At 36.2% G+C, this 144,179-nt stretch overlaps 1 protein-coding gene across 2 annotated transcripts; it reads left to right on the forward strand.

Moving 5' to 3' along the window:
• Positions 1 to 3,828: 3,828 nt before the first annotated feature.
• Positions 3,829 to 82,867, forward strand: CDH7 (cadherin 7). Of its 2 annotated transcripts, XM_054191173.1 has the most exons (12): positions 3,829 to 4,037; positions 12,858 to 13,265; positions 42,858 to 43,152; positions 50,418 to 50,537; positions 52,826 to 52,993; positions 54,315 to 54,502; positions 63,773 to 64,026; positions 68,112 to 68,248; positions 70,220 to 70,341; positions 71,809 to 71,926; positions 73,938 to 74,189; positions 82,084 to 82,867. In XM_054191173.1, the coding sequence occupies exons 2-12, from the start codon at positions 13,056 to 13,058 to the stop codon at positions 82,575 to 82,577; spliced, it is 2,358 nt and encodes a 785-aa protein (XP_054047148.1). In that variant the 5' UTR covers positions 3,829 to 4,037; positions 12,858 to 13,055; the 3' UTR covers positions 82,578 to 82,867. The 2 variants fall into 2 exon arrangements, with proteins under 2 accessions (XP_054047148.1, XP_054047149.1); XM_054191174.1 differs by lacking the exons at positions 3,829 to 4,037; positions 42,858 to 43,152 and having other exon boundaries at positions 13,169 to 13,265.
• Positions 82,868 to 144,179: the final 61,312 nt, after the last annotated feature.

Below are 144,179 nucleotides of genomic sequence, written 5' to 3' on the forward strand. Positions count from 1 at the left end.
CATTTACAGAGGCTTTAGTACTTTTACAGGGCAATCATGTGCTCATGGTGGTAAGAGGTGCTTTCCTTTAAAAAAAGCTCCCCTACTTGCCTCATGAAAGCCTGATATCCATATAAATTTTCCAGAAAAGTAAGGAAAAGTTAGCATTTTTCCTCTGAGCGTAATACATTCTCATATCGAAGGAACACTGCAAGCTGTTGCTGAGTGCATAATGGAAGTTATTTCTGCCCACGCAGTCAATGACTTACCAGCATCCAGGTAGCAGTTGCGAGACATTGCTTTTTTTCAGGATATACGCTTTGAGTGCACAGGTAGAAACATTAATGTTAAGAAACTGTCAGTGCCTTAGGGAATTGAGGACATCAACTTTTCCACTTTCTGCCTAATGTCACAATCCTCCCTAAACAGTAGCCAGCAAAGCTCTAATTGTCTGAGAAGTGTTTGAGAGCACATTTCAGAGCAGGTTTCGTGGTCCTAAACCTAGGACCATAGGGTGGCCTATGGACCCGCCATACAGAACAGCATCACGACTTGTACTGTGAAGAAGTCAAAAGATGGGAAAGGTGCCAGTACCAGTGCACCCTTTGATGCCAGCAGTCAGTCTTTGCAGGGCCTACCTAAGAGTCAGTCTAGCATGGTCCAATGTTTGCTTTTACAAACCGTAGACTTTCCTCCGGAAACAGTACACCCGTACCTCTCAAGATGACTAAATGCACTACAAAACATATATTAGGAGGAAATACAGCAGCACTGTAAGTATGGATTACAGCCAAAATGATCCAGTCAGTGTATTGGAATGGACTGACTCATTGGCAAAAACCCACCACCAAGATAGTCAGGAACAAATTGTATTAAAAAAATATACATTTGCTTATGTTACTAAAAACGATAGATTGCCAAAAGTGACTAAGAATAATTGCTTCTTTATATTTTATTCTGCCTGTGCAATGAAATTAAATTGGTCTGCTTAGTCACACTTTTTGCTTGGAGTCACTGGGCTGTTTTGCTCCCTTGAAAGTCAAAGGGTTTAATACATTTTATTTTGATATGACAGCATAAGCATTTAGAAAAATAATCAGACAAAAATATCTATCCTATTTTCAACACAGTAAAAATAAGTTCAAATATTTTCACAGACATACAGTTTAATGAAAGTTTTTGCTTGAGAGAATATAGATTTTTGGAACATAAAGCACATCCTTAAGAGTGGTCTGTTAAGTTAGCAAGAACATCATGAAATACTCTGTGAAGGTCTACACATGAAAGCTTTTTAATTGGGTGATAATTGGCTATTCCAATTCTCCATTAGTAATATCTGGATCAGAATCAAAATTAATGAGAAAGAATCCTTCCTTTATAGAGATTTTAAGTGATTACAAAACTATTTAGTCCCTATTTTGAACGTGAAGAGCAAAGAGTGGGTTTGAAGATGTTAGGTAAAGTTTATGAAGCTTGTCAACTCTTGTAGATTCTTTTTGTGCATTATCCCATTCCCAAACAGTGGTGGTGGTGTTTTTTTTTTTTTCTTTCCCCTTTTTAAACTGTTCTATTTTCACCACTGAAGTCATAGATACTGAATTAAGTAGGAAAAGATAAGGTTTCCAAGTACTGGTTACATCTCAGAATGAATTTGAAAGAAGATAAAGCAGAGGTGTTTGTGATATTTAGTGATGAAAAAAAGATAATCTGTCCTTGAACCTTGTCCTCTAAGGATCAGTGCAAAGAGTCTTATTTTGATTAACTTGTGAAAGATGAATTAGGGATTGGGTGAAGGAGGACAAAGAAAAGAAGAATCCTTAATTACAATCTTAAGCAACTGTGTGCAATCATGTTTCAGGATTTTCTTGCCTCAATACATCTTATTACATTGTAACCATGCACTCAGATGCTCTGTAACTTGGAGAATGAAGATTGCTTCTAGTTGCCCTCTTTAAACGACTTCTTCAGTTCACAAATGCCATAATGCTGAATTGCCACTCTCTGATTAGAAGGGTGACATTGGAAATCACATGTCTGAAAATAAAGCTAAAAGACGAGGAACGCATAGCAGTCACATATTGCATTTATTAAAATACTCATGCATGTTTGCACTTGTGTATTCAAAGGCTACAAACAAGCCCAGAAATTAAAATGATTTTTAAAAAAAAGTCCTTTGTGATCTAAACCAATTATTTTGTTGTTGGTTTTTTGTTTGGTTGTTTGCTTGGGATTTTTTTTTTTTAAGACGTGACTTTATCCTCACTTTATTATTGTTGGTGTCACACTTCATAGTATAATGTATAATAGGAATGAAAATTAATTAAATGAAAATTAATTATAAATGCACATTATTAGTTTGTTCATACTATGTTGAGAATGCTTTTGTGGTAAATCTATAAATCAAAAGACATCGGCCAAGGCTCATTTCTTACAGTTGCCCTTGGTACAATCCATTGTTCTAAAAACAGTAGGTGTTAAAAATATTTTTATCCGCCAAAAATGTCAGTTCAGCAGCTCCGCCAACACTTGGAACCTCTGCTTTTTTTTTTTTTTTTTTTTCAGGAGGCGTCCTGACTCCTGTGTGATCACGTTTCTGTAGTAGACCTATTCCATTCTGCAGACCCAAAAAGGCTTCAGCAGTGCTGAAATGAGGCGGAAAGTTTGCGCTTTCCCAGCCGGGCCAAGTCCAAAGAAAGCAGGTATTCATTTCCCAGAGCGGCTTCCCCCGGCAGATCTGGGCTTGCGGGGGTTGTGCCTGGATGCTGCCAGGCACCAGCCCCAGCGTGACACTGCGCCTTCTCCTCCTACCGCTGCGCAGAGCTCCAGCACGGGCGCAGTCGCCTCTCTCCGCTCTTCATTCTATGAAAGCACCTGGTTTATTTATTCCACGTAATTTTTTTTTATTTTTTTTATCCTCTCCTCCCTCCTCACCCCCCCTCCCTGTTTAAACAGAAGCCGGGTAGGAGGGACAGCAGCACTGGGGAGGCAGAGGGCAGCAGGTCCCTTGAGCGGGTCGGTGGCAGGTCCCTGCCTTGCCCCGGGAGAGTCGCGCCGCCCCGCGGCCCCGGGAACCGGAGAGGGGACCCCGGCCCGGCCTGGCCCGCTCGCAGCCCCACGGCCTCCAGCATTCCCACCGCAGGCCGGGCCAGCGAGGGCCGGGGGAAGAAGGTGTGGATTTTGCAAGTGCAAACAGGGCAGGCTGGGGAGACTGAAACGGCAGAACTGTAAAGCAGGGACCCCGCAAGTTCGGATTAGTTTTGGGACTTTGCCTTCACGCCTCGGGAGCTCAATTGATCGCGGCTTCTAGGACAAGTTGGGGTGGAAGGGGGGGGGGGCGGGGGGATAAAAAAAAAATATTCTTAAACTCTCTCCTTCAGCTCCACGTTTCAAATGCAAATAGGGAGATAGATTGGCTCCCGCCCCACCCCCTAGCCCGGCTCCTGATTTTTATCCAAAGGACTCCATCTGTATATCCTGTCAAGGAGGAGGAGGAGGAGAGGCGGGGGGGGGGGAGTGGGGCCGGGCAGGCTGCTTGCTCCCTGGATCCCTTTTCAATAGCCACCGCTGGGTCTTCGGAAGGTACAAAGAGTCCTGGTGCCTCCTCCGCGCGCCCTCGGACGGAGCTGGCATCCGGCTCCGGCCGCCGAGCGGTGATATCCCCTGCCCAGAGCAGCATCCCCACCTCCTCTGCCTTCTTCCCTCCCTCCCTCCTTCCCTCCCTCCTCTTCTTCTTCCTCCTCCTCCCGCAGACACGATCCGCACCCAGTCAGAGCTGGGCTTGGCACCGGCACCCACTTCTCCCTCCGTGTGCCCAGCGACTGGTCGTGCCGTGCCGCGCCGCGCCGCGGAGAAGGAGGAGGAGCGGAGCGGCGGCGCTCCTACCTCCGCGGGTGCGGGCGAGTGCGCGGGCGGGCGCGCAGCCCCCATGCCAGGCGGGCGCCCCGCCGCCCGCAGTCCCCGCCTGGGAGCATCCCGCCAGCACTTCGCCGCGGAGGCACCGCCGGCCCTTGGGATTAAAATACTCACTGCGCTGGGCAGCCGAAGGAGAGGGGGAGCAGGTAAGTGCCGGCTGCACCTGAGCCTTGCCTTGCTTTCCTCTCCCCCTTCCCCTCCCATGTAGGTAGAGGGAGATCGGAGTAGTTGCGGGGAAGGGTTGTGTGCGGTTCTTCTTGCCCCTGAACTGCTCCTGTTCGGCAGCGGGGCCGCGGCTCTGCGGAGTCAGCAGGGCGGCGCGGTAAGTTTCGTTTTCCCCGTGTTCGGGGGGCGGCGGGGAAGGGGCCGGCGGGGCGGCCCGGGCGGCGCGGCTGGGAACGGCCGCGGGGGCACCGGCACCAGGTGTGGCAGGGAAAACGTGGGAAGTAAAGGCACTGAAGCTGTAGGGGTGCGCGCACCTTCTGAAAAATAAGAGAACAATAGCATCTCTCTCACTCTTTGGAGAAGTCTGGCAGACAAGCGGGGAGGTGGGGTGGGGGAAGGGAGGACCAGAGACTTCTGCAAAATACAGGCAGCACTAAGTCCTGACTAGCTCGGTCCTTTCTGCCAAACCAAAGCGCCTGTCTTGTTTGATCTCAGAGCCCGGCACTGATGCTACAGAGCAAAAGATTACTGAGGCCAGGAAATTTCCTGAGTTATTTCCCAGAGCTTTCCTCCTTTTTATGTCAAGGATGTCCTAGAGTTTGCAAATGTTGAAATGATGGGAGCTTATTTCTTTGATTAGTATTCAGCTGGTAAGGCTAGCTCTGCAGTGCTTGGTTGTTTGATACTGACCCTTCCCCCTCCGCCCTGGCCCCCCACCTATCCACATATCCACGCACAGGCACATCCCGCTTTCCTATAATAGGTTGTGTGCACCAGTAGCAAGTGGCTTGTGATCTGAATCCTCAGACTTCTAGTTGCTAAATGGAGGGAAAAATATCCCTTTTTGAGATAAGATTTAGCCTTTATACTCATGCTTTTGAAAGGTGAGGTAGTTCAGGTGAGCCAGGATTCCGCAAACGCTGTCTTCCCTGGCAAATCGAGGGATTTAGGGAGGGATGGGAGACGGAGACTAGTGAGGACTCTGATTCTGGGAACTGAAATGTTGATACTTTAATCTTTTCCCATTGCAAGGATAAAATCTTGTGTTCTGATAGATAACTTCTCAAGTCAAATCAGAGACTTGAAAGGGCAGCATATACTTTATAGTCTCTCTAACAAGACATACTGCCTTGCCATTTTTCAGCTAAGGCATAGGTGATTGTACAGCTTTGCAGAAAATAAATTGCTTTTCCAGGACAAACAAGTAAATAAATAAAGGAGCCAAACTCTTTAAGAATGGCAGTTTCTGAAACAGTCTTTCCTTGGCAGTGATGTGTGACTTTACTTTTCTACCCTTATTATGCTTACTAATTGTTCCTCTGTTACATTATTTGAAGTTTGCAGGAAATTGTTACCGGTGAAATCTAGATACTTATTTTGTTTCTGAAAAAGATTGGTTTGCATAATTTCACGCAAAGAGCTATTCAGATGGGCAAGTTAGATTAATAGCATGAAAGTTGCATAAGTAAATTAAGTTTGCTTAGAATATAAGGTACAACAGGTCAACAGATAAAGATCAGTTGGGAAATTATGTTGGTTTGCTCTTAGCAATATCATAACAGTTTTAAAGACGCAAAAGTGAAGTGAGGATGTTTAGAAATAATATGACTGTGCCTCATTAGAGCTAGTTCAGTGCAACAAGCGTATTATCATCTTCAGGGGAAAAAAGAACAAAAAACCCACTAAACAAATCCAAAAGAACTATCTAGAGACCAAATGTGACATCCTGTTTAAAGTCCTTGTACACACTTTTCTTGCTCTGCAGCCTGCAACTACCAGGGGAACTAATCTAGACGCACTTCTTTTTTAGGGTTATGAAGAAAGGCTAAGTAAGATTTAAAAAACAATTGCAATAAAATCCACAGCAAGGGGAGAAGAGCAAAGGACTTAAAAGCTGACTCTGATAACTTTTAATGTCAAGTATGTGAAATATCTTGGGTTTGATTACTTAATATAGATTAAAAGCTACCTGGAATATTAGGGAAACATCAAAGGTAATAATTTGAGCTACCACTGCATGATAGAAGTCCCTGTCAGTTAACGTAACTAAAAACCCAAACATCAGTAACATAGACTATTTTCTTGCAAAAAGCCATTAAAGATTGCAGTTTTAATCAGAGGGCATTTCATCCTTATAATGGGAGACTTTACTGTAATTAAAGGCTGATGTAGGTCATTAGAATTGTGTTAAGAGTCAGATGACAGCCTCACAACTCTCTTAAATCTACTTTTATTAATACCAAAGCACTCTTGATTATTTGCTATTGATTTAATAGCAAAGCATTCTTATCTTTCCATATAAAAGGGTAATTGTAGCCCATTTGTATAACTGCAGATTATCCACAAATTATCTGATGAGCAGAATGGGTGTAGCATCCATGTAGACTTTTGCCTGTCCTTTTCATGTATAACAGCGTGTCCGTATTTTTCTATGCTTCTTCAGCAGAGACTTGACTGAAGAACATCATTATTAATGCAGAACCTTAGATTGTTCTACTCCAAGTTAAAGTCCTACTTTGCTATAAACCTGGCTAAGCCTTTTCTCAAAGGTATTCAACTCACAAATTGACCCCAATGTCCAATGAAAATAGAAAATATTTTCAACTTCAAATGGTTTGTAGAGGAATATACTACTTGGGGGTCAGTTTTAGTGACAAGTTGGCTAGTGAGTTTCTGTGTATGATTTGGCTATTGGTTTCAAGATCTGATCTGCTCAGCGATTCTTCAGTGAAGGCCTTTCCTGAGACATCCAGTTTCCTTTAGCTTGTCATGCACAATTGTTTTTGTTTTTTTTTTTCCCATGTATGCTTTCATGCTACTACTAGGTATTGTTTTCTCGTGGCAATAAAAACCATTAAATTCTAGCTGAGGAAGAGTGCATAAAATAGATGATGGTTCGTTCCTTCGTTGTTCTTGTCAAACCAGGCTTAACTCTAAGCAGTAATGCAGGAGTGCCTCCTCTGGGGATTCAGCAGTTCTGCAAGGAAGTTAGAGCCAGGTATTATGTGAAGTTCCTCAGTTTAAATGAGGCTGCAGAAATTGAGCTTGCGGAAATTTGAATATTTGACTTGATTGGTCACAGATATACAAAAACTGCTGGCGTTTCTTTTCAATAACTGATCAAATTAGCATAATCCTTTCCAGCAATTTAGATCTATAAAATGTACCATAGCAAGGTGAAAAACCAACAAAACACTTTCACATGGAGGAAATAATATTAAAAAAATATAATCTTTCTTTTGTTAAATTTTCTTGGGGGGCGTGTGGGGCGGAAGAAACCTACCAACAACACAAACAACTTAACACTCTAGCCACATACAATCTCACGATCAACTGCAGAGCACTGTGAAAGACCAAAGGCTGTTGCCTGGTTTTCTATACGCATTTTCTGAAGCCATATAATTTATTGAAGTGTGCCTAGTGTTTTTCTGTTGTCTCATCAAGTCCTTTCACCTGAGTCAGAGGGTATTGGAGCCAGTTTAGTGTAACAGTGCCATATGTTTGGAGCAGCGATAGTTTCTTCCTTGACAACCAGATGCAGACTGCAGGATGTGCACTGCATTTACAGATCTCCCATGTGAATATTTAGGCCAGTTAGCGGCAGGAGTTTGTGGTCTGTAGTTGTAATGTCATCTGGCACAAGGATTTTTAATAGGTTTCGTTGTATTGGCTTGACTTGCAGAGCTTCATTTCATAGAAGAGTCCCCACCTCACTTGCTCCAAGGAGCCCTCCTCCTCTCTTTCTTTTTTTTTTTTCTTTCCCTGAAAAAAAATTGATAACCAGACATTGCAATCTGCAACATAATTAGAGAATGTTATCTTCTCTAAACCCTTTGTCTCAAGGATCACAGAGTTCCTGTGCCTGAAAGAGTCTCCTGTGATATTTAGGGTGTCTGACACTGAGAAGCTGCAAGTTCATAACAAAGGGGAATTTTCTCTGCCGCGGAAAGTGACACCCTTTCCAATGGGCACTGTAAAATTGAATGTCAAAACATAAATATTTCAGTGGGGGTAGTTCAGCTGCCAGGGGGCTCACCTGCTGATTCCTTTATGTTTAAGGGATCATGGTTCAAAATCCAGTGGCAACGGTCACCCTCACAATTATCTCAACACTCAGGGTCTTATTTTATTGAATCAATAAAGTAGAGGAAAAAAAATACCAAACATGGGATAACTGTGCACTATTGACCATGCTAAAGCAAAGTTTACTAGCAGGTGTTGTCTGGGCTGCACTTTCTGAGACAGTGAGGTCCAGGTTTTATGCAGTAAATTTTGCAATGGTATCAAAAATTGAAGCTGACGGTGAGATTTCGAAATAGAGAAATGTAATCCAGGCTGGTGGAGTTTAGTAATGGAAAAGGTTTTGGGTTTTCACCTCTTCCTGAAGCATTTTGCGCATTGGAAAGACTTTAGGACAATATACAGTGTAGGACAAAATTCCCTCTTGGGTTGAAATGGTTGATAGGGAAATGATGTAGTTCATAGATTAGGCTGTCACTATGACACTAGTAGCAACGTGTGAGTGGAAGTATGTAGGAATTTGCACTTTGGCTGCAAAGGTTAATGGTAGGAAGACAATCTCAAAAGCCCTCAGCGAACGGTTCTACAAGGCTAGGGAAATCTCAAGGGTAGAGCTTCCAGGAGGATATCTAGCAGACTGAAGATATGTTCTGTCCATACCTACTGCTGCTCGCTGCTACACACAAACTGCGAGGACTAGTCTTGATGAGTTGTTTTTAGAAATTATGGAGTGAAGCAAAATATTCAGAGAGATTTTCAGTGGGTGTAAATTACCCTTAATTGCTTGCAGTGAAGGGAGCTATTCCTTAAAGCTGAGGATCTTATTCATGATCTGAATGTTTTCAACAAATCAAGATTGCCCCTTGGAGACAGTGCATAATAGTGTCTTTTTGACACTAGCAGATTGTTTTGGCAAAGTAGAGTAGCAACATTTTTCAGATTAGCAATGTTCACGAGAACTCTTCTGCTACTTGACTGCGGCTTAAATATAGTTTAATTTCTATACAGCAGATGGGAGAAAATGTTAAGTTTTATGGTATATATTGAATAAGGAGGCTATTATTTTTTCAGATGTATATTCTTCAGTCTGGTATCAACCAGCTATTTAAGAACACAAACATGAGAGAGTAGATATTTAGTGGATATTTTTTATGTTGTTTTGTTGGCATTTTTTTTTGGTGTTTGCAGTTGATTCTTATAGCTGTTCACACAGACAGCATGTTACTGTGTTTCTGCTCTGGTAAGACATATTACATGCACAGTCCAGAACACTTAACCTGGTCTTGGAATTACACACCAGTTATTATACTTTATATTTTTCATATTTGTGATTGTCAGGTCTATATGCAAAGTAAATAGGGAGTACAAGCTTAGATGTGAAAGGTAGAGCCTAGTGCTTTAAATATACCAGCAGACAAATTAATTTTATTTTTTTAAAGCCTAAATTAGTTTTTACGTAGGCAAAGTGTGAGTGGGGAGACAGAATTGCGTTTGCCCCTATTAGGGGAGGGGACTAGTATTTTGGAGATCCAGAAACAAGATGTAAAGGTGCACTTATGTCCTAAGATAATTAATGACATCAATTACAAGTGCAAATATTTCTCAATTCTGTGTATTCTGAGTCCTGTTGGTGCAGAAAGTGATATTATTTTATAAAAGAGCATCTTTAAACAAAAAATACAAAACGGTTGCAGGTCAGATTTACCTTCACTTCACACTTGAGCCTGTAAACGTAGATGACAGAGAAGACACTGGAATCAGCACTGCATTCCCTCTATTGCTGTCTGTGTTAGTCATATGCATTGCTGCAAGTGCAACTCTGAACACTGAAGTTATGCCTTGATGAGGAAAAAAACCCCACAGCAGCACCTTTTAGTTTACAGTTTTATGAATGCTGTGATGTTGCTTCTGCGGACTTGTGGACTTCATACTTCTGGACTTCACAGAACAGGTGATATTAAAGTGCTAGTTGTGCTTGGATGGAAATATAATATCTTTTTTTTTGTTGTTTTTAACACATAACCATAAAAAAATCCATATAAATATGTGTATTTATATCAGTAAGAAAGGTAGTGAAATGCAATTTAATAAATAGTTATACCTAAAACAGAAAAGATTTTTAAATACCAGACACTTTCACTTCTGCTTTGGGAAGTATCACACTCAAAAGGCAATGTGCTGAAAGAACTATAAATAAAAACCTAAAAAAAAGGGCTCTAAGAGGAATAGGAAGACTTATCCCGAAGAAGGGGAGGAAGGGAGGGAAGAGCGTTTCAGAGCAGAAAGTGCTGCCACACAGCTGAATAAAAATAATTGGAATTCTGGAGACTGTGGTGAAAGCATTTGAGAATGAGTAAATGACAACAATTTTTTTCCAAGGGGTGTGAGTATTCTGCTTTTCATCAGATTGTGCTGTCTAGCATATGGGCTGTTTTTCAGTTGGTATTTCGGGTGCGTTTTTCAGTTCTGTGCTGTGGTGTGTGGCTGGGGACCATGGCACTCCATATGGTGGCTTTCATACTTTTCCTGCAGGTGTAAAAGAAAGGATATAAGAGAACACTGTTTGAGATAAAGGTTAGAGCAATTCTAGGTTTGAAATGTCTGTTCAGAGCAAGAGCAAGACATTTCAAACTGCTTAGTGGAAAGACTCTAACATATTGTAAATGTTTTACTGACATTTCTTAAGAAAATCCATTTCATATTTTTATCTCTGTTAAATAAGAATCTGTTGCCTCTTTGAAATAAACTGACAGTTTATCAATATCAGATGTCTTTAACCTGAGGTAACTTAGCCACAGAGAGGGAAAGTAAAGGGTGCATAAACAGCCTCTACTACAAACAACGTTTATCTTATTTGAACTGAGCGGTAGGAAGTGAACATATCACCGAGGAAGCACAGCTGCTCTCCTTGACACTCATGGCAGCCCTCTCAGTAATTATTATGTCATGCGGTCACGATTTACCCAAAGGGCCAGATCAAAACTGAGCTATGACTAGTTGGGATTAACAATTTTAAACTATGCTCTGCTAGCGAGGATGACACCTGCGTGCTACTCCCAACGTGAAAAGAATCTTGGTCCATGTTGGAGAGATGTCTTTTATAGCTGTAACATCACATTTTGGAAATTAGGGTCTTTAGGTAAGACATTGCCTATTCTCTTTGTTTTGCCTGTAGGGAGACACTGGATTTTCACTTATGGAAGCTTTCAAATTGCTGCTGCTTAGCAAACACGCTCAGTGGGTTTGTGGTTTATCCCACCAGTCTCTAAGCAAAGCCTTTCTGGTGCAGGGCAGTACCACAGAAGGGATTACTATAAAAAGGCTTTAAGTACACTCTGTAATCAGAAGAGCTTTTTATTTGTTTCATGTTTCTGCCCTCTAGGTACCTTTGGCAGCACGATGCATAGGCGTTCTTCATCTGAAAGAGCCTGACATACTGAAAACAGATATGAGAGATCGCATTTCACTCAGTTTTAATAATAGTGGGTAGGGAGACAGTGATAATCTATCTAGAGCATTTAATGTGTATGCAATTTAATGTCTAGCCTTTTTAGATTAATTAAACGTAGAAAGGATGAAATCTTCTTTCTTCCATAGCTTCCATGGCAGTGGTTCACTTTAAATAAATGCCTTGTTATCTGTTTTAATTTCATCCTCATTTTCACCTTGTGTTTGGCACTTCTTAAATACTTCTTATCTGCCTCATTGCTCAACCAGACAAGGAGGATGCCCATTTTAGAGAGAGCATTGCTTACCTGGGGTTAATGCAGGTGATTCTCCTGCAAGGCAAAGCTATGTTTGGTTCTGACTGACAGAACGTATACTTTTAAAAACATTATACTAAATGTGCATTTTTACTTGTCTGGAGAAGGCTCACAATTGTAAAAGGCATAAAAAAAGACTTGTTTATGTATTGAAGGATGTTTGGGGTTTTTTTTGTAAATATTTATTTTTTTTTAGTGAGCTCAGCCAGTTATTGAACCATCGAGATTTTGAAATAAAAACGGACAAGATGCACAAAAAGATAAAAATTGTATGTGTTAGTGTTGAAAATTCATTTGTCATTACATCAAGGTTTCATTGAAAACACAAAATCAAACTATCCTCTGATCTTTAGGAAAATATTTGTGCATAAGTATATAAACTAGTCTAACATACTTTTTACTGTGCGTGACATTTGCTTTAGGAATGTAATAAAAATGAGTGAGGAGAATCTGAAGGCTTTTTAGCGGGTCAGATTCAGATCAGAACAAATCATAACATCTGGTATACTGTGACTAAGAATCAATCAAATTGTTCCAATTGATCTTATACTCCTTTACGTTACTTTTCAGTTATATGGAAGAGAGTTAAGCTAGCATATGTCCTTGCCATTAATATCGCTTCCTGCCTGTAGCTGGTTTGTAGTTATATCACAGTAATGGCAGGCACAGGCAGACTGTAGCAGGCAGAGGAGGAAAAATTGAACCAAATAACTGTAAATAACTACATGTGCTTTGATTATTTTAAAGAGAAAATTTGTGATGGGGAAACCGGTGTATTAAGAGAACAGTCATGAGAAAAATGTACAGCTATAAATACAGATGTATCATCAGCAGTAAACCCATCCAAGGAATGTGCTCTAAACTCTCAGAGACTTATTATGTAAACTCAACTGTGTTGATGACGAGAAAAATCATAAATAAACATATCTGACGCATTATGTGAAAGCTGCAAATAATTTGCATTCTTTAAAAAATAAAAAAAAAAAGTTCTGACAACAGTTCTTGTCTTTTTCCCAGATAGGTACCTATTACGCCATTACTTTGGTGAAGGCTATTCAACACTGATGACTTCTTCCAATTGACTACTCCACAAATTATTATCTCTGGACTCCCAGCTGACACCTTGCCGGAGGCTAGAGCTACTGAGACAACTGGAATTGTGCCCGCTATCGTCAAGGTTTTTTCTTTCACGGAAAAAAAAAAAAAAGAAAAAAGATGAAGTTGGGCAAAGTGGAGTTCTGCCATTTTCTGCAGATACTAGCTCTTTTCCTGTGTCTTTCTGGGATGAATCAAGCAGAACTCTCGAGGTCCAGGTCAAAGCCCTACTTTCAATCAGGGAAGACGAGAACAAAACGCAGCTGGGTGTGGAATCAATTCTTTGTGCTGGAAGAATACATGGGTACAGACCCACTCTATGTAGGAAAGGTAGGGGATTTAAACAAACTTTGGAGGGTGCAGATGTTTGCTTTTTGACATATTTATATCATGCAACCTGAAAACTGTAATTCTGTCAGCATGGTTGGCTTAAGCCAGGATGGGACAAAATTTCGTAGTTTGAAAAAGAAAAAAGGTTTAACATTTCAAAACGGCAACACATTACATTCCTGGTTCTTGTAATTTTCATTAAGACAGCTACATATTAGCTATGCTTCTTTAAAGGAATACAACAATGAAAGTGTTTTACCACCATTGACACAAAGAAAATAGTTTTTTACTAATATTAGATGTATTTTCTTTACATAGGAATTGTGAAACATAATGATGAATATTCTTTTATAAGAGCTAACAGGTCTTATAAAACCCCCAACACGGAGGTTCTGTGTCACGTTATTTGCTCCCTAAAGATCAGCACTAGAGAAGGCAAGTGAGAAAGAATCAGGCATTTGGGGGTGTGACAAGTAAAAAGGAGGGCATGTCTGCATTACTGCTCTGCTTTGACGTTGCCTGGCTGGCAGATTGGCACCTTGGGGGCCTCGCTGCCCTCCGCGCATAGCACAGCCCCGTGGCTTTACCTTCCTTCTGGTGGGCGCCAGGCCAGCGCAGAGCAAGCCCTTACATGAGGGCATCCCAAACGGCTTGTTTCCCGCGCCCATCGCTGCACGTGGAGCACACTGAGCACAGCTGTGAATCCAGGCCTTAGCTCATTCACTGCCTTGTGCTGGTGGGTAATGTGCTTCCTTCAGCAATTATGAAGGAAAAAAAAACACAACACCAAACCCCGAACAAAAAAACGTCTCGTGTTTCTACGTAATATTTATGTATAGTCATCTTATTGAAAGAAAAACCCATTTTTCTATGTAATGTCAGAATCAATAAATAGTGTTTCTCATTAAAATATAGCAAATATGTAGAATACAAGGGAGTGACAGCTTTTAGCAAAATGGCATGCTTACAGAAAAGGAGATGAAGTAATCTGAAATCCACCGCTTCAAATATACAAGAGCAATGAATTTCAGCTTACTTAATTCTTCCTACTGAGACAAAAACCTTGATGTTTGTGCTAACACAGTTAAGCACTTAGAATTTAATCATGCCAACTGAATAATCAAGTTAAATAGGGAACTGCTCTCATGATTACAGCTATGGTTTTGTTTAGGTGCTTTTCTGAACTGAGGTTGGTTCTTTGCACAATTGAACCCTTAAGAAAGATGTGCTAGCATCAGAAATATCATCATCTGTTATTAAAATGGTCCTGAAGGTTTTTGATAAGTTTCCTTTCTGATGCCATGCAGCTGCTGCTTGGCTTTTTAAGTTTTGTCTTTTAGGCAAATTTGTTCTCAGGTTGGAGCTTCTCTTGTGCCTCTGGAAAATGGCGTATTTGGCATTCTTGCCCAGCGATAAAGAGGGAAGTGTGGCTTACAAATTAGAATTACTCTCCTGGAAAAGAAGTGTCTTTAAATTCTTGACTAAAGACTGCTTTTGATCTATAGCAATTCTCATATTCATTCAATTGCTATATTATGGCCAAAGATGCTGTGGTAGCACTACAGTACATGATATTTACATGTATGTGGTTATTTTTAGCTTCACAGTCTGCTCTTCCCTGTCCTTTACAGGACTCCTAGTATTCATAAACAGATATCTTCTGAAAAGCAAACCTTTTTCCCTGAAACAGTCTGTGCCCAGCCTGCTTTTGCATCAGCAGCAGTATGAATTGTTGGCTCAAGAACTCACATTTGCACCAGGAATTCATTTTGTAGGAAAAGCAGATAAAAATTTGCACTTGCAAAAGGAAGCCCATCTTCCTGGAAACTGAGCCCTTGCTGAGCATCTTATAAGATAAGACATGCCCAGTTCCTAACCTTCTCACTAGAGAGGCTTTTTACTGTGTGGTTCCTGAGGTGCAATCATGACCGAAGCTGCATTCCCACGCAGGGGAGCAAAGAGGTGAAGAAGTGATTTTTCTTTCTGTATGTTAACATATTATGTGTAGCACCACTCTGAAGTGAGCAGCAGTCATCTTCCTCCCCCTCTTCTCTTGAAAATGTTGCTGTTCTTTTTTCAAATCCTTTGCAGGTAGGTAGAAACTGGGAAGACTGAGATTTGGATAGGAAGGTTGGGTTTTTTTTTCCTCTTTCCTCACCTTTTTTTTTTTTTTTTTCTTCCCTTTCTCTTTGGTGAGGAAGCTACAGCAAGCAAAGAGCTGGCATAACTCACTTCTCTCATCAAGTGAAGTGGAAGCAACAACCAGACTCTGCCTCATGTTCTGCAGAGTGCACTGCTCCTGGGGAGGTCAGTCCAGCACTGCCTTACGTTCAGGATGCTTTGCAGGGTGCCAATATAACTGCACATCCAGGAATGAGGAACCTTCCTCTAGATTTTAAGGGCTGTGAGATACAAATGCTTCAGAAACACTCAGACAAATGGAGATGCAATAGGGAATATTTTCTCCCCAGCAGCATTCAGTTCTACAAAGCCCAATGTAATTCTGTTTAGAAGGCAGCATTCAGAGAATGTTAGGGTTACACCACAAATCATTCAATAGTCACAAAATACCAATGTTAATTCCATGTTCAGCATTAACTCTGTCCTCCTGGATGTGTGTGCATGCTGACACTTTAATTACATGATTGTGCAGGGTAAAATCCTATTTCTTTTAAATAATGCAACAGAATTCCTATTCACATCAGTAAGATGAGTCTTGCAGTTAAAGTAATTTTTCAGTGTTTTCATGTTTGTTTAACAAGACTTCAGATCCATACCTGAGGTATATTGCAGCCTTCCTTCTTGCATCCTTGACATCTAATTATTGGCAGAATGTTTTTTGTTTGTTTGTTGTTTGGGTTTTTTTTTTTTTTTAAATGCGTTTATTTTCTTAAGGCAGTAGGGCCCTATTTCTTGCATCATTCCGGAGAAACCTCTGGAGGAGTTCCATTAGTTTTACACTAATAGGAGTCAGAGGTGACTGAGGGTTTTTTCTTTTTCTTTCTTTCTTTTTTTTTTTTTTTTTGTAATGTAGGTCTTTCCTCTCTGTCATATGAATTTTAATCATCTTGGATTCAATCCTGAGTAATTTTGAGTGCCTCTTGGGAAGTGCTTAACATGTAATCAGATTGTGGACTGAACCATATACAATTTCTTTCTGTCTGTCAGCACAGCATATGTTATGTTCACTTAAAGGGCTGAAGCATTTAACTATTTTGCCCATTTACCTGTTCGGAAAAGGTACTGTTATCTTCCAGAAGTGCCATGTAGGAGACGAGGCAGTTAAGTGTGATGCTAATTTAGCTAGAAGCATAGGTGGCTTCTGTTTTCTGGAAAATGTTTATTATTGCTTGGTAACATGTTTTGTGAAATGCCTTGCTCTGTATTTTCCATATAAGTGACTTTAACGGAATCTATTTGGGCATAAAAATAATAGTACAGAGCAGTTTTGAATGATTAAATGCATAAACACCTAAAATTAGGAAAAAGTGTCTGCTATTGTATTGAATATTTGAAAAGCTGTATATAATCTTGCAATTAAAGTCTATGCATTGGCAAAAAGGGGTGCAGTTAAAGTAGAACTTTAAAATTTTGTTGATATCTTTTTTGGGTTTGTTACATAACTATCCGACATCCAGGGTTTGGTTTTGGTTATGGTGGTTTGTTGGGTTTTTTTTGGTTGCTGTTGGTTGGCTTTTTTTTGTTTGTTTGTTTGTTTTTAATTTCATGTTATGTGCTCTGCTGCAGTCTCCTCAAAAGCACGATAATGACACAAAATCTCAGCCAGTAATCCTTTAATTTTTCTTATTAAAAAAACCCAACCAAACAAAAAAAACAAACGTCAAAAGAAGCCACAAATAAACCTGAAGAAGTGAAACAAGTCTGTGATCCAAACCAGAGCTCCTTTTCCAATGTTTTTAAATTTATGTATAGTTGAAGACAGGGACAGTTGGAAGGTCTTTGTGAGTTCAATTCTTTTTTTTTTTTTTTCTTTTTTCCCTGAAACCACACTAAGATATGAAAGACTGAAAATAAAAGAGAAAAAGACGTAGGATTTATTGAGCACAAACCCAAGAAACTGATATTTAACTTTGAGAGGCTCACTGGTACTTCTCAAAAGTAACACTTGGAACTCATAAGGCGCCCTGCGTGTAGCTGTTGTTTATAGAGTATGGGGAAGGAAAGCATAAATCTAACCTGCATATTTTAGATCGTAAAATCAAGAAAAAAAGGTTAAATGAGTGGACTAAGAGCATGTAGTTTATTCGCTTACGGTCACTGTCTTCTAATTCCATTTTACCTGTCTCTTTATTTTTCTTCTAACTATTTTAAGATAAAAAGGCTTGTTGGATTCAATTCTCAAACATGGACCAAAGTGCATAGAGACTAATATTTGCCTTATTATTTTCTGGAGTAATACACAATGAGTGAAGCACCACAAAAATGCAGTGAACTTAAACATTTTCTAGAAAATTGGTGAATTTAAGAGGATTTACAGTTTTGTGCCAAGGCGGGATGGGAAAAGGGCTTTTCAAGCAGCAAAAGTGTGTGTTATTGTCGGCATAGTGTGTATTGTTTCTTCCAGCCTCATCATTTTGGAGGGGAGGAGGCCGGACAGGGAAGGATACTGTTCTTTTTTGTTTGTTTTTTGTTTTTTTCAAAGGTGTTGGTGAATGTGTCAATAGGGTGACAGAATTATTTACATATGATGCTTATCTGTGTTGTGACCTGATATCAAGCCATACAGACGCAGTCAGAAGTAGGGATCTTTTTCTAGATCATTGCCTCACACTTCCAGATGCGTCTGATGACCTTTTGACTGACTTGGATAATAAGTGTCTTTGCTAAAATACTTTAAGGTGGTAAATCCTGTGGAAGCACTGGCCAGTCAGTCAAACTCAGACTGATATGTGGGAATATCAGTTGCTGAGAAACTGAGGGAACTTCATCTGTGATGAAAGAGCTGAGAATATCTGAATAGAAATTAGCCCGAATAGCTTTTCATATCTCTCAAAACTGCACTACAGCAGTTGTAGTGAAACTCTAGGAAATTGAGAGGAGATGAGGTGAAATTATGAAGCTAAATCTAGGTAAAAGAGATTAGGCTGCCTCACTTGCAGATAATGGAGCAGGACGTGGGTTGGGTGTGATTCCCTGGAGGGCTCTGTCCCTCCCGCTGCCAAGGGAGGTGGCTTACTGGGACCTGTTCTCTCTGCACAGCCGCAGCCTGGGCCCTTGCCCATCCAGGCATCCTGCACAAGATAAATGTTCATGTCTGCTCTGCAAGTAAGCTCCCTGCTGAAAGTAGTTAACAGCTCTGCACAGATTTTTTTTTTTCCCCCCCTTCCCCCCCCCCCCCCCCCCCCCAAGTTCTTTTGGGGCAAAAAAATCCAAAACCAAATCCAAGCCAAACCAGCTATTCCTTACCTGTCTTTGTGGACACTGTGGAAAACAAAGTTGGCATAACAACTCAGAGAGAAACTTCCCCTTTGTTATATTTTTTTGCTCCTTTTCTATTTATGTTTTTACTTTTAGCATGATCTTTGAAGCACTGTTGTTTTATATACTCCCAAAAGGCCATTTATGAAAGTGAAAAAGCAAATCTGCTATATTTCTGTAATTTATCCATCTCAGGAACTCTTTGTTGTTCTGTGCTTTGAGAATTGATAACAGTTGACCTTTTAAGTAGAATGGGACATGCCATTCCTGTCAATGTTTTTCTACCACAAGTGCTACAAATGAACAGACAAAATAGTCAAGTCCTGCATACCTGCTTTGTGGACTGAATAGTCTTGGTGAAGGGATGCTTTGACTGTACAACAGTGGTATGAATTTACCATCTCAGCTAGTACTATGCAGTCACTAGTAGCACACACTTTTCTGCACTGGGTAGTCACTGTGGGCTTTGCATTATTCCATGCTTTACTTTATTTGGATTACCCTGAATAATTGAGAGCTGACTGACAATCTGAATGTTTCCTACTTAGCATGCAGGGCTAAAGTGTCTCTGGGGAGAATGGTGAGATTAAGGCACACAGGAAGAATTATCCAAAGGGATAACCTAAAATCTACTGCTTTTTCCTGGTTGATTTCATTAGCCTGCACAGCTATAGTGTAATTTCGTCTTTCCCTCTTTATAGGAAGTCGTCTTCTCACATAGCTGAATGGATACAGAAATGAGTTTTATGCTGGGGATTTAAAGTGATGACAATTTCACATGCTCAAGCACTAAAAGACAATTTGTATGTAATTTCATTATTAGAAGTGATAATGGAGTTGAGAGACTTATGGTTGGATACTGAACCAGAACATGCAGCTTTTTGATCTTTTAGTGTAATATAGAACACTGATCCTTAACATGTGGCATTACAGAAGAGGAAGGTTAGTGAAGGTGATGACAACATCCATAAATTAAGTAGCCCTCATCGCAGCTTTTCATTCAATGGCACAGCTATGCTATTTATATAATCCTCTAATACCAGTTCTGTATTTCAGTGGACTAATAGCGTCTACCTGCACTGCTCTGCTCTGCTCTGAATTTCTTTTGGGCGTTATTTAAAACTGTATTTTATGGGTCTCTGTCAAAAGAGAAAAGCAAGAGTAAAAGTTAATTTTGCAACGATATCTAGATGCAAGTCTTCTGTATGCTTGGGTGGTTATCAGAAAATGCCTTCTTTTTATGAGAGCATGAGATTTACAGTTTTGATGACAATTAAGTTCATGCTGCTTCAGCTGACTTTTTTTAGCCATATTCTGACATTTCTTCTCCTTTTCATCTGCTGAGCTTGTTGTTAGTCCTCTAGTTCAAGCTATTGTCTGTCACTCAATATCCAGTTTTAGCTCCATCCTCTAGTCTCACAGTTGTGTATTAATGACATTGGAAATCCAGTGTTATAAAACTAGGGCTACCAAGAACAGTATTTACATTATTCTAGGGCTAAGGAAGTCCAATCATGTACCAAATTCCCACTGTGCTAGGTACAGTGCAAGCAAATGCAACCCCTGCCCTGTGGCAGTGGTTTTGTAAGACAAGAGGCAATAGTGGGTTAAAAAGCAACAATAGAATCCAGAGAAATATGAAGACTTTAGTCAACATCCCAAAAATATGTTGAGAACAATAGCTCAGAATTGTTCTTTGCTATGAAGGTAGAATATTATTTGTTCTAACGATGGGAATCATGCAACAAATTAAAACATTATGAACAGATAACGGGGAGTTCTTTCCTGCCTTTATTTTCCATCCTTTATGGATGACAAGTTATTTGAAATTCATAAGTGCAGAACTATTTGATATCTATGTTAGTACAAGGCTACTTCTTCTTTCAGACCAGTGAAGATAAAGGATATTTTTCAATTGCTTTTAAAAGATCAAACTGCATATGCTTTCAAGTTTTACATCTTGCAGCCTGCTATCACACTACCTTTTCCATGTTGCCTTTTTTCTTATACCTGTACTGTTAGACATAAGTGTCTGTCTATAGCCCTATTGGGCATTCATTCCATGTATTTAGTATTTTCCATGTGTCACAGTCTAAAAGTGCTGCCAGGACTGTTGCTGCCTTGTTACAGTTCTGCTGAATTTCTTCTTTGCACTATGCTGTTGTTGTGTTGGGGTTTTTTTGGTGTTGGTTGGTTTGTTTGTTCGTTTTTGTTTTGATTTGTGGTTTTCTTTTTTTTAAATATTGCACTGCACTTCCCAAGTTCTTTGTGTTTTTTTTTTTCAGTTGGTTGGTTTTGGGTGGGGGTTTTTTGTTTGTTTGTGGTTTTTTGGTGGTTTTTTTTGAGTAATCACTTGATAAGATAGTACCGTATACACATGTCAGGTTTTTGGTGCTCCTCCAGCTAACGGGAGTACCCGGGACAACATACTTAGAGATCCTGAAAAAATCAAGGAATGGTTCCTTCACGTCCAATAACTTGGCTTTTCCATAAATATACTGGTGATAAGTGCTGTAAAAATCTCTGCAGTATAACTCTTTTCTCTTAGCATTATGCTTTTCCACCATTAGATAAGTGCTAATGGTGGAAGTGCTAAGAGAAGAAAGAAGCTAATACACTAGGTTGCTCACTTCCTTCAGAATAACTGTTATCTACCTTATGCTACCAGCATCTTCTCTGTCACTTTTGCACTGGAAGAGACCCTTACTGTCACCTAAATTAGAGACAAGTAGCTCTTAAAAAAAACAGTGGAGTTTGTGCTCTTAGGAGAACCCTAATTCTGTTCCAACTGTCCATGGTATGAATACCAGCCTACACCGCAACCATAAGTTTGAGAAAGTCATAATGCTTTATCTCTCATAGCTTCAAGGCTGTAAGAAGGAGGATCAGCCAGTTAAAAATAGAGAATTTTTTGTTTACATGTTATTAAAAATATGTTGTCGATACCTGGCTATAAGTCACTTGACCCCAATCTATAAACAGGAACCACCTTAACCTTCCCAGACTAAGTGTAAATTTAGCCAATGAAGAAGCTCTATTGACAACAGAGGAACACATCATGAAAAGGTGCTGGTCACCAAAATCAATAAATATGCTCACTTAAATTATACAATATATTTAGGATGAGTTCTTGCAGACGTTTTTGACTTAGCTAAAAGATTACTGCCATTAACAGTTCCTTCCATATTCAAGCATTTGCTAGTGCTACAGTCCTGTTCTATTGCAAAAGGAATATTGTTATTTATGTGGGTGTAAAAGTACAGTAGTGGTACTCTATAAACCATAAACAATATAGCGAAGAATAAACATTATTTTATCTTTCAGATAAATAGGAATACCAAGACAAATATAGCTCTTTTGCATATAGTAGTTCAGGCGAAAGTATTCATGTACCAGAAAATGCAAAATATGCCTTACTGGCTCAGTCTTAGGCTCTCTTTTTCAGAATGCTCCACTGGGAGAAGGTAGTTCTAAACATTTGAGAAGGCAAAAGTTTTTTAATATGTGTTGTTTATTATGTTATGCTGTTCGTAGAGTAACTGAAGATTTAATCCAGAATCTTGTGATCAGTCTTAACAACTCTGTAGACGATTTGAGAATATTAATTTCAGAATACAACTACTTGGTTGTTTTAAAATTGGATTTTTAACTGATATTTTATTCTGTAGGTTAGTAAAAGAGGAGTACTGAGGACTGATTGGCAACAGAAAGCAACATATTCGGCAGTTAAAAATGTTGCCTTCCTTTCAAATAGTCACATAACACTCTTAGAGCACTGAAGGCCTGCTTTATGGGGTTTCATATCGGTGAACAGGGTATATGTTAAGAACAGCTAAGGGAGGTCTGACGTAACGTTCTACCTATACCACAGTAGATTCTTTGGCCCTCTCTGAGTAGCAAGAAATACATTTAATGTCATTTTTCAGGTAATATAAGGAGATTTTGCCTCATGAATTCCACAAAATGCTACCATAGTCATACCGTCCTGTTTAGTTTTCTTGTTTCTGTAAATCATGAGAAATTACCTTGGGGACTATAGAGACATGCAATTTTGTTGCTGTGTAGTGCCTGTGAGAAGAATTGAGCCCACAAAGTTATTTTCCATTTGAAATGCTTCCAAAAATATGGAAAATCTGGTACTTAGATACATGTGTAAGGAAGATAAGCTGCTTAAACATTTCATACTGAGGTACCAAATTGTAACCCTGCTGACTAGGCAATCAAGCAATTCATTTTCCTTACAAGGCAGGCAGGTGCAGTATTAGGCAAAGTTTAGCTTGTTATTCTGTAACAATGAAAAGTTTTCAGACACAGTTGGGAAAAGCAGATGGTCATTTCTTAAGTTTCCATAATCATGGTATAAATGCAATGCCATAAATTAGCAAAATATTTAACTTGTCTTTCTTAGACAATTTACACACATTATACGGGCAGAGTTGGCATTTGGGAAAGTACTTGGCATATTTTTATGTTTTGGTTTGGTTTGGTTTTTTTTTTACCTTGCAGGACTATAATGCTACACAGTGTTTATATTAAAAGCTGGTAAATAATTCCACTTGCTCCTGGATATTCATAATCTTCATGCATATGTAGACTGTTGTCCTCACCCATCTTTTACCCTTTACCACTTAACTGTTGCTTAGCTAAGCAATACATATTTCACAGTTTTAAAAAGTTTTCCACATTAGTCAGCACTGCAGTCCTATATTCATCTTTACTGCTCTTTTATTCATTCCCTCTATTTTTTCAATTTTTTCCTGACAATAAACAGCCATCAACAAAAGCGCTCTATTATACCTTCCACTAAACAGGAAATAAGCCAAGTGAAACTGTTATTTCCTGTCTCATTGTATGATTCAAATTGCACAATTCATGTTTGTTTCTTTCTTTGCAAGCTCGTCTACTACTATTCTGAGGATCTTAAAACCTTATTGCTTTTCTGTTTTATTCTTTCTGCTGAATCAAGTGAACTCCTAAGTGTGTATCAATCCATCTTGAAAAAATTGGAGAGCAAAGGAAATAACAGTTGTTTAAAAAGCTGTTTCAATTTATTTCATTTCACTGATAAACTGAATGAAGCCATGTCAAAGGACATCTTATGGAGGACACCAGCAGGAATTGGAGTGATAGCAGTGATGGAATGCATGCATAAATGTGTGCATACATGTACAGGAAATAATGGAGGTACCTTACGCTGAGGAGTAATTCCCACTTGTACTGACATATTTATTCAATTCAGATTTATCTTAATACTGACAGAAAATGTAAACATTCTAGTCTTAATGATTGTAGTACAGGAAAAAAGAGATTGAAAAAGTTTAAGAGAAGAAAAAGCGTCCCGGAGACCATGAGAACACAATGAAGCAATATGCTGTTTTTCTCACTCCAGAGCCTGATGTAAAGCTGAAAAGAACATACCAAAGCAATCAATGAAAAGATTAGTTTAGATTAAGGTATAACAATCATATGTGTAGGTCTTGATTCCCTTTGCTCTTTGCTAAGGATGCTATATGCGTGTATACGGGGCATACATTGGTTTAAGTCACATCAATGCACCACATGGGTTCTAGAAAGAAGGCCTTGTAGGTACCAATGTTAGCTGACTTAGTTATGTTAGACAGAGATCCAGTAACCCCCAGGTCTGAGAAATGTGCAGGAGACTAGGTCTGCTAACTAGTAGATGCAGCTGAAAGGGACAAAACGGTAAGTAAAACTTATTTGTAATTGACAGAGGAGGATGACATGTACAACAAGGTAGTCTGTGATACAAGACAGCAGCAAAACCAAATATAATCAAGACAAAAACTAGTAGAAAAGTGATTTTATGTTTCTTTTCTGGGAACAGGGAAGAAAAGGATAGAAAAGGAAAGATGCAAATATTTCTAATAAAACACTCCTGGAGAGAGCTAGAGAATTCAGAATTTGACCCAAAAAGCCTAAAATTTGACCACTGTGATACCAAACAATAAAGGACAAGAAAAGCATTCCATCCATAGAGATTCCAAGAACTACTGGGTCAAGCTAGAGTGTGGATAAACAAAAAAACAACATACAGATCTGGAGAAGTCCAAGCAAGTCTGAGCTCTCAGCAGATGGACAGAAGGATGCAAATATGTGCAGCTATTAGGGCATCAGCTGGACTATGTCCAGACTGTTTCCAAAATAAGAGCTGAAAATCAAAAGGATTAATGCTCTGTTCTACCACTAAGGAAAGCAGCCTGAGTCTCAAGAAGTAAATTTGTGTTTGGAGTTAAGGGGATGAAATAATGACACTTGTGAGTTTTCTAGGTCTTTCAGAAACTCAGTAGACATCTTTCCTTCTAGACTGGTATTTTGACTTTCATCATTTCATGTTTTTGTGTTTCCTTCAATCTATTTGCAGGCTAGATGAGAATTTTTTTTTTCCTGCAGACTAATTTCAATGTCCTGTCAAGATTAGATGTTGTTGCATACTATGTAAGTCACAGTATCACATTCAACAATTTCCCTTCATGTATTATTTTAGTAAGTAGGGCTGGGTAGATGATGGTGGTCCATTCTGCTAGTCTGATGGCAAAATCACCTTTCCAGAATGTTTTTTTCCCCAGTTTTACCTCTAGAAGAACAAAACTATATCAATGACTGGTTTTTCACATGAGATCATGCAGACTGAGGGTCCAGGTGCTTTGCTTTGCTTCCAAAATATCCGCCAAGAAGGCAATGAAGCTACAAGGAAGGCAGAAAGATTAAGATGTCCACCTTGATGACAGATCATTCTGATACCTTTAGAGAGTGTAGCAGACTACACTAAAAATACAAGACATTTACCTTTCCTTCTGAAATAATTTAATCTTCTGTGTATTAGATACGGTCACCCACCTTCCAGTTCTGACCATTTTGTACTTGCTTTGTACTGTCTTAAACTGCAAAGACCAATTTGGAACACAGTTTTGGACTGTAGTAGGATGATCTAACAGGTTGTGGATCAGATTCAATTCTCTGGAAAATTACTTTGTAAGGTAATTAACAAGATACAAGGGAAACATGCTGCAGCTTAACCATCAAGGTCAGAAGATTAAGTTTATGGCAGTGAACAAACTGATCAGCAATATTCCAAGTTTTCCTGGAATCAAACACTTGTGCACCTGTAAATAACATTTACTGACAACAGAACTCTGACAGAACTGGTACAAGTGCCATTGTAGAGAATAATGAGGTGAAACCAGATCTTTCTTTCCCATAATTACTTGGATCTGTTGGAAATACAAATACAACTAACGATGAACATTACATTCAATGCTTTCCTAGTGTATTCTCAAAATCAAAGAATGTTTTAGGTTTTGTTGTTGGCAACAGAAGTGATGCAATAAAATAAGAGATTTTCTTAAACTCTAAAACATTAAGATATTATTTAATAATGTTTGGCAGAGGACAACATTATAAGTGGTGTTTTGGAAAAGAAATTAAGAGTTGTTCTGTACTTCATACTCCTGAAGTTGTGTGTCTCATTAATCAATAGGCCTTTCCTGATGATTTGCTGTAAAGTTGGATCACGGAAAACATTCAATACTGTTAATTTTTTTTTACCTCAACTGAAGGTTTAAATGCCTTCAGGGTGGAGTGCGGTACTGTCAGAAGAAGCAACAGGTTGCCATATGGAAAAGGCAGCTCTGAGCCCTGAGTCTTCACGTTGGCTTAGAAACCCTGGGTGTCTTCACTAAGTACAATATGATGGTCTAATATGTGTCTGATTGTTTACAGAGTAGCAGAAAATTTGCTCTTAAAAGTGACTGTATAAAATTATACCTTGTTACTCAATAGATGAATTCTATGTGTGAGTCACACCTGCCTGTTCTGGTGATAATTTTTTTCCTACTTATTATTGCTATTAGTCCTGCTGAGCTAACACAGCTGAGAAACAGCAAACTGCATTCTATTATTTCTTGAGTGTCATCCACAGACGTGTTTGTTATGTTCCACTGACTTACACCTGCACGACACAGTTGTAACCTATGGGACCATACATTTTTACAATGAGAACAGAATCTGAAGATAGCAGGGGTTTTACTTACTTATGTAACCGGAGGCATGATTTGTCTCCTGGAAAGAAAGAGCTTGTCTTTACAAGATTCAGCTAAGGTTGCAATACAAACAGCTTACATATGACTTGTCCACTGAGTCTATTTGACATGCAAGTCACAGAAAGGCATTGCTGGTTTCATACCACCACTTTTCAGCATGCGGCATATTAATAGAAAGCCTGTTTACTGTCTTAATGCCTTTTTTTATGATCCAATTGGTTCAATTGGTTAATTCAGTTTGTTCTTTGCCAGTTAACATTAAATTCACTAGATATGCTATTGAACAAATACTATCCTTCCACTTGTACAGCTACTTTTGTGTATATATGGACGCAGTAACATGGGTCTATTACTGAACTGGCATGCTTTCCCTTTGATAAAAATTGGAGATTTTAACAGCGCAATCTGGTTGCTTTGTTCTCTTATATAGTCATTGGTTTTGCTTTCCAGACTTCCACCTGTTTTAAAAGTAGCTGCAGAGCAGACTGAAGGGTATTCCTTATCTTGTGTTGTCATGAGCACTGACCACCAGTGTTTGATCACTTCTGTGAACAACATGCTTTAGAGTTTCTCATGTATTCTTCACTGAAAACAAATTAAAAAAAACCCCAAACAATGTTTTTGCCATCTCATAAATTTTTTTTATGATATGGCATATCAGATATGAATAGAGATTAATGGAGAAAAAAAAAGAGGAAGAAGCAATAAAAAGGATGCATGTAGGCAAAAATGAGCCAATACTAGCCAACCACAAATTCCCAGAAGAGCAAAAGATCTCTGGACATTAGGAGGACAAAGGATTCACAAGACAGGAATGCGAGGAATAGATTACAGTTGAAGAAACACAATGACCTTTGAAGATATATATAAACTAGAGACAGGTGGGGAATATAAATTCCAGCTGTGAGCTACAAGTGAGAGTATTAAGTAGAATTTTCTGTTCACTTCAGAAAGTTTGATTTTAATGACATTTTAAGTTTATACAGCCTTGATCCTCATTAGTTTGACTGATCTGCTTATGACTTTTCTTTGCAGGAGCTTTTATTTATTTGTGTTATTTTCATAAGATAGATTTCATCTGTTCATAAGTAATATAACTTTTTGCAAAACTCCCATTGTATTTAAATGACAATTTGCACATTTTTAAAGGAACAAGTACAGAAAAATAACAAATAAGAGATTTCTGTTTCATGTACAGAAACAACCACTATATGAAAAATATTTACTGAATTTAAAATAGCATTTTCCTTTTAAAAGATATACAATTTTTAGCAGTATCGAATTAATGTACAAGGCTCAGAACTTTATGAATGGGATTATAATTAATTATTTGTTTTCCCTTAAAAATACAGGAGCAGATCCTCAACGAATGGAAATTGCTCTCTCCTTCCAGTGCACAGAGCTGTGCTGATTTACACCAAGCCATATAGAACTTCCCCAAGGGATATTTAGCATAGTTTGTTAAATTAAGTGATCGTTCTAATGGATCACACAGAAGGTGTGAGACAAAAGTGGAAATGCCTTGAGTATAAAGTTCTGAACATTACAACTGGTGACAGAAGGCCAATCAATGAGACAGTAATCCTATAAAAATACAGAAAGATCAGATTGCTTGTTGAATTAGAATTGTTTTAATATGGATGCATGCAAGGGGATAGCAAAGGAGCTGGAAACTTTCCATCTGCTTTGTATACAAAGTGATTAGATTGTGATCACTTAGTCCAAAAGGATAGAAATGATGCACAGTTCTGCCAGGATGAGACATGCAAATTGGATCAATTAAGCTTTGAGAGTGCTCAGACAATCTGGTAGAGAAGTTTACATGCTGTGTCAAGTGAAACTTAGTAAAGATCAGTCTTGAATGCTGGGGGCAAGTATTATAGTGATTTAAACTCTAATCTCCAAGAGTAATTCATTGTTTTCGGATTCGGTTATAAAACCAATCAAATACTATAAAAAACCAATCATATACTATAACAAAAGAGCCCTTTAGGAAGGTGTTTGATGGTATACACAAGAAGTATGACAGACAAATTAGTAACAGTCATCTGAGTTGAAACATTTGAGGTAGATGAGAGAAAATTCAGATGACTGATCTTGTTTGCAGTTAATGGAATGCACGATACTAATAACTCCTATACCTTCATGTTGACAATGCTTCAGAAGCAGGGAGTGTTCTCACAACGAACTCATTGTGTACTCTACTTTTATTGAACGAGAGCTCACTCAGAAAGGGAACAATGTGAAAATGATCATTAGATAAGACTGCTCTAATTTCATCTGGGACCATCTAAGAATTTGAATTATGTACCCTATGCAACGTCTTTTATAACGGCAAAAGGACACGTTTCAGATAATCAGAGGGGGTTTTATGTAAATCAAAAGTTCTCAATATATGTGAAGTACTAGAACCTTCAGAAATAAGTGTCTGAAAGAAGACTTTGAACATTTTCAATAGAATCCAGATGGCTTTCAGAATTAGAAACAGGTCTGCACAATTTGAATTTTAATGTAGATTCAGCAAGTATATGTGACCAACGTAAAATAACACCTGCCATTTCAGTATTTTCTCATAATTTGTTATCAATGGCACATAAATTGATTGTATTGCCAGCATTTAATGTCAATTAGTAAGAAAAACAGCAAGAGTGTGTTCTGGTGAAAACACGAAGAACAGATGAAAAAATCCCAGGTTGGCATCAGCATTGTACATGGCAAACATCTATGGGTTTTGCTGAAAAACAATGAGTGAATTTCAATTTTAATCCATAAATAACTTCTCTTATCATTTGGAATGTCAAAATATGATTTGAGGAAACAAGGTGTAATGACTGCATAGGAATTTGATGAGATTGTCTTTATTAAACACTCATCATACTCAACAAAATAGAAAAAGGCACCAGGAGAGCGCTGCCCTTTACATACAGCTGTTAAAATCCTTCTAAGCTGGAACGCTTTACAATTAACCTAGTATTGTTCATGTTAAGGCAGTTTGTTATGGTTTTGAAATACTAATGCATTATCCTCCCCCCTAAATGTTTTCTGAAAAACAGCACATTAAAAGCATTTCTTTCCCAGCCTTTAATCCTATGGAGTAAAAATACTTATCAAAATATGATTACTATCTTGAGATCAGTCTGGTTATATCTGAAAGCCCCAGCAGACCTGCAAATTAATGGTTAAAAAAATAAAGTTAAGAAGAAATCAAACCTTTTAAAGTATTTACTCACAAAGGATCACTTTAAATGATCTGAACAGTTTAAGGTAGGCTTTCAAATGTCTGTATTTACTGTGCATACCCTACTTCATCTTGTTCTGAATACTGAACAGCTACAGTGTGAATTTATGTAATGGAATCACTTAAGCTTTCAATTCTGCTTCTTACAATTAGTCTATGTGATGCACATTGCTGTTCATTAAAGCACCCTTCTTTTGCACAGGGATTAAGGCTCTATTTCAGAAAGGCGCTTAGGCATGTGCTTAGTACCAACTTTCATGAATGTTAAGCAAGTCCTGCCATGCTGTAAATGGATAAGGATGATTTCCTAACTTAAAGAATTCTAAAACAGAGATTTAATTTGACGTAGCACAGGGTTAAATTTCCCTGCTCTTTGGAGTAAATTTTGCACAATGGGCTGTTAATTAACTAGCCAGTACATATGGATGGATGGATGGATATGTATTTTAGAAACACTTTTGAGTAAAAATCGATGTGATATACCATCTTCTGTGAAACACATAAGAGCAGGGGAAAAAAGAAAAAAACCATAATTTCCTATAGCCTACTGAAAAAAATAACCATTTATTTGTCATTCAGTGTTTTACTTTTACTGAACTGCAGTGTTAGTAATCGGACATAGCAGTTAACAGAAAACGCTACAGATATGTTAGGGTGTTTAATCAAGCCAGACTGAAAAAGGGATTCTAAATGAAATGTAAACACACTGACAACAGTAACTTGTGTTTTAAGATAATAAGTTAACCAAGGGATTCTTCTGCTCTTTTTAAGTGAACTCATTTTAAAACACAAGTGTCTACAGGAAGATATCTAATACTGCACTTTATTTGGTCATGCATTGGGTTTTCATGTTATATTGTGTTATGTTAGCAATGAAACTGTAATGCTTTGCTATAGATTTTCATTGCTGCCCTTTTCATATGAAATAATTTACTCATATTAAAATGTTATAGTAAAGTTTTACATTCAAAATTCTCTGTTCTTGTTTTATTTCCTTGACCCATTGTCAGCTCTGAGCAGTTATGACTTGCCCAACACACCTTCCCAGGGACTAATTATGTGTGATATAGGCATTGTGTCAAATTCTTAATTTTGCACTTTAAATCTAGGAGTAGTCCCATTGATTTTAGTGGGAATACTTATGGGATTAGATATGTGGAAATGCTTTGAGAAATATCTGTGTGTTGACTACAAAACTTTCAGGGAAGTCAGCACTAAGTATTGCATTTATGCGAACATATAAAACTTTATGAAGAAAGACAATAGGAATTTAATTTTTAAGAAGGAAAACACAATAACGAACACCGATGCCCTGATATGTACATCATCATTTATGTATGTTAAAAATTAAGATGTAGATCCACACATTAATTCTGCTTTTTTTTTAACAGTTTCATACATTTTATTTAACAAGTCCTTAACTGTTTTCAGGGAATTATAGGTTAGTGTGGCTGTGGACCCAGTTAATTACATTTTTTCTGTATTGTAAATCTTTCATCATTAGAATGATCAGATCGTGCTGTCTTCTGTAGTCCAGTACTTTATAATATATATATGTGTTTTTATACAGACACAATTAGTCACAGTAATCAGTTCAATTGCTTTACTGTTACGTATTTTACCTTTGTCTTCCAGTCTTTCAGTGTTTCAGCACTTCTCACTAACATGCAAGGTAAGATTACAAGCAGATTTTTAGTAGCATTGAGCTTTAAAGAGCAAATGAAATTTGAGGAATGGATACAACATAAAACCAAACCAAAAACATCAGAAAAAAGCTCTACACCCCCTGGGTATCTATTCCTTGGTACTAAGGTTCTTTGGAAGCAGGTTCCTATGAGAAAAATCATTATCAACAAAGCAACGCTGCAAGCTATTTTGGATAGTTGAAGCAGAAACAGGATAATCACTCTAAACTATAGATCAGTAGTTTGACAAAGAATAAACAATATGGGAGGTATAATTTCCACTCTAAAATAAAGACATTCAGTATAAGTACATATCTTATCTCAGAAAAGACTTTAATACCAAATGAATTTTTGTTTGTAAATTTGGTATTGTCGATATGGTAGTCAAAGAAGAAATGTGTATGATTATTTTTCCCACTCAGTGCTATTACAGATAATTCTTTAGATTACAGAGTTAGATATGAAAAAATAGATCCTCTAATATGCTCTCATTTTCCATAGTTGAAATCCTAGGCTTGAATTATCACAGCTAAGTAGAAAAAGCAATATGGGAGAAATGACTTTCCAATCAGCATATTTGGATTTCTTTCTTCTTGTTTCTATTTTCAAGAACAGGGACAAAGTAAAAGCATTCATTTTGCATTATTGTAAATATATAAATTCTGCTACTGCCTTTCTTGTTTCATCTCCCCTTATTCTATCTTTCCTGTGCCACAAGGCAAAGTGCATTCATGGATTCTCTGGACACTTTTTTTTAAAAAAAAAAAGGCTTCAAAATCATAAATATTTAATAAAAAAATTAACATGCTTTATAATGTACAGTGGTATAAGAACATAAAATATTAATATCACTAAAAATATATGTATTTATGCATATGTACATCTATGTATTTTGTTCAAGAAAAGTGTATGCTCAAGACACAGTTCTTCACTATATGTGTATTAGTATTATGGAAGCAGACATTGTTTCAAGTGTAGCGGGGAAGTAATTTGAGAAGAAGAACGAGTGAAGTTTCTTGAAGGTTCTGTTGCTGTTAGCTGCTACACGTGCATAAACTTTTCAAACCGATGGACATTCGCTAGCCCAGAGATATTCTATTATGAGGTTTACTAGGGTCTTTGGTATTTAGTTGCCATGTTACATTTTTTTAAGCCTGATCACTTTCATAGAAGCTATGTGTGGGGAATGCAGGGAGAGAGCATCCTCACACAATTTTATTACACTGCTGAAATAGACGGTAGAGACTTTAACAGAATTTTGTCTTACAGCTTCAGTGATTCTTGGCAAGAAAATAAATCAAATCACTGGACCAATAAATATGGTGGTTTAGTATATAACAGCAAGTAGTATGGTGCATTATGAATAGATATGGATCATGTGAAAGTACTATTGGTATGTATGAAAGAGAACCTAGTCCCTTTCCTGGAGAATAAGTAAATGCAGAGACCCAAATACAGCTGATAAGAATAAACATTCAGGAATTCGTAAACAGAATTTCACTTCAGCAGTATTTTCACATTATTTAATTGTTTTAGGCACTTGTATAAATGAGGTTTGAGTCATTGGTTTCTTTAATCAAAAATTAAGTCTATTTGGGTGAGAACAGGAGCAGCTTTTATATGGTAAGTCAGACAGCAAATCCACTACTGTGTGGCTTGGTTTGTCAGTGATGCAGTTTTGTTACTGAAATACTCAGAATGAGTACTCCAAGGAATAAATACTGATGGGCTGAGAGTGGTTTGGGAAAACACAAAACAAAACAAAGCTAGTTACTCAACAGGTCTGTAAGGATTCCAATGTGCATATTGTTTACAAACACTGTGGTCTATTCCCCCAATCTAAATTCTAGTAAGATAATTTCTGGACAGCTTGAAGAGTGTGTGTGAGGGGAACACAAGTCTCTTTTTTTCTACTCCTATTCTGAACGTGTTATGTTGCCTGCAGGCTCTTGGTGGTGCTACAATACAGTATTGCTGTCCCTCCACCCCCCAATAAATATTATGCAATTAGTACGTGATGATGCACAGTATACAGATGGCTTTTACCTCCCAAAGCTGCCAAACTGTCTTTTTAAGAGTGTGAATGACAAATAGTCATTTCGGAGAGTGACATGTTGTGATGATGGCCCATTAAAACTCCTCAAGAATACTCAGCCGGCTACATATGCCCACTCAGCTCCATCTACAGCAGCAGCTGCTTCTGCAGTTCCTCCTGTAGCTGCACTAATCTTAATGGGCTGGCTGCACAATTCCCTGTCGCCACAGGGCATTTCATGTTCTTATTAAAACTGGGGGGGGAGAAGGCACAGATTTGTGAGTACATCATCTGCAGGGATTGGAAAAGAAGAGGACAGAATAAGGAAATATATGTGTCCGCATGCGTGTGCAGATGTATGTATACACACATACACTTGAATGTATGCACACATTGTGTATATATACATATACAATCACCATATCACTGTATATAAAAAGCTAAATTAGATAAGTACACACAGAGAGGCAGAGAACACAATAGACACAACTGAGCATTATTAAGAGGAAAAAAATGTCATAAAAATGTGACATGGTTGCTCTTATCACATCCAGTTTTCAGTATTTCCTATTAATTATTCAGCTCACTAGCCTTTAGATGACAGTATCTCTAATTCCTAGAGGAAACTTTCATCTGAACTTTGTCTTCCATTTAGAAGCCTTGAGGGCTTACTTAGATACTAACTGGAATGTTATGAAGTATAAGTTTTAGAATTTTGGTACTTCTGTTTTGAATTTTGTTTGAACAATAACTGTCAAGGAACTAAAGAAGTTTCACTATTCTCTTTCCCGTTTAACACCCCTTTTTAAAAGGTTGGCAAAATTAAATATTCACTTCACTTCATGTGGCTGAGGTGAGAAGGTTATTATCCTCCTGGAGCACTGATCAGTCACTTCAGAGTATAAGGGCTATATATCTTTTAATAAACTCTTCCACCAACATTTTTGAACCTTTTACTGGGGAAGCAACACTGGGGAAGGAGGAGATAGTAAAGCCTAACTGCTTATTCCAAGTTTGATGATAGGAGAGAATAAATCTGAGCAAATTAATAAAAATTCTTACTATTTTAATTTCTTAGGCACAGAAACATGCATTCTGTAGAAGCAAAAACAAGTTCAGAAACTATATTGATGGTGGAAATGAGGATTTTTTTTAAAAAAGAATGATGCCCGGTTCATTCAGACCAAGCTGATGCTTATGCTACTCTCCCTGCCCATCACTCATGTTTCTTATGCTAGCTCCCCTGGCTCCAGCACTTTGAAGTCAATAACAATTTAAATTGCACCCTCTTTTCCCCCTCCCCCCTTCAGAGTAGGCAGGTTTTTTTGTGAATTTGGAGTAGTAGTAATACATACCCTCAGTAACATGACAGCTGACCAGATTCAGGTTATCAGCCTTTTTAATTCCTGTTGCATTTCACAGAGCAATGCCTGTTAAATTAGAAATTTAAATTTATAAATGGTAAAATTATACAGCTTTACTCTCAAATAGTGTTCTTGCCTAACACTGATCAGTCACTGAAGGTCAGCTCCACTTACTACTTCAACATTTTCTTTCATTTGTACTTTTTACTTTTTCTCTTGCTTTTTCCTTACATTTCAACTTGTCATTCTTCCTGTTGTCTGTCTCCCTTTGTCTTCCTCTTGCCCCATCTCCTTTGCCTCATCACATTCATTTGAGATTTTTCATCAGTCTATTTCCCATTCCAGTACTCTCCTGGTCCTTCATTCAAACTTGTCCATGTTCTCATCTAAATTGTTTTTTCGGTTTGTGGATTTTTTTTATGTTGTGTGGGGTTTTTTTTGTTTTTTTTTTAAACTCAGTTTCCTCTCTTCCCTCTTTATCCATATTTATTTTCTCTCTTATCCTATGCTTTCTTAATCATGCACCTGCTTGAATACTTGGGTGTAGATGGAGCTTTTTTCTCACCAGCTTTATATACACTGCTGAATATGAAGATCTCAGAGGCCAAAATAAACCTCCCTGCAGGAGGGCTATTAAGGACAAGCTGTGGGATGACACCACTGATAATCCCAAAGGGATATGCCCTCATTTTACCTTGAATGTGAAATGTGCTTTTGTGACAGGTAACCTCTCATTATCTCATTGTCTTTGTGGTGATCCTGGGTAGATATATTAGCTTGTGGTCATTCGTAGGACTCTACTATTACCTGTAGCAAGACAAAAAAGGATTTGGAGACAGTCTGACTTCAGTCAGCCTATAGGGACAGTGCTGGATGTGAGGAGATCTCAGGAATGTCTTGGACCTCGGTTGTCTCAGCAGCTCTTACGTCTTTGGTCAACTGAGCGCTCTAGAGACAATTTGGGGCTGTTTAGAACAACACAGAAGAGAAGACTTATCTAGGCTGACTGGGTTTTAAGCAAGCCTGTCACCAGCTTCTTGTGTTAGATAAATATAATGTGGTTGTGCAGTGGTCTACAGCATGGGACCTTTTTGTATTACCACGTGACTATCATTGCACTTGCCTGACAAGGATAAAGTCTCGAGGCAACAAAACAGTGCATGAAATTGCTAGTATGTCAAAGTGGCAAATTGTGCCACTGTGGCACAGTTGTCTATGCTGGTTCCCTACTATACTGACAAGATTGCTGAGACAAGGAAACTCTGGCAGCATTACAAGTGTATTCCTTCTTTTCAGACTCTAATTAAAAATGTTAGGGTTTTGGGTATAGCCGTTTATATTGACTTGATCTCTTGTCTTCAGTATTATCTCTTATGCTGAAAACACAGAACATAGACCAGCATAAGTCTTTTTGACCCCAGGCTTGTACTATAGTTTTACATAAATTAATAAAACCAAAAGAAAACAAAAACCCTTCAGGAGCTCCTTTATCACTTTCTCAATGTTTCTTGGAATAAAAAGACTTTTTTTTTTATAAGAAAATCATTACCTGCTGAATAATACTTTCACTAGTGCCTGGGTGTGAAGTCAATTACATGAATCACAAGACTTTGCTGACATCAATAAAATGTTGGGGAATCTGTTTCTGTCCCATATGAGTTCTGTAATGAGACAGAAAAGGAAATTAAAAAAGATGTCTTAGGCTGTTGATTTTGAAATATGGTTACACTTTACAAGGGTGAGAGTTTCATAGCCCACTCTGAGAAAAACAATTTATTAATAACTAATGTGTTTGTGAGGGCCTTAAACATCGCAGAAATGTGTTATGTGTGCATGCTGTATTTACTTAAATCTTAACTCCATTGTCTGTGCTGAATTTTAAGTATTAGTTATCATTTGCACTGAAATTTTTCCAGATCAGCAACATTGAACCCTTAGTTACCCTGATAGTTAACAAATACAGTGTTATATTTAAAAAAGAAGAGAAAAATAATCTAGTACTTTATGAGTCATCACTATTCGAAACATTTACTGGCAGTGATAACCTGAGGGGAAAAGGGATTTCAAAACCTTCTAGGTGCAACCACAGTAAATACTGAATCCAAGAACGGAAGTTTTAAGAACCTGGCTATTGTGGTGAGCAAGATTTAATAGAAATAGCCAAATTAAGTATTTGTTTCAAATCACCCTCTTTCTTTCATCTTCTGGCAATTACGTATTTAGCCTGTACAGACCCAGCAAGTTCTCTTTTTAAGTCTTCCCAGAAAGCGGGGAAGCGGGCATCTTGTACGTGAAGAGTGTCTTCCGCCTACAATCAATTCTCAGATGTTTTGTGACAGTAAGCTGTGGTTATAAAATGGAGAAGATCAGTCCTGGCTCTGTGTTCTTTCTTCCTTTTGTCTTTTTTTTTCTTCCTAGTCTCTCCTTGCTTTTGGTGAGAAGACAGGAATAAAGCTACAGTTGCATCAGTTCAATATCACAAAGAACTATGGATGCCTGCATAGTCTTGAGGAGACAGTCTTCATTCCTCTCCTCCCTTTCTAGTTACTTTCACAGCAAGAAAGGAAAGGGTGCAGGCAAGGTAACTCCTCCTTGAGAAAACTTTTTTGTTTTCTGCAAATGAGTGCACATTTCTTATGGTTTCAGGGAATTATGGATCTAGGTTGTACTGAGGCATCTCGTGTTTACTCTGTTTGTCTCTTTTTCACCATACCTCTGTGATCCTGCTGGTGCTGAAAACCTGGCAGCTCCTCATGTTCTCCCTGTGCTTTTCTTCTTCACCCAGAACCTGTAAACTCTGCAATGGGAGGAACAAAAGCAAAGATAGATCTCTGTGAAGGAAAAACAGAGAAGAGACGCATATGGACATTGCACCTGCTTTAAGGGAGCCTGAACTGAAAATCGGAGAAATAACAAACCTCTCATTCAGACCTCAAACAGATCAGTGGTGGCCAGATAAATTGCTTTTAATGCAGTGCAGTATCTCTGTTTACTGGAAAAAATAAATTTCCTTCTCTATTGAAAACACTGCAATGGCATACTTCAATGGCAAGTGATGCAAAATGACGTCATCTTTGGTTGTACAGATCTGTATCTAAAAATAGCAAAATCAATCAACTATTGAGTATTAGGGATCTTGAAGGAAATGTATTATTTGGGTTTCCCTAGAATAATTATCATTCTAAGGGTTCACATAAAGATAAATGCATTAGGCAAGACCCTATACTAAGCTATATTGCTGCAAGGCCAAAAAAATGTGAGGACAAAATTGCATTCATTAAGGAATTAGGGCAATAATGCCTTTGCTACTGAGTGAAGCTGACTGTTTCCTTCTCTCACACATATCCAAACAGGCATTTTCTAAAACTGAGAGGAGTTTTAGGAGTGTACCTAATAAGATATGAGTGCCCTCTTTTTGGGTTGAGTTCAGAGGCAGTAGAGGGCACCCAGTAAATTACCTTCCAAAAAAGAGTAAAAAAAAGTATGCTTCTTATACACACTGACCCTCTCTGCTTCCACAAGGCTTGTGTGAATTTTCTTATTAGACTTGTTCACTATCTATCTGCTAACTTTCCTAGAACATTAAAAGTTATCCTCCTTTTAAAAATGTATCGTCTCTCTGCAGAAACTTGCTGCTTCCCTTTACTGTTCTCATGTACTCTTTCTTGTACATGGTGTAATGCAGGGAACACCCAACACCAAAACTCTTAAAATCTTCAGGTTAAATGTGTTTGGAATGTAACAAAGCAGCAATAGGATATCCAGTTATTATATATAACTGGATCATGAATCTTATACTGGGAATAAGGTTACTTGAAAGCCAAGGCAAACTGGAGAGTGACCATCATGGATATTGCTTGGAGGTGGCTATGGATGAAATGAATTGGAAATATGTAACCATCTTTATCTATAGCATTCCTCTTTCATAACACAAAGGGAATATTTATTGCAAAATACTTCTGAAAGAAAATTTGTCCGGGATGTTCCAGAATGGAATCGGGTGAGATTTACTCAGTGAATCCTTGAATCCTCCATGTCTCTTGGAACAAGAGTTTGAAACTGTCTTTGTCTTGATCCTGTCTGCTTCTAAAGTCATAGTCCCCATGTACAGCTACAGACCGAGCTGCCAGTTCTGTCTCCTATGTGAATGTCTCTGTAGAAAGTGGGAGAAGTGACAGACAAGCTAGTAGATGGCATTGCTGTAGATGCTTTCTGGAGCCTTCCTGTAAAGTACGACTGTCCTGAGGACCAATATCCTTCTATATAATTGTTGCCAAATTAATCACAAACACAAATAAAAATCCCAGGTCTCATTCTTAAATGTACTACTTCTCTAAAAAAAAACAGGCAAAAAACCAAACCAAACCAAACTGAACAAAAAATAAAACAAACAAACAAAAAACCCCACAACCACCAAAAAGAACATGCAGTGTTTTCTAAAGTCAACATTATAAGGAAAATACCACTTCTTACTTCCCACAATATTAAACTAAATAGCGGGAGGTGTAGTTAGTTTGAACTCACATTTGGTAGTAGCAAAACTGTAAATATGGTACAGAATGGCTGCATTAAAAATTTTATTTTTAGTTGCAAATCTCTGATGCCTCTACATTAACGACTTTGAAGATCACTGTTGGAAGGATTATTTTGGGTAAAATGGGAATAAAGGTGATCTGAAAACTGCACCAAACATGCATCTCTATCTGTCAGCTGAGATTATTTTTGCATTGTTCTCTTGTATTGTACTTTTAAATTATCTCAGATTGACACTAAAATAAACATAAAAATGTTGAAAAAATCTTTAGAGGGCTTTACACAGAATTGATTGTACTACGGTGCCAAAGATAATCTAAATCTTGAGTTATATCACCTTCCTGGGGTTAAGTAGGTAGAGAATGGTGCTTACTAACTTGAGTATGGGCCAATGTTGTTTTTTAAAGGCTTAGTAGAACACAAATACAAAGAAGTTTGCTCTCCCAGAGCCTCAACCTTGGAGTAACAAAGGTCACTGCTAATCACTTTCCTAATCCGTGTGGTAGCAGTTTTCTACTAAGGCATCGTTCCAAAAAGTGGCTTTTGTTCAGCATTTCACTCCAGGGCACCAGCCACTGTAGTGTAATCCATGAGGAGATTTATGGACCTCAGTGTGGGACTCCTTAAAAAACAACGTGTTAATCAGTGAGCCACTGAGTGAGCAAAAGGGAAATGCTGAAGCTACAGAATTTCTTCTTTCTCTGGGATGTGAAAGCCTTACTCAGTGCATCTTTGAGGATTTACACTTCTGGCCTCTCCCCCGAAGCTCTCTTTTCTTTCAAAACACTGCTACAAAGTTATTCAGGATAGGGTTTGATCTAAATACAAGGTGAAAGGGAGGTTGTACAGCCCTGCAACATGAGACCTAGGTGTGAGTGCTACACTCTGGTGTGCTGATGGGCTTGGCTTCTCCCTCAATGGGAGAATGCTATGTTGCTCTCAGCAAGCTGAGACATGGAATCCCTTCTGTCTGAAGACATCTACTTGCACATCTCTAACCTTCAGAAAACTGCGCTACCTGATAAACTGCTGGGTATGATGGTGTCACCTGCTTTTCTCTCATCCAGCACACCCTTAAGTATGCCACAAAAGGTGGAATAACTTTTACAGGGAGAACAGAAGAGTCTCAGCCACCACAGAAAGACCAGTGCTCTGCTAAAATATGAGATATGGAGAAAACTGAGTCACTTCAAGAAGACAAAGACATTGAATCTTTATACCCCATAACTTCAGTTCTGGGGTAATGTGATGTTCAGCATTTCAGTCTAGACTGTAGTATTCTGGATATGTAGGGGAACTCACACAATGCTTCTGTAGCATGTAGGAGACTTATGCACCCTGAAGTATGTCTTAGAAAAAGAAAAGAGGGGGAAAAAAAGTAAAACAAAATTGAACACAAGCCAGACATGTTCTTACTTGCACAGTCCCACTGCTTATTTGTAGGGAAGATGGGTACTTCTCCAGTCAAGTTTGGAAAAGCAGCAAGAGCCCCAGCTGCCAGATTTATGAGATGAACCGAACTATGGTTTATTGAATAAACACCCATCCATCAGGACCAAGGAATATGCAGTGCTGTGGATCTTGAAAGAGCCTGGACATGAGATATGTTTTACCTTGATCTGCTCACCGTGTCAGCATTTACTATTCCTGAGTGTGCTGAGAAGCAGGACCTTAAGTGTTCGAGGAACTCTAGCAAAGAAATTTCAGGCTTGTTTAGTTATCTCAGGAGTTAGGTAGCAGCAGGATGAGGATAAACCACATTTTGAAATAATGTAACTAATCTGATTTAGACACCCTGGTTTTGTTTTTTGATCCATTCCAAAACTCAGACTCCATTTCTGTCTTAAAAGAGAGTGCACTGTAATTGCATAAGTGTAAGATATCCAGCAAAAGTGAAATAATGTTTAAGAAATAGGCAGCTTTTTATCCAGCTGAAAAATTCAAAACTGATCACGAATACTTCCCTGCTGAAATAGGAAAAGGTTTTGCAGCTGTGCTAAGTTATGCCTGAGATAGCAATTTTCTGCATGTATTCTGGAAGTGATTACTATCTCGGTGATACTCCCAGCTGAGAGAAAAAAAAATTAGTGGAGGAAATTATGATGACGATGACAGTAGAGTTACCTCGAAACTCAACATGACATGGAGTTAGTAAAGGCACAAAGTAGATAAGAGACATAAAGAATTTGAACATCTTTAACATTGTCCTCAGCTATTTATAATAATCCACCTTTTAACAAGCGAGCAAGTACTTTGAATTTTATTGATGTTCTTTTCAGTTGTACCATATTAAATGTATTGTGTGTGTGTTACTTTACTGTGATATCCAGATCAATTATGTTTCTGATATAAGTTTGAAAAGTATTTGAGAATTGTTTGAGTCTGTGTTCTGTAACAGGAAGGTGAGACTCAGTAAACATAAAAGACCTGCAAGACCTGTGGAATCTTGCTCTGTAACTTAAAATAGCTTGCGTGATGAGGAAGAAAGTTTCTGACTGAAAATCTGTCTTCCAATTCGAATGGAAGATACATTTGGACCTACCGGGGTACATTGGTTCTGTGCCTGCTACAAGTAGTCCTAAGGAAGTTGCACCTGACACTTGATACTGTATAGTTCAGGCGGTGCCAGGACACTTCTCAGCCTTTCTTAGGTTCTGCATTTTTCTGAAATTAGATAATGGAAAAGAAGATATGGAAGTGAAGTTACTGGCAATCTATCAACCAGGCCGTATTAATTAATTTGATGTGTTTTACTGCTCTACACAGTAAACAGTATAAAATCAGTATGTTGTTTCCCATATGTGCACTGGAGTAAACACACATGGACATTAAGTTTATCGTGATATTTGTTTGAAGTCTCACCCTTCAGTAGGATAATAAGCTGGAACCAACAATGTAGTTAAATTCAGGTAGGAATAAAATCACGGTTGTAATCATATGTGCACATGTTTGTATGTGTGGCTATACAAAACACTGTTATGAGAAGACCATAAGACAATATCAAATGCATGTGAAAATGAGATTGTTTTCAGGACAGAATGAAATTATCTTGCTCGAAAGAGCAAGCTGAGAGATTCTAATGGTTGTTCACATGCCGCGCACGATAAACATTCAGCTTATCTTTCCAAGTACAATAAAATTTCATGTACTACTGCTCGACATAAGAATTATTTTTACATATCTCCATGCCACTGACTCTCTTGTAAGTTAATCTCATCTCTCATCAATTTTTCACCAGCTTCACTCTGATGTTGATAAAGGAGATGGTTCCATCAAATACATCTTGTCAGGCGAAGGGGCAAGTTCCATTTTCATTATTGATGAGAACACGGGGGATATTCATGCTACAAAGAGGCTGGATCGAGAAGAGCAGGCCTACTACACGCTCCGAGCACAAGCACTAGATAGGCTGACTAATAAACCCGTGGAACCAGAATCTGAGTTCGTCATTAAGATTCAGGACATCAATGACAATGAGCCAAAATTTCTGGATGGTCCTTACACTGCTGGAGTTCCCGAGATGTCTCCTGTGGGTAAGTGCAAAATACACTGTTGGTGTTCTGGGAAATGTGTTCCTATTGCCTTTTTAAAAATTTCATTATTTTTTTACTGTATCGCACTAAGCTACTTAATTATCTATGAGGCACCTGCAACAGTTAGATATTTCAAGACTTAACTGGAAATAACATGCTAGATTAAGTACTTACCCTTTCAAAAATGTTGTGAAACTCAAATAGGTATGTAGGGATTCAGATAAGCATTTTATGGTGTATTTCTCATTCCAGTGCCCAGAGGCTTTGTTTTGTAATTCTCATTAACAATAATAAGTTTCACACCTATGCTATGGTACTCAGAGGTGATAATACATGATTTTGTTCAGACAAAGCCCCTTCTTAAAAAAAAAAAATTAAAATTCCTGCTAGTGCATAGCATAATTTTTTTGTTAAGTGTTGCATATATAAGTAACAGTTTATTGTATATCTTTTCTAATACTGAAATACAGGTCTCTGGAAAATATATGCAAGCAGCAGGGACTGAGGTACAGCTTGAGATAGTTTCAAAATTCCAGTGGCATCAGAGAAAAATGTCTTTTAGAGGCTTCAAACCCTCTGGTGGAAAAGAAGAAATGCTAATTTTTCCTGAGTTTGAATTAGGGAAGAATTTCAACATCAAATCCACTATCTCTTCATTTTAAAGAGACTGAAATCTCATCTGTTGTCAGGTGCCAGTGTTCCTTTGGAAGCTGACTGATTTAGACCAGATAGGAGTTTCGCCTGGAGATATTTTGATAAATTTTCCTTTAATTTGAAATCAGAAATGCAAGCATAAAGCTAAAAAAAACCAGAAGAACTTAATCTACTTCAGTGGAAATATGCGTATGGGAAGTCTCACTTCAGGTTAAGAGAGTGATTGAAGTTAGGATTTTCTTTGCTTGACTGATTTTAAACCATATCAAAATTTGATACTCTTACAGTAAGATCGCCCATATAGAATTTGCTATAGTTTCCTCACTATCACCTCCTGTATTTTTGGACGTCAAATGCCTCTAAATTAGATCTAGAGAGAGAAAAAGAATCTTTCCTGCTTAAGTGCCCTGCAGCGATCGTTAGTCAACATTGCTGTTATATTTGAAACTCAGCTTAAGAGCCAATAAGAGATAAGTAAAACATTGCTAATGAGTTTTGTATTTATTTATTTTACTAAGCAGTAAGCATAGACACTCTTTCTCATTTGATACTTGGCTTTTGTTCATTGTCACTCAAACACTATGTGGATGACTGAAGAGGCAATAGTAGTAGCCTTTTGGGGAGCATCAAGGAGGAGATGAGTCATAATGCATTGCTGAGAACTTTTTACTGCTGTGCTTTGGAAAAACAGAGATAATCTAAGACCATAAAACCTAAATATTCAGCACTTCAAAAATATGTTCTGTAAAAAATATATCCTTATTTTAAATTGGTGTTTTATTTTAGAATTAGGTTATTTAAGTGAGCTGTAGCATACAGCAATGATTAAATTTTTGCACCTTTGTCTTGTGCAATATCTCCACATTTCCCATTTGCATGAGTTACCTCTGTCTTGTCCTGTGCTGGCATATTGACCTATGAACAGCTACTACAGATATATGAGGTTTACTTGCACACACAAACCCTTGCCTCTACCCCTCACCCGTGCTCCATTTGTTCCAAAAATATATTGGGAATCAATCTGTGGGGAGTGCAGAATGTGCAGTGGAAAACATAAGGACTATTTTTAAAAATGAGCTGCTTTCGCATATTTTGCTGAATCTTTACCACATAAACAACTGAAAGAAATGTATGGGAGAGCCCATACAGACTGCAACACCAAATACACAGTTAACTTAGGTGGAATATTGCGCAAAATTATTAACTGAGACTTTTGCACTCTCAGGGATTTGTGTTGACTAAGGGCGGTTTCATTTTCATGAACTTCCTGAAACTGTACATTTTAAATATCTTCATGGTTTGTATCACACAACTATTGAATACTGCATTGTTACTGAATTAAGGATTACTGCGAAATGCCTGTGTGGCACTTGTCTTACATAGTCACATTGATTCATAGTTAATTCGTATAACACAATTTTTAATTAATCACCTAGAGCATTCATGAAATATTAAGAAGAAACAAAGTATCTCTCTCCTATTTTATTTAAAATTATATCCGACAAGGATTTTTAATTGGATATTACACAAAATGAAAGAGATCAGAGGATTATAAACCCAAATTAACTATAAAACTAGGAGAACTATAACCTTTAACCTAAAAGGTGGTTATGCAAGTATAATGATTCTGTATTTTATTTGACAAATATTTTAGGACATTATCTAAGGCTAATTGAAGTCAATCTTTTCTATTATTTGAAATGACTTCGGGTCAGGTTCAAATTATATTTGGGTCAGGCCCAATTATATTGATTATCCTGGATAGGATAAATATCTTGATGGCTTGTAAATCTGTTCATAGCAAAACCCTCAAAGATATAGCTTGTCTTAGAATCATAGGGCTTTTTTTTTTTAAAGTATGTCTCTTACTTAAAAAATCTAGCAGTGTTATATTTCAAACAAAAAGATTGAAAATTATAGTTAAAAGAGTATTAAAAGAGTGTTCCTGTGATGTTGACCAGAAAAATAGCTGATGTTAGATACAGATCTGTTTGGCTTATTGCCAAGGGAACTGAGGATAAAAATTCCAATACCCAACATCGTCTTGGTTTTGTTTAATCTTCTCTACTCTCCAGACATATCAAGAGCTTTGCTTGTTGCCCAGCACAAACATAACTACATTCTTGCCAAACTTATTTCTGATTGAGATGGATGAAATCATTTGATTTCTATACCAAAGGGAAAAAAAGAAAAAAAAAAAAGCTTTATGTCATGCATAAATCCGGTACAAGCGGGTAGTGACCCAAGTGAAGGAAACCTATGGTGGCTGTGGGAGGAGAGGGAGGAGGTGGAGAAGGTAGAATCGCCTCCAGGTGCTGTCTCTCCCCCTTCCCACTCCTGGAGGGGAAAGGCTGTGGAGGCACTGCTGCACCAGCTCTGCATGAGGGCCAGTGGCAGAAGCACAGGAATACCAGAGCAGAACCAGGCCAGGCTGTTGCATGTAAAGATTAAGCAGGTATTATGGATAACTTGATAGTAAAGGTGTTTAGTATTTCTAGTAGCAGTTGATATCATGTAGAAATATGATGCTGTCATGGAATTTTTTTGTGTATTACACATATTCCACATCATTAATTAATATCAGTTAATGCCTTGAATAGCTCACTGCCTTTAAAGGTCTATTTTTAATTTGTTAATGTAGCTACAGTTCAATTGATAAAGGCTTGTGCAGTTCCAAAAACAAGCATTTGTTATGTTCATCTTGTTTTAGAAACCAATTTTCCCTTAAATGATTTCACCAATGTTAAAAACAGAAGTAGCACAAGAATCTCTCATGCAAAGTCCTTTAAAAGCTTTGGTAAAATACTACAGAAGTTGCTAGCAAGCTTTTTAAAAGCTCTGTGCAGAGGTTTCTAAAGCAATAAACTCAGATTTAAAAAGGATCCCTTTGAAGCACCTCCAACTCAAAATAAACTTCAGCAACCAGTTTACCTGTATCTGACTCTATCACAGAAAAGGTTGATCTCTGCAACGTGTTGGAATCATTGCTGAATCTTGGCTTGCATAAATTGAAGTACAAAAAACATTCTAAACTTAAGATCCTCTCTGCAAAAACTCCTCCCTTCCTTTTGCCCTAATATCGGAACTTAAATAGGTCAAGTTCTCAGATTACTGCTTAAAGGTTAGGTTAAGAATGATAGCTTAAACATTTTGAAAAAAAAAAAAACCAGAAATCTGTGCCAGCCACACAAACTTCAGTGTGCTATTAGCTATTATCAGTGAAGAAATATGCGGAATGCCCTTTGATTAGTAGCACAGATTTTCCCTCAGTATTTGCTGTAATTGCTGAGGAAGTTCATGAAGTTGCTACATGTAGAATTCTGTTTAATGGACTGATATTGAAACTTTGCTACAAAGACATAATTATAGAGAAAAATAATTGGAGAGGAATCCATATCTGAGAGTGAAGAACATTTTTTCAGTAAATAACCCTTTTATTTTTTTCAACCCATATCAGATAAACAAACTCTAAGAAATATTTAAAGTTGTAGTTGTGAAGCTACAGGTTATACCAAGTCACTAATGAAAGTTTGAGGTAAAGTTAGTGTCCTGTTTACACCTGCAGCCTAGGGCTCTGAATAGTGCTGCCATAACCAAGATTTATTGGGACACTCATTTTGTTGGATGGAGTGAAGATGTGATGCCGTTTGTTGACTGTCCCATGTTACCTCTAAGTCCTAATTTTGGACCCGTGTATGACAGCTGACCGCCTGTGTTATGAGGTAGGGCAAAGTGTTCCAGAATAAAAGAAAGACTTAATTTCAGTGCAGAAACACAAACTCTCCTTTTGTAAGATGACGTAGTTGGAACTGCGATGCAACTACCCATTTTTCCTCAGCCTATGCGTTTATTGACTACCCATAAGTATTCATAGAGCTTTACTCTACAATTTTTTGAGGAAAATAAGCATATGAACTTGACATCAATCTATTGCAAGAGTAATTAGGACAGCTCTGTGTTGCAGTGATCATCCTCTGAAGGAATTACTATTCTTCAAGAGAAATCTGCTTCCTCTGGAAAAATCTTTGGAAACTTCACATGCTGATCTTTCCATGCATTATGTTTCCTTGGAACTGATTTTTTACATGTAGGGCTTTTCACATAGTTAGCATACCTTATGTTAGCTTGCATATTCTTTTAAAAAGCATATTGTGCAGAAGTGTCCCTCTTGGCATGGGACTGCTGGAAGCTCAAAGTTTTTTGTGTGCAACTAGTAAAGAAATAACGACAACAGCAGTTGTTTTAAAAGATCTTTCCCCCAGCTGAGAGAAGTTGATTAGCACAAGGGGACTAGAAAAGTATCATTGTTTTTTTGGTTGCTAATTGCACTCCAGTGGGACAAGCGCATAAATATTTGGTATTAGATTTTCTACCTAAAATAAATTTTTTCTAAAGGAACTATGTGTTTTAGGAGAGAACCAGTTACATTCAGATAATAACAGTATTCATCTCACACAATGTAGAGGGTTTATTTGCTACATCAATAGATTTTTACAGCAAACAAGTGCCTCTAAGCTTGTAGGATTTCCAAAATGTCTGTGTTGAGGTTACAGAGCCTGTAATTTCTTTGATCTTGTATTGGTTTGGAGTCCTTGAAAGCAACAAGAGGAAGGAGCAAAGACGTAACTGTGTGTGAGGTTTATAAGCACTTTTGCCAATATTTGCAGACATTGTAAGCTTCATTGGCAGGGCTTAGGGACTTTGTAAATGTGGTAAGCCTGACTTTCAGAAAGAACACAGGATGTCAAATAGTCATTATGATACCCTTGTACTCAAAAGCTGGAGAGACTCTGGCAAGTTTAAAATAGGTCCCTGTATGAAATTACATTATAGAGTAATCTGTAAAATCAGTTTGACATACTGAATCAAAGCTCTTAGTTACTGGTGAACAGAAAATTGATGTATTTTAAGTCCCATAACTGATAAATGACTTGATGGATTAACTACCAATTTTCTTTTTAAAATTTCCATCTACTTAATAGTTGCACGTGAAATTTCAGGTTCAGAATAACCTTTTCCCTGTCCAAAAATATTAGACAGTTCACAAGAGAGAAAAATTGCATTTAAAATAGAATTGCAATCATAATACTTTGTCATGGATACTTCAGGAAAAGAGACCAAGAATGTGGGTTAGCTAGGCCATAACTTAAGTGAATAAAGTTGTCTTAAGAACGAACATTTCTGGTCAGAATTCACTCAAACAGGTCCAATCTTTTGCAATCTGTACCATTTTATGGAGGGCTGCACTTAATCCTTTCTCTCTCCAAAACTGCAGCCTTGTCCCAGGACCCATTTTTGATCCATGCCTTAACTGAGAATTAAAAAGCTGAGGAAAATGGATGCGGGATGTACTATTTCAAACAGAACTTTGTTCCACCCACTTCCTGAAAAAATCCAAATAAAACTGACCAGAATACAATTTATATTAAATTCACGCTGGACAGCTGTTACTGCAGTTTGTTCTTAAGGAGTGGTTCCTAGACTTGCTGCTCTCATTTTCGCATGTTAAAAATGTGTTCATTTGGAGAATGAATACTCTCTTTAACAAATGCTTGTGTCTAAATCCAGTTTATGAAGGAATCTGATCCTCCATTGAAGACCTTTACTGGGCTTCTGCCAAATTGCTACAATATTAATTTGCAACATCACCTCCAAATGGGTCCCTGGGCTATTCAATGGAAGGTCTCAATGTTCCAGACAATCTGCTAGTGAGAAAAAAAAAATCCTTTCTGGCTATCAAAGGCTGGTGACCATGGCCAAGGTCCTGGCTCCCAAGTGTTGTTTTATCTTGCTCTCAGCATACATCATGGAAGCTGCTGTACAGAACAAAAACAAATGGGAACTGACATGGAGAACGTAATGAATAGAATGATATCTTTACAAAATATATCTTTCTTTCTAGCCACTTAGACATTTTGCTTTCTTATTCCTGTCAACATAGAGATGTTTCTTGCTGAAGAAATGTTTATGCCACAGATTATTGCCACGACTGATACTAAGGTTTTGCAGATTATTGAAGGAAATGAGTATTTTTAAAAGAAATTTAGAGACAGCTCTCACCATTTTTTTTCTGAGATGAAACAGGAACTCTTCATCCATCTTTTTATAAAAGGGTAAATAATTTTATAGGCTAAAAGTAATGTTATATATATACAATTATCAAAATATATAATGCTTATATGCATGTATATTTAAATCTCCAATTACTCATTACAATTTTAGCATGCAGACTTCTTTTCAAAGGGGAACTATTATAATATTTCTTACTTAAGTGTACTTCAGGCATCACCATCGTTTAGGAAATATTGTTCACATACCTCCACCAACCAAAGGCAGAGGTAGAGATGGCAAGCTACTGAGTGAGATGGTTTTTATTGCTGTGAGTCAAAGGCTGAGACTATTTGGGAAGCTGGAACACAGTAATATCTGATACTACTTACTGGTTCACAAAGAGGACCTTATACTCTAAGCTGGATCAGCATGGAAATGATGAACAGTAGTGAAAAACCCACCTCTCACTGTTACAGATATATATTGGCAAAGCATGTTGTATAAGTGTAGTTCAGATTTTTGGATCTTTTATGTACAACAGTCCATTAAACATTTTGCAGGTACCTCTGTGGTTCAAGTGACAGCCACTGATGCAGATGATCCTACTTACGGCAACAGCGCTCGAGTGGTTTACAGCATATTGCAAGGACAACCTTACTTTTCTGTGGAGCCAAAAACAGGTAACTTTCCATAAACTGTCTGCAGTAATGCTGACAAAAAAGAAAACGTCCATTAAAACTTGCTGGAAATTTATTAATGTGGTCTCTTTGCTAATTGAATACATTTGGATTTTGTTGATCTTTTAATCTCTTATTCTTCAGAATAAATTATGAAAACCGCACACCTGAGCGATGTCACAAGCAGGCATTGCTGGAAAGGGGAATTTTTATTTTCTCAATCTAACAGTTTCCTGGTCTGCTTCCTGGTGCTGTCTTTCTGATCAATGAAAATTTCAAGATGCTGTGACCAAGGCTTTTTTGCCAACATCTTTTTTAGAAATATCTAAATGTCACACAGCCATATTTCCTTAACAATAGATTTATGGCATGATCACAGCTCCATTCTACGTTTTAAACTGAAGTTTTGTTGTGGTAAATATATATTTTCTTTATTTGTTTGAAGAAGAAAGCACTGTGCTTCCTATCCTTATCTGATATAATATTATACTGCCACTTTCAAAACAAATTAATGGTTGAACTTTTTTTTTTACTAATTTGATTACATTTTGTGAATATTTTAAGCCACAACAAGATGGAACCTTTAATCCTCTGTTGGTTTAGTAAACATTACCCTTTCTAGTGTATCATTTCACAAAGCAGGAAAATAAGTTCTCACTCAGCTCAGTTCAGTTCAGTTTGGTGCCTGAGCTTTCACTTACACCAACATGGAGAAGAGTTCAAATATTAATTTCAGAGACAGACTAGTTGAGACAAAAGAGAAACAAACTGTTTACTTTATTTATTGTAAACAATCTGTGATGTGAATCGGACCTGAGTCCTAATGCTATGACCAAAAGGTCACACTATTTAACAACATCTACATTTCTGGAAATAAGTACTATAATTATCTTTGTATTACAAGAGGTCCATCCTCAGCAGAGATAGATAGCACTTTCTTTTTCCCCACGTGTGTGATTTATAGTAGTTTTTCTCTGTCTCTCTCTCTCCATGTATATGTATGTACAGTATATTGTAATAATGACTGCAGACAGCTTTTCAACAATAATATGGTACTTTCTGCTAAATAAAAATTTTTGAAGATTCCGGCTAAAATGTTTGCATAGATTTTCACTTTGATGTGATACTCAAATTTCCTGTGTGCATGACAATTAACTTCCAAATGATTGGTTAACATTGCCAGACAATTTAACTATGACAGAAAAACAAGCAGTCCAGAAAAAGCAATGTAGAAACAATAACATTTTGAAATTGTATGCTAATTTTATTTTAACATGTCTTGTAAAACAAGTGAAATAGTACCAGATAGTCTGTTTATGAAATAAATGTTTCAACCCAGAGATGATTAATGACAAGTCCTGCATTCATAAGGGAAGAAAGAAATAAAACTCTAAACATTCAACAAATTTCAGATGAAGAGATATGTGTCCCAATGTGCCTCTCCTTTATTTAGTTTGTTTATGTTTCCTTTGCTGCTGACACTAAGTGCTGGTGGAGTAAATGGCTGCTTCTCTGGAAATCAGAGTTAGCGGCTGTACTGTATACTGAGCATGAAATATTCATAAAGTCATCACTTTTTAAGGAGACACATTTATTTACTGATCTATATCAACAAAACTGAAAGGATAAAACATGGAGCTTTTAATTTCAAATCAATTACCTACAAATTGCATGCAGATCATCAAATAGATATAACAAAAATTACTTCAGATATTACATTATTTCCATTAATAATAAAAAATCTCTTAATTACACTAACACTTTAGAAGTGGATATTGTTAAAACAAATATATGGTAAAATAAGATAATTTCATATATATGCAGAGTGTGGAATGATATCAATATTAGTAAGAGGTTATGTTGTGAAGGGCTATTCAAAACACCATGAAATGAATCTTGACCTTGGAATCTTAAAAATGAATGTAGAATATTCCGTTCTTCCTAGCTCTAAAAGAGTGGGAAATCAAACACAGAAGATGATATCTTCCAGGGAAGGGAGTGTTCACCAATACCTTATGAATTCTACAGTTCAGGGAGAAAATATTCAGAAAAAACAGTCATAGATGACATTACCCAAAGAATCTAGTACTAAATAAAAATTGGTGGGTTTTGGTGACTACTTAACATAAAGTTCTAGTATGTCAGTTCAGCTCCTAGTCAAAACTGTGATACTAGTCTTTAAATTAATTCTTTCCTCTCGTTGCAATCTGCTGTTCCATTTAAAGGCAAAGTCAGTTTTCACAGTAACGTATTTGCTTGTGCAACCATTGACATATCTTGTTTTGCTGCAGGTGTTATCAAGACTGCCCTTCCAAATATGGATAGAGAAGCCAAGGACCAATACCTACTAGTTATTCAGGCAAAGGACATGGTTGGGCAGAATGGTGGATTATCAGGGACTACATCCGTAACTGTCACCCTGACTGATGTTAATGACAACCCACCCCGCTTTCCACGACGTAAGTCACTTAATAAAAACATGGCTTGTAATATTATTTCTAAACATTACTATTTTCTTTACACATGCTAGTCCTGAAAAAAATGAAAGTGCTCAGCTTCTGTGTTAAGTACTTTAACAATCACTGACAGCAGGGCATATAATAATAATATAATTATATAATACTACTAATAATAATTATTATTTTTACACTGGAAGAATCTTTTATCTTTACCTAATATGTTTCGGGGACATTTAGTAATGTATTTTACTTTCTCTCTATGAATAAAAAGACAAAAAAAGATACACCTTAATAGACATTTGTCTCTTGCCAGTTGACTTGATGATGCGTAGTTCTTTAACTTGACTCAATCCTTCATATTCCTTTGGCATTTTAGCAGAACTCTCTTGTGCATACAGTGTTTCCTGAGGAGTTAATTACGGAAGAGCTGGAAAGTCATCTTACCTTAATTTACTTTCTTTGAATAAGGTGGCTCTCATCCTAACCAAAGAAAGGACTACACAGTTGCACACTCCAACCTGAAGAGCTCAGTTTATTAATAGCATTCTGCCTGGGGTGCTTTTATCTTTAAAAAAAAAGAAAAGTATTGCTAAGTAGAATTAAAATAATGTGAAGAATATATTCACATTCACTACAACCTCACCTCCGATGACTTAAAAAATAGATAATAGATTTCCTGTTATTTCAAGCCACCAACTGCTTGAAATAATAATACAATAACTGAAGTTATTTTTGAAGGTGAGGGTGTTATTGGCTACACACTGCATTCAGATACCCTTTTGACAACATATATATCATTTTCTACTTGAATGAAAAATCTGGAATTTTCAAGAAGCAGATGGTGCACTTACTGTTAAAGAAATTAATATATATATATAAGTTTCTAGTCATTTTCAGATTGCAAACTGACAAATCAAGATACAGAGCTATAAAAGAATAGGAGTTTATATAGATATTATTTGACTTCCTTTTTTTTCCTCTTTGTGGAAAACAAGGTAAAGAAAATCCTGCATTGGAACTCCATAGCAGGAATTCAGCTTATGATTTACACTTAAGCTTTCAATTTTGTTTTTGCGTCTTTGCCTTGTACTTCTCTTGTCATAGGAAGAAATTATACCCATAGTATTTCAAGTAGAGTTCATCATAAGGAAAACCTTGCAAAAAAAGGGCAATTCTATTTTAAACTTGACATATTCTGTTAATCTGAGTAAATATTCAAGTGTGTGATTTAAAGGAAGGTAGAATTTAAGGAGGCTAGATTTTTTTTTTTAGCCTACAGTCCCAGAAGACTCTAAATTCATTAGATTTTTAAATTTCACAGGATCATATCAATATAACGTCCCAGAGTCTTTGCCAGTGGCTTCTGTGGTGGCCAGAATAAAAGCTGCAGATGCAGATGTGGGACCTAATGCTGAAATGGAGTATAAGATTGTGGATGGTGATGGTTTGGGAGTATTCAAAATTTCTGTTGACAAAGACACACAGGAGGGAATCATAACAATTCAGAAGGTAAGACTGATTTTTCTCAATGATTCTGTTTGGTTCTGTGTAAGATGAGGGTAGGCAATGAGAATATGAGCTTCTGTTTCTAAGAGCCTTAACTGCTGTAAAAGTGTCCACTGCCACATTTCATCTTGACGTCAGTGTGTGCGTGCGTGTGTGTGTGATTTTGAGCTTTTTAATGACTTACACTGAAAATTCTTGTGGTTTTTTTTTTTTTTGTCAATAGCTGTATTGTTTCGATGAGTTTTTTTTAAAGATGCTGCACATACAAATTTGGATAAGAATCTAAGCTTTAGTCTTTTTTGTCCTTATATTAAAGAGAAAATGTGAAAATATATCTTACAGTAAAAATGTACACTCCAAATACAAAATGGAATCCAAAAATAATTTAAAAAAAAATATTAAAATCTAGTTGTCTTTGTCTGATGTTGTTTGGTCCAGAAGACACATATTACTAATGTTAAAATGATGTATCAGTAAGAATAGTTGTTTTATAAAATAATATATTACAAAAAATATTATTTAAAACCAGGAAATATTTAAAGAGTTTTTTTCTTCTTAGCTTTCTGTATGTAAAGTTAGAAAATTAATATTTTAAAATTGAAAAATCATGTTTATATAAAATATTTAAACTCAGAATTGTTACCTTGCTACAACACATTTTAAAGAGTAAACATCTACAAAATAAAAGTGTAGTGAAATATTTTTCAAGAAAATTTAAATTTTGAGGAGAACAGGACAAAAGCCCAATACCTAAGATAGAAGAATCTCTTCTCATATAATTTCATGCTCTTATATGTGAATGCTTGACAATGATAATGCTGAATCTATGGCCTTATCTCTGCTAAGCACTTTAATACCCACTAAAATGTGGCCTGATATTTTAAAATATGTGTGAGTAATTTCCTGAACAAGTACTTATATTTGTAGTTAATATGATTCCATAGCAAATTTTCCTCCCTCTATACTCTTTAAACTCTGTAAACTTCACCTAATAGTTGTGAGGGGTTTTTGTGTTTGGTTTTGTTTTGTTTTGTTTTGTTTTTTTCCCTTCCTTTAGCATATAAATTCCTTTCTAAAGCAATATAAAACTTCAGTAACATTTCTCCTTTGAAAAAAGTTAATACTGCATAATGTTGCAAAGCAATGGGCTAATTCTCTAACACCCTGAACACCTACTGAGAGCTGGTAAGCATCCATAGATGTCATAGCAAATGGGGGATGTTTAGCACCCATGAAAGGTCAGGCTCTAATATGTGTAATGTGAATCATCTTTTTTCAAGACAAAATCATCTATCTTAGGCTTCTTGCAAACTGTTCTAATTTCTGCTTAGCACATTTGAAATACAAATGATGAAAACTTCATCGTCTCTTTGTTCAACAGCCAAATTCAATGTGGCTCCTTCAGTTTGCTTGTTTAAGGTTTTTAAGTAAAGATGTGGAAGATATATGCTTATCCTAGAGGGAGAGCATTTATCAGTGCCACAGTGACTAACACTGAATCAGTCGGGGGTTTCAGCAATCTAATTTGACAACTGATGAGTTCATTTTAATTTTTAGTATGCTCTTGTAGTCCTGGTGTTTGTTCCTGGAATATCCTGATTCCAGTGTTGTACAGTGGACCAAATAACTGTCATTTGTTATTTTTATAATCACTTTAGCTAGGGAGCTGAATTGGACTTTTCATTACTGAACATTTATCCTGAGAAGTGCTCCATGAAATAGCTATTGGACTACATTAAAAAGGTTACAAAATTTCAACCTGATGAAATGCTCTAATGTGCTAATCATTTTTAAACCTAGATGCTGCTATATTTTGACACAAGAATTCAGACTTTTTTCTCTGCAGTGTTAGAACTTTTCTCTCGTTTTCCTGTTGTTATCTGGTTAGTTTCCTCTGCCATACCCAAAGGTGAGTATCCATGATGAAGGGCACCTCCCAAACCTCTGGATGCCCTTAGCTCTTCATTTGGACTCCAGGGAACTTGGTGCCTTGCCCAAGGGTGAAAGATCCTCCCTGCCAACCCACCAGAGAACTAGGGTTGGGCTAGGAGGGAAGAAAGTAAGCAAAGAGCTCAAGCACAGTGGCTAACAGGCAACTGCACCTTGTTCTTCTCTGGAGGACATGTACATATAAGGCCATTAATGACAGTGTATGCAGGTTAAAGGGTATTCCACCACTAAACCTTACCTGACAGATCACTATGGATTTGGGCAGAGGTTATGCCTGCATGATAATGCGTGCTTGTTAGTAAGGAATCAGTGGAGAAATTAAGTCTGTGGCCTAGAATCCATCTAAACATTTTACGATCAGGCACATGATGTTCTGTACACCTCTGAGTGCAATTAGCTTGCTCTTTCTCATGCCCCTGAAATTAGCTGAGGCATTGAGAAACAGCTCAGCCTCCAAACACATGCCCATCATTTTAAACTCGTGTGTATTTATATGCTCAGATGACATGTCTGCATACACATCAAGCAGTGAAATGCCAAGGCAAAGACTTCTGAAAAGGCACACTTTGGTTCTAAATGAAAATGCATGCTTTTGCTTTGCATACTTTTGCTGCAATTGTACATACAAATCAGCAGGTCAGGCATGAAAATCACTACCAGTATCTCTGAGCAGCCGAAGGCACAGCTCCATTCATTTTTGTGCTGGGTGTTGTGGAGAAAGTTTGGCACCTGGTTATCGGAGTTCCACACACAAACTGAGGAATTCACATTCCATTTTTAGAAGGATAACCATTTTGACACAATTTGAAAAGTTGATATCTTCACTAAAAACTAAGACTTTTTCAACGCATAAGGAGCATCAAGTATAAAAAAAAAATTGTAAAAAAAATAAAAATTGAGACAAGTGAGATTTAAGAATTCAGTGAGCAAAGCAGGATTTTAGTATCCTCCAAGTGGATTGAATATGAAAGAAAATGTCCAAGAATCAGCAAAAATTGAAAAAAAAATCTATATATAAATTCAGGAAAATAAACTTTTTTGAAACAGAGAGATACCAATAATCGTGGTATTAGAAAAAGAAAAATGTTACATGGCTATGTATTTCCCAAGACTATTTTTCTATAATGGACTTGACTAATACATATATTGACTTGATAGGTGACAAAATTGGTAAATGAGATTTGAGCGTGTTTCATTTTTGATTTGGTTCTGTTTTTTTCCATGCACATTTGAAAACATTTCTTCTCTGCACCCAATGACACAGAGATTTCAAAACATCAAAAGTCAGCAGAAAAAAAATAATAATAATGCTTTTACTCTAACAGTGACATTCATCTAGATATGGAATGTATTCTTCCTTCATTTATACCTCTTCTGCATTGCTAAATCCAGATATCTCTTTGGCTTGCACAGTGTATTCAGGACGGATTTTTCTCTAAACTGTTTGAGAATAGTGCTATTTTTCAAATAGTGGTAGTAGTTCTGCTCATACTTTTTGTAGCCATGGCAGGACTGGGGATTACATGCTGCTGAACATGCTAGCATTGTTGCTGCCTAATGCCCAATGTTAGTATATACTAGCTACTAGACTAAACCTCAGTTCAGGGTAACATTTTGACAATAGACTGGTACTCTCATTTTAACTCCCTTGACCATATGCAATCGGACAAGGGAGGAATACTTTCCCCGTGTTTTCATCCATTTGGTCTTTATCCCTCCAAAGAGTAAAGAGTAGGATTGTACTACCTTATGCAGCACAACTGAGGAGCATGCATACTGTACCACTGTACAATATTTGCAGCTACATGGCTTTTCACACACTTGGGACATCTTATTTTCTTTTGTTCTGGGTAGGATGTCTGAATCAGAATTAAATGAATGAGACATGAATTTCGTGTATTCCAGTAAGTTGCCTAAATTCGTTCTAGACAAAGAAAAAAAAAAAAAAGACTTTTTCAAAATATTATTTGGGACAAGGACTAACTTTCGTTCATGAATTTATGGCTTAAATAATAACAAGAGGTTAAGTCTGGGTAGAATTTATTTTTTGTGAATTCAGCGAAGCTAGAATTTCATCTTATGACAGAAACTAGCAAAGACAGTATTGAACCATTTACTTGGTTGCTGGCACTAAAAAATAAAGTCTACCTTCTTCTGCAATATATTAACTGAATTCATTGACTGAATTCATAAGCAAAACATTTAGCCAGCATGTATCTAGTGCATAAGTTCTTTTTAGGCTGCCATGCTCTGTTTCCAACCTGCAATAGGTTGTGAAAAATGCTAGAAGACAAACTTTATTTTTGCAGAAGCTGTTATAAACAGCAAGTGAATGGGACGCATAAGCAGAGTTCAGAGCAGTATTCTCAGTTTAAAGGAAGGGTGGAAAAGTGGTGGGAAAAATAGGGGGTCTTTTCTTGTAACTAGTTATGTTCATACTATATGTTGCCTAGTACTTTCAAGTCACTGTGGAAATCTTCCCATTTTTTTCTTTTCCCACTTTCTCTTTTATTTAATAATAATAAATAAATGCAAAGTTTTCACTTGTCAAATGAAACAGAATAAAGCTCTTCCTTTATTTTTATCCTGTACAGAACAGTCTAAAGATACCACCTACTCAAACCATGCTAGAGTTCTGATGTTGCAAATAGTAGGAGAGTTTGGCTATTCTCCACCCTGTAGGCACACTCTTTGTAGTGAATTTTTAAGTAAAGCTAAATTAGATGTCTAAGTTACTTTTAAGTGGGATTTAGGAAAACATCCATCTTAGGTGATCTTTTCAGAAATGAAAAATATCTTGTAGAGTTTTTGAAAAGGAATTGGGCATTTATATTTCTTAGAAGTATTCCAAAATTTTATCCTGGTTCACACTGTGATTCAGTTCTCCATCTGTAGAGAAGGATCAGTTCCTTCCTGTGGTTTCATTTGTAATTTACATTCTGCTATGAGCGCTCCTTTAGTAAGAACTCAGATCATTTGCATAGCTACATTTCACAGTGGTGAGGGTGTTTGGAAGAAAAGTGTAATTTTTCTGAATGTACTGGAGTTTTAAAAACGTGTTGGGTTTGTCTCTGCAGTAGCAACCTTAGAACTGAAGAGAAATAAAAAAGGCCTCAAGGTATATATTTTATTATATGTATCATATGTGACTTTTTGGAAGGTTATGAGATCTGATTCAAGCAATTTTGAAGCCTATGGAGAAATTTTAGTGAACTTAAGTGGGGAAAAAAGGCCTGAAGACTCTATAGAGAGTCAGTTGTCATGTCTTACTGTAGCAAGTGACAAGCATTAAGATTTCCTATGGCACAGTTTTTGCCCACTTTGCCTTCATTTGTCCCCCCAATACACAGCCTTACCACCAATATCACCAATCAGTTTGAATGTAAAGAGGAAAAAATGTAAAAATAGTGTTGCAAAGTACTTTCTCATTGAAATTGACTGCTAAAAGATTATTCTAAAACCTGAGTTCATTCTAAGAGTAATACTAGCAATTATAAAAATGGGGGGTTTATGTGTAAGCTTTGGAGTGAAAAGCTATCTTTCTATTACTGTTAACATTTCACTTATTTTTTTATAACTAGAAAATTTTCTTTCAATTCTATATCAGAGTTTACAATGTAAGAACTTGAGGCTTCCATGGTTCCTTTGAGAGATAATGTGCATTTGTTTGATGTACTGCAGTTTTCAATATAAAACCTCAACTGGGCTTAAAAATGGGATTTTCACCTCTGAAAAGTACATTATTACAAGTTGCCATACAATAAAAACTGAACATTACAAAAATGGTCTTCTTGTGAATGATAACTTCATGTCCAGCCTCTCTAATGTAGATGACTTGTTTTGTAGTTTCCTAGACACCTTAAAAGAAAAAAAAAAAAAAAGAAATAGAAAGACCCCACAAACTCCAGATGAGATAAAGATGAATGGATCCTGCACAGGATCTAATCAGATAACACTAATGCACAGATATTAATGAAGCTGTCAAGCTCTATTCACTGTACTGAAGGACTGAGGTATACATTGTGCATTTAACCTTCAACACTGATGTAGTGATTTGTAGTCTGTTGACTTGGTATGTCATTATTGGAATCTTGTGCTTTTGTTAGAGCAGGAAATAATGAAGGCATGATCTGAAGGCAAGTTAAATAACGCTCTCTTTATAACAGACATCAGTGATAATTAGATAAGAAGAAAGAAAAAAAGGAAATCTTTTCAATTCACATTTTCAGTCTTTCATTAGTGTCTGTAGTATGCCATATCTTCATTATATTTTCTACAAATCGTTGAAACATTTCCAGTGGGTCACGAACTCCAGCATACTAATCATATCTTAAAGGTTTTGTTTATTTTCTTGTGTTATATTCTGCCTCAAAAGTTGGTACCTGTGCATTCACCACAGGAACTGAAGACGTGTGTCTTATAGAAACAGACCGAGGATGACTGTAGCTTTTGTCACACCCGTCAGGAGACAGACTCTGCCACAAAGAAATAAAACAAAGCAATATTACTGCCCCTGTATAACACAATAGCATCTGACGTTGTAAAACCCCTTTGCCAATCTATCCTTCCCTCTTGTAAACTCCAATTGTTGCCCACTGTATATGTATATATGTTAGATTTTTTTATTATTATTATTATTTATTTTTCGTTAACAAGGACACTTATAGCTTCTGGAAACTATCAGCAGCATTGGGTGCCAGAAGATATCTGAGGGATCCTAGGGCAGGATTCACGTTGCTGAAAGCAGATGTTTACATCTTCCAGTTATTGAGACACCCTTACTAGTGACTGCTGAAAAACAGGCATTCATAAGTAGACCAACTGATTTCTTCCCTGGAAAAATTTTGCTATACTTACAGGAAGCACCATATGGTGATTTTCTCAGATGTACTTGGCTAAGTTAGAGAAAGTGAAACCTTCATTAGTTTTGCATCCTATTCTGTGAGGAAATACCTTTCTAATGCAAGTGAGTTTTGTGCATTCCCTACTAACCTAACACTCCTGTAATCCAGTCAAATAAAGAATGATCTCTTTCTACATTACAAGAATGAAATACGATTTAAAAGTGCTTGTTGGCCTTTGTGATAAACATTCACATGGAAAACACGTTTTTATGATTTCAGTTATTGAAGTTCTAATTTAGTCTTCTTTAATCAATGGAATGACTTAAAAATAATTTAAATAATATTTCTTCATTATTTTGCTTAGTCTATTGAAGTTAAAATTTATATAATTTGTCCAATTACATATATTGTGCTCTATGCACTTTCTCTGTTAATCAGTATTTTAATAATCTCTTTTTTTTAGGATGACTGTGGTGTTGGCATTAGTATATCACAGGAAGCTATCTTGTCCACAGTCTCATTATACATTTCCATGTGTTTGATTAAGCACCACTGTAGTCTCAATCATACAATTTCAACAGATATCACTGATTAATGAGAATGAATTAGCCTTCTCTTCTCTGATGCATATTTTTGTACATTCTGACTGAAAATATGCTGTTTGCTAAAAGCTTCCTTTGTTTTTTGTGGTTTTATTTAGTTCAAAATACCTCATCCTTTTGTCTTTGACATTCTTTGGGTTATCATTTCTTTAGTTAACATGATGTTTTTATTATAAAATGAGAAATCTTAAGATATTTTTGTGCCTGGTTGTCTTCTCCTTAACCTCGCTGGCCATATCAGTTAATTAATTGTTATCACCACACAATATAGTTTCTGAGACATTTTTCGTCATACCTCAAAACAGGACACACCACGTTACATTTGCATTATGTCTGTGAGGTTTGTTTCATAGCACACATATTGTACTCAAAATATAAAACCAAAATTAAAATTGAAAACAATTGAACTTGCTTTAGTAATAAATAGTGACCAGTTGTAGCCAGTATAGCGACCAATATCCAGGCAACCTTTCTTTTAGGGCATGTCTGTATTTGGAGAGCTATGTATTCTACAGCTCTAATTCATTGTAAGAAGTGCTTGCATAACATGAGAATCACATGATTTTGCATTCAGAGAAACCTTTTGCTGCCACATATAATTTATAGAACTTCAGTGCTTTTCTGAGTGTTCTGTGTTGCAATTCATTTTTCATTTTTAAATCTAGACTGTTTACAACTGTATTGTAATGTCAGCATAATCGCTGACTTTAAGATGCTCATTTGGGATTTATCCTTCTGTAACTCGATGGAGAACTTAGACCCTTGCATTTGTAGGTCAACAGATGTGTGTTTCACCTCTGCTGCTCCTCTGAGTTGAGTACAGGAATGTTTTGCAGATGCTGTCAGACTATTTTCCAAGCACATTTCAGATCCCTATGATGTATGCAGAATGAGAACTGCAGAAAACCTTTTTTAATCTGTTTTATACACTTCAAATTATAGTTTGAAAAGATAGTTGAGTAACCATATTGCGGTTTTGGAGAGTTTTTGGGTCTTTTGTTGCTGTTCTTAATGATTAAAGTTGGAAATAGTTAGCTGGGTATTTGGTAAAATCTGACAAACTAGAGACTATAGATATAGGGTAAATGATGTTAATGTTAACATGATGCTTGCTTTCAATAACTGCCTGTGAGGTAAGATGAATTTTTTGCCTCCAAAATAATTTTCTTTATGGGACTGTCCTCCAGATCACAGATATCCCTTTAGGTGTGGCAGGTAATTTCTAATTCTAAAGCAGTACGTATTCCAAAAGAAACTATAATTTCATCAAAGAAAATTAAAGCAGAATGAAGGTGTAAAAAATTAATGTAATTTTTTTTTGTTAAACAAAACAAAACAATCTCCAAGCTGTATCTCAGTACAAAATATTGTCATATAAATAATGTAGCTTATCCAATTGCCACTTTTTCTACACAAATTTATACAGAGGTTGGAGTAATAATTGATGAGCCAACCTCAATGCTATCCAAAAAAAAAAAAAAAAAAAAAAAATTTCTGAATGAAGTGTTTTCACCAGTGAATATTTTACTGAGTTCTTATGTCTGGGTAGTATGACACATTGTATTTGACACTACCTTATATAAAATATGAATGAGACAAAAAAAAGTATTCATTCATGATGATGAAATAATGGGGCGAATTTTGTCCTCGCAGAAGTCACAAGAAGTTTTGTCATTAAAGTCATTCACTAGTGAGACACTGCAAAAAGTGTTTTGAGAAAGCTAAAAAATGAGGCATCAACTATACTCTGCCAATCAAATCTACTGGTTGGATACAAATGTCAAAGTTCATTTTGTACTTCCTGATAGTTCTAAGTGAAACTATTTTGTGGCAACATTACTGGATAATAAAATTTCCAAATAACTTTACCTGTATAGGAGCTGGATTTTGAAGCTAAGACAAGCTATACCCTGAGGATAGAAGCAGCCAATATGAATGTTGACCCTCGCTTCCTGAGTCTGGGACCCTTCAGTGACATGACAACAGTGAAGATAATTGTAGAAGATGTTGATGAACCACCTGTGTTTAATTCACGTTTGTACTCTATGGTGGTGTCTGAAGCAGCAAAGGTCGGCACTATCATTGGAACAGTGGCAGCCCATGATCCAGATGCCTCAAATAGTCCTGTCAGGTAATTATAAGATGTCTTAATTGTTTATTTATTTAGCCTTTGTATCGCAGTTGTTCATTTTGTTGAAGGAGGGTCTTTGGTTACACCAAAACCAATTAGTTAGCTTTTTTCCCTTGCAGAGGGAGATCGAGATGTTCTAAGACTTTGCATATTTTGACTTTTGTACTCCTGAATTTCCTAAAGAAATAATATATTTTAATATCTGTAAAACAAAGAAGAGAAGAGATGATATAATTTCAGGATTCCAAAGAAAAAAATCTCAACATATCATAGAATCGTAGAATCATTTATTTCTTTCTAAGTTTAGGGGAGTCTATTATTACCTAAAACAAGTTATGTTCTCTTAAATCAACCAGGACCTATATATATGTGTGTGTGTATATATATGTATGTAAAAAAATACACACATATGTGTGTGCCTGTGTGTGTGTGCATGCATAATGGTTTGTATTCTGCCAGCACTATGCACAAGAACATAATAGCACACAGACTCTTGCATGGTAAACCAGAGTTGAGGTCTGACAGAAAAAAAACCAAACCAAAACAAAACGCAGAAAAACTCTTAATGTGAGAGAAATAGATAGGACAAGTCCTAGTCAGGATGTTTAAAGGTAACTGTCTTTTGTCTTTTGTAAATATTGCCACAGCCAAATATCTTCTATTTGAATGGAAAGAGATAGGAGCCTTAAAACTGCCAAGGGCCTCTTCCTTTGTATTCAGTGTGTGAAGAACCTGCAAGTCTTGCACATTCTCATGTCCAGGATCATAAAAAAAAACATAAGAAAACACAAAGTATCCATCTTATGCTTGCCTGTATCTGAGGTTAAAGCTCAAGGAAAAGACTCACCACCTAAGTTAAACCAGTAATGAGTTACTTGTTACTTTTCTTACACAGAGTAGTAATATTATTTGTCAAAGGAACATGCAAAGGATCTAGAGTGTAATACTTCTGACTCAGGAATTTTGTGAACTTAAAGATCTGCAGGAGGAACAACACATACACAATTAAAAGTTAGTACTCGGTTTCACTTATTGTCCATTTAGGGCATATGTAGAAAAGAAATTCACAGGTACAGAACTTGTTTGGATGTCACCTTTTTTGGGGATGTTAAATTTTTACTTTCATGCATTGAAGATGAACTTGGGAATCTAGTGTAGGTCTGTAATTTCTAAAGCAGCAATCAAGTTGTAAAAATAAATCATATGTTTCACTCTTAGAGGTGACGTAAGTGTTCTCTCTCTCTCTCATTATATATTAGCAACATATTCAAAATAGCTGATTCCTATCATGTATAAACAAATCCTAGATAGCTGGTTGGCAGGGATTTACTTGTGAAATTTATCTTTCCTGAGCTCTTTCTTTGCTGTGGCAGGGTTTTTTTGGCACTGATGTTAGCATCTGGTGTATAATATCTGGTTTAGTGAATCATGTAGAGTAGGATTAAATTCAGTTCCATAAATGGAGTCCATGCTCAAAATACTTTTGAATCCTGCGTAAACATAAGGATGAGTTTATTGGCCTTGATCTGGTTAATTTTTTACAATTACAGCATAAAAAATAGCTACATTTCCAGCTTAATTTACATCTTGAATATTTCTTCTGCTTCAAAGTTGTTTGGAATTTGAGAGGGAGGAAAAAGAGAAGTAGTGAGGGTTTATTTATATGCTTGTGAACTGCTATGTACATCACTGGGGCTACCGACAGATCATACAATTTAAAGCTGTCCTGCATCTGCTATGATGTACATCAGAGACAGATTCACCTAAAATTGGAATGTGTTAAGGAGGATTAACACATAATACTTTTCATTATCTATTTAAGGAGTTTAAATTATTAATCTATAAATAAGTATTCCAAATTCCAAGTGTTGGATTGTACTGATATTGATTAAAATTAAATTGTTACAGTTCAGGAAATGTTGAAATTACAGGATCAGACACAATTAAAACCTTGACAATACTGGGTGGGGGAAGTAATAAATAGTTTGAAAATAAAAGGTCATCTTGTATGGACCTAAAAACTATTGATGTTTGAACTAGCTTAAATAAAGGATTTAAAACTCCTGCAGCTCAAAGATTTTCAAGTACTAATGGCTGCAAGGAATTAAAGGATTAAAAGTATATAAAATAGGTTTTTAGAATTTGAATATGGATACAGCTCTTGTAAATAAGTTAAGGGAAACTGCTTGCTTCCTATGCATAAAAACTATTTTTTTCTTGTTTCCTAAGAATCTGTTGTCCAATTTATATAACTGGTTTGCTTTCCCTCCTTTCCCCTCCCCCCCATTCCATTCCCTTCCCTTCCTTTCTCTTCCCTTCCTTCCTTCCTTCCTTCCTTCCTCCCTCCCTCCCTCCCTCCCTTCCCTCGCTCCCTTTCTTCCTCCCTCGCTCCCTTTCTTCCTCCCTCGCTCCCTTTCTTCCTCCCTCCTTTTTATTGCTTTGTTTTTATAGCTTTCTTGCTTTCTTTTCCTTTTTCTGTCTTTCTCACCTCTCCTCCTTCTCCTTCTCTTTTCTTATTCCTTTTTTTTTTTCAAGAAAGGTCTTTGGCTCTTTGAATTGTATAGTGATAGTGTTAATAATTGGGAAATCTAAGGGCTGGCAGGAGATGGAATCCCAGCAACGGGGCCTGCCAAGATTGACTACATAGCAGAGGTGACAAGCATAGTCTCATGGGGAAGATTGCCAGCCACAAAACAGCTGAGGAGCACTGCTGACCAAATAAGCAACAGTGCTGGCATGAAAAATGAACTACAGATAACACAAAATGAAAAAAAAACCAAACCAAAAAAAAAAACAAAAGAGTGAAAGAGGGAGAGCCTTAATCCATGAAACAGGATGTTACTGTTGTTACAACTCTTTGCTCCATTCTCTCTCACACTGTGACATAATACAGTAAAATAATTCTAAATATGTAACAAGTCTCTGCTCTAGCATTCTGTAGCCAAGAGGGACAGATAAAAACACAATAATACAACAAAGTAGAAGCTTGTATATTACAACATAGAACAAACAAATAGTGTCATAAGATCATTATATCTGGGAAGTCCTGTTTTGTTAACTATCTTCCATAATTCTTTCCTTCCACGTTGTTCAACGGATTTGGTTAATGTTATATCAATAATCTAAAATATCATCAGTGTGGCAGTAATTGTAATGATCACACTTGGCCTGATTTGGGTATTTTAATTCATCGTGAGTCTAAGGAAGTGCTCTGGATACATACTTGATCTAAATGAGAGTGCAAGAATCTGACCCAATATTAAATCAAATGTCAAGAATATTCCCGTTGTTAATCTAAATCTTCCTAATCAACTGTCTCTTTCTCTCAAAAGGGTTACAAGCAAAACACCCACAGGCATTTTGACCTTTTCCCTTATTCTATTTTCTGTTTGCTAAGGAGCTCATTTCTCCTTCCTAAAACAAATTTGGAGGTAAAAGTTATGTTAAGCCGAAGAGTTAAGGGCATGAGCCTGTGTTTGTCTAATGACAGTAACGCACCGGGAGCTGACAGTGACGAGACATGCAATCCCTTGACCTACTCTGCATTATTTTATCCTTTTTATCCTTGCCCCTGCAGCTCTGGGTAACTCAGGGGCTCTTCTGCTGGTGATAGAAAGCTCTGTGCTCAGGCTGCCAGCCCCCATGGGAGCAGCGCCTGAGTGGTTCAGCCACATAGCAAACTTCCAACTTGCTTTTCCTTAGCTGGTGTTCAGGAAGATGCTATTCCATGTATAAATGAAGGATTGCCTTACAGCAGAAAGAAAAGAAAAGAAAAAAGAAAAGAAAAGAAAAGAAAAGAAAAGAAAAGAAAAGAAAAGAAAAGAAAAGAAAAGAAAAGGGAATACCTATAACCTCACTTAAGAGGACGCTACGGGAATGAAGCCCACCACTCTTAGCACAGGTCGCTGTGTAACTCACCTTTGCATATGGCTTTGCTTCTCTCAAAACCCCAGAGAAACTGGACAAAATAAAGCTCAAAATGGGGAAACAGTGGAAACTCTTTCTCTCTAATAAGAAATCAATGAAACATTTTTACAAGCTGTAATTGAACATAAATCAAAAGTTTTCTTTCATCCTTCACTTAGGTACTCAATAGATCGAAACACCGACCTGGAGAGGTATTTCAATATTGATGCCAACAGTGGAGTCATTACAACTGCCAAATCTTTGGACAGGGAAACTAATGCTGTTCATAATATCACAGTTTTGGCTATGGAGAGTCGTAAGTCACAATTTAAAGATTTTATTGGCTGTTTATGTGTAAAACTTCAGGCTTGGTTGTGATCAGCTGCCTTTAGAGAAATTACGACAGTTTCAAACCATGGCAGGTAGAAATAACTTACTAATGTAAAAAAAACCCGTGTGATAAAAATTAAGGAATACAACAGATTTCCTTTGCATCATATCTTGTGTAGTCTTTTGACTTTGAAAAATAAGTACAAAGGAAGACGAAGTATGTTAAGTCAGCAGTTTCAGATCAAGTATCGTTAGAGGAAAAGTGATATGGAGTATATAGGAAAGCAGTTAGCCCATCTTAGGGATGGCACTCACTTAGAGTTGATTGCTGTTAGTCAACCACAGCATTCTTAAAAGGTATGTAGGAAAAAGAATGTGAATGCTTATGTGGTTTCACTTTCCTGACTCTAAGGTAAGACTGTAGGGGATATTTTGTACTCGGTATCTTTTTCTGATGCATGATGAAAAGTGTTGAAGAATCAAACCCTTCAAGTGCGTACAACAGAAATTCTGTTAATGCAAGTTCAAACCTGAACGTGCTCAGCTCTGAATACATTCTGTGAAAAACTATGTATTTTTGCCTTTATATTTAGAAGAATATATTTCTTCAAATTTCATCCTTATTATTACCCTGTTGGGCTGTAATAATAAAATAGTTACTAGTTTCCTGGCCTGCTATTTTAAAAATCCTCACTTCTTGCTTTCAGTGAGGTTAATTTAATGTTTAACCTGAAACCTAACATTTATCATTTAGTGTCTCTATGAATTTATCTTGTATTTTCACGAGTAAAATTTTGGTCTAGGAGGCCAGAATGGAAACTAAAAATTTTCCTGGGCAGTAACAAAACTGACAAGGTAGCCAAGGGGCATACCTGGCAAAAGTGAGAGTCCAGGAGCACAAGTAATACCTTACAATTCTTTAATTTATGTTCATGGCCTGCTTGGTTTTCAATAAGCTTAGATCAGCAGAGGAAAAATTGTCAGAAATTTGGTGTCAAAATTGCTTACTCCTCTGGTATTTCACACGTGGAATAAAATCAAAACAAAACAAAACACAACACTTTGTGATCTACATTTGGATGCACTGTTTTAAATGTTATAATATTTACTAAAATGTGGTTGAAATACCCTATAAAAAGATAGATACATATTTGAAGATTTGTAGAGTTTTTCATTCTGTCCTGCTTTATCACTAATATCACCACTTATGGCAAAAAAGTAATGCATTCTCTCTTTTCCCTGCTCCAAAACAGAGGTGTTATCTAGCAAAATAAGTATAGCACACGCTGATGTCCTTTATACTTAGTCCAAAAATATCTACTGTTTAAGATTAAATGATGACATTGGACCCTGAATAGATTCATATTTTAGCTAGAGATGTGCATCAGTTTAAGAATGTGATTCATATTTAAGGTGTTCAACTTACTAATGACAGTGTTGAAATACCCAGTTGTGTGCACTTTAAATACTTTGGGATTTGCTTGGGAATACAGCTTCCTCTTTTTTCTGCTATACATAAGTGACGGAATTCTGGTTTTAACTTCTTAATAGCCTGATCAATCTGAATTGCAACAAAAATTTATTTAAACCATGATAACCATGCTATTCCCGGTATGTATAGCACTTTCTGGCTAGCTATACCCCTTGGTGATGGTTTTACATCATCTTGCTCTTATCCTTCCATATGATGTGTTTTGATGCTGTGATTAGTGAGTTAGATTTTCAGTTTATCCCTGAGAGTAAAATCTTAGTTTAACTGAAGTGGCTGGAAAACATAAACACTGTTTCCACTAGGTCCAGAAGATCAAGCCAAGAGCTTCCTTTGTCTTTCTAGGAGGGATAGTAATTAATTTGACATGTGTATGCAAAAGGAGAATGCAAAGGGAAAACGTACTGACCCAAAGAATAACTTCCAAGGAGCTCTTCTTGATTGTTTTGTTGGCTTCTTTTCCTGTAGAGAATCCAGCACAGATTGGGAGAGGCTACGTAGCTATCACTATCCTTGACATCAATGACAATGCTCCTGAGTTTGCCATGGAGTATGAAACAACTGTCTGTGAAAATGCTCAACCTGGTCAGGTATGGCTTGATAGTTTTATTGTGTTTATTTTTATCAGATAGGCTGACATAGCTTATGAAAGCCTGCCAGCTTCAAGATAAAATACAATCAGCTTTTGCCAGTAAAAATTACTCTTTGATGTGCAGCATAAGCAAATATTAATCAAACCCTAATGTCTTCACCATACCTCTGAGGAGAAAGACTCAGGTGTAAAAATTACTTGAAGGTACTGTTAAAATCTCTGGCTTTCTTACTGATATAACTGACACATTTTGCTAAACTCACCTAATTTTGAATAATACTAAGAATGCATACTTCCTCCTAATTTTGCTAGTAAGTGGGAAGTTATCACACAGAGGTTATTCTGAGACTAAAGGCCTATCGTGCCTAAAATGAGTAAACACTTTTATTTCCCTTCGGAAGTATGGGTCATAAGGCCACAAGTTCACAAGGGAAATGTATTCCTACCACATTCCCCAGTGTTTTTAACTCACCAGGTGTCTTCCAAGCAGTCCTAGATGCAGATGAAAGTAACTGGAGTTGTTTATCCTTGGTGTCTCTCATATTTGGACTTTTCCTCTCCACTTTGTAAGACCTCAGAAAAAAAAAAAATATATATCTATTTTCTCATTCTCTCTTCTATCTCCTAGAAAACTAGTAGATGTTTCACCCGCATTGTATCTGCATATTCCCTGGGAGACTTTGCACTTTTGTGCATTCTCCCAGAATATTGTCCTTTTTGTGGCAGATGTTGTTTATTATTTCAAAATCACAGCATAATTTAAATCCTTAACAGAAAACACTACAATTATTAACTTGTGTTCATGAGAAATACAGAATATGTGTGCTCTTATAGGTGTACCTGTTTGTTTTCTCTGTGATATAGTAAGAACGGTTAGCTCCAAGTATTCATTCTTCATGGACTTTAAGCAATGTTGACACTGCCTTTTAGAAGCAGATTTTGACAGAAATTTAAAAAGTAAAATTGGAAAAATAATGATAATAATGAAAAAATATCCCAGAAAATATTAATATACTTATGACTTGGCTTTTTATTTTTCATTATATTATAAAAAAAAAATGCATGAATTAAAATGCTTAAAAGCATCATTTTCTCCTTGCAAAAGTTTACATTGATTGCAGCTACTAATAACTAGATTAAGGGCCCTCCAGAAGATACACTTTGTCCACTGCTATGCAGTTTATATTCCAAGCCTTGGTGAACGGCAGGACCTACCTTTCTCACAGGCCTTGCAGATCATTGCTTTTGGCCAAAAGAGTTGGTACATGGAAAGTAAAGAGTCGAGTCACATTTTAGTTTTAATTGTATCTGTACATGCTTAGGAGATTAGAAAACCAAAATGCAATATGAGCAGGACTTAAGGGAGGGTTAATTTTTTGATAAGTAATAGAGGGGTTATACAATGTACATCTACTTATGTTTCTTACCATGCCTAACAATGAAACCCCAATGTATCTCAAAACAGGTGATCCAGAAAATCAGTGCAATTGATAAAGATGACCCACCAAATGGCCATCAGTTTTACTTCAGTTTAACAGCAGAAGCAGCAAATAACCACAATTTTACACTGCAGGACAACAAAGGTGAGGACATTTTGTTTGAGTAAATATTCACCACTAACATCCTTCGTTTTGAATACACCATGCTGATTATGACCTACATAAACTTTTATTCTGGTAAGGACATAAATTAAACTACAATCGTATTGCAAATTAATTTTATCTGTAGATTATTTGTCAAGGGAATTAAGCTGCTGTTTGAATCATTTAAAGCCTTGAGCCAAACACAGCAGCTTCAAATATGTATTTATTTTTCTTCACCAGAAGTCACTCTTCTCACATTTTTTTCCCTTGTATTTATAGGGTTTTATCTAAATTAGATTTTACCTTGGGGCAGGGACTGAAAAATGTCCAGGAATTCATGTCTTATCAATGTAACTCAGGGCATAAAAAATGAGTGCATGGTAAATCAAGAAGGGGGCTTTTGTGGGGCTTTTTTGGTGTGTTTTGTTTTGTGGGTTTTTTCTTTTTTTTTTTTTTTAATAAGAAAAGTGCATCTTTTCAGTACATATGAAGAAATTGAAGTATTGAAGAATGTGTTTGATAATGGAAGCTGTCTACAATATTTACACAGGCTTCTTATGACTATTTCCCCAAAGAGTTATGCAAAGACTCCCACTGACATCACGTTTCTGTTAGTTAAAATATCTGAGAACACACTTCCAGTTAGTGTTCTCATCAGTTGCGCTGCATAGCAAGGCAGCTGGGCATGTATCAGTCAGTTTAGCTATCAGCTGAAGCAAATAGAACTAAATAGGCACTATGTTACTCTTGCATTGCTCTTTTATGGATCAGTACTAAACCAGAGCAACCCAAGTCATCCGTATTAATAAAACAAGAAAAACAGACATATGGTGGACTAAAGGATACTGTTTCTACAGACAGACTTCGAACCACATTCACTAAGTATAACGTGACTAATAAGGTCCCCTCATGCAGATATTTATTGCCTTACCCTGCGTGTAGTTACTGCCATGCTTAATTTTCTTCGTATGAGCAGCTTGCAGTTCGAAACTAAAGACTGTAATAATAATAATGATCAAAATAATAAAATAGCATTAGAATAAGACTCAATTCAGAAATCCGACATTGTCACATGTACTCTAAAATATTTAATGAAAAGACAGGCCCTCTTCCAGAGAATTTATAATTGGGAAAAAGAAATAATAGACAAGATACAGCAGCAGTTGCCTCTTTCGATGTTAATTAATTTTATGCATATCTCATATGATGCTATATGGAGAAGTGCTTGCATATTTTGCCAGATAGGTCATAATAGATGGCACAATAAGATAACTTTGCAGAACTATTGATATATCTGTCTATAAATAGGTAGATAAGTAGATAGATAGATAGATAGACCGACCGACCGACCGACCTTTTCTATGCATTCTAGGAGATGTAACTCCCTACCTCTCAGGAGCTGTCAACCTGTATTGAACACAGTGAGTTTTGCACATATTTTCTGGAACACACTCAGAGCAGCATCAAGCCACGTATTTTAGATTGGTTATATTATTCATCTTGACTCTCAGATGAGACTGAAAACACGTGCATGTCTTTGTTACATGTGCAATTACCTGTATCTGTGCACCAACTGGATTTTTTTTTTGCATTCAAAAAATATTTCATTGGTCTTCAGTGCTTATTCTCCTATTAATATGTTCATCTCTTCAATAATTATGATATATATATCTGTAAATAATTGAAATAGATCCTTGGAAATTAGACTTGAAATAGGTATATAGATTCTTAATCTGATAACTGAAGGGTAATTTTTTTCTTTTTTATAATGATTTAATCTTCAACTGTCTATCAAGAGTGGAAGTGTGAGTTTAACTAAAATCAAATAGACATCTTTGGTATTATTTCTCAGATGATCCTGTCGCTGCAGCTTCAAAAATGTATGTCCAGGAATAATATAAATAATATAAATGTGTTTATAAATCTTTTAAGTGATGGGCTGTATTATTTATAGACTTGTGTTTTAGAAAGGTTATGTATTTTATATTTATGTTTTTATTCCTTTATCTAGATAACACTGCAACAGTACTAACCAGGAGAAATGGGTTCCGAAGACAGGAACAGTCGGTTTTCTACTTGCCAATATTCATTGTGGACAGTGGATCACCTTCGCTTAGTAGCACGAATACCCTCACCATCAGAGTCTGTGATTGTGATGCAGATGGTATTGCTCAGACATGCAATGCAGAAGCATATATCTTGCCTGCAGGACTTAGCACTGGAGCTCTGATAGCAATACTGGCTTGTGTCTTGACATTGCTGGGTAGGTCTTCTTCCTGTTATCCTTATTTTCCATTCAATGTATAGTAGCAAAAGATATATATATATATATATACACACACACACACACATCTATATATGTGTGTATGTATATAAGCTTCAACATCTATCCCCTCCCCCTGCCCCAATTTCTGTAAACAGGGCCACCTAACATTTCAGGCAGAACAGCATTTTGTATCTATAGTTTGGGATTTTCAAGTTCAGACGCTTTGCTTCTATGTCAAAATGCCTCCAGATGTATATATGAAATAATAGTAAAATAAAAAAAGATCACTTGCATCAAATGTCACATTTAAGAGTCAGACAATGCAATTTATGCAAGTATTTGGTTTAGCCTACTCACCGTATAACCAGTATCAGTGTGTGTCCCTTTTCCAGAGATATAACTGTTTTTAAACATTTATTGATTTGCATAGAGGAAAAGGCATTCAGAAAATACAACAGATATAATTTACTGATGCGTGTCATGTTTAATTGAATATTGTCCACAGAATGATCTTTTGTTACTTCTGCAACTGGTAGCACAGTTGGATTTTATGTTGTGCAGTGAAACTGCAACTAGATAAAAAACAGTGGAAAACAGTCAAAATCCTAATTTCATGAGCATTTATCATTTCATGCCTAGTCCTTAAAATGACTGCATACCAGTAGTAAAGGCCCAAATTGAGGAGTAAATATGAAGGAACAACCTGCAGGATGGAGGCGCAGGTGAGCAGAAGTGCAGCTTTCCTTATTGTCAGAAAGTTCACATGCTAACAAGGGTACCGATTCAGCACACAAGAATTTTCTTGAGTGTTGTTATAAATGGGGAGATTTCTCTGTTCCCTGGCTGTACATCTCAGTCTGAGTGAAAAGGAAAGACCATAGTCTCCTCAGGCTGGTATAATCCCAGTGGTGATTTATCTGTCACTGTTATCCAAGTAATTTGAATAGGTCAAATCAAGAGACTTTTGTCCACTCTTCTATTCGTGGCAGTATTTCAACAATGTATAGATTTCCTCTTCTTATTGACTTCGATTCACGGTACTGTAAACTGTTAAAAGGAAACATCCTTTCTGCTGCAAACATTTCTAAAGGATGCAAAAATGGAAATCCTCTTGCATTCTTGTCACAGAGTAAGAAAAATCACTACCTTTGCAACGAACCCAACCAATTTACTCAATAGCTGTGCCTAGGAGGTCGCATTTCCAGAGTTTTCCATCCTTGTGACAAAAAAATCTAACAACATAAGATTGTTTAAACTCACTCAACACATGGTTAGGCCTAGGTTCGAGGAGAAAGGGGAGGGAATTATCGCCAAAAGTTTTAACTAGCATTTTTAAATACCGTTTTTCTAGTAGCATTTCTGGGCCATTTATACACCCAAATGAACTTTATTTGGACATGAAGTTAAATGGTAGAGTTCGAAAAGGTATACAAAAGATCTTCTTATATCAACTGGCATTGACATCAGTGGAAAAATACCCATTTAAAACTTTGGTCCAATGTACTTAAGAAAAGTTCTGTAACAATAGCAATTCACTTCATCCCAAATTGAAATGTCACCATTTTTGTTATATATAAAAAGAGAGTTTCTGAAGATCGAAAAAAAAAAAAAAAACAAACCCTACTGTAGCCTGGCCTGGGTAAAAGCTTTTCTTAAATAGGAGCCGTATGTCTTAAAGAAGAGCACTGATTGGAGACACAGCATGTTACCAGACAATAACTTGCTTATTCTGCTTCAGAAGGCTGGAGCACCTCATCTATGAGGACAGGCTGAGAGAGTCGGGGTTGTTCAGCCTGGAGAAGAGAAGCCTCCAGGGAGACCTTATAGTGGCCTTCCAGTACCTGAAGGGGGCCTACAGGAAAGCTGGGGAGGGGCTGTTTGCGAGGGTATGTAGTGATAGGACAAGGGGCAATGGTTTTAAACTAGAGCAGGGTAGGTTTAGATTGGACAGTAGGAAGAAGTTCTTTACAATGAGGGTGGTGAAACACTGGAACAGGTTGCCCAGAGAAGTGGTGGAGGCCCCATCCCTAGAGACATTCAAGGCCAGGCTTGATAAGGCTCTGAGAAATCTGGTCTAGTTGAAGATGTCCCTGCTTACTGCAGGGGGGTTGGACTAGATGACCTTTAAGGGTCCCTTCCAACCCGACACATTTTATAATTCTATGATACTCTGAACACCAGGATTCAAATGCAATCAATAAATCAAGAAACCTGAGCTTTCATTCTGGTCATTTTTAGTGTGCCAAACAAGGATTTGGTAAAGAATTGAGGAAAGCTCTCTGAACATAGTGTTTGAATAACCTCCTGTACACTGAAGAGGAATCTGGCATATGGCCACCTTACCATTGATTTTGTTTTGCCAAGGAACTGGACTTCCAAAATCAGCTGTCAGAATTTATCACCAGTGTTTATCCAAATAGACATTTTTAAGTGCTGTCGTCACTTCCAATCTAAACTGTTCCTTTTGGGTACAGTTCAAAGCTGCAGGCACAGTTTAGGCTGTGTTTGTATGCTAACCCTGGCTTTGAGTGCTGCATTTTGGTACTGTATCCTGCTGCTGTTTCATTCCCTGACAGGTGCCAGTCTTCACAAGGAAGAGGTGCCTAAGCATCACTGCTGCCTAGTGAAACTCCAGTCAAGTGCTGTTGCTTGTCTGGTCCCAGAGCCTTTCTTCTTCTCTTATTTGTTCCTAGAAGACATTTTCTGGAATCAGCTGAATAATAGTACTGCTAGGAATTTACTCTCTCCTTTTTCCCTTTTTCTTTTCACATCTGTTCCTGAGAAAAAATCCTGAAGATCCACTAGCACAGCATAAAAAGTAAGCTTCAGCTGTTGGCAAGTGGTTCCAGGGCTGGGATCAAGGGATGCACCTTTCTGTGTAAGAGTTTATCAGTGAAAACAGGAGACAGGCTACTGGATCAATTTTTTTTTTCTGACCCAAGATTAACATGTAGTGCAAATCCAGTCACATTCATCAATGTCATCTCAATGTGAGTGCCAGTTGTAAGTGGAGGCGGCATGAGATTTGCATAAATGTCATGGATACATGCATTCTGGCACTAGTATCTTGAATTTTCAACAAGCCATTATCTTCTTAAAGTTAGTATGATGTACTTTGATATTTGATCTTGCTCCATACATCCTTTTGCCTAATAAATAACCATTTGTTTTGACCAAGGCTCAGATTGCCTCAGTGGGATTTCTTAGTGTTACTATTTTCACTTAAGCAACCAATCAGTTTTAGATAAGCACAATGTTTTCACTGACACTAAGAAGGAATAAGTTACCAAATCATATGAATTCATTATAATTGCATATAACATGGTGTAGACTATTTTTTCAAAGTAAAATAATTTTTAAAAGTTAAAAACATTTTACCAAAATCTTTCTCTCTCCTTGTATTGACTGGTGAAGACTACATTGTAAATTTTATTCCACAAGAAAGTTCTAGTGCTTTGTTAATTACTCAAAACAGTTTTATAATTATTCACTCTGCAGTGAGGCTATGTTTTAAAGAAAGAAACTAAAAAAAAAAGTGCTTGCAATTTATTCTGTATAAAGCACATGAAAAGCTAGTTTGTATTCGTTTTAGACTGTAGATAATTTTTAGAGAAGTGAGTAGAAAATTTTTAACTCCTCTGAAAATTATATGGTAATTTAATTCAAGGTAATTTGTTTTTCAGTTAGCATCTTCCAGACACAATAATTGCTTTTGTAACAAGTGTTTAGCATAAGATGTGTACATAAAATCACACACAAAAAAAGTGTTCACCTGTAGATAACCCAGTCATATTTGAGAAGTTGAAGATTTTCTTTGTACTGGAACAATGGAAAGCTAGATTAACATAATGCTTTTTCATTATTTTTATCTTCCATACTTCTGAATATAATCGATTAGTACTATCTATTTTCTTAGAGGCACTAAAGAAAGCCTCCTGTTAGTGTGGTACTAGAGTTTACAAGTTAATACATTGATTAAACTTCAAAATACAGATTTAAGTCATTATTTTTTCAGTTGAAAGTTGGGGAATTTGTTATTATTATCACAATACCTACAAGAACCCAATTAAATCACTGCACATAATTGTGTGATCCATAAACGAGAAGAACCAGGCCTAGTCATAAGGTTCTTATTCTCTAAATACGTAACGTGTACAGCATGTGGCTATGTAGTATGTGTGAGTTCTGGTCCAGCACTTTTAAAAGTGATAAATCTATAACTGTTTTAATTTGGGGGTACCCAAATTAAGTCATTTAAAATGTAGTTAAGTAATGCAGAAGCTGTTTTCTGAAAGTTATAGGGTCACTCAGTGTGGGCATCTAAAGGTCACAGTCCCTTGCAAATATCAATCCAAATGGATTAAACAACACATATATGAAGCTTGTTAAGTGGGAATTAAATGCAGGTTTCCTGAGTCTTGGCCTCGATAATCCCCAAATCTCATCTGACTGTACTGGCAACTTCAAGGTACAACTAAATAGGTTATTAGGGTGCTGCTTAGATGGCTGAGGATTTCCAATCTTCAGCTTTATGAATCATGACACACCTAAGGCATAAACCAATGTGCAGATTTGTTTGCAGCTGATGCGGCTTATTGCTATAGTAAATGCCAGGCTTAGGGATATAGCGTATACACTGCATGATAATGCTTGCGATTTAGCTCTGTCCCTTACTGTATAGCTCTGCACGTAGTCTTCTCCCTCAGGTTGTCTCAGGGCTTTTATGGCTTTCTTCCATTTATGTTGCAATTGCCTTAAGTATAAAAGGAAAGATTAATACTAAAACAGAGAAACATGCTCAGGTGACCTAAACCTGACTTTTTACCAGATCATACCAAAATGGAAATTTCTTGATAATTCCACAAAGCACACTTCAAAATAGCAAAGCAAAAATCCGCTTTTGTATTCGAAGGTGTTTGTTTGAAGACTGATTTAGGTGGACTGAAACTACTGACTCTAGGGTAAAACTACATATTACCACAGCTAATATAAACACAAATGACATTTTCTTTTGACTATTGTACCTGTTACACAAAATCAACATTTTTAGCAATTTAGGTAAATCAGAACAAAAAGGTTAGTTTAGATTGATCTTCATTAGTTCTGATTATAATAATTAGTTATTTCTAATATCAAGTGGTTTATTTATTTGTTAAATCACATATGAAATCAATATTGCCATTTCATTTCTTCAGCATGGGTTCGGTGTACCAGCATGGAGCCCAAAGTAGTGGCCTCAATATGCCATACATATGGCTCTAAAGCTTTTCCATTCCATTATTTCTTTTCTAAAAAGCATAAAATTAGGTTTTGTAGATGTTCAGCCAGTCACTAATTACTGACTTAATCTCTACTTAGTGATACATGTGGGAAAAAAGTAAAAAAACACCATGACTTAATGAGAAATGGAGAAGCTTTAAAACAATTTTTACTTCATTCAGGTATCAGTGAAATTTGTTTGGAGCTTGTATTTATCTCTGCAGTTCTAGCCATACAGCTACAGCTTTGTTCATTTAGAGGTTAAACTTTACTGTTCATAGCTGTTGGAAAGCCTAGAAATTAAGAATCTCATAAAGCCATGCTAAAATATTTAACCTTTAGAAAGATTCCATATTTTTCTTGACTTCAAGAAATTGTGAGATATAAAAGCAATACTATAAAAAACATTCATTTTATCTTGATTTCTATTGTACCTTTAGGCAGACCTGCCTACTAAGTTTCGTATTTTTCACTTATTAGCAGGTATTTAACTTTCAAAATGAAGTATGTTAAGAAGGACAGTGGTTTGGAAATGCATTTACACTGGAGTAAAGGAAATAATTAGCTGCTTACTTAGTGGCAATAAAAATTGTGGTGGTAAATGTTAAAAATAATAATTAAAAAGTTATGTCAATACCAATCTCAGCTTAAACGTATATTTTTACTGTCATCAAGTTAATTGTCTTTCACTTTAAAATATCTTTTATAATAAGGAAAAACTTTAAGACTGGCATGCAACTGTTGTCTCTATGATGACAATTTTATGTTCTCTGCTGTAGAATTTACAGCTCAATTTGTATTATACAAATATCAGAATGTTTTGAAATTTCACAAAAGCCACTTTAAAGGTCAAAATCTTATATTGTCAAACTGCTTATGTAAATATTGTTCAAAGAAAAATGCCGCAAACTAGTGGCTTCTGAATTCAATACATAAAGCATGAATGAGGGAGATGCCAGGGGCAAAAAAGTGAAAGCGTGATGCTGATGCTGCAGTAATATAGAGTCACCAGGCATCTGTTAGTAGACAGATCATTAAATGTGTGCCTCCTAGCTACTGGAAAAAAAAAAGGGAAAAAATATTGCTTAATATATTTGTCAAAAAGTTCAGAAAAAAATTGCACTTATTCCAGTTTTAACTTTAGACATCAATGGCTCCAAAGGAAAATAAAAAGAATTGCAGAAAGTTCACCTTTAAAGTAATTTTATACTTTAGCCAATACCAAATAGTACCATGACATCTGCAGATGTATGACACAGTTTTCTGCATGTACAGTCTCTGAAGGACTGGTTTATTCTAACCATGTGATCCCAATATAAATCATGCCTCATGATGACTAGATTGATATTGACTTTAAAAATTCCTCCATGAAAAGGAGGGCTTTCAAGAATGTCAGTCCTACATTATAAAATTTATGAAAGCCACTTTTGAGACTACCTAGGGAAGCCTAAGCTTAATTTTATCTATGTTAGCTTTTGCTTTTCTAGATGTTTACACAGTATTTAGTTGGCATATCAAAATACTGTAAGTAAAGATTGTAAACCTTAGACATATGAATGTATGTCACATATTCTTAAGTTAAAAAAAAACAAACATAAAATCAGGAAAGATTCATTGAATGTGGAATGACACTTACTTTTCAATGTACTGTTATTTTTATAGTCATAGTGACGTCTCCTATTTTCTAGGAGTATCATTAACACAGCAAATGTTATCCAGATGCTACAATACAGTATTTTTTTCTGGGATCTTTTTTCTGGGAGCATGATTCACGTTCCATCATGTCCCACAGATGGGTGCAATATTCATATTTCTAGTTCCATATTTTGTATGTCAACAATGATGTTTCTCTACAAAAACTGTATTTGAAGAGGAGACTTGAGTTAATTTCTCCCAGTTCTTTTGGCTGTCTCTGCAATTTAGTATTACCTTTCAAGCTGAAAGGAACTTTAAGGATTATGTTTAAAAAAATAATTACATTTCTAGCACTGGCTGATCCAATATACTCCAGCCCTAGCAGTTTACATTAGATGTAATTCATAAACCTGAAGTACAGTACTTCGCACTTTATAGGAAAATGAGGTCTTATATAGATACTTTTAATGCATGAACTAAGACAGCCTTATTTTACACATTGCTTAACAATTCAGTGTTCTCCAGTCTACAATTTTTTAATTTATTTTTTTTTTTTCCAGCAGAGTTTGGTCATATGCGTTAATTCAGTCACTTCCCTAACCATGGTTGTTAAATTCCATTCAGTTACTTATGAATGTGCTTTTATTGCTTGGATGATTAGGAGTTCAGGAAAAGGTTCTTTTTTTATTTCATGGCTGTGAGTTTGTAATAGTCAGACTGAACCGGTCTTAAAATTTATGTTTAGCGGACAGCATGAGAGAGAGAATTAGAGATGAAGACGTTAATCCAGAATGGTTTTGGAAATAGATTCTTTAAAGTCTGAAAAGCTTATGGTTTAAAAGCTGTTTCAGAAGCTGCTAGGTTTCAAATCTAACTGCATAAATTGCCTGCTATATCCTTGGGTCTTTGCCATATAAATTAATGAGTAGTTCCACCACTAGAAAAAAGTATGAGGAAACTTCAGCATTGCTAAAACTCCAGTCTTCCTGTGTTTCAGTTCTTGTCTTGCTGATTGTCACCATGAGGCGAAGGAAAAAAGAGCCCCTCATTTTTGATGAAGAGAGAGATATCAGAGAGAACATTGTCAGGTATGATGATGAGGGTGGTGGAGAAGAAGACACTGAGGCTTTTGACATGGCTGCCTTGAGAAACCTCAACATTATCCGAGACACCAAGACCAGAAGGGATGTGACACCTGAGATTCAGTTCCTGAGCAGACCGACTTTTAAAAGCATCCCAGATAATGTCATTTTTAGGGAATTTATCTGGGAAAGACTAAAAGAAGCTGACGTGGACCCCTGCGCACCACCCTACGACTCCCTGCAGACATACGCATTTGAGGGGAATGGCTCAGTGGCAGAGTCGCTCAGTTCTTTAGATTCGATCAGCTCAAACTCTGACCAGAACTACGATTACCTCAGTGACTGGGGCCCTCGCTTTAAAAGGCTTGCGGATATGTATGGGACTGGCCCAGACTGCTTATACTCATAGCCTTGGAACCTTTCTCTGAAAATGCACTGAAGAATACTAAAACATTAAACTCAACCTTACAGACTGAAGAAAGTTGTAAATATTTCTCCATTTTTAACCTTTTAGGTTTTTTTGCCTTGCTGGAACATATCTTCATTAGACTTGTCCTAGGGACTGCACTGAACACCCAGAATATGAGCATTTGGTGGCATTTTTGATAAAATGAAATGCTCAGCCACGTTCAAATAGATAGCAACCCTCAGATACCTGCAGAGGCAACTCACTTTAAAGAGTATGTTATGCACTGTGACCTCAACGAGCCAATGACACTCTGTAAATGCCTTTGCAGTACCGCTATATCTAGAACACAGAGTCTCTGGTATGAGATAAGTGTAAGAAGAAACAAATTTACAAATATAGTATATCATTCAGTACAACACTGCAATATGTAGTATTTGCAGATGCAAGGTTTTTTTAATAAATTTTCTTTACCGTGTTGCATGCAGCTTGCTAGGCCAAAAGCAGAAGGACAGACATGAAAACAAACAAAAGCCCAGCAGATCTTTTTTTTTTTTTCTTCTCTCTGTTTGTTCTGAGAGCTATTTAATTAGAAGTCTCTGTAATTTTCTGGGTAGTTTTATGAAAAATTACTGTTTGTACAAAGATATTCCACAATGTTTGTTATCAACTTACTGAGGTAGTTTACAAACCACATAAAATGAGAAATATGGAGGGGTATTCTTATAGTTGAAAAGTTTTGCGATGCCCATGTAGGTATAGAAAAGATGTTGCTATCTATTTGCTATTTTTTATTCTCTCTTCTGATTTGTACAGGAGAATTTATCCTTTTTTATTATTATTTGTCATAAAGTGTTATATTTATTTTGGAGCTCCAATCTCCACTAAATTCAGGTCCATTTTACTGCCTCATGGTATTAGACTTGTCAGAACATGCTCATTTTTCTCCAGTCTCCGACAAATGTAGGAAATGAAGCACGGAAATGGAGAAATTACAATAAAGCAATCTCGTCCACCATCCATCTCTCAGAAAGGAGAGCAGCTACAAGGACATGCAGTTGTTCTTTTGAGCCATTACAAAGTCTGAGACATCTAAATAAAATATTTGTACATTGAATTTTTGGAAAGAAGACTACAGAGGTAGCTGGGAGTGTCTTTAATGCAAGATTTAATTTTCAAGGTTAAACATGCTACATGCTTCAAAGACTGTAAACACCTTACTTTTCTCCTTCCCCTTCTCTTTTGCTGCTGATGAATCACAGTAAAAGAGTCTTTTCAATTTCTTTCTTATGTTAAGCAATGTAACACTATTAACTCCAGAAATCATCTTTAGATCCTGCTGCACATGAATATTTTTCCCCAAAGGTGTTAACTCACTACACATAGTTTCTACGCTGGTTCAGGAGTGCCAAAACAGAAGGACAACTGCTGTTGGTTAAAATACTGTACAACTTTGAAGTAGGATTTCTTAGACTAAGACAAATTTTTTATGATTCTGACAATATTTATACTTCGTCTTTCATGATTTATTACTAGATAATAAGGCATATATTCCAGTAAAATAGTGTTTTTAAGTATTATTTCAGATAGTTTTGTTTTAGATAACCTGTAGATGAGTTCTTAAGTTAGACTATGTTCCTGCAAACTTTTTTGCTTGTACCTAACTTGAAACGACTTGACTTGCCTGCAATTACTGAGGCATACAGAACTGTTTGCAGGACTGTGTTTGTGAATAGAAGGTACTCCATAGAGGATGATGCTCACTCTAAAAGTACTTATTTCTGAAAGAAGCATCCTTGTACTAAAATTCGAACGTATGGGTGACACCTGGAAGATGGGAACTTATCATTAAGGCTTTGTAATTTTTGCAGCCCAGCATTATCAATTAACTATGTGAAAGTGGCCTTCAGCTCCATCAGAGGAATCAAAATAATTTTAATTATCTCCGACATATTTAATTTGAGTTACATTTTGGTAGACAATCATTGTTGCATAATTCAGTAGATTTGCTTCTAGTTGTATTAAATATATATATATAGGTATATATATATATGACACAGATTTTGTAATGGAACTGAAAGATATCGCCCATGACTTTTAGTCATACATGTAAGATTTTCAATAAAAAAAAAATTTAAAAAAAGACCAAAATGAACCATGTGTATGCAATTTAATGACAGCAAGATATGCTGCAGGAGCTAAGCAGGTATTAAATCAGCAAGGTGCTGAGACAACAGTTTTTTAATAATCTCCTTGTTGTTTGTGGGAAGATAATTCATGCATCTGGATTAAGATGTCAAAAATGCTGATTTTAGCACATAAAACTCAAAGGAGATTTAAATGTGGTTTAGAGTAAACAGCATGATTCCCTTGCTTTTCCACCTTCAATATCTGTAAAAAACTAAAAGCTCCCCTGTTATGAAACTATGTTCGGGTTTGGGGTTTTTTTGGTATATTTTCTATGGAAAGAAATATGCTTTATTCTAATGCCATAAAAACTCTTGCGTAAGTATGTTTTCTGTTGCACTGTTCTAAAATAATAGAGTAAATTTATTGTTACATTATATATGCTTACCTATTGATTATATTACTGCAGTAAGAAAGAAAGGTGGAAATCCCTTATGTTTGATGACATGTTACTGAAGTATATACATGTGGTCTGCATTATACACATACTATATAATGCTCTTCATAAATTACCAGTACTATAGATTTTCACAGCGTATAATCTAGTTCAGATTCTTTCTTTGAGTATTATTTACATTCCATAGCCTAATGCCATAAAGTATACTCTACTGACTAAATAGCGCAAAACATAAGAAAGATTTTATCTGTCCTGGAAAGGTTATGAAATTATTTGAGTAAATGAATTAGAAAGACCTTTTAAAAATACTTCCCATTTTATTTATTTATTTAACTCTCTGAAAAGCTCCGGTATCTAACTAGAGGCTACAAGTCCTCCTTAAAAAGTATGTCAAACATTGCAACCACTCCCATCTTATAGTGAAATTCCAACACCTCTTCTCTTCCTCCATATGATAATTGAATTGGCTTATTTTAAAATGAGATTTCCAAGCACCTTGAAAAGTGTGTGCTTTTTAGAGTGCTACTAAAAAAAATCTACGTAAAGTTAACCCATTTGAAGAAGATTTAAGGCAAGACTCGTTACTACTCTTTGACCAGTGTAAAATCTGAATTCAACAGAGTTAAATGGAGGACATTTTAACTTTTATTTTTTGTTCAAAAGAATAAACTGAGTGTACTTATGCTACTAACTTGTACCCCTACTCAGACATAGCATAGGCCTTTCTAAGCCTACTAATTCTGATGGTAGGTTAATACAGTCACTGCAGGACCCATCAAATTTGGTGATACCAACGAAACCTCTCCTTCCCCCTAACAATTAAGGGGAAAAAAAATTGCTTCCTTTTTACTTGTTGTTTTCTTTGTTGTTTTGAAAGAGGGTGTGAATTCATAGGAATTTCTCTTTAAAGTCAAGGTCTATTCTCAGTGATATTGTCCTATTTACTCTTCAGGTGCTGGCACTCATATTTCCTGTCTTTTTTTTCTTTTTAGAAATTTTGGATGAAAGCATGTTATGAAATACAAACTGTCAGCATCTTATTTTTATGAACAAGTACTCTTGTATGATATAAAGAAAAATATTAGTTTGTCATTCCGAAAAAGAAATAAATATACTAAAAGCGTACAATTACATTGACTTTTAGGATCATTAAAGAGTTGAAAAGTGAAAGCAATTACCTATATCAAATCTAGTACTACATTCTTGGTTGCAGCCTGTTTTGTGGCTGATTTTATTTTCCTATACATAGATTTTTTCTCTACTTTAGAACCTATGTAGAGTAATACTTGTTTGAGACAATGTTGTGTTCACTTCACTAGTGATAGTTAGACGGGATCAAGTATATTTTTATTGGTCTGTGATTCTAAAAGTGAATTGCAAAAGATAGACATGTAATTTTATTTATTTAACAGAAACAGGAAAACCTGCAATATAACCAGAGGTTTATAAGTTGCAGTCTTAATTATGGCATCACTAAGTTTCCCAGATATGTGTTTCCCAGTACCATTTCTTCCACTCCACAAATTCTTCCTCTGCTCCGTATCAACGCAGCTAAAAACGTATTGTCTGGTTTACTGAAAAATTTTTTGTGGATACCTACCTGCAGTTTTGTTCTTAGAATCAGAGCACACAACAAGAATAATCTGTTTCCTAGATGAAAGGAATGAAAAAAAAAAAAAAATCCACATATGAATGCTATACTTTCCTTTGCTACTATAGGGTATAATTTCTCAAAAAAAAAAAAAAAAGACAATAAAATTTTAATGTGATACATAAAATCTGTGAAAACTTAGATCATATAATGGCAGACAGAAATATATTGGTCGAGAAAAACTTGATTTACCTAAACATTATATGAGATAAGATTGTCATGGAATCTTTATTTATCTGATCAAACACAACGAAAGCATAAAACACCATAGGAATTTCTTGGAAAACAGAAGAATCTGATTTGAAGCCACAGTGGTGTATCACATACATGCTTCTTCTCTTATCTCATATGTGAACTCATATTTCCTAAAATTATATGTATATTTAAACATTCCACCCATATACTATTTATTTCAAAATACTGTATTTAACTAGGGAGTATCTGAAATAATTAACCCTACTCTCAAAAACTTTGTCCGTCCCCATTAATGTCTGATGTAGAAAAATATGATTTAGAATCAGGCAAAACTTTTAAGATTGACCCCACAATAAAAGCAAATTGTTTTCAAATTTTGACTCAAAATAGTTTAGAAACTGTTAGAAGTGTTGCAAGGACTGCTATTTCCACAATGTTTTAAAGCCATAGGTTATTTTATAATAAAAATTTTATCATATTGAAATTCCTATTCCTAGAAACGGCTTAAATTTTAACGGAGTTTAATATTTGGTTGATTAACTAAGTTCATAAATCTATTGTGCATCATAAAAGCAAGCTGAATACTGAACCAGGACTAGAAAAAAGTAACGGATTCATTTTCTCCTTCAAGTCCCCACCATCTCTGCCAAAGTCAGAATTTTTTTCATTGTACATCAAAGCAAAATCACGTTGAGACCAAGATAGAAACAGTAGGGAATTTGATCTTGGTCTCCTCCTCACAAAAGCTAAAAGACTATTTACTAGGTCATTCTATTCAATTATTCCTGTCTGATGATCACTTGACTCACTCATGCTAACTGACACCTGTGAAGTTGCTGAGTTTTTTTCTTTTTCTGTTATTGTTAAAACTGGTATTCTTGGTGAAAAGCTTATGTTTGGATGCCTTTTTTCATTGGATCTTTTGTTTTTCTTTTTCTTTGGTAAAAAACATACCAGCCAGGTATAAACTGACTTCTCTTCCATTTTGACTTCAAACTCACCTTTTTCTCTTACGTTAAATAGCACAAAAGAAAGTCCTGAGATGTTCCTTCTCTTTGATGTCAAGGAGCTATGGAGAAAAAGCTAAACATAACATCAACAGACTACAGTGAAACTAATCTGTCACTTTAAACATGAGTTTACAAACACTATAGTTAAGCTGTCATTAACACTATTCAGATTATCACATGGGTCTAATCTCACAACTTTAAAATATACTGCCATTTTCAGGCACTACTATCAGTAATTTTTAGACATTTAGCAAAATCAAATTTTATAATGGGAAAAAAAGCACAAGTACAAAATGTCCCTATGTGCACTGACTTTTAATGCAGTGTTTTAATTATTGCTCTACCTTAGTACTCCCTAATACATTGATAGCTTTTCCTCTCATTGAGACTAACTACTCATCAATTAGGGTAAATGTGGTATTCAGCCAGATTTTCAAGCCACATTAGACCATTCGAGTCTGACAAGAATGGTCAATCTGAATTTTAATGTCCTTATATTTCCTTAATGATCAAAATATCCTTTATTATCATCACACAGTTGAAACTGTGCGGAGAAATAACTGTTTACTGATGCACCTAAATGCCCGGAGAAATCCCGATCAAGTTGAATTACTTGGCAGATCTCCCTATGGCTTTCAAGAGGTGTCAAGATTTACACATTGTTAGGGGAGGCTGATAAATCACCACTTACAGCATCTAGATTGTTAATTTGAGCTAGATACCCTTTCTTTTTACACAATTTCTTCTACTGACTTTCCCTTTCTAGAAGCCACAATCTGTGTATTTTAATGGTAATGCAAGTAGCTTAATAGGGTGTTTTTAATGGCATAAACTACTTACTATCAGCGTAGTACACATAACCTTGCTGTAACAAATAGTACCCTTGCTCACAAAGATAATTTCTGTGCACGTCTGTCTAAATATAGACAGTGTTACAAAAGGTTTACACTTGATGAAGTACCACTGGTGAAATATTAACTAGAGAAAAAAAAGTATCTCTTTCTCCCTAAAATTAAGAACGTATAGAATTTCCGAGCTATAAAAATCAAATTATTATATCTTTCCTCAGACTGTGTAACCATCTGGAGCTTAGCTGACTTCCATGACTGTAGACACAATCCAAATGGATCATAATCTTCCTGTTTTGGAGTCTGCTATCTCCTTCTTGCTTGAGATTTTATTAACATAGAAAGGGGCCTGGGCAGCATAATGACAGAGAGATTAAAAGTACCGAGTTTTTCCTGGTGCTTTTATTGGTTCATACATGACCCAATGATGTGAAAAATAACATTTTACCAGATGCTACTGGAATACAATTTCCTCTGAGCTAATAATGTTTCCGTCCTGCAGATCAGTATCTTCCAACAGTCTACAGTACTTGGCCTGGTCTCATATTCTTATTCAAATATAAAGAAGGAACTATTAAGGAGAAAGATTAAATATCTAAGTGACAAGCTTAATAAGAAATTTTCTATTCCTCGAAACATTATGTTTTCCTAGTTTATGTGTGATGAACACATGAATGGAGCTCTCATAGGACATACAAGGTGTTGATGCAGTTACTATTTCTGGGGTGACGTTTGTTCATATTTTTTTTTTCCCTTCAGTTTTCCCTTTTAGTAGAGCTTGACTGTGACATATAGAAAACTACAGCAATGAAAAAATACAGTATATTTACCTCCAAGGACACTGTGAAGATTCAAGCAATGTAAAAAATAATTTCTTTAAAACAGATTAGTGAAAAGATGAACTCTTTGTCTCCCTCTTTCTCTTCTTTTCTCCCCTTCCATCCTCTGTAGCCTCAAAGATGATATATGACACTAAAGCTTTTGCTAATATATCATTTTGTTCTTTTGGCTACACATTCGTTATCTTTTTTGGTAGTCACATGTAAAAAGCAAGTGGCGAACAAGCCAGTGTCAAAGTTAGAGCTTGGGAATTAGGAAGAAGATGTAATAGTTTCCTACTCTTTTTATGACCTTGACAAACTGGCTTTGAGGTAGAGCTATGATTTATCTTTCAGTGTAAATTATTATATGATTACCAAATAAAAGAATATGAAAAATTGATACTTAGTAACATCTGATCATGAGAAATAGACTAATATATTATGTATGACATAATTTCCTACTGTGGCTTAGCACAGGTCAATATACTTTATTGGGACTCAAAGATTAACATACACCATCTTGGCTCATGCCCAAAGCACTTTCATGAAGGGATTTTAATTCAAATAGCTACTGTGAAATGCAGGGTTATTTCAACATTCAAAAGCCACAGCTCCTTGGAAATAAACAGAGGTAACCAACAATCAAGATTTCTTGTCCTTCGGGGAACAGACAGATATATACAGAGAAGACAGGAAGGGGAAGCTTTTACAATTTAGCACATGTAGTGAATATGTATGTAAATCCAATTGACTACAACTGGAAGCAAGACAGAAGCAGAGGAGGCATCTTTCAATGGCATGCATTCTAATCAGTCTCCTTTAGCCAATTATTGTCATCTGTATTGAGTTGTCTTACTTTAGTTTGGCCTTTGCGTACTACAAAAAAACCAACCCAACTTCAGAAACTGAAAAGATTTCTGTTGTCTTCTGGTGAATTTGCATTCATGAAGAGGTAAAGCAAAAATGTGTTGTTATGTATTTGCTTTGGCTGACTGTCAGTCTGTTCTCACCTACAATATAGCTAAGACTGATGGTATTCAGAGACCATGCTGAATGACAATGTCTTGTTGTCCCATTCTTCATCCTTTCCTGTATACATCCACTGCTCATCTCTTTCACCAGTTGCTATTTCCTAGAGGAAAGTTTTATCTTTTTGAATTCTTTCTGTATTGTTCTTCATATAATTGGTCGCAGGCGATGATTAGACCTTCTAAACAGAACAGCAATACTACCGTTACTACTACTACTAATGATACTGCTGAAAAGAGACATTGCATCAGAATCAGAATATCAAGTTATCTGACCAGCTGTGTCACTGATCTTCTCTGTGACATTGTTTGATTCATCTTCTTTGTCGTGTGTTGATATAAAGACCTGAAGAGGAACAGAGAGTTTTCAGTATTTTGGAGAATGAAAATACTATGGTAACATCTACGTAATAAGTGTTTGTTTGTTTGTTTATTTGTTTTCTCTTTTAAATTGAAAATATGCAGTATACTGCTGAATAGAATTCAGTCCTGGCATAAGCCTGGAGTAAATTATTCCTGAGCCAACGCCAGCAACAATGTAATTTCAGTGTTGTACACGTGATGGAAAGGCAGCATCAAGAGACAACAAGCATTCCTGAAAATGATTTGGCATTAGGAAGGCATACAAATGCCATATGATAGTCATACCAGTGGGATGGATGCTGAAGAAAAAAACAAAAATAAAGGCTGCCAATACTTTCATTTCATACATCTTGGGTTCCATAGAGTTTCAGACAAAGAAAGAGAGGTTGAATTAATTTGCTTATTCATTCTGTCTTTGAAGTAAGTGTTCCCTCAAATCCACAATGAAACAGTGGGATACAAATATATTGGAGGACTAGTATACTTTGTTCTGTTAAAACAAAGGTAAAAGAAAGCTTCATGTCCTTCTGCTGAGTATACATGTAATAAAGACAAATACTTAATTGATGTTTTAATACAGAAGAAGCCATATTTGCAAGTAACCAGAAAATGTTTTGAACATGTATATTCTCCTCAAATAATTTACTTTGACAGCTGAAGCTTTAAAAATCCATTCCCAAAGTGAAACATATATCTTTGTAAACCCTATGGTTTAACTAATCTGAGATTAATAAATATAAACTTTATTGACATGGAAGCTCCATCTGGGGAGGGAAAATTAATTCATGCTTCTTGCCTTTCAGTCATAAAAAACCTCAATGATTTTGTACATTTAAAAATCTGTCCTCCTTTTATAAATGAGAAATTAAAGGCTCCCTCACTAGTGAGTTGTATTGGAAAAGTTGGAGAAAAGCTAGTGGTCTTGAACAGACTACCTCCTTGAATAATATCTCTAAAGTTTATCTGCCACGTGCATCAGAAATCTTCACTCTGTTAGAAAACCAAAGTGGAGGCAGCTCAGGTAAGCTATCATCAACTTCAGTACCAAAACAGGTTTTGCTCTATTACTTTATCTCTGTAATTTTATGGTGGATGGAAATTATATAAACCAATTGATACAGACAAAATTGATACATTATTAATTTTAAAGATGATCATACTGTATAAAAATAATCTGTGTGAAATAATTTATCAATATTAAGACCAACAAAGTTGGACTGCTGTCCTGGTTTGAGGTAGAACAGAAACAATTTTCAGTAATTTTACTTTTCAGTTAAGTCTCTTCTAACTTTTGTCTGAAATGAGTGGCATATTTTTCAGATAGTGTTTGCTTCCAGAGTGATAAGACCTGATGTTTATAGTTAATACCAAGAAATGGTATACGGAGAGGTTCTTGCTTATACTTATTGGTATGAGAACCAAAGCCAGCTAACTTTGTTATGTGCCAAGTTGGAGGGTTGGAAGCAGAAAGGCATAGAGGTGTCACAATGTGTGGGTAAGAGTGGATAGGATAGGTGATCCAAAACAGACCAACAGGGTATTCATTCCCATTTGCATCATGCTCAGTATAAAAGCTGAGGGATCAAAGGGTTCAGTCTCTTTCTTCAATGGCTGGCATCCGAGGACGACTCTGTCTGTTCTTCTGCCTTTGACCCCGATCCATGCAGACCTGAGTCCCGATCTGGAATCCAGCTCCTGTGTGTTGCTGAGTCCAGTCTGGGACTTTCCCAGTGCTTGTCGGTGATGTGATTGTCATCCTGGGAGCTCGACACCACTTTTGTATATATTGTATATATTTCATTAATTTCTTATTATTATCTTTTCTTTTTATTATTAATATCTCATTAAAGTAGTTTTAGTTTTATTTTCAACCTTTAAGTCTCTCTCCCTTGTTCTCTCTCCCTTCTCTTTTTGGGAAGGGGGAGAGGTTACACAGAGCATCTGTCGTTTGTTTAGTGGCCAGCCCAGCTAAACCACAACAATTGCTCAAATTTTTTCTGAGTGAAGTAAAAAGGACGCCAATATTCTGATACCAAAATAATTTTCTAAAGTAAATGAAATCTCACAGTGCATGTGTCCCACTGTTTGCTTTCAACATGTTTAAATGAAAAAAGTCAGGGGAAGAGAAGACATAACAGTTTAAAGAGCTCAAAGAGGACTTTTTGTAACTATGGCAGCTATTTTATTTGTCATCCAGTAGCTCAGAATTTTGCAATATAGTGGCAATAATTTTGTACAAAAGCAGCAATGAACGGACCCAGAGAACAATGTCTTTCAGCGAATGAGGCCAGGTTCAGGTCTTCAAAGGTATTTAGGAACATGGTCAATGATGATGTGGTAGTTAAACACCTCTGAGAGCCAGGATCAGAAATTCTCTCAGATTCCCTCATATTCTAAATTTCCTGGAGACGAGACATCTGAGCACAACACTCTTTAGACATTGAAAAGTAACAAGACTCTTTACCTTAGGAAATCTAGATATAAGATATATAACTTTCACCTTTTCATATTTTTTTATTATAATGAAAGAGATCATACCAGTCCTTTATCTACAAATAACCAAAGTATTGCATGAAACCTTATCTGCACAATTCCCATAAAAACTGCATAACCTAAATTCTTTAGAAAGCTTCCTTAGTTTTTCTTGGGAATCTTTGGTATTTCACAATGGTCTTGTATAATTTCTAATTATTTTTCAGTTGCTGTGTCTTCTTTCTTCACCTGCTGCATGAAGAACCATAAAATAAATCAATAATAAAGCTTCTCTTTTTAGTATTTGTTGTTTTAATAGAATCTAATCTTTTGACAGTCAATATGAGAGGAAGTGTAAAATCAGAATATCTTGTGTTTAGAGGACTAGCGAGAGGCTACAGCCAACAGGCAGAAGAGTGAGTACGTGCAAGATGAGATGATGTTAGATTACAAGGATGCAACTTCAACCAGCTTAGAAACAGGACATCTTATTTACAATGGAGCGTATTCATCAGAGTTGTTAAGTATGCTGTAAGTTAAGTAAGCTGTTAAGTATGAATTATTAAACAGTGCACTTCAGAAAATATAATTGAACATGTGAGACTAAAAATATAAATTATAGTCTGCAAGCAAATAGATTTAACTTTCCCCTAGCTCTAAACAGATATAAAGTATAATATTAGCATACAATTTAAAGGTCAATAAGTAACGGCAGTCCATCTGTATTATGTAGGTTAGGCATGTTGGCAGCTTGAAAAATAAATGACTGGTCATGTGATTTTACAGACTTCTGTTACGCCCATACTTCTTCATCTTTCTCTGTTATTTTTCCTCTCCTCATTCCCCGTCACTTCTTCCCTCCTTTAATAAATCTATTTTATTATACAACCTCTCAGTCTCTAAAAGGTTAAGATGTACCAGGTACTCTCGTTATTTGAGTTGCAAAATTAGATTGCAGCATTGGGGTTTGTAATCCATGCTTCTGGTAGTGCTGCCTTCGAAATCCACCTAGAACAAAATTCTCTACCTGTGTTTACATGTGGTCAGGATTTTGCCAATTTCTTATAAAAGACAGGTGAAAGATGTAAAACCAAAACACTGCTTGACGTCTTCTCCTTCTACCTGTATGTTCTATGAATTCTAAAAGAAAAAAAAAATTCAAGAAACTGTGGTACTGTGGACAGTACTGAAGAAAGGACAGAGTAAGAAAAGGGACTTCATGTCTCAGGAAGTTAATAATGAATTAGGAAGACACCCCTACCTGTGTAAACTGAGTTGTGAGTGGGAAGGAGATACTAGTCAGTATTATTTGAAAGATATATTACTCTCAGCTGGCTATCGGGGAGCCTATGTCAAATGAATTGTGTTTTGAAACTAGGTCACAAAAAATAAATCTTCACATAATTGCTGACCATTAATTTAACACCTTTGTTGGCAGTCTCAGTAAAGACAAAAAGTACTGAATTAACACAGGCACTAAAATAACTGCTCTCTTTCCATCTGATTTCAAAATGTTCCCTTCAGGTCACTTTTTTTTTTAGTCACACTGGTGAAGAAAACTGGTATTAACCATCACAGAACGAGATCAGGAAAGCTTCATATATTAATGGACTGTTAATTCAGCATTTTTATAATAGCACTAGAAACAAAAGAATATAGTTGACTAAGCAAAAATAATTCAAGTTAAGGTCTTTCATAAATTTAATCAGCTGCCATGCTCAACTTTCAAAACTTCTAGCAGCTATGTTCAAATCAGGGCAAAAGTAATCATTAAACCAGGTATATATTTAGATAGAATTTCAATTCAATTTTTGATAAAGTTCCAGTGCCTTCTTTCTTACTTTTTTTTTTTTTCCTTTAACCTATAGGAAATTGCAGATGTTCACTATGTAATATTCTCAGTAAAATTCCGGAAGTAATAAGTAACATAATTATTAAACGCTACAATTTTATAGACATGTATTGTGAAATAGATATCATAATAACTTTAGGGACAAGATATTCTTGTATGTGGAGCTGGCAGATATCTCTACCAAATACTGAAATGAAACAGTAAAATAAATTCTTGTAGATCAGAAAGTGTAATTATACCAGAATTAGCCACAGAAAGTAATCTATGACTGACGTGTTGAAATTCAAGACAAAAATAATCCTCTGACATTTTAGTTTCTTACTTCTAATTGTTGATATTGACTGGCTTGAATGAGAAATGCAAGGATTTGAATGTGGAACAGAGAAAGAATTATTTTCTGTAAAAATGGTAAATTTGAACAAGATCTTTTATTCAAAGCAGAAGGGCGTAAGAACCGATATGGAAGAAGTACAAGATTTACTGAATGAAAAAAAATGATACAACCTCAAACATATCGAAAAGAATATTAAGAAGGCAAGCACAAAGTACAGAAAAAGAATCTGCAAGAAGCATGCCTACGACACCATTGCAAGGAAGTACAGAAACAAAGGGAAAATAGGTAAAATATAGTTAAGCTGAACTTTTTAAAGAAAATTACAACTGTCAGTGACAAAGACAAAAATAGAAAAGGGTCAGCAAGGATAGGAAAGAGAAGAAAAGTGATACTAATACATGCTCAGAAAGGAATAAATATCGAGGTCAATCTATTCTAGTTGCCAAAGGAATATTTTTACTTTAGATATTTATTGTTTTTTAAATGCGACTGCTATACAGAAAAAATAATGGTAATATACCATTAAAAAAAAAAAAAGTATGTGACAGAAATAAAGATATCTGAAATGGAAACAAACCTTAAGCTGCATATTCTGACAAAATCAGGATAGTCCATTAGTCTCTATCCCTGAAGAATCCATTCCTTAAAAGAATCACTAGTTGAAATTGGAAGTCCATTGCTAGGAATGAATGATGACAATACTCTCTGCATGGAGAACAGGAAATACAGCACTGTATTTACATCAGAGCCATATACATAATAGCTCTCAGTGCTGCATAATGGCTCAGAACTTATTTTGGAGAAAAAATTACCAAATCCATGGAACTCTGCAGACCCTTGGGTAAGTTACAAAATTGTATTAAAGAGATAGCACATAAGATTCACTTCATATAGATATCTATTTGCAAGTACACATATATGTATATTTTCTGACAGCTGATCTATTAGACCATCACAGTCAAGTCAGTCCAATCTATATAGACTTATAAAAGCACTTCATACAGCTCCCTATAGAAAATGATATTTCAAATAGACTTATATTAATCAGAAATTGTGAATTGCTAGGTAACAGGAAAGCGACACAAGTTACATCAAATCAGACTGGAAAGATATTAGATAGTGTTTTTCCTAGCCATTATTCTTGGAGTAGATTTTTTTTAATATTTTCATTAGAGACCTTCATGCAAGAAGTAAATGTCTGCTCTGAGATGTGTAGGTGATACGAAGTGGAAAGTATTGTCCATACTCTGGAAGACCAAATCAATAAGTTAAAGAATTGGATGAACTTGTGGATTAAAGCAATAGAAATTACAGTAAATTTAAAAATAAAAGTGCAAAGATATATACTTCAGGATTAATGAGAATTTGAGACTATAAATGTAAACTACATCAACTGTATGTGATAAAGGAAAGGAGAAATCTGAATACATTGTTGAATAATGGGTTGACAGTATGATGTGGCTGTGAAAATGCTAATGATACTCTGGGATGCATCAAGCAATGTATTCTCAGTACAGACAGGAAAACATTCCTATTTTGTGACATATTGGCAGGATCTTGCTCAAAATATTCTATACAGAACTCATCTGATAATGATGAAATCAACCTGAATTAGGTGCAGAAAAAGACTATAAAGACGACTACAAGAATGGACAAATCCCTAAGAAATCATGTTAGAAGAGACAGCAAAACAAATGTTGAGAGACGATTACTTTCTCTGTAAGTGTGCAAATATAAGAAGGACAAGAATGATCTGCTTTAGAAGGCAACGCTATGCATGTTTGATAATCTTTTCAGTGAAGAAATTTTTCCTAATATCCAGTCTAAACCTCCCCTAGTGCAACTTGAGGCCTTTTCATCTCATCCTGTCACTTGTTACATGGGAAAAGAGACTGACCCCCACGTTGCTACAACCTCCTTTCAGGTAGTTGTAGAGAGTGATAAGGTCTTCTCTCAGCCTCCTTTTCTCCAGGCTAAACAACCCCAGTTCCCTCATGAGACCTGTTCTCTAGACCCTTCACCAGCTTTGATGCCCTTGAACAATGAAGTCTTTGGACAAGGGCAACGAAGTTGGTGAAGGGTCTAGAGCACAAGTCTTGTTCATTGGGGCCTTAAAGCAGCATTCTGCATCTCTTACTTGAATGGGTATAAATCTGATTTGAGATTAGATGAAATTCATGTTCTATTTTAAAATTTAGGATTGATATTATAAAGAACCAAATTCTATCTGTTAAGAGTGTCTTAAACTGCATATGCGTATACCTACAAAATCACTGGGTTTAGTTTTGACTTTGATTTATCTTTTTTTTCCCTTTACTGATATTTATCTCTCCTTTCGCAGTTTCTGTCATTTCTGGGTGAATATCTGAAACTACCTGTTATTGTTCCCCTGCTGTATGTCACCCAAGACCACTTTCCCAGTACTTAATTGGGAAAAGACAGCTCACCCTGGCATGCTCTAGCCTCACAATATTTGCACACAGGAGTCTTTATCACTCAGTTATCATGCCTGATGCTGCTCTACCTATCACTGTACAGGAAAGAGCAAGAAATTCAGAAGATATCTCCAGTATTTTTCTGTACAGTGCTCCAGAAAACAAATGGGGAAAAAGTAAAGAGGTTTTGTTAGAAAAAAAAGAAAAATCATAAATTGGGATTAAGCAAAGGGAAATTCATATTTTTAATACTGAGGAGGATATATAAATCTTTCATAATTTCAATCAGAATTTTTAATATTTTTATATGCAAAAATAAACAAATGTATAGAAACAGGCTTATATGAGAAGATTTTTTTAGTTTCTTAATCTTTGTCTTCTCCACTGCTTTCTCTGCTCTACCATGACAAGAAACTAGTAGGAAATTGTAGGTTATATCTTCTCAATTCTTTTGTTGTCTGTTTTAAAGCAATGTTTAGTAATTTATACATAATAGCTTTACAAAGTACATATTTTTGAAATAAATATCATTCATCTACAGAAAGCAGAATGCCTTATAATATTAGATTCACTGACAGCTGAATCATGCTACCTTTAAATCATTAATGCAATTGTTTCCCCTAATTAGGGAAAGGTCAGTGTAGAATAAGAGTAATAATCACAGTGATAAAACTTTACGTTATATCATGTATTGTGTGTGAAGAATTCAAAGCATTTTTCAAGCTTAATAGAATTCAGCCAAGTATTAGAGGTCTATTTACACAGAAGAAGCTAAGAATCAGGGCACAGACATTTTAAGCGACTTACTCAAGGCCACACAGCAATTCAATTCCAGTAACAAAAATAAGATTCCATAATTTAAGTCTCCTTTTTTCCTAGCTAGACCTCACTCCTGCCAAGCACCTGTCTTATAGACAAATACCCTTGGTCTCTATGGCGAAGTGAGATGAAAGGAAATGAAGTCACCTTGTGTGATTTTATTAGCTGACCTGTCTTGATGAAATATTGAATGCTCTAAAGATGGTGCATAGAATTTATCTTTCTGGTCCTAAATATGTTAATAATATTCTTTTACTCTTTATTCTGTAGAAATTTTGGGTATTGTTCTATTGCCGCAGAAATGCGGCAGTGTCAGTGGAGGTGCATCCTTATAGCACCATCTTTTGCAGTTGGGTAGACTTAAGGGTAAAAAAGAGCAGATGTGATAGAAAAGGACTGACTGCATTAACAGCTTAAATAAAAAGTAAATGGCATATCAGACAGAAATGTGAAGGAAGTGAAATACCTTCTATCTAAATATACACATGCAGTCGCAGCTGTTTCCGAGGTAACACAATGTGCCTTTCTGAACAGTAATTCCCAAAAGCAGGTGTAACTTTCAAGGGATGAGTCAGTGCAGAAAGACATTCAGACCCATAACATTTCTAACACCAGCAGTCAGTTATTTTAGGTGAATTTTTCCTTGTCACAGGCTTTTATATAATCACTAGCAAAAGTTTGCCAGGAAAATAAGCGCAGTCTTCTGGCAATCTCTCTCTCTTCCTGCAGAGTGATCTTTGCTTCTGTATGTTGGCAAAAACAAGAACAAAAATAAGTTAATAAGAAAGTCAGGAGGAGTAAGAAAGAGTATTTGATTAAGGCTTCACTGCCTGACAGAACAGCTGTCTATAAATCTTTTGCGCATCTTTTACCTTTGCGAAACTGGGCACTAGCCAGTAGTGTACAGTGCTCTGTAGGCAGGGAATCCAATTCTCTACTGCCTGAAGCCTGTGTAGTTTCTTATAGCTTCTCAGTGTGCATGTGAAATACCACCATTCTGATCATACTCACACTTTTTTTGCAGACAAGATAGTGATTACCTAAGGCAGTGTGGAATCAGACCAAGAAAGACAGGGAAGAGGACTATTTCCTTATGATTGATATTTAACTGAGAAAATACAGAATAATAACGAACACATGCATTTTCATGAGCTTTCACCTTTTTTTCCAGTGTTTGCAATAGCATTAATCAATTTTTAGTTATGAATTCAGGCAGGTGTTAAAATATTCTAACCCTATAAAATGTTCCAATAGATTACCAATGCATTAAAACCCACTTAAAATTACATTTTTGTAGCATACCTATAAAAACTGTTAGTTAATAATCTCTGCAGAAGATCTATTTAAAACTTGTGCACAGATTCCTGCTGTATTGCTTTTGGGTGCTACAATGTACCTATTAGTACTTTGCTCAGAGTCCCAGTGGACTAAAATATCTAACAATGCATGGAATGAATATGGAACATCTACTTGTTAATCTTTTGTAGTCTCAGTATATCTTGCTGCACTTTAGTCAATTTGTCACATATTCTAAGGGTGGTTTACGGTGAAGGACTGCAGATCTGAAATTTTAATGGCTTTTTTGTGGGCTTGTTATTGCATGAGGTCCCACAAAAGCTTTTACAAGATGTGATTAACTATTTGTTTCTCATTCATACTTATATTTTTTATTGACAGACTGAAAGTAGAGGCCTACAGTCAAAGGAGATGTGACTGTCTGCCTTTCAGCTCTACAATGGAGAGTAATCATCTGTCATTTATATTCTCCTCCCTCCCCACACACTCTTGCTCTCATGTGGCAATAATTGTAGTCTAGATGAAAGTGCAGAGAATATAAAATTTTCACGTTCTGCTGTATTTTTTGCAAAATGGCAATATATTTTTGTGAATAATTTTTAATATTACATCAGCATTTTAGGTAAGAAGAAGATCATGTCATTCAAAGGAGCCTTGAAAATTTGGAGAGGTATGTCAGAACACAGACAAGATTAAGTAGTTAATATTCACAAGAAAAAGAACATAAGAATGGCCATAATTTAGATTAAAGGGCCTGTAATCAAAAGTGAAAAAATAATATAGAGGAAACCTAGCAAGGAGAGGATGTGCTGAAATGTTCTCGAAAGACTTTCCCAGCCTTGTGATGGGAATTGCAGTTCCAGGACTCAAAGCAGCTGATACGTCCTTGCTGTACTACCCAGGTGAAAGCTGGGCATGGAAAGTGCTGGCACATCTCTAGGCACATGTGGTATTCTTGCCTTTTATCCCAGTCAGACTTTGTTTTCCTCAAAACAATTTGCCTGTCATTGTATAAACATACTGCACTTCAGGGACTTCATATTCTTTGGTAACGATCAGTTTACTGGTAAGAGAACCATGGACCATTATGAATTCACTCATATTCCTCAGCTGTCACATCTGACCAGACAGTAATGCTTACTGATTTGCACGGTTTGCTTACAAACTATGCAAAAAACATACCATTGCATTTTAAGAAATGGTTTTAATCTATTAGTTGACCCAAGAGAAACAAACATGGACAAAGGAAATCAGTTCTGCAACTTCCTTCTGTAGGAAGTTTTTACTGCAGTAAAATCATTAAGATTAGTGTGAATGGAGATTGAACAGGATTTTTCAACCATAGAATCAATGTAAGGAAAAGCAGAAGAAAGTGAGGCCTATAGGAATAGCATGTGCTATGTACATTATCAGGTGGTCATCAGGACCCAGACACACCTATATGTTGATTGTCAAAACATCCGTATCAATAGACAAATAACTGAATAAAATCTGAAGGCTCATTGATGTTGGAAAGGACGGAAAGATTAACCTCTGAAGACCCAAACAGACACATGCAAAAATAGCACATAGTCACCAACCTAAGAAAAACTGAGGAGATGGTGAGTAGCTGGTGTTCCTTGGAATCTGTATCATCCTGGGACCAACTGTATTGTACAAGCACCTTGGTCACTGCATGCCGGAAAGGCTGCTAAGACACAAAGATCTTGGTGCCTGTGCGTACGTGAGTATGAAAGTGTGTGTTAATGAGTTAAATCAGTTGGGTTTGTTTGGTTTGATTTTTCATAAAATCACTTTTCCTTCCTAGAAGCTCTGCACTAAGTTTTGCTACATTTTTGCTACTATGTTATGACATTACTTCCTACCTACTTTATTTCTCCTTTGTTCTTCTTATTTTCTCTTTTATCATATATCCTCTTTCTGCCTGAGCTGAAAACAAAACAAAACAAGCAAACCACAAAACCCCACCAAACACTCCAAATAACCAATTGAGATGTGGTCCCTAAAAATTTGTTTCACAGATAGCACTTTCCAGCCATAGAGGTTTACAAGAGAGAATGACAAAAACTGAAGTACAGTTAGACTACGAACAACTTCCAAAAATATCTCCCTTAATGGCCATTAAACAAGATGCCTTCCGCCAAGGGGATCCAATTCAGTCTGGATTTTGCTATGTTGTAGATTTTGTAGGACACTTTTGAAAATCATTGGGTGGAACTCAGTAGAAGTTCAGTCGTTAGTCTGACTTGGTGATTACGTGACTTCTCCATCTACATAGTCTGCAGAAAATTGAAAATGTATCAAAGGCAGAGGTTCAAAAAGGAAAATGTATTTCTTGGTTATTAGAGGAAAAGGAAGTGGAATGAAATACATCCACAATGGTTTCCACAGTGTGAAGTGCAGCTGTCCTCTACATGGCCAGCCAGCTTGGAAGGCCAGTGCAAAGGGGCAACAAAGGCCACTCTATCAATTACCTTTTGGAGACATCTTGTTTCTAAAGGGGCTGTGTGTGTAAATAAAGAAATTTCTGATATTAAGGATCATTGTGTCAGATCATGAAGGATATACTCCAAAAAAGAGCCATATGACCCTCCAGAAGACACCAGCCTCATGTTAGTTCTGGAAGTCCTAAGTCAGAGGAAATAAAAAGAAATACCTCAATTAAATGCCTTTTTAAAAAATAAAAATAAATAAAAACCAAAAAAAACCCCCACCAAAACCAAACCAAAAGAAACCCCAAAACCATACTTCAATTTCTATCAAGTCAGGTAGTTCCAAGTTCTACAAGCTGTAAATGAAGTCTTTACATGAATGTCTCGCATTTAATTAGTAGGTGACAATTTGGAATGTTAGCCATCAGCTGCCTACATGTCCAGATAATTTCAAAACAATTAGGGCCTCCTGAATATTAATAGAGGTTAGCTGCCTATCACTGTAGAGTTAGTGTTCTTCTATACTATACTGCCTATTCGTTTCAACACCATTGGTATTTGATTGCTCAATAAAAAAGAAGGAAGGAGACAGAAAGTTAGGACGTAAGCATGCAAGACTTCAGAGCTATTAGGTAATTCCAGACCTTTATTATAACAGCTAAAAAACGTACATAATGGAGGGGATAGTGTGTGGGGGAGAGAGGTACTATTGTTTTCAGTCTCAGCTTTTCATTTTGGCGTTTCAGTGATTCAGTTTTGAGTAATGCCTGTGGCTTGATCCAAAGGCACAGAAGCAGTTGTACTGAGTCTACTTGCCTTGGAACGTGCCATTGACAACCAGATGTGTGGACCAGGCATCGATTTAAGTCTGATGTCCCGAAGTTGTTTTTTATCATGTAGAATAAAATAGCAAATGAGAACAAGAGAGGACCTGCAAGTCTGAAATTTAGCTTTGTAGCCAATGAAACAACAGCAGCAGCATTCCCCAGCTGTGCTTATTACTACTGCACAACAGTGATAATTACCAAATTTCTATATTTATAGAAAACTGGTGCCTCATAAATATCCAGCTGCACTTTTATCTAAGTACAATATGCGACCATTTTCTGTAAATATGGACATTTGGTAGAAGTATTTTATAACTGTTAAAATTGAGGATGAACTTATAGGAATGTTTGATAATTTATTTATTTTACTATTTATAATACAGAAAAAAATCTCCCTTTCAGGAAAATCAATATGACTCATTGCCATTTTCAGTGAACCCATCACGGATCATTTAGTGACATTTGCCCACAAGGGCTATACAGCTTTTTTTTTTTTTTCAGCAGTATATCTTGACAGGAAACAAGAAGATTAACAAAGTTTTCGATCATGATGGCTAACATGCACGGTCAATGACTACGCTGGCTGTAATGCTGGAAACACTGGCACCAAGAAATCTATCAGCGGTGTGGAGCTCTACAGGCAGAATAAAACAGGGACATTGATTCAGATGAGATAGGTGGAACGTTTCAATTATTTATCTGCAAACAACCACAACAGCAGCAAAATCCTGACATAACATAACATGGTTACCTTTGAACTTAGAATAGATCTTATAGTCACCAAAGTACCTCAGAGGCAGAAGGCAAGTTGTCAGTAATTAATGGCTTGTGGATTGAAGAAAAAAGGAATGTGTCAGCATTTACGCAGTGAAGGATAGGAGAATATGTAGGACCAAACTAGCTGACAACTGTAGGGAGTTTTGCAAATGTTTGCAAGTGGCTTCTTAAGAAACACTCATCTAAAAATGACTATACCTATAAATGGATTATGGTATCTAAAACTGCACATGCCTTTTGTTGTTAGTTCTGGCTGCTGGTCTTCTTCCATCTTGTCTAATAAGACTTACCTTAAAATGTTTGTCCTATTTTAACAGCAACAGCAGCCAAAGAGAAGAAAAACAACCAACCCCCTGTTTATGCCAGTCAAACCTCTTTCTTTTTATTTGTGCAAATGGTTCCAAAGGCTGTTTTTGTATAGTGCATGATGTGCGTGTGGCTGCAGTGGCTATATATAACATAAGCACACAAAACTGGCAAGGTGGATTTCAGTCTTCTGCTGATGAGCTGGCTCCTTTTATCCCACTTCCCTCCCTGAAATAAACTGCTAAGCTTTCATATGCTATCCTGCCTCCATGTAGTCACTTGACTAAAACAGATTTTAAACTTTTCACCTGTTAAAGCTTTTCTTTTTGAAACAGCACTGAGGGAACCCAAAGGAATAAAAAACTGGCAGAAATCCCAATGTCATCCAGAGAGGGGCAAGGGGAGAGCTCAGGAAACTAAATTGCTGCTCAAAATGTCAGCTATTAAAATTAATTGAAAATAATTAAGTAACTCCCATCTTCTTGTTCCTCTTCAGTGTTTATTTAAGTTGGATATTACTACTACAGTAAGCTCATGAACAGGCTGAATGCAAGTTGAAAGCTATCTACATTTTAATTCCTGATTCTCTGCAGGAGCGTGTCAGGGCACTGTAGGGACTGAGGACCATGTCAGGGCTGAACCCTGACATGGAGTCCCATCACCCCATCCAGAAGCAGGCAGCTGGAGGGGCACTGGGGGCAGTCCCAGCCCTTAGCATTGGGCACCTCCTTGGGGACAGGGGTGGGCCAAGGCTGGGCTGGGATATGGGCCAACAGATATATCCAGCTTGGTGGAGCCCAGGGCAGGGCTGTGAGGAGAGGGACGGGCTGAGGCCAGTCCAGGGTGTCCCCCATAGGTCATCGGAACCTCTCCACAGGGCTCCACATGGACAGAACACCCTCAGCCATGTCAGCTCTGGGCTGACCTCAGTCCTCAGCAAGGACTGCTGAATGGTGCTGCTGTGAGCATTTCAAGGAGGACTACATCTGTATGGAGGTCTTTTACTCATGGTCCAGGCAGACTGTTGTCCTTCACTGCTTTGGGCTGGTATGATGTGGGACCCTCCCCGTTTCCTCTGTGGAGGGTCTGGACTTCCAAGACAAGGCCACTCTCTGCTGGCACATGTTAGCTTCTCTGTGTGAAGGTCCCTGGTGGCCCAGGGGGTTCAGCAGAACAAGGACAATGCAGTTTGCAGCTGTCATCTCATCCCAGGGACCCCCACCGCTGTAAAAACCTGCATACTGAAAAGCTGAAGCTTTCTGGAAAATTACATTTCAGGGAATTTTGGTAGCAAAAGTACTTTTAAATTATTAATTACAAGAATTCAAGAAAAAACAAGACACAGTCAAAGCCATACGAGAAATCTGTTTTTTAATAACTGAATGCCATTCAATTCTTCTGTTTTACAGCTAGGATTTTAGCACATGAAAATAAAAATATTTGTTCTGAAATTAAAATGGGGAATGAGAAGATAACACTTTCTAAACACAAACGCTTAGTGGAAAAAAGTGAGACAAGGCTGTATTGAAAAAAACTATTCTTAATTAGAAAAAAAACATGTAGCTGTGAAAACTAAACTATTGAACCCGTCACCTCTTCTTTGTATCTAAAGGAGAAGCAGCAAACCTCAGATGAAGGCCAGGCTGGTAGTGACTGTTAAGGTTCATATGCCTTCCCCTGGCCTTTTTCCTTCCTGGAGTCCCTCATACAACTTGTGGGTGCCTCTGCTGTGACAGCAAATGCTTGTAGGGTACTAGTATAACTCAGATGACTCAAATGATTCTGAATAATTATAAGCCTTGGGAACTAACAAATGTGGAAAGAACTACATCAGGTCACACCCTGAGTTTAACTTACTTATGTTTACTGATTTTTATGTGCTTTCAGACTTGGTTTGTGTCAAGGAGGAAAAAAAATGTTAAGAGATAAGAGAAGAAAGGTGGTTTAGACTGCAGAACAAGGAGGGGTAATTACCACTTGAGACACATTAACAACTGCACTGGAAAAAGGATGGAGAGAAATGCATATAGCACAAAAATAATAACCCAGTTGAGCCTTTGTTATGCAATATTGAGTTTTTGGGGGGAGAGGGGGGAATCGATGGGGAATAAGTTTCACTGAAAGTGAAAAAAGTGAAAAAAGTTTAGCAAACCTGGCTCTGGATTAGCACTTCTGATATATTAACTTTATTTTTTTTTAGGTTTCTCAGTTTTCTTTTAAAGCCAACAGTTTTTCTTCAGCTACTATTGTTAATGTTATGCTTGAGTTGACAACAGAACATGAAGTGTTCCTTTGCAATAGTTTATCCTCTATGTGTTGCTTTTTAAGATGTCTGAGCAACAGATTTTCTCTACTGGATACTTGCTGTCTCATCAGGTCTTCCTCACTTTTAAAATGTAAACTACTTTCTCCTATCCTTTGATTCCTTTAATTTATTCCTCAAATTTCATCTTGAATCAGAGCATTTCCTTCAATCAGCTGCTCTGCTGCTGGGCTTCTATTTCTTTTGTATACAGTGTCAGGTACAGACACAGTTAAAGTTGCCCTCGTCAGCATATCTCTCAGCATTACAAGACCTAGTTGTATGTCACAAGACTTATTAGACAGTACAGGCTAGAGTTAACCTAATCCCTCTTAAATATGAATTACAAGTATAGCAGGCTGGTGAATGTGGGCTAAGCACCCAACCTTCCTCAAGTCACAAAAAATATGAATATATATAAGTACATAAGACTTGCTAAAAGACTGAGTTTTTAGGTCAAGCTGTTGAAATTCATGTTTATAGTTTTGGAATTTCCCAATCTGTCTGCTATCATTGCTATTGTTACTGACAGCTTTTCAGAACTCAGCTGGACAAGATTCTGAGGAACTTGATCTCAGTTTGATTTTAACCCTGCTTTCAGCAGAATGTTGGGTTAGGTGAGCTTCAGAGTTTCCTTTGAACTTATACTTATCTATGCTTCTATGAATGATAATGAATTTGACAAGCACAGGCCTCTGTTCAGTAGTGAATTTAATGTTCATTCTCAAAACCCCATGACCAATTTATCTTTATCTCAAGTTTTAAATGACTCACTGAAATCATCATTTAGGCTGGGTTGGCCAATGACAAGACAACAGGTGCTCTCCCCCAATTCTCACTCCAAGGAGAGGGAGAAGAGAGATAGAGAGTTACAATTTTATAAAAAACTAAACTACTTTAATGACATATTAATAATAAAATAAAAAGGAAATAATGAAATAGATATAATATATACAAATACACCCAAAACCATATCAAGCTCCCAGGGAGACGTCACCAGCAGGCACTGGGGAAGTTCCAGACTGGACTCAGTGACAAATGGGAACTGGAACACACTGACCAGGATCAAAAGGCAGATGAGCTGACAGGGTCCTCCTCAGACATCAGTCACCAAAGAAAGAGAGGCACTGAAGAAGCAGTCCATTGGAGAAGAACCAACAAAGAAGAGCCAACCTGACCCCTTTGGCCCCTCAGCTTTTGTACTGAGCATGGCAGACGGGATGGAATACCCGACTGGTCAGCTTGGGTCACCTGACCTGTCCACAGGTGCAACCCCTCCACAGGGTAAACAACCCAGTCGGCTGACCCTGGTTGTGACAGCAACAAGCATAAGCAGGAACCTCTCACTGAACAGAAAGGTGGCTCTGCTTCACCCCGAACCAGGATGGTCTGGTGTTTCATATGGTACATTGTTTTCCTTTGCTTAAAAAGTAACTGAAGAATAGAAAGAGTTGAGACAGTAATAATTAGTATATTTGCCACTTCAGGCTCCTTCTGATTTCCCATAATTATGTTCCTTATACATTTTGCCGTGTTTCTTCCTTTGACCCTGGTACTACCATTACTGTTCTGTGAGCAGTCACCTCCATTCCATCAGTTATGGGTGACAGGAACAGTTGTCACTCACAAAATCTTTTGTAAATAATTACCCTTTGGAAAACTTAACTGACATCCCAACCATTTTCTTAACAAGCTATTGATTTTCTTGTGCTTTTCTCTCCACATCAGACATAGGAGCTTCATACTTTTGAAGACACTATAACTAGGAAAGCAATGCAGCAGGTGTTTTTAGCACCAGATTTCCCCTTTCATCACTTCATTTTTATGTTTCTGTGAGTTTTTCAACTCCTTTTTAACACTGTGTTTGCCAAGCAATCAACTCTCCCTTGAATACATAAACCTTTAAAAGCCATAGAGATACTGAAAGAACATTAGTGACATGTCCTTTTGGGACACACCTATAAATCCTGTTTTAGGGTTACTATATAAACCTTTTGAAAATTGGAGCAAATATTTTGCAGAACTAGGTTAGGAGGAAATAAAGCCATAAAAGCTCATTAATTTATTTCTCAAAACAAGAATATTAATTAATCTCATTTTGTATGTTTTCATATGCTGTCATACAAAGCAGATACCTATCAAATGTTCCATTGCACTCATAGAGATATGTAAAAAAACCTGATATTTCCTTTGTTAGAGATAAATATTGAAGAGATTCTTACAGATGGTCCGGGTATAAAGAAACCCCCATTGAATATAGAATTAGAAGAAATAGTTTTCAGTAAAAGGTATAGGATGAATGTTAATCTTCAGTGAATATCAAGATGATTAGGTTTCTTGCACTTCCCAGTAAAATCATTGTGTTGCAAAGATTTTAGAAGGCAGGCTACTTGTTTGGGACAGTAAATACAGGCAGGACCCTAAGACTTATTTGTGCACTGTCTTATTTCTTCATCAGTTTTACAGATGCCCATCCTTTTAAAAAGTCATCATCTTCTTACATGAGCACCTGCAATAGTTGTGTCGGCAATGACACTTTTTAGGTGCAAAAAAGAAGCAAATACTTTGAATAACTTAAGGCTGGCAAGAAAGGCTGCTCTTTGTTCTAGGTGCAAGCAATAAAAAGGTGATATTGTAAGAAAGCTGCATGTAAGTGTAATACATCATGTTTTTAAATAATTTTCACTTCGCAAGTGCAAGATGCAGTATGTACATGTGGAGAGCAGAGTACCACCTCTTGGACTTTTTAACAAGTATAATCCCACCTTATTTACTTTACTTCTGACCTCCTGTTAATTATCAGCATTAGAAAATCATTATTCATTTGATATGTTTACAAGGCATTAACTATATTTTTATAAAATAAAAGTGCTTATATTTGACCATAGATATGTTTTAGAGAGGGTCGTTTTATATTTGCTTAGATGTCTAATGGTACAAAACAGTTCCCTTCCAAATGTGTAGAAGCTGTGAATGCTACATATTTTCTTAACATCACCCTGCAGTTCTCATGCTCACAGTCACTGAACCAGAATTGGAGGGTTTCTGGATGAGGCTCATATGACTACGCAATAAAAGGAACACTGTGCAAATAGTTAAATATTGATGTCCTTTAAAAATGATTTGAGGTATATAAATGCTCTTATTAGGCAGCATCAGCTTTTAATACAGTAATAAAGTTTCCTGTGCCTAGGTGCTGCAGTTATTCCGGCAAGGCGTATTTACGTAACTGTCTATTGATTAAAAACACCTACAGTAAGTATTAACAGTGTTAGGTTTTGAGCAGAGAATTTTTACGGATTTTCTGTCAAATCTTCCCTACTTAGCAACTGCTCAGATTAATTTTTCAAGATATATTTTGAACAGAGTGGGTAATAATTATAAGCCAAGACAAATCTATATTTGTGATTGAATCCCTACTCTATTTGACCTCTGGACTCATAACCTCTCCTCCTTTAGCATATTGCCCTCTTGTATCACGCTGGTTTCTGTTCAGAAATTGTAAATACTCTGATCCAGTGTCCCTGGAAAGATAAAAAACTTTTAAAAATCTTTCATTGTTAAAGATTTAATTGACTTGATATGGACATTTTAAACTAATCCATAAATGCACTAATACAAAGCAGGCAACTTCTCATCTCCAGGTGCACAGTGGGATCTACAACTATTAAAAAACTAATCACAGAGGAGAGGATACCTTAGGAAACAGACACTTTGATCACTCCTATTTCCAAATGCATCTCATAGTCATTTGTCTTTCAATCACCACATACAGCTCCAGCAAAGACTCTCTTCCTAGTTTTTCCTCTTCCCGCTCTTTCATATTGAGTAAGAAATTATATCCGTGTAAAAACTGAGATTCTTCTTAACCACATCTGCTGTAGAAAATTTAATTTTATTTGTCCCTTTTGAGTAACTAGGTTTTTCAAACCCATAAGCAAGACTATGAAGTGTATAAACAGTATAGGTCAAGAGTTTATGATTCTCCAAAGGCAGAAAAGATGGAATTATTGAATGAAAAGTGAAAATGAAAATAAAATTTGAACATAATTCCTTAGAAGTTCAGTGAGAGAGTTTTCCAGTATAATTTTCTTCTGTATCATTGAAGTATTTTGTAAAAAAAAGAACAAAACGGAAAAAAAAGGAATACACATAAAAGAACAAAGAAGAAAATCAGAGAATAAAGAAGGAATGATGATAACATTTACCAGGACTTTGTTAGAGGGAAATAAAAACATGGTGTAAGCATTAGAGGTTTTCTCCAAAGACCCCAGATAAAAAGGTTTAGGTGCTGGACACCCAAATATAAAATGAACAAATACAAAACATTCATCTGTGAAGGACTGGACATAACCCAATATGACAATAGGGTAGTTTTTGAAGCCAGTGATTAAGAAGTAAAAATAGGCTGCCTCTGGGGCTGCTGATTGCAGGTACATGTATGTGCCTGTAGTTTTAAAGAACAGCAGTAACTATCCTGTAATGGGTACATTTTTGAAAGGCAGAAGTTAGTCTCAGGTAAGACTTTTCTTACTAGTCTTTCATCAGTTTTTCATGCCTTTTCCATAAAGAAAAGTATCATCCCCAAAAGTTCCCCAAAGCACAGGCTGAACAAACTTCCCAGTAGAAATCAGAGGCCTCTGAAACAGCTCTTCGGGAGTAGTTGAAACCCTAGGTGTTTTTTCTTTAGAAAAACTTCCGGCAGTAAAGACTCTTCATTTTTATGCCAATTGTTGAAATATCCTTTATAATTTCACTTATAGACTTTCATAAAGTCCCTACAGTTTTGCTTTAAAAACATAACCGAGTTGGACTCATTCAACAGAAGAGTATTCCACCAATATTATAACCACCTCCCACTGCCCCTTTTTTTTTAAAAAGTTTAAGTCTTAACTATGTTGCTTACTAGGTATACGTCTCTCTCTAAACATACAAGTACTTCTTATTGATTGCTTAAAGATACACAAAATGGCAAGAACTTGAATTGAGATCCCAGGTCCTGCAACGCAGCATGAGATTAGTGCCCAGTTTTAAGCCTCCAAGTGACATTGGAGTGTGTTATCTCTTCCTCATCAGTGCTAGATATATTTGAGAATGAAGAGCTTGAAGAACAGATACCTCTTCAGAGAAGATTTAGACCTTTTTATTATATCTCAAGTTACATTTGTTCTGTTTTGGAATGATTTTACTTTATTATTTATTTTTTTCAGCAGACCCAGTATTATTTTTGCACAGCTCCTCCTTTCCCTTTCTGTCTTTGGTGATATCCTCTAAACCTGCTATATGCCTTCATGTTTAACCCCTGTTGATTTTAACTCCCCTGACATGTTTCAGTTAAGTATGTGCGCTTAAATGGAACAGTCACTTGTCCTTTTAATTAGGAGGCACCCTTTATTAAAGAAGTTAAAGTCCAAAGAGCAGCATATCAAAAAGGTTAACAGCAAATGAAATGGTGCATTTCAGTGTTACTTTGGAACTTCGTTAAAATTTAGTACCCATTATTGGTCTGTTTAAGATCCCAACTTCCATTGAATTATTGGATTTTGTCCTTGTAGTTTCATTCATAATTCAAAAACTTTTGTTTCAAAAACCTCATGTCAGCATCTCTGTCAGCATCATGCTAATAATTTTAACTTCACCTGAATATAAAAGGAGGAGATCAGCACAGACAGATAGAATGAGACCTGAAACTGCGGCTTGCAGTAGTAATCAAAGGAAATGTATTTTCCACTGAGGGGTACCAGCAGGCTAAAGAGGACTTTTTTTTTTGTTATTATTTTATAAATAATTAATATTTTATTGCATGCTAAATAGAATCATATGTTTGGACTGCAGGGGATATTCATGTGAAGCTTAGCTATAAAATATGAACAGCAGATCATATCATGGAGATATCTTGTAGTGGCTTATTGCCTACTAGTTAGCCAAACATTGTCATTCAAATGACGAGAAATGGGGAGAGAGACAGAGTGGGGAGAGAGAGAGAGACAGAGACAGAGACTGTGTGAATCTTTGTATTCTGATTCTGGTATTAGTTAAACTCAAGTTAGGAAAGGAACAATTGTATAGGAAAGAGGAATATAACTTTATAATAAATTCCTATTTATTCCTTTACATTTATAAAATGCATTTATAATTCAATCTCTGCAGAGGTGCAATCCATGACTCTCACAGACTCTCTGGGAAAAGTGTTTTTCAAAAGATAAATTCATCATTTTAATAAACAGACAAATCGGCTGCTGTAGAACTAGCAAACTTCAGGAACCTTTCTTCTTTCTTTATGAACTCATAATGGAATCCACTTTATATTTAAGCAACACCTAAAATATTCTTATGAATGCATAAGCTAATTATTTTAAGATATAAAAAGGCTTAATTTCATTTAATAATGTAAATAGCTCTTATTCAACAAATACGAATCTTGCTCATTAAAGGTTTATTTATATTGTTCTTCAAAAATATCATTTTAACTGTTATAGTTGCTCTTAAGAAATATCTGGTTTTACCCTGCTTTGCCCATTACAGTAAAACAGTACTTATCCACATATATTTCTTTATTTGTTTGCTGTTTGCAGAATATGAAAAAAATAATAGAGTATTTTTTGAGAAAGTAGTATCATAGTGAATACTCACATAATATTGCTTAGCTTCATAAAAAATAATAAAAAAAAAAAATTCCACTTTTGGAAAATCTCAGGTAAAGAATAAATCTTTCCGAGTCCCTGCGTTAGTCTACTGGACCAGGGACTGGCTTTCTGGAGATTTTTCTGACTAATCGATATTCTAAGCAGTTTCTTCAGTATTGGCACAATTACTTTCATCAAAACTCATTAAAATTTTAGCTTATGTAAGAAATTTCAACAGAACAATAACAGGCAGAGAAAAGCTGTTTGTTTCCCCCTGAAAGGAGAAATGTTTGTCTTATTGGATATGTTTTGCTCTCATCCATACTAAAATAAATGTCTATTTAAAAATCTGTTTCCTACGTAACCATTGATTAATATATCTGCTGAAAGTGACTATTGTATGGCAGCTGCTCAAGTCTAACATAAAAGACCAGCCAATCTGCAAACAAAGGTTCCTTCAACACATCTGTTGGAAACCAAATATTTTCTTTTAATTTAGTTTTCAGTTTGTGTTCACCCTGTTTGCATCTTTTATGTAAGCTAACTGTCATTATACCTAACATATGGACCCCAGGTTCCATTGCATCTGAAAATACATCGTCTGCTGTACATGGTTTAACTTCTATCAAATGGCACCGTTACCTTCTGAGAAACTCTCTAAAGCATGCAGTACAAATCATATCACATAGGGTGGTTCCACAGGAATGAATAAGTAGGTCAGGTCCTTCAAATAAAGAACCTCAGAGATTTAGTTTCTTAAAAATTATTGCATCTTTCCTCAGTATGTATGAAATGCATTGTAGTTATTGTGTTTGAACAGATACTTGTGAAATTTCCAGGGTAACATGAGGAGCAAACTGTTCCGTTCAGCGTGACATTAACTGTTATTGCACTAGCACTTATAATGAAGAAATGACATATTTTCTATCTGTGAGTGTTGGCCTGAGTTTTGCAAAGAGAAGATGGGAAGTGTGCTGTCACTAATTTCTGGGAGTTTTGTGCGGGACCTTCATGTACTATTTATGCTTGCTGATGGTTCTCTGCACCAAACTCTTTAGGTGTTATTTTCTAGCTTATTGTTTGTTTTCCCCAAATACTTGCTACTGTATGATAGAACATGAATCTTGTGGGCAAAATCAATGGCAAAATATCAGTATCTTTGTAATTTTTAAAATGACTAATTTTCTGCTAGAAAATTTAAGGTAATCAATCATAACTGAACCATTCCATGGGTTGGGCTGATTTGTTGACTTCTTTCTTTAATTAGCCACAAACAGGCTTCAGTAACATCCACTAGTTTATGCTAATCTATCACTTCAGTAATGCCAGATTTGGGTAGCTGTGGCTTTCGTTGTCAGTTACAGCGTAGCACTCCTGAAGTCTAAGCCGCCTAAAGGTAGGGCACTCATAACACAGCTGGATGCCCTGAGATCCTGATGGATACTTGGTTGCAGTGAGGCTTTTAAAATTTAGGTTTCTGACTTGGCAGCAGGATGTCTTAAAACCTGGAGACACTTCATTTTCTAAGCCCATTGCTATAGAATATTGGTCAGACACCCTGTGTCTCCCAAAGCATGAATGAGGAAAAAAAGAAAGTAAAGAGTCAAGAGTCTTAGAGATTTAGCCATATAAAGAATTTTAAGCCAACATTCTTTAAATTAAAAGTGTGTTTTTTTAAGATATTAGTTTCCAGTGTTTTTTTAGAAGTATTTTTGAAATTGACTCTTAGAAAATTGTAATTTTTCTCCACAAATTTTGGAATGCCATAGGAAAAGGAATTCAGATTTGTGATTTTTTGGTTCTCACTCTGCTTTCTTTATTTACCAATTTCCAATATTTTAATTACTTCCTAAAATATTAATTACAACTATTTTCTTTTTTCTCTCTTGGACAATTGTGCTTTTTCTCTAATGCAAAGCTCATGAAAAAAATCTTAACAGTTACTTGTAATGCCTTCAAGAGTGAGTAGGAAAGCAGGAGAAGCATTTAATGCCTCCGTGAGTATGTGGCATAATTTTGGTGGTGAGAAGCTACCTACCCTTTCCCAAATATCTTTTTACTTCCTGTTACAGTTGGAGCAAGGCTACACACTAGCTATTATCCTGCAAGTACACATTTCAATATCTGATATGAAAACAGAAATATTCACACCGAATTCAGTTGTAGAAAAACATTGCCTATCACTCAGATGATTAAAGCAGAAAGAAAATGTTTAAAACTTGCATTTTTTGCGCATTTTTCCTCCTTTCTAGTATAGCAAAGAGAGCTGGGAGAATGACATGTCTTTCTGAAGTGGGAGTTTTGGGAAGCCTGTTTCAGGGACTAGGAAGACAGCATGCTATCACTAACAAACCCCCACCTGACTACCTCATCCTCAGCTGGACTGCTATTATGGTTTCTCTAGAAATAGTTTTTCAAAGACAGACTTCAGGAAAACAATAATAACTAAGAAAATGATCATGGAACTGTGTGAATAAAAAAATACCTATCCATGAAAACGATGGGTGCTACCTCTGCTGCAGTGCGTCAGAGACCTGGAATAAGGCTGCAGTGAAGGAAGTCTGGGACTGACTTTTGTGGGACCTCTTCTCCTGTGGGGACCATGTTGGAGCTCAGGCCTTCAGCCCTAGTCCTTGCCCAGACTGCATGGCAGGGGTGCCTGGCCTGACCTGGATCCTGATCCACTGCCATGGTCCCCACAGGCCTGCCCAGCACCCAAACAGGGACATCTGCCCCTGCTTTCTGGCACCAGTCTTGCTCCGTCTCCCTTGCTCGTTAGCTGTGGGATTGTATCTCACCTCCATGAGGTCCCTGCCCTGCCAGCCATGCTGTCGCCCTTGCCTGCTGTCTCACCTCCCTCGTAGAGCCACCTGCCCTCACTGCTCCCTGACGTGTAGGCAGCCCATGTAAGAAAAAGGGTGGGATGCTTCATTCTGTCTACATAGTGGATGTGTTTGAACTACCATATAAACCTTCAGAAAGGAGAAAGATCAAGGAGGCACCCACCCCAGAAATGATGTAAAGAGGCAATAGCATGGACAGCAGCTTTTTTATACAGAAATTTCATGGATAGGAATTCCAAGGACAAGAATAAGTCAAATCTTGGATGGAGTCTGTAAACTGTGAAAAATGGGGAAACTATCTTTCAGAGATTCTTAATCTAATCTTGGAACTTTTATTACAAGAAAAATATTGCTTTTTAGCTAAAGAGAGAAACCAGGCACTTACAGTTTTGATGGACACCATTTTATGGGGAAATTAGATGCTAGCATTCAGAAGAGAGCTTATGAAGTGATTGATTGGAAAATTTTCACTGAAATCTTTCTGACAATAAATGAAATGTCAAAACTGAAATAATTCCCAGAAAACTATCGTCTTGATTAAAAACTCAGTAAAAAAATTGAAAGCAAATTTAAAATTGTCAAAGCATTCTACTTTGATGTTCTTTAAGTAAGAAATTAATGTTTTAATTTGTAAAAGACCATTTCCCTATAAAACTTCTTTCAGATTCTCTATATTTTAAGTTTTAAACTATTTTCAGTGCTGCTCTTCCAGTTTCTCTGGGAAGTCTTATTCCTTTTGGTTTACTGTATTAGATTTGAAGAAAAGAGAAAATATTTTCTTTCCGAAGAAACTGTCGTGCATATTCTACTTTCTTTGTATTGTAGCTTTGCTATACTGTCAGCAAAATATTTTAAATTTATACTAAACAAAAGTACTAAAAAAGGTAAAATGGTAGAGAGACCTTTAGAAGAAACCACTGTTTCTTCTAAATGTCAGTATTTGGATGATTTCAGAAAATCAGTATTGTGAATTGATAGCTTTTTGGGAGATCATACATTGCAAAGGTAGTTCATGTCCTTAAATGCTCACCAGTGATCTGTCTAGCCCATGGCCAGGAAGAGCCAATTTTTCCTTCAGGCTTTACTTCTTTGTTCTAATTTGATATTGATTTCTTTCACAGAAAACTTAAAAATGGTCATAATACTTACTTCCAAAAAAACCCATATGTTAAGCATTCAGAGAGAAAATATTTAGTGTTGATAGGAAAGCACACTTCAACTTTTGGAAAAGCAAGCAACGAATTCAATAATCAAAACATTTTGCAAACGTGACTTTCAAACATTTGTGCTTTGGATCAAGTATTTATTTTATATTGTTTTTTTCTTTTTTTTTTTAAATTTACATATATTTAGTTTTGATACTGCACTGAAAAGATATAATTTGAAGCTATAACAACAGCTGGACACACAGATTTTTCATGTTAGACCTTTATTCTTCTGTCTTTTCTATAAATACTCACATTTGGCAGAAACAGAAATAAATAAATAAAGAAACACAACAAATCATACAAGACTGAGGGAAGGTAAGTACCAGAACAAAATGTGTATTTACCACCAACAGGCAATACTGACTTGAGAAAATACTGAAAATTATTTTTACACATCTGTTACTAAATGCATTCAAAATGCTGGTAGTTTGAAAACACATTATCATATGAGCAACAACATAATATAGCACCATTCTGGCACCATTATATACCACTATATAATTATGGCATGAACAATTCTTATCACCATTTTTCAGATCTTGTATTATGTGTAATCAAAAATAGGTGCTTCTTACCCATAATACAATAGGCCTATATAATACTTAATAGGTTTTTTGACAAAATAACATACTCGTGTCCAATGTAAGTGAACGTGGGTTTTTGGTTTGCTGGAAAACTCTTTGAATTGCAAAATGTAAAGGCTACTAAAATATTCTTTCTTGGTTAGTTAAAATTTCTACATAATACTTTCCCAAATCAGATAAAAAATGCTTCAAATTTAATTTAAGTTCCAAGAATTTTGGAGGAATATTTATGATTTCTTTAAAGTAGGTTTTATGGACATACAGGTATGATCCTACTAGTATGGTCTGTTGGAAAGTATTCCAAAATATTTAGAATATCTGATATTCAAAGATATATTTTTTTCAGGTAAGAAACCAAGAGAAGGTAAAAATGGCAAAATTCTATGGCCTTCTATCTGTCATCATAATTTAATACTTAGCAAAGTGTTTACAAAGATCACAGATTTCTTTTACTGCTAGTTACAATGTTTTCTTCTATTCCTTCTAGATTAAAATAAAGGAATGGGATGTGATGATTTTTTATAAGATTTCTTACGGTATTACTTATATCATGGACATTATGGTATTACTTATATCATGGGCATAATTTTAAGGTCACAGTAAGAGATTTGATCTTGGGATTATTACTTATGGACATAGTTAAATATGTATGTAAAATTCATATCTATCAAAGCAGCTTTCTACTCCTTCATTTAGCTGCATCATAGAGATAAATTTATGTGTTTGTGTACTTTCTGTTCTGCCCTGTTCTTTGTACAGTGAAGTTAAAATCTCTTGCTTGATAAAAAACAAGCAGCTGTTTTTATACTGGTTGTCTTATATCAACCAAAATAGTCCTTTTCAAAAGTGTTTTCCCCTGCCTCTTCCCTGCAAATTAGGCTTGCAAAAGCATAATGCCAGAAATTGTTTGGAAAAATAAGATTATATAGTGTAGCTGGGAAACCTAGCATGCTGTGCGCTGACTGACTTTTTATCTTGCAGTCATACCGCGTACATTCCTAAACCCTTTGTTTTCTGGGCAGTGCCATCTTCTGCAGAACACACCATCAGAATGCCTTATTAATATATCATTTGCATGACAGATTCAGTGGCATGCAGAAGCAACAGCTCATCAGAGCAGCAGCACACTGATGATTTATTGCTGTAACATACCATCAGAATGAGGCACACTAATAATAAATGATTAAAAAAAAAGCACCACAGGAGTATTATGCAGGAGTGGATTCAATTCAGGCACCAGAATGAAGGTATAGCTTGTAAACCTTCAAACCATTGTCACGGATGTAACAGTATTTGCATTCTTGCAGAGTGTCACACTATTGTCTCCTAGACACCTTGTCCCTTCAGCATGAGCTCTGAAACTCTATGGACATGCAAGGTGTCAGCTCACTAGTACAATCTCTCTGGCTTGTCTTGGCAGAAGACAATGGTTTAACTATTCTCCAGGGTCCAATTTCACTCTCTTCTCTGTCATGGTTAATAGAGGCATAAGAGTATGGCACATAATGCACTGGTAATGTCCTTCTGAAAGATGCTCTCAGAGAGTATATCCTGAATATGATGCAGTCAAAGAGGACTGTGGCATTTATTATGACAGTTACAAGGTCAAAGTCAATGGCATACAACACATGAAATTAAAATTGGATACACAGAGAATGCATCGCTTAAAGATTGTCTATGAAATATGTTCTTGCTGTTGGAAAGCTTTGCTACGTGGAAGGATCAAATAAGCTGAAAAAAGTTTGTAAGAACATCTAAGAAAATTAAGAACTGAATTTAGTTTTGAAATATTTACTGAATGGAAATCACAAAACATGAGGTAGTAAATACTCCTCCTTTGGTCTCAGTCTTACTAACTTAGGAACTCTGCTCCTTTTCTGCAGAAGACATTGAGGTACACAGAAATTAATTCTCTAGGCATATCTATAATTTTGTTGAAGCATCTCATCCTTTTTTATTACATTATTACATTATCTTTGATTAATATAAAATGATTCCACTATGTGCAAGGAGTTGGACATTTCCAGCTAACCAGTTGATTCATGTTAATTGAAAGCATCATAAAAATGAATCTTACAATTATTGTAAGATGTGCTTCTTAATATAAATATTTATGTACTGTTATCTGTTAGAAAGCATTAGCAGACCAAAATAACAATAACTAAAGATGTTAGGAATAAATTAATCATGATATTTGCATCATTATATAATCATCACACACAAACGGACATGTGCACTTATGCAGATAGGGACACACAATTCATATAATGACTAAGTCAAAATTATTTGGTACCCAAGAATGGAATCATATCTCATTAGTTAACTGACCTAGAGAAAAATAATTTCTGCATGACTTATGCAGGCCATTTAGGAACAAGTATGATGCCTATACATCTTCAAAGTAGTGTGCAAAACTTGGCTAACTAATCCATTTATGCTAATCCATTTATTTAAAGCACTTGAATCTAAATGACCTTTATGAGTCAAGCAGAACCTTTTCATATTTTCACAGATTTTTGTTCTACAGAGCCTTCCTTTATGGGTAATTTTCCTTTTTTTTTAACCACTTTGTAATCTGAATAAAGTAAAAACTGTCTGGGACTACCTGCATGTTAACCACAGTGTTAGCTTTAGAATTCAAGGCCAAAAAGAGACAAACCATACAGTTTCACCTGATCTCCTGATATGGATTTTTCTGTGTACCACCAAGAACATCTTAATTTTAAGAAGTCTTGATCATTTTGCCCTGGATATAGAACACAGTCAGCAATAGAAGAAGTGTAAGATGTTTCTTCTCAAAGGGTGCCTACATTTTTACATCCGTAGACACATAACAGACTATTTTATTTTTGTGTGTGTGTGTGGATAGACTTAGTTTTTTCTGTGTCTCCTTCTGAATTATGCTTTTTTTACTGAACATGAAATTTCAATTACTATATCATTCCAAAACCAATGGCATCTAGAATTAAGGACCTCTCTAGCTCCACAGACCTGTTCTTTACAGACTATAGTATCATGTTACCCTTTGTTTAGCATCCACAGTTTATTCTTCCCTTTATGCCCACAGTTCAAAAGTATTTAACTTGTTTAACTGTCACTTTTCTTACACTTGAAAAGAAAAATGATTTATCAAAAAAACTTGTCCTATCAGGTTACTACTATTTCAACATATAATTTCACTGACACATTTGATAGGTAACAAAATGTTTGGTTAAGACACGTCACACTAACAATATTATGGAATGAACTTAAAGGATGTGGTTAATTTTTTTAAGTCACTATGACTTTTGAAGGTGCACTTTATTTTGCTTTCCTGATTTTGTTTGGACTATCAAGGTGTTTTAATCTTGCAACTTGTATATACTACCTTACTTTTGGGCAATCCTCCTGAAGAAAATAATTATTTGAAAGAACTGAAATTACCTAATGCATTCTCCAGTAAAACAATACATATTTTCAAGTCCCATCTGTTCTAGCTATTCAACAGCAGGATTCCCAGACCAGTTCTAGAGGTTGTCAGTGGAGGTGATTTTTCTCAGGCAGTGATTCAAAATGGTTTAGATCTTGGCATATACTGAGAGTTTGTATTTTTGACTGTCTGTGATATGCCCAACATGTATTGAGGTGCCCAGGGGTTCTGTTATAAGTCTCCCATTCTTTGTTATCTGTCAGCTGCCTTTAGCTTCTCTGGTTTGACTGGGTGATCCAGGCTTTCATTGCTGTCCAGAAAAAAAAAATGCTGATTTACTCAGCTTTTTCAATATACAATAAAACTGCTATTATCCTACTGTCTCTTATATGTCCAGTATTGCTAGACGGATTAGCTAAATTAAAAACAGCACTGAGAGAAATGAAATTCCACTGGTGTTGGCACTTATATCAAAGAGTTTTTAATTAGTGGTGTATTAACTGTACCGAGGATTAAGAACCTGCTGAAGACAAGGACAAAGAACTCAGAAATCCTGATATTTATATGATAATGAACAGTAATATATAATAAAGTTTTAACACTAGTTACTGTATTTGCCTAGTTTGGTTCCTGCTATATCTCCCATAACTTAAACTACTTCGATGGATCGCAATCAAACACCATAGTAACATTTCATAGAATCACAGAATGGTTTGGGTTGGAAGGGACCTTTAAAGATCATCTAGTTCAACCCCCTGTCATGGGCAGGGACATCTTCAACTAGATCAGGTTTCTCAAAGCCCTGTCCAGACTGACCTTGAACACTCCCAGTTGTGGGGCATTCATAACTTCTCTGGGCAACCTGTTCCAGTAACTCAACACACCCTTATTGTAAAAATTTCTTCCTTAAATCCAATCTAAATTTACCACCTTCTATTTTAAAACCATTGCCCCTTGTCCGGTCACTACTGGCCCTATTAAAAAGTCTTTCTCCATCTTTCTTACAACCCCCTTTATATATTCAAAGGCTGCAGTAGTGTATCCTCAGAGCCTTCTCTTCTCTACGTTGAACAACATCGGCTGTCTCAGCCTTTCTTCATAGGAGAGGTATTCCAGTCCTCTGATCATTTTCATGGCCCTTACATTTAGCCATGTAAGTACTTCTATACATTTTTTCATGTATCTAAACCAAACGTAATTTTACTAGATCAGGACCATCTTTAGTTACAAATTTCTTATTGGTCTCCTAATGCTATTACGGACAAATTATTTTCCACATAAATAATAACATTGAGATGACTCAACACATTTTCTGGCTTTTTTAGCTCACTCTGTTGTTATCTATGTGGGTTCAGTATCAATTTTAAAATGTTTCTTGCCTCATCAGACCTTATTTGCCCTTGAATTCTCTTTGCTTAACAAGCTGTTCTTTTTTCATATTCTGGTCGAGTTCTAAGTGCTCAAGATGCCAGTCTGCTGATTGTGCCAAAACTGAAGCTGAATCAGCCAGTGAAATTGCTTTGACATCTACAATGCTGGAAACATTACCCTTTTCAAATCCAAACTGAGTGCATTTCAAGATTATTTTTAGTTCCATGAATTCAAATTATTGAATTAATTAAATGTTTCATTTGGGAATGCTATCTGGAGAACTCTCCAATTTTGGATTCCCCTCCAGACAAAAGACACTGACGTACTGGAATGAGCCCAGTGAGGGCCACTAAGCTGGTCAAGGAGCTGGAGCACATGGCAAACAAGTAAAGGCTGAGAGGGAGATGTGCCTGTTCAACCATGAGAAGAGATAGCTTTCGGGAGACCTTATTACTGACACCAACTACTACAGCCACAGGCAGACAGGATCAGAGCAGAATCTTCTCAAAGTACGAAGCAATAGGACAAAAGGCAATGGACACAAACTGAAACACAGGAAATTCTAATTATATATTAGGAATTATTTATTGACTTTTTTGTTCTTTCTTCTGTTTGTTTATTTTACCTTGAGGGTGGTCAAATATTGGGACAGGGGCCTAGAGAGGTTGTGTCTCCAACTTTGGGGGTGTTCAGGACTTAGCTGGACCCAAGTCTGAGAAACCTGGTTTGATCATACTTGCTTTAAGCAGAGGATGAGAGAAGATGACTTCTGGAGGTGCCTTCTGACCTGAATTGTTCTATGATTCTACGACATACATTTCTCATTCTCAGACACCTGAGATTTGTAATAATTGTAGCATTTTGTAGTAGCGTGTTTCATACTGTACTAGGATTTGTTATTAGTCCATGCTCCCTGTTTGAATCAACTAGCTGCATGCAACAGTACGAGAACAGAAGATTTTTTTTCATTTGGCTTTGTGCATGCAACTTCCAGGGTAGTGAGTGGTGTGCAACCTCAAAAATTACTTGAATTAGTGGCACAGAGAGAAAAAAAAAGAAATCTACCGCTTGGTGAGAGTAACTTTGTGTCACTTTCTGAGTAGCAAAGATTATGAAAAATGAGGAAGGAGTGACATTGACAACCTGTGCTTCTGGAATAACGTCTGGATCAAAAGCAGTGAGGTGGGCAACCCATATCCTCAGTATGAGCTGAAGGCAGACAGCAAGTGCTGTTGAAACTGATATTGCTGTGATCGCTTAGGTTCCAGTTGTATGCCCGACCCAGGTTCCTTCTCTGTGTTGCAGGAGAATAGAAAGAGGCATCATTCATTTCCTAGCTACTTCTAAAACTCCCTTCTTTTAAATTACTATGGCTTGTGGTAGAGGGAAGGCCATAGCATGCCGTTCATACATATTGGGGGCAGGAGGTTGTCAGTGAGTCTATAGACAATTAGAATCTGTCTACTTGGCTTTGGTTCATGTTTGTATTTTATCTTGTGACATTTGTGTTGCACTGGCACATAATTGAAAGGTGAACATAAAACACTAACTTTCTGTTTTAGCAGCATTTTACATTTGCTTTATACTCACTTTGTACTGATAACATTATTACGCAAAGTGAAGGACAGTACAGGATAAGGATTTTGTTTGCTTTGGGTTTTTTTTAATAGTTACTATTAATAAAGTCAACATTTGCTAACATGCCAGGCAATTATCATAGTTATGACAATCAATTACTAGCCTGAATAAATGGGATAAAATTTAGTAGCTGACACTACTCACTTTTTCTAGTGAGCACATTACTTTATTTTTATGTAATAGGCATGAAAAGTACCAGCTATCTAGCCCTGCAGCAGACAGTCTTCATATCGTTCAATAAAATGCAGATGCTGTTTCTAATATCTGCTTCTTATGTTTGCTGTTTACAATACATCCTGCTCAGAGATATGGCAAGATTATGACAGCAGCTACATGTGACATGCTGGTTTTATACTTAGGAATGTCATAAAAAGAAATGTACCATCTACCAGTTTTCATTTTTACTTCTAATTCCAACGTTTAGAAAATTAAGTTCTTAATCAGCTTTGCTCATAAGTGTTTTCCAGGGATTTTATCCAGATATTTTTAACAGCAGGACAAAATGTAGCTCTAAGAAACATTTGTTGCTGAAAATTAAATTCTGAAATATAATTATAGTTTACCTATAATCTTTCAATGCACAGTGTGGCACTGTGCTACACATGAAGAAATGGGAAAGATAAGAGAATATAAAGAAAGAATATCTCCCATAATGGGTTTACAAAATCAAACCAGACTCTTATGAAAATTTACTAATTGCTACGAGGGTGTCCTAAAGTGAGATGTTGAAGAAAAACAATAATTATATCTGATAAGCTACATTATTAAATAGGGGAGGAATGTGAAATTTTTTAAACCTGTGTAAATTCAAGGTAGAATAAGTTAAATTTAAAATAAGTTAAACATTTTCAAACCAAAATAACATCTCAGTTTTATTAATGTCAGTGGTATTCAAGTCTGCTATTCCACTATGAACATATATCCACTGATGACCCACTTACCTACATCGATACAGGTGTCCATGCATTTCAAAATTGCAATGATACCAGTCAAATGGTATGATACTTCAGGTACGTGTGCACAGAGCATTAGTTCTGTAAGGGAGAGGGGGCTGTGACATTACTTCCCATGACAGGCTAAATCTGCATCACAGTAAGGCTGTTCCATCCTAATCCAATTTAATAATTCTGCCCAGACACACCAACCTCTTGAATGTCTTTCTAAATGACTGCTGATGTTTCACTACAAAAAAAGGTATCATTAAAATGCTTAGTATTCAAAAACATATTAAAATGTTTAAACAAAATTTATGGGTCCAAGTGATACTTAATGCCCGTGGCATTCATAATTAATGAAGCCATCTCCAGTCAAGAAATGTGAAGAAAGTTGGTATAAAGCCATTGTTTTTTTATATATCGAATTACACAAAGAATGCTACCTGCATGTTACCAGCCATACATCCATGCTTTTCAACACCTGAAATATGTATTAAAAGACAACCAGCATTCCTTTCCTATAAGAAATAAGAAAGAATGGATTTCATGCAAGTGATTTTCTGTTTAAGCAATGTTAAAACACCATCAAGGAGGAATATTAAACTCATTCTTGGAGGGACAAAATTGCAAACTACAATACCACATTTTAGAAATTAATACATTTTTAGAGTTACTCACAGAACAGGAAAACAGTTATGTTGTGTGCATGGAATTTCTTCAGAGGGCTTCAGGGCTTCAACTGTTTGTATTTAAGACAATATTTAGGAATTTATCTCCCTCAAAACTATCCTTTCTTTCTCCTCCTTGTTTTCATCTACCCTAAGACACGATAGCTTTTTCATACCTAAAGTGGGATACCAGGGATCTAAGTTACTTTACATTAAGATCTTTGGGGCCTTTCATTTCTGCATTTCGCTTGCTCAGCCAGAACAAACCTTGGTTTAGGATCAGTAAGAATTTTTCACTGATGGAATAAATAAATACTGTTGGAAGTGTTCTTCTCCATCTGTATTATTCATGTCTTCTTAAAAGAATTGAAGTAATTCTAAGTGCTAGCTCCAAACAAATGGAAAAAGTGGCTTTAATGTATTCCTGTCATATTTAGCTCTTTCTATAGCATGATATATGTTTTTGTGGATTCTGTCCCCTATGCTAAGGTGTTTGAGTGTTCAGCAAGGCGTGAAAATGATGTGTGGCTTGTGATGTGAGAGGGACTGTACTGTTTCTTATAGATCAATGTAGATTAATGACTGCTATAGAACTGTTTATTATTATGTTTGGCCATGGAGACCCTTCACTTCTGGTCATATGTTTCATGACAAAATATGTTGATAGGTGACAAAAATAAACTAAAATGTGCCTATTATTTTATGAAAGAAAGTATAAGAAGAATTTGAATAGCTTAGCAATTCTGTCAGAGTATATGCAGTTGTTCTTTGAAAGTCCTTTTTCCTAACCCTTCAATTTTTTTGTAGTTTCGGTGATTATTTTATATTGCTGTGTGGGTGCATAATAGAAAATAATAATTCATATTCAAATAATTCAAATTCAAATTCAATAATTCTAATTTAAAAATGTTTTAGTGATTTCGATATTTTTATTATATTCCAATTTGCATTCATGGCAGTAGTTTATTTACAACAAACTTAGAAATGGAATGTTTGGAACTAAAAATAAAATTGTCAACTAAATATTATTAAAAAAATATAAATATATAGCCTTATTAGATCAAACTTTATGTGGAAAATATAGGTTTGACAACATAATGTTTTTCAGTAGAAAAAAAAGAAAAGAAAATAAGAAAATAAGTCTGAAAAGTTTTAACCAGTTCCATTATTATTATTTCTAGTGATTTGTATTTGAGAAAAAAAGCTCCACAAAACATTAAACATATTTTTGGCAATACATTAGAAAAGTCTAAGAAATTTTTAAGGTGGATTGTATTGTTTCCTCCATTTTAAAAGTTCATGCTGAACCCTTTGACTGGTAGTATATATGTTTATACAATACTGCAATGTAAAAAAAAAAATGTTTTTACATAGCACAATATTGGATTAATGGTTGGCAGTAGAACAAATACCCATTAAAATTCTCAAATAGTTTTCAACTGTATTAGCACTTTCAAGATACAAAATATATTTGAAAACACTGTCAAGAAGGCCTTATTCATTAATAAACAGGAACATTTTTAATCACCCCACCTTAGCTGGCCAGAGGTAACCCCCATCTAGTAGTTAGATTATATTGTTAGTCTCCACATGCTGCTGTTGAGGTTGCAATGATCTCTCCATGACCTTTTGCCTTCTCTTGCATGATCTTACCTCATGACACTGAATATATGCAGACAAGTCTCCAGTTAACAATAAAATTTATCCTTGAATATCTTACACATATTGAAAGAAGAATGAAATGTCTCAGACTTCATTTAAATTTTTAATCCCATTCAAAACAGAGCAGAAACATGGTAATAGGATTTCGAGTCATACTGGAAGTTATTTTCGTACTGGAAGTACGTATACTGGAAAATGTGATTTAACTCAAGGTAGAAAGGAGAAATATTTGAGTTGATTTTTAAAAATAAAATTATAGGCTGGGGAGGGAACATTGGTAATCCTTTTCCTAACAAAATTCTACATGTAGTATATATATTCGGTTGGTTACAGTATACATTATAAATATTTATTCATTTTGACTTTATGTGAAAGTTGGAAAAAAATACCCTTGTAATTAAAGAAGACATCAGATTTTCTGTATTTCTGAATGGTAATTCACTTGCTTTCATGTGATACTTTCATGTGTTTTGTTCCTCTTTGTTAATATAAAGATTCTTACTGTATCTTTCTGTCATTCTGCATTTTAATAAAAGTAAATAAACATTTGTGGTAACAAATCCAGGAGTTTTAATTCTGTAAAAGACATAAAGCATTTTATGACACTGAAAGGGAATGTTGCATTTGAATATACAAAAGAAAAGTTTTGTGTTCTTCATCTATTTCAGTAGGAAATATATCTGTTTGCTCAAATCCTAACACAACATTAGATAGCAATATGGCAGCCTCCACACAGTAACTATAAATTTCTGATCAATTAAAAAAAATAAAAAATTGTTTGTGGCAATGTAATTGTTTTGGAAAGGAAGTAGCAAATGACTGTGAAATTCTGCATATAAACTTAAGATTTTTCCGTAATGTTCATATGTTTCAAACAGTACTCAAGCTCATTAAGGTTTTTTTTTTTTCAAATTTAGAATCAAATGGGTTGTGCAGAAAGGGGCACTTTGATGATATAATTTAGATATGTAAAATCTGATAATTTTCTTCCTCACTAGTTCATTTCCACTTAGGGCTCAGTAAAAGTAGAACTGCCTATCAAATATTCATTGTACAATGAACAATTCTATTTTTTGCTGATGCTTAAGCAAAATTGATTGAACAGAGGAGAGAAATATTCCTTTCTTAATGCAACTGGCTTTCTTCACCGTCTCCAAGAGAATATAAGGGCTTCCAGTTTGAGCCCCCCCCAAATCGTAATAAGAAATAGATTTCTAGGTTCATAATATATCTAGCATAAGCCCTTATCTTTATTTTTTTTTAAATAATATTTTAAATTAGTGGTAGTTAATGAGAAGTCACAGAAACTTTCCTTTTAGCTTAAATATGCTAGCAGTCAATAATAGCCATTGGGATAGTGCAACAGTTTTTTATGAGACGTCTGGCACAAACACGATTGCAGTCATGTCTATGGAAAAAATAGCAGTGAAGCCTCATAAACTGTCTCATGCACAATCAGCAGTCAAACACATTAAAGAATATGAGAACTACAAATTAATCTTAATCTCATTAAAAATTTTTGTTCTTGAATTTGGAAAATGCTTTCTGTCTGCTTGTCATCTGATGTGGCATTCAGATATTGTTAATATCATTAACTTAATCAGTGTTGTGGGTTGTGAGCCTAGAATTCTACCAGGGCTGCTCCCCTTGGGCATCTCACTCCTTTCCTCAGCAGGTCTATGTCTTTAGTAATGCAGTTTCTTCCTTTGGTTGCTTTGTTGTCTCCTTCTTGCTTTCTGTCCAATAAGTCTGCTTTAGCTACACAATAAACGTGTCTTCATGAGGCACTGTATCAATACAACAGAAGGTTTGAATCAATGATTTCTATAACACAATTTGTTAACTATGCATATTAATTCAGTCCCTATGAGATTTGTTTTGGAGGAGACAATGGCTGAGTTGCGACTCCTGAAAGACAAATAAATTTGTTTTATCTTCTTATAGACTGCCTTCTTATAACAGGGGAAAAAGAACACCTTGGATGGTCGGTAACTGAAGGTTATCAGACCAATATCACTATATTCCAGTATGTTTAGGTAATTTCATATAAGCAATATTAATTTATTAGATGAAGGACATTCAATATAATCAGAATAGTGAAAACACAGGCATGGATCAGGAATTGGTAAGTAAAAACAGAATAAGATGAACTTTTGATTGAGAATAAGCAATATTTAGTGGACTTGTATTTTAAAGTGGCACTGGCAAGGAATGGCAGTTAGCTTGCATTCAGAAATTATCTGTTCAAAAATTTTTAACCGCTTTGAAATTTGCAATGTTAAGTGCGATCTGAAGCACAAAATTTCTGAATATTTCATCAATTAAGTATAGTACTACTCAGGTTAAGACTGTAATATTGGAGTTCTTTAATTCATTTCAGACACATTGCTAGCACTTTGAATAGACACAAATGGATGTGCATTCAATAATCCCCGTGTGGATGCTTACAAGAAATAATGAATAAAAGTGCCTATGATGTTATATTTTCATCATGACATTTAAGAGTGTATACACATAGCAAGGTTTTCAGGAAATGAATTAGGATGAAGAACAATTATCATTTTAAAATGTCATGAACTAGGCAAATGCTGATTTCCATAGTGAGATTTGAAATATACTCCATACATCATGAAAGGAAAGATGGAAAATTCAGTTATTTTAAATTAGATCAGTTTTAACATGGAAAATTATTCATATTTACCATACTCTTGGGAAGTCTGAACCTCTTGGTAAAAAGAGAGTGACATGTAACAGAAACTGAAAGATGGAATTAATAGAGAAGGTTCAGATTCAATGATACAGTGTTTAAGGAAAGGGAACTTTAATGTAGAACATATCTTGGAAAACAGATAGAATGGTGCAGGGCTATACTCTTAAATAACACACTAGCTTTTTTTATAAAATAAATTCAAGAAATATAGGAACAAGATGATTTTTCAGAGTTAATGCCACTAAAAGTTTTCTTAGTAATACAAAAAATGGTAGGAAGTCAGTTAGGAAACTGTTGAGAAAATAAGAGCATAGGACTGGAGGGGACCTTTTGATTTGTCAGTTCCATTTCTTGTTTGGTTTTCATAAGCTTTTGTAGATTAATCTTTACATATTAGACTTCTACCAACCTTATTGAAAATATGAGGCTTTTTTCCATAGTCTTGATATTCAATTAGCTATAAACCTTCCTATTCCGAGTCTCATTTTCTTCAGGGTGTTTTTATGGGTGTACAGGTACTTTGTTGTCATGACAATACAACCCTTTGCTTAACAGTTCTGTAAAATCAACTTTCTTAAACATCTGTCTTGAAGATTCAGTACTATGCACAACAGTCCAGATGAAGTCTCCTATAGCACTGAAGCCCAATTACACTAAACTACTTTCTATCCCTATGAAAATTAATTTAGTAACCTACAAAAGTATTTAACTATCCTTGCACGCATCATGTTAATGTTTTATAGATATGCTATACTCAGCTAGCAAGCCTGTGCCTTGTTCTTCTCTGGTCCTTTCCAGATGACTAATTCCTAATTTATATCTAAAATTTGTGTTATTCCTCATGAATGTTTTGAACTCTTGAAATTAAACTTTATTCTATTGCTTTCCAAGATTTTCTCTTACTTTGCTTTTCCGTGGTGATATCCCAGGCTGCTCCTTTATTGGAAAAAAAAAAAAACCAAAAAAAAACCCCAACCAACAAACCCTCTCGTACTTTTTTCCTGAACAAATTTCATGTACTCATTCTACTTATTTGTATCATAGTTGTAAATAAAATATATTAAGCAAGAAAGATTCTTAAGGATTTTATAACAGCCTGTAACTTTCCTTCTTAATGTTTCCTCCTGACCTTATGAATTTTCTGAATTCTCCAGGTCTATTACCTGCTTTGTGTCAATATGGCAGTCTTTAGGTCCAGGTAAATGAGTACTGTTGGAGTTCTTAGTTTAAAATTTAATTGTCTTATCAAATAAATGTTGTTAAATTAATCTAGCAGCATTGCTCTTTGATAAAACTGTATTGCATTATATTCTACTTTCCATTTACATGTGTGCCTTTAATTGCTCTATTCTTCAAAATTCTTTCTAAAGTTTTACATATGATTAATGTTAAACTAACGTGCCTTTCATTCCCTGGATTACTTTTCTCACTTTGTAAAGCTGGTATAACCACCCCTTTGGCCACGATTGGACAGATTTATGTAAAATATTTACAACAAGTAAGTGGTGACGGCAACTAAATCTGTCAATAATTACTAACGTCAGTAAACACATTGCAAGGCTCTAAGTAGTTAACAAAATATTTATCATGTTGACTCCAAAAACTGCTTGAATACTTTAGTAGGGGTAGTGATACCTATTTCCACATTCTCATTGTTAATTAAGAATCTTCAATTGGTACATGAGTACAACCCACAGATCTTTGCTCATTGGGGAAATCTTGTGCTGGCAAACATTGTCCTTTACTTGAGCTTCTGTTGTCAAAGAGGAACATGTGAATAACAAATGACATATCACTATGACGTGTTATGGCATGTGGAATGTGTGCAATGCATTCTGATGAACTCATCTGGCTGGATCAAATAATTATCTCTATCAATCTTTGAGGGGATTTGTTACATAATGCAGGCAGTGCCCTCATTACTCTGTATAGAGCTGTCAGTGGTCACCTGTTGTTCAAACAGTATATTGTACCTGGTGAAAGAAAAGATGTCTACAGAAAACTCTTGACTCAATTCTTTTGTTAATATGTGTGATTCATAGTATCAATGTTTTTGTCTAGCTGTTTTATTCCTCCTACCTTCACCGATACACGTAAATTATCATTTATCCTGTAAAAGCACAGAAGAAGCCACCAAAGAATCTTGCATTGGTGACAAGACTTTGTAGAAGGTAGTAACATATAAATAGGCATTTATGTAACTAGAGAACAGTGGCCGCTATTGATCTAAACAAAGGTTTGCAATATTAAAAAAATGAGATGTCCAGCCACAGACTGCTTAGTGATGATACAATAGTACTGGTAGCGCACTATTGTTTACATATAAGATTTCCCCTTGTATTCAAATTCTGTATTTGATTTTTTTTTTTAATTTTTGAAATTTGAAAAAGTTCTATCTCTTTGAAACCAGAGCTGGCTAACAGTAGAAAATAATTCAAACAAATCCATCTCTACTAAATGCCCTAAGATGATGAGTTCCATATTGTACTCTTATTTCTATTCTCTAATAGAAGAGCTAAAGGAAAATCCTGCCACAGATCAGCCCTGGGATGTGGACTTGTGAACTTGAATTTTATATCTTGAATGACTCCTGTGTGGAACAGTATGAACTTATATGTCCTATTTTGTTGCCAGTAATAGAGGATAGATTGTTTTCTTTTTGCCTTTTAGTAAAGGGAAGGGAATATTATGAAACCTGCTAACATCTATTACTATCCTCAATGACATGCTTCATTAGATGAACCATGGCAGTACTCTTAAATGACTCCTGGGAAATGCAAAAGGAAAGTCAGTTGGAAAAAAAAAAGCAGGAATTTGTTAATTATAGGGAATTTTTACTGAAAACAAAAGCTATGATTATATAGTGTAAAACTCAGAAGTAAAAGATCTCTTTTCTTGATATTTTTGATAGTCTTTTTACATAACAATGTTCCCTTCACCTGTTCTATCATTCTAGTCTTATTTTAGACAATTTACCCTTTCCTCTCTTTCTTTTTGTTTCCCGTTTCCTTTCCTCCTTCTCACACGCTTTTCCCATATGTAGCATAACTCTTCTTCGTTCTCTGTTCTCATGTTCTTCCACCTTATTTTCTCCACTTCCCTTCGCTCTCAAAACCTGTACTTTTTTTTTTTAATTGCCTATTTTGTTCTTCTTCAACTCTATCCTGCTCCACTTTACTTTGTCCTTTCTGCTTCTCTCTTCCTTGCAAGAGTACGTTGAAACAAATGCTGATCATATTAGTATTTGTCTAACTTTATTTGAACTGTGACCCCCCTCTGTTTTCATTTGTTAAATAAAACCCATGATACCAGATTTTGCAAGTCCCATGTATAACCTTGCAGAATATGTGACTCCATTATTAATGAATTTTAGAGCAAACAAAGTATGTCTTCATGCAGATTACTTGCTAATTATGCTTGAAGCTAGAAAATAATTAAAAAATTACCATACACTTGTTGTAGATCTCTTTTTGTTAAGAGGACAACTCCAAAATTTCTATTTTCAGGAGAGCATAAAGACATTGAAAGTGCAAAATACCTCTTTTATATAAGCAAAGGAAACAAGCAGAAGAGTGAAAGCATTTTTTAAGGCATGAGTGATGACTATCATTCTTAATATATCAATACTTCAAACAAGTATTAATTTGGAAACAGAATGAAAAATATTAAGTTATCTTATACAATCAATAAGTGTAAAACAGAAAAAAACACTGACTTTTTGGTTGTGGTAGTGAGTTTCCAGTTTCTTCAGTAACAGAACTTTCTTAAGATGCCCTCCTCCAACAAGTCCCAACTATTCTTTCTTGTCTCGTAAACTATTGTGTCTCCACTTATTGACCTCCAAGCTGTGCAGGATGCATGTACGAACTGTTGGAAAAAAAAAGGGAACAGCTTGGATTCCCCGCAAGGAGACTTGTGACAGAAAACCTCAGCTGTAACTTTCAAGAAAGGATAGAATAAAAAAAAAGACCCCAGCCCTTCTATACATATACATATACATATACATATACATATACATATACATATACATATACATATACATATACATACACACAAACTCTCAACTGGAGCTACAGAATAGCCTTGAAGCAAAATTTAGTAGTGATCAAAAATGTCTTCTTACTGTATCACAATATGTATTTAATTTTGACCTTACTGAGAAAAGATGCACAAAAGAAAGCAAATTAGGTAATTTTCCTTTTTACAGATTTGTCTTTACTTCTTACTGAGGCAGAGCAGAATTCCAAGTCATTTATTTGCTATCAGAGCTACCATTTGTCTAATTCAACAGCCAAACTTGTTTTCAGAGGTGTCATGAAAGCTTGTAAAGGAAAACCTGGGTCTAAACCCAGGATTCAGAAAAAGGTTTTTTTTGCTGAATTAATCATCTTTAAATTAACATTGTTTCTGAAAAAAAATATGTACATGACACTGTATTGGGTTTGTGTGGCAAGTCTTTTATACCTGCAGGGCTACAGGTGCGGCTTCTGTGAGAAGCCACTAGAAGCTTCCCCCATGTCCGATAGAGTCAATGCCAGCCACCTCCAAGACAGACCTGCTGTTGGCCAAGGCCGAGCCCATCAGCAGTGGTGGTAATGCCTCTATGATAACATATTTAAGAAGGGGAAAAAGAAAACTGCACAATTGAAGCTGGAGAGGAGAGTGAGAATATGTGAGAGAAACAAGTCTGCAGCCACTAAGGTCAGTGAAGAAGGAGGGGGAGGAGGTGCTCCAGGTGCTAGAGCAGAGATTCCTGTGCTGCCCATGGTAAAGACCATGGTGAGGCAGACTGTCCCCCTGCAGCCCATGGAGGTTAACAGTGGTGCAGATATCCACCTGCAGCCTGTGGTGGACCCCATGCTGGAGCAGGTGGATGCACCCAAAGGAGACTGTGATCCTGTGGAAAGCCCATGCTGCAGCAGGCTCCTGGTGGGACCTGTGGACCCAGGGAGAAAGGAGCCCATGTTGGAGCAGGTTTACTGGTAGGACTTGTGAGCCCTTTGGTGACCCACACTGGAACATTCTATTCCTGAAGAATTGCACCCTGTGGAAGGGACCCACGCTGGAACAGTTTTTGAAGAACTGTAGCCCATGGGAAGGACTCATGATGGAGAAGTTCATGGAGGTCGTGGAATTCATCTCTTGTGGGAGGGACCGCACGCTGGAGCAGGGCAAGAGTGTGAGGAGTTCTCCCCCTAAGAGGAAGGAGTGGCAGAAACAATGTGTGATGAACTGACTGCAATCTGTGTTCCTCTTCCCCCTGTGCCAGTTGGGGGGAGGACGTAGAGAAGTCAGAAGTGAAATTGAGCCTTGGAAGAAGGGAGAGGTGGGGGAAAGGTGTTTTAAGATTTAGTTTTTATTCCTCATTATCCTACTATGATTTGATTGGCAATAAATTTAATTATTTTTTTTACCCAAAGCTGTGTCTTTTGCTCATGACAGTAATTGCTGAGTGATCTCTCCCTGTCCTTATCTCAATCCATGAGCCTTTCTTTGTATTTTCTATCCCCTGTTCTGCTTAGGAGGAGGAGTGTTAGAGCAGCTTTGGTAGGCATCTGGCATCCAGCCAGGGTCAACCCACCACAGACACAATAGTATGTATTTCAACGTATTTCAGTGCACTTGGAAGCCAAGCTAGCTATTAATAAATGCCTGTCCTTCCTCCCCTTTTCCTAATTCACAGTTTATCAAATTAGGCTGCAAATTTAGGCAGGCATGGGTTATGGAATTTTCTTTCTAGAACTACATAATTTTGTATATTGGTTAGACAACTTGTCTTAGGGTTATGAATTTACTTCAGCATTTCCACTATCTATCCTTCAAAAAAAAGACTATTTTTTTCTGAACAATAGTATTAAAAAAGCCTAAACCTTTCCACAATTTTAATGGGATTTTCAATGCTTTTCCAGTAAAAGATTTTTATGTTTACTTTGCTCTTGACTTTCATGTAACTGTTTCATCCTCTCACCTTGTTCTAAACTTGCCTACTCCTCTGGTATCAGTCACTATCCTGCCTGATCTCCTATCACCACATACAAGCTAAAAGCAAATCTAATATGGAAATACAGTGAGATTCATCTAAGAGGTGGGACATTATATTATTAAAAATATATCTTATATGTAATTTTTCACAGTCTATGTACTTACTTTTGTAATTAAGTAGTTGTTTTTCTGGTTTTAGTTTTGAATGAGAGACAATTTACTGCAATGCGTTATTTACACAGACTTAGATGCTTTTGATCTGATCTGAAAATGCTCAAAACTTAATAGGTTAAATTGTCAGGTGCAGGTTACTCTGGTTCAGCTAGCAAACACAGAATGATCCTCCCCCCTTCCCACTCCACGCAGCAGAGATTGAGGTCAAAGACCCCAATTTCTTCATTGAGACTTCTCTGTCACCATTTAAACATCATATTTTAACCTTTGAGTTTAAAGCATGGAGGAAAAATTGCAAGCATGACCCTCCCTTAGTTGGGTGTGGGGGGAACAAAAGATTTTTGTTGAACTAAGGCTTTATAATTTGTGTAAATATACAAGAGAGAAAGACATGTTGCCAAACAGTAATTGAGGTGAAATTTGAAGTCATGTCCTAATTAGAGCTTTGCAAACCTTACAGATTGGCCCAAAAGAGCTGGAAGAAAGCTGATTATTTCAGAAAGTCAGAAACTTCTTTTAATACTGGGCCCCTGCATTAGTCCTCCAACTTCCAAATTGTTACCCTTTTGAAGGAATCTAAGGATGAAGAAAAAAATAAATTAAATCTTAACACAATCGAGAGGGAAGATCCCATTCAAGAGAAAGGAGGTGGTGATACTAACAGAAAGAGATTTGACAATTTCCAAGGCTCTTTATGCACATTGCGTGAAACATCTGAAAATTATGCACACAGGAAACACAAAAACAGCTTCAGCCTGAGTGGGACGATGTGTACCTATAATACAGATAATTACTGGGGGTGGGGGTTGTCAATAAACTCAGTGGCAGGGCTGCTTTTCAGAGGGATCTCGGCAGGCTGGAGACAATGAGCAAAAACTGAAAAAAAGAGATGTTCAGGCTGGATATAAGGAAAAGCTTTTTCTCCCTGAGAGTAGCCCAGCAGTGGGGCAGTCTGCCCAGAGACGCTGTGCGATCCCCATATGTGGAGGTTTTCAAGACCCAGATGGACATCACCCTGAGCAACCGTCTAAGCAAGGTCTGACCTGAGAAGTGGCCCTGCTGTCATCAGAAGGTTGGACTGGAAACCTCATGAGGTCCCTTCTGACCTGAACTGTCCTTTGAATGTAATTGAAAGATACAAAAATTGTAAGAGATGTCTCATTGTCCAGGGCACAAGTGTAAGAATGAACCAACTTATACTCATCCCCTTCTCTCTTAAGAAGTTTCTAATGCGAACTTTTTCAACCCACTTTTTTCCTGGTAATTTTTTCCTTATTACTTATATGGGATTGAATCAGCATTTCTTTGTCTGAGGTGTTATCTAGGCAGAAATTCACTTACAAATTTGTGAATATAGTAACAAAGCTCCAAAAGTGACAACAATCATCAATTTTAAAAATGTTTGTGAGGCTAGGCCCCTGTAACTTGAGCTCCACTTCACATGTTTTGAGCCTTATCAGCTTTTAATTTTAGGTACTAGAATCTATGTTGACACCAGGATTTAATTGGTCAAAATGTAAGTGAAAGGTATTGACTCATCAAATATTAAGCCACAGAATATCTAATTTTTCTTATTTAAAAAAAAAATCTAATTATTTTCTGGTTTGCATCCATTAGAAGTTGGGATAGATTTAAGGACTACTCTAAGACTGAAACAAGTACTTTATCTAATAGACCTTTGCTAGCTATAATGTCCCTTTGTAACATAAACTAGCAAAAGACATAATCTGAGTGAATTAGGAACTTCAAATCGTTTAACACAAAGATATGACTTCCTCAGATTAATTTACTTTTGGGTGACATCAATTCTGATAGTAGTTATATACAGAAAAATAATAAAACATAATAAATGGTCATTTAGTTGCTGGAAAACTGGTAGATAACACTGTTATGCAAATAAAGACCTAGTACATTTGAGAATGGGAGGATTAAGGTTTCACAAGCACCGTAATTTTTTCTTCAGGTGAAGAATTGTTGTTCCTATGGGAACACACATATGTAATTTCTAGAGACCTGAAGATAAATGAAGTATTTCACTACTGATGAAAAAAACCTCCATAAATGCAAGTGAATTCTACAGAAGAAAGGAACTTGTTCGTATGGTTGTATTTGGCTTGGAGTAATACTGGAAGAACCAAACCAAGATCCCAGTCCAGTGAGGTCTTCAAGTTTCTCTATGAGATGAGGGTATTATACTTTAAAAACAGTGTTCTTTTCACTGGATTATACAACAGCATTTTGTTGTCCCATATTTAGTTCAAAAGTGATCCAAAAGCAGAAATTAGGGGGTATTTTTCAGCATTATGAGTTTTCTGATCATATTTACTGAACAGTATCTTGAATAGCCATGATGATGCAGAAGCAAAGGCAATAGATAGGTGAGATAGAAAGCCTGGTGCAAAAGACACTTAAGCTAGCACTGCCTTGAAAAAAAGCCTGTAGAATCACAGTTTGGCAAGTCTCACTCATCTAATTTTATTTCAAGCATCTGAAGTATCCTGTTCATTCATATTTTGTGCAAAGAGGTGTATTCATTCCAAACTCACATTGATTTCTTGATTCACCCTGTATTCAAAACCTGAGTAATTGAACGATATTGCTTAAATTGCCTTAACATTCTCCCATTGCAGTGTTGGGGAGGGGCTTTTCTCCCTTTTTACGATTTCACATTGTAGAGACACAATCAAAACCTTAGACCTGATAAAAAATTCATTTTTTATCTTTTCTTTCTATTGGCCTATTACACTTATATCTGCCAATATACTTTTAGTACATTCTTCTTATACTGTCCCCTTTAATGATTATCAGACATAAAAAATTCATTTAAGTGCTTTAAGTAGCATGATTATCACTATTTAAGAAGTAGGTACTGCTAGCCCTCACACAGCAAGGAACTGGTGGAGGTGACAGCAAGGTAAAAGGCAGTGCCACACTGTTTGACATAGTGACATAGCTGGGGAGGTCGCAGATTGAAAAACATGCTCCTCGTGACTCAGTGTTTGACATCCATACACAATAAGCTTTTGCATCATCACTTGAGTTAAAGCTGTTGTTACTTCCATAGAACAAGGGAACAGTAGAAATACAAGCATCTCTGAGATGGCTAAAACGATATAATGGCTCAAAACTACCCTTCCCTCTCTTCTGCCATTGGCTTCCCCAATCAGATGGTTGTGCTTATCGGACCTGCAGTAAAGAATGACCTAGCTAAACAATTCCAAAATAAACCAATTACTGTTAAACTAGCTTTCTGGTAGTTTATGGGACTGAAACAACTCAAAAAATGATCAGCTTAGCAGCAGAGCTGGTGCACTCTATGAAAGTGGAGGACACAGAACTGTGCCTTTCAGTGACAGCAAAAAGTGATCCCTGTTCAGAGATTTTGTGAAGCGTCAACCTAAATATTTGTCTCAGTTTGGGTATAGGGGCTTGTTAGGCTATTGGAACCTGATTTGTGTCTTAGCACTGAAATATAAAGGCAGAAAAAGAAGGATTCAAACATTGGAAGGACCATCTTATTTGTAGAGGTCTTCTGACAGCAGTCCTGTTTTTCTCTTTTTTTTCCCCTCTCTATGTATATAATTATAGGTGGGTTTTTAATACTCAGATTTTTGCAGACTATGAAACCACTATTGTGTCTTTTTTTTCTCTCTTAATTTTCATAAGTTTCGTAACTTATTTTTCTCTCTGCCTTCAAATTTTCAGGCCACTTTTTGCCTTATTTCACTCCATATAACTTTTCATCAGTAGCCCAGAATTTATAGTAGATTAAGAAAAGTAAGCTTTGTTTTTGTTCACTGTAAAAAGTAAACACATGGAAAAGTAACACATATACGAGATGTTGTAACTCCTAGCAGCTAGTAGGATTTCAAGCGCTGGGCCATCTGACTGTTTCAGAGCAGGCATAAGAAGTAATATTTTAAAACTACTGAAAGTTTGTGGTGGTGGTAGTGTTTTTGGTTTGGTTTGGTTTGGTTTATTTCTATGGCAATAGAGTAGCTTTGGACTTAACAATGGTTGAAGATTGCAGCCCAGTTTCTAAAATATAAGGGCTAAGCACTGATACAAATCCAGAGCTCAGTTCTTGCAGAAAGTCAAGAAAATTTATTTCATAGCAATGAATTTATTTTGATTTTCAGAGAATCAGGTGCTTGTATAAAAACATTAAAACATTAATTCAATTTTAAAATTATCTTTCTTAGGAAGACACCACAGTCCATTTCACTGTAGCATCAATTTCAATTCTCTGCATTGTTATGGTGTGAATTTAAGAGAAAGACAGTCAGTTAAAAACAGAACTATAGAATTTACATGAAATCTATATGAAAAACTCTCTTTATGAAATTTAAAAGCGATTAGATAAAAATTATCAGATATAGACTGAGATGGCTGTTCTCAAAAAAGTAGAGTTGTTGAGATCTGGAAGAAAGGAAACAAAATTCTTGCACTTTTTTCTATGTTTTAACTAAGTTCTAAAGGTAATTTTAAAAATACCTATATTTCTAATGTTCTCGAAATCTGGGATTAAAAAGTTTAAAACTGTTGCAAAAGGAAGGGGAAAAAAAGCATACCAATATCTAGGAGAGAGAGACCAGTAAGAAAAAGAATAAAAAATAAGCTCTGAAGGCAGCTATCAAAAATATCAATGACATATGAAATATGGAAACAGCTGGAAATTAATCAGTGAGAATAAATCAAACGAAACCAGAAAATCCAGGAGACCATACCTATGAAAATCAATGCTGCAGGCAAAAAAGGAAACTAAAGAAGGAAGAAATGCTGGCATGACATAACAACTAATAAGAGCTAGCATATAGCTAGCAAAGGGAGGTATGCTTTCACTGATGCAGGAGAACTGCTATACAGTGAAAATTTAATTAGTCCCGGAGACCAAAACAGTAGTAGCAATGTATTTTAAAAGGTATCAAATAATGGATGTACTTTAATATCAGTGTTCCTTTAAAGTATGTTTAAAATATATATTGCCGCACAAAGGACATTAATATGCATGGTTACAGGAACATGTCTTAGTACATCTTGTGAATGATATATAAGGTATAACTCTTAACAAAAGGAACAGGCCTGAGACTCTGTCAATCCCAGACAGTAAGGTATTTTAACTACCCACAAGTGAACAGCCAAAGCCAAGAATATTCAGCTCTCAGGTCCAAAGCAATTTCTCTGTGGCTATTTGCGTGGTGCTAATTATATGATGGTTAAATATTGTAGTGTTTCTGAGGCTGGGCTAGATAATAAGGGATCACTAAATGTGCATTAAATATTCTTCTTTGAGTTAAATCACGCAGCGTACATCAGAATTTCCTTGTATAGCTTTCTATAAATGGTACATTAAAAAAGTATACTTACTTGAAACTCTATTTGGAGAGCATATCTTAGTCTAAACTACCTGAGACAACTGAGGTTTTATAACATAAAATATAGTGTTTGAATCTGTATGATCCTGAATTTGCAATGCATCAAATTCTCCTGCATGGCTTCCAAATGCATCTTAAAATCAGAGAACAAGTCAGAGAACATCTATACAGATTCATCTTCTTTTGTAGAGAATCTTGCATGGAAGTTTGATGACAGATGAAACCTTGAAGCACAATTTAGGACAAATTTAATCAATGAAGTGAAATGGAATTATTCATATTGGCCTTGAATTAAGTAATTGCCCATTCTAAAGTATATTGAAAGCCTGAATTGCCATGCAATTAAAAATGAACATAGAGATATTGTTTGAAGTAATTTTGGACAAATACTTTGCAATATTTTTATTTGTATTTTCCTTATTTTTTCCCTTTAGACAGTTTAAATTGAATATTGTCAACAGAAACGAAGTGAAACTTCACTAAAATAAGGCTATGGGTTAAACAACTAAACAACTATGGGTTGTTTTCACTTTTTAAAGAAACCTTAGGTTCAGACACAAATCTCAGTTCCTGTTTGCTTACTTCGTATATTCCAGGTCAGCTAAATGCCAGAACTGCTTACGCAGACTCATTGGTTTTAGATTGTTTTACCTAACTGGCATAAAATGTCACAGCTCCAGGGAATGAGCCACATCATTCACCAGCTGATTTAAACAAACTGTATATCTATGATATGCTCACTTATATCTGACGAATAGTAAAATTTCTTATATTTTGTTGAAGTATATCTAGAATTAATCCCAGTTACACATCCAATTTCAGTATGTTAAGGATTTATAGATTTTAATGTATCCCTCTGCCTGGAGAACAGGAGAGAGGCATGTTTGATTAACAGTATTTTAAAACTCATCTACTCATCAACTGCATTGGGTATTAGATTGGTGAAAAGGAAACTTCAGGCTTGGTATGAAATTATTAAATAATAAAATGTAAGCTAAAAATAAGACAGAGAATACAGTATGAATAAATTGAAAATATTAATGAGCCAACATAATGAGGATGCATTAATTTTTAATGTTATTTTAAGTAAAAATATGAATACTGTATGTGTTCTCTTTAAGGTTTTCTTGAGGCAGTGGCTACATATTTATGCAAATGACAATGAAAACATATTTTTCCTGGTCCTGTAGCAATGTGTATGACTACAAATCTCTCTACTTCATATTGTAAATAATACTTAAGTATTTATCTTCATAATTTTTCTTTAAAATAGAACCTGCCAAAGTATGTCAAGTATTTTATTGCTCATTAATACATAATAAAATGCTTATGCAATTAGTAATGCACTCTAAGCCACAAGGATATTTGAGGACCATTTTTTTTTTGTATTGGTATTATTTAAAAACTGAATTATGAGTATCCTTTTTTTTTCCTTTGGTAATCCATTGGAATAAACTTGCCTACTTCCCCAAAATGCAATATGAACTGATATATCATTGACAATTGTTGACAACAAAAGCTCTGAATGGTGGTGAAAATAAACTAACAGTCAATACACGAAGGTCAAAAACATTGTCAGCACCATTATAAAAGCATGACTGTGACCTGTTTCATCTTATATTTGACAATTTCGCAGTCCCCTTGTGATAGCTGCTCAAAAGCTCTACTTGAAGAGGTAAGAGTAAAAGGGGATTGTATTAATGGGGATCGTGTAATATTTGCTGAGCTGGAAATTTTGGAAATCCTTCTGGGTGAAAGAAAATATTCTACACAAAATGGCTTTTTTTTGGCTTTTTTTTTTTTCTGTAGTCCCACCTAGTCGCAGGAATACATGAAATTGCTACAGCAAAAAACTTTTTCACCCAGGATTGTGGTGGCAGGGGCTGTATACCCATTTGCTGGACGTGAAAAGTAGATTTGTGCTATATTGCACTGTATTAGAAATGAGTAAAATTAATTTAACTGCACTAACCCTTTGATCATGTAGCTGGCTTTTCCTTCATTTAAGGTCCTTGCCTTTCTGACTAGAACTTGCTTTTGTCAGCACAGCAGAAAGTGACATATGGTA

The sequence above is a fragment of the Rissa tridactyla genome, chromosome 2, assembly GCF_028500815.1.
Source record: "Rissa tridactyla isolate bRisTri1 chromosome 2, bRisTri1.patW.cur.20221130, whole genome shotgun sequence".
Taxonomy (NCBI): Eukaryota; Metazoa; Chordata; class Aves; order Charadriiformes; family Laridae; genus Rissa; species Rissa tridactyla.

Coding starts and splice junctions, on each gene's coding strand:
- CDH7 (XM_054191173.1), top strand. CDS start 13,056: ATGAAGTTGGGCAAAGTGGAGTTCTGCCATTTTCTGCAGATACTAGCT. Junction 43,153..50,417: donor TCCCGAGATGTCTCCTGTGG/GTAAGTGCAAAA, acceptor AACATTTTGCAG/GTACCTCTGTGGTTCAAGTG. Junction 50,538..52,825: donor TTCTGTGGAGCCAAAAACAG/GTAACTTTCCAT, acceptor GTTTTGCTGCAG/GTGTTATCAAGACTGCCCTT.